The following is a 144,179-nucleotide window of genomic DNA, read 5'->3' on the forward strand; positions in this document are numbered from 1 at the left end:
CCAAATACTGGAGTCTCAGTCTAGCCAGACGAGAATACAGTATTTTCTCTACCTCATATTCCACAATACCTTCAACCAATACAGGGTCAGGAGGTGCAGCCATAGGAACTACTGGCTCAACATATCTCTTCAACAGCGACTTATGAAACACGTTATGGATCTTAAACGTAACAGGAAGAGCCAATCGAAAAGAAACCGGATTAAGAATCTCCAAAATCTTGTAATGTCCAATAAATCTTGGCTTGAACTTTGGAGAAGCTACCTTCATAGAGATATTCTTTGATGACAACCAAACCATATCACCCACTTTAAACCCGGGACCAATGGTCCTATGCCGGTTAGAAAACCGCTGGGCCTTTTCCTGGGAGAGAGACAACTTATCCACTACTTGGTCCCAAATCTGCTGCATTCTCTCTACCACAGTGTTAACACCTGGGCAGGCTGAAGATTCCACTTGCCCTGAAGAAAATCGAGGATGAAACCCAAAGTTACAGAAAAAGGGCGACATCAAGGTGGCAGAACTAGCTCTATTATTTAAAGCAAATTCGGCCAAGGGCAAAAATGAAACCCAATCATCCTGATCAGCAGATATAAAACATCTCAAATAGGACTCCAAAGTCTGGTTGTTTTCTCCGTTTGCCCATTGGTCTGAGGGTGAAACGCAGAGGAGAAGGACAACTGAATTCCCAGCTTGGAACAAAAGGCTTTCCAGAATCTGGAAACAAACTGAACTACTCTGTCCGATACAATGTTCTCAAGAATCCCATGCAACCGAACCACCTGTTGTAAAAACAAGGGTACCAACTCTGAGGAAGATGGCAACTTTGGGAGTGGTACAAGATGGACCATCTTAGAGAATCTATCACAAATCACCCAGATAACAGTCATTCTCTGAGAGACAGGAAGATCAGAAATAAAATCCAGTGAAATATGGGTCCATGACCTCTTAGGCACCGGCAAGGGCATCAACAACCCACTAGAGCGAGAACAGGGTTTAGACCGGGAACAAGTCCCACAGGACTGCACAAAATTCCTGACATCACGAGATAAGGCGGGCCACAAAAAAGACCGACTCACCAAATCTCTGGTACCAAAAATACCTGGATGACCAGCCAATGCGGAGCAATGAACTTCAGACATCACTCTCGTCCTCCACTGGTCAGGAACATACAATTTTCCCGTAGGACAACGCTCAGGTTTGTCCTCCTGGAATTCTTCCAGAGCACGTCTCAAATCGAACGAGATGGCAGAAAGAACTACCCCCTCACCTAGGATGGTAGTAGGCTTGGTCACAATAGGAGAATCAGCAAAGAAACTCCTAGAAAGGGCATCTGCCTTAACATTCTTAGTGCCTGGAAGAAAGGAGACCACAAAATCAACGCGTAAAAAACAAGGCCCACCTAGCCTGTGTAGGATTCAAGCGTTTGGCCGACTCAAGGTAAATCAAATTCTTGTGGTCAGTGAGGACCACAACTTGATGTCTAGCTCCCTCCAATCAATGTCTCCACTCCTCAAATGCCCATTTCATGGCTAACAATTCCCGATTCCCCACATCATAGTTGCGTTCAGATGGGGAGAACTTTCGGGAAAAGAAGGCACAGGGATTCATTTTAGACATCACCAGATCTTTTTGGGACAAAACAGCTCCTGCACCAATTTCTGAAGTGTCTACCTCCACCTGAAAAGGAAGTGTGACATCAGGTTGCCGCAAAACCGGAGCAGAAGTGAACCTCCGCTTCAGCTTCTGAAAGGCCGAAACAGCCTCTGAAGACCAATTCAACACATCAGCACCCTTCTTAGTTAAATCAGTCAGTGGTTTAGCAATACCAGGAAAATCAGCTATAAATTTACGATAAAAATTAGCAAAACCCAAAAACTTCTGGAGAGCCTTCAAAGAAGTGGGTTGAACACAATCATAAATGGCCTGCACCTTGGCCGGGTCCATTTCAATAGTTGACGGAGACAAAATAAATCCCAAAAATGAATTCCTTTGAACACCAAAAAGGCACTTCGATCCCTTAACATACAAGGAATTCTCCCTCAAAATCCGGAACACAGTCCGAACATGTTCCACAAGAGAATCACAATCCCTGGAAAAGATTAAAATATCATCCAGATAGATGATCAAAAACTAATCCACAAAGTCCCGGAAAATATAATTCATGAAGGATTGGAAGACAGAAGGGGCATTAGTGAGGCCAAAAGGCATCACCAAGTACTCAAAATGTCCCTCCGGAGTATTAAACGCTGTCTTCCATTCATCCCCATGCTTGATGCGAATAAGATTATACTCCCCTTGAGGTCAAGCTTAGTAAACCAGCAAGCACCTTTAACTCTGGAGAATAAATCAGAAATCAGGGGTAATGGATACTGAAATTTAACCGTAATTTTGTTGAGGGAACGATAGTCAATACAAGGCCTTAATGAACCATCTTTCTTGGCCACGAAAAAAACCCCAGCACCTAAGGGCGAAGAGGATGGTCTAATATGACCCTTCTCCAATGACTCCTTGATATAAGATCGCATAGCCTCGTGCTCGGGTACAGATAAATTGAAAAGTTGACCCTTGGGAAATATACACCCAGGTCTCAACTCAATTGCACAGTCATAAGTCCTATGAGGAGGCAAAGACACAGACTTGCTCTCACTAAATACATCATAAAAATCAGCCAAATAGGAACATCATGCGACTGGGGAGAGGTGGAGAAAACAGGAGTGTCGCCAAGAGCACACCGACAACCCCAACTCACCACAGATACTGATTTCCAATCCAAAACCGGATTATGGATTTGCAACCAGGGAAATCCCAGAACAATGGTATCATGTAAATTATGCAACACCAAAAATCTGCAATTTTCTTGGTGGTCTGGGGCGTTATCACCTGGGTCCAAAACTGAGGTGTATTCTTCTCCAAAGGAGTAGTATCAATACCCCTCAAAGGAATAGGCGTCCACAGAGGTGTCATAGGAAAACCACAACATTTAGCAAAATCCAAGTCCATTAGATTCAAGGCCGCTCCTGAATCCACAAAAGCCTTCGCGGAAAATGTGGATAAGGAGCAGATCAGAGTAATTGCCAAAAGACACTTAGGTTGTACACCACCCACAGCAAATGTGTGTGCAAAACGTTTCTCTTGTTTAGGGCAGACAGAAGTAACATGAGAGGCATCCCCACAGAAAAAACACAGCTTATTACGCCTTTTAAACTCCTGACGTTGCGCCCTAGACAAAACTCTATCACATTGCATAGGTTCAGACATTTGTTCAAAATGTGGCAGCGCCTCCGGTGTAGTCTTGCGTTGACGTAAACGCAGATCAACTTGAATGGCTAATGACATAGAATCGTCAAGACCAGAGGGAACAGGAAATCCCACCATAGTATCTTTTAAAGTCTCAGACAAACCCTTCCGAAAGAGAGCTGCCAATGCACTATCATTCCATGTAGTAAGAACCGCCCACTTTCGGAATTTCTGACTGTATAACTCTGCAGGATCCTGACCCTGGTTCAATGCCAATAGGGCTCTCTCAGCTTGATCAATAGCATTAGGTTCATCATATAACAACCCCAAGGCTTGAAAAAATGCAACCACATTAGTCAAAACAGGATCTTCAGGTGTCAAAGAAAACGCCCAATCCTGGGGATCGCCGCTCAGCAAGGAGATGACAATTTTAACCTGCTGCACAGAGCTCCCCGATGAGTTAGGCTTCAAGGCAAGAAATAATTTACAATTATTCTTAAAATTCAAAAATTTAGACCGATCCCCAGAAAACACATCAGGAGCAGGGATCCTTGGTTCAACAGCATGTGAATGAGTGAGATAGGCGGAAATTCCCCGCACTTCAGCAGCGAGATGCTCCACACGATCAGACAATAGCTTAATCTCCATCAAGGAGAAAAAGAAAAAAAAAAAAAAAGAATCCTCCTACGGCCTCAGAAAAAAAGAGGATAAAATATACATACAAAAAAAAATTCTGACAGTTTTTTTTTTTTTTTTACAATTCTCTACTGCTTTTGAGTACCCTAGAATCTCCGGTATGGCTGGTGATTCTGTTATGAATGAGTCACCGAGGAGTAAAAACCAAAAAGCAAGCTAAGCCCAGGAAACTGGAGAGGTTGGTAACTAGCGGATTGCAGACCCCTGATCCTATCCACAACAATTTGCAGTAGCCATGGAGCGTGCCTACGGTGGTCCTAGATGCCTCGTCACGGCTGGAGAACTAAATAAGCCTAAAGAAAGAAAGGGAAAATCTAAACTGCCCCAGAGCAGACCCCAAAGCAATAGACAGCCCCCAACATGTATTGTTGGTGAAACAAGATGAAAACACAGACACAGATAGAAAGATAGGCTGAGCAAACGATGGGGCCCTCACTAACTAGAAAGGACTTGAAAGAAAAGCCGCTGTCTGCAATCACGCAAAAAACCATGCCAAAAATAATGTTCAACACGTCTGATAGAAAAAGGCCCAGTCGCTAGACTTCAAATCACTATATCAGCACTAAGGTATATTCTGAAGACAGAGCAAAAGAGATCAACTGATCAGAGACAAAATGGGGATTCAGCCCAGCCCCAGCCAGGGCTGGCTGAACACAAAAACTAAGTAAACCAGACAAAAACTCGTATGAAAAATAGCAGAGAAAACTTAGCTTTAGGAAGGCAGGAACCAAACTGCAAGCCAGAAGCCACAGTCAGGAAAAATCACCAGCAAGAAACTAGGGAGTCGGCTGCCTTAAATCCAATCAGAAACTCCTGATGTCCAATCGCAGTCCTCTTCCTCAGGTGGCCGGTCTCTGCCATTTAGATCAGCTTCATTACCTCCCTTCACCAACAGAGGGAGTCCAGATAGAGAACTCACTACTCCTCTGTCAGCACAGCCAGCTCCATAACCCTCACCAGAAGCCAGAGGCAAACCCGAAAATGAGCTCACAACATTATACCCTATTTCAAATTAGTATGAAGATGCTCTTTTTCTCTGGTTTTCCTAAATAGTTGATGCAAATATGTCAGTATAATATTCAAATCATCAATCGTTAAAGTATGAATAAAATTTTATTGGACAAACCCCCAAATCATAACAGTATTTAAAAAAAATACCAAAAATCCTCAAAATGCACTGTTCCAAATTATTATGCATAACAGAGTTTCCAAACATTTTATAGTCTGTAAAGAGCTGGTCATTTCTTGTAGCGGCACAGGAAATGATCACTTGACATTGGGGGCAGCAGTGAGGAAGGGCAGAAGGTGAATTTCTTTTCCATAGACTTGTGGTGACTTGAGCAACTGCCCCTGTGCCCTACTGCACTACACCACAGGGTGCACATGACCCCATCACTGATCCACTATGTGCCCTTTATTGGACAACTTTTGTTAGACATTAATCACTGGGTAATAAAAACACCCCAAAAAAACGGTCATTTTGGAGGTGCTCTCGCCATTTTTTATTAATTATATTGCTTAAATTACGCAAAAGTACAGCCAAGAAGCGAAGAAGAGTGGTAGTGGTGGGAGACTCACTACTGAGAGGCACAGAAGCAGCCATATTCATACCTGATATAACCGCAAGAGTATGTTGTCTCCCAGGTGCGAAGATCAAGGATGTGACCGATAGGATACCAAAGCTCATCAGTTCCAAGGATGTCCACTCATTTCTTCTGATACATGTTGGCACCAATGACACGGCAAGGAAGGACCTACCGACAATCTGCAAGGACTTTGAAGAGTTGGGGAAGAAAGTAAAGTAATTGGATGCACAGGTAGTTTTTTTTTCTATCCTTCCAGTAGATGGACATGGCACCAGGAGATGGAACAGGATCCTCGATGCGAACAACGGCTAAGACGATGGTGCAGACAACAACAATTCGGATTCCTGGACCACGGTGTGAATTACCTATACAATCGACAGCTCGCCAGAGACAGACTACACCTCAACAAACCTGGGAAACACACATTCAAGCAATAAAGCAGTAGACAATTTCTGTCAAAAATTGACAAAAGGAAAATCTCACCAAAACATGTGTATAAATAGCAATAGGTGGAATTAAAACATAGCTTTTAATCTGTAGAATAAAAGACCTAATGAATATGTGTCACCCAAAATGAAAAAATAAATAAAAAAAGCCAATTTAGTATAGGGTCCCTATAGGAGGAAGACCACCTAAATGCATTATGAAGGATGTAAATTGTTACCCAAAGTAGTCTGTAATATAGGTAACAATATATCTCCAGGGTACAGCAATTGATAATTCACAATTCAATAACTGAATGCCATAGCCTAGTTGCACACATATGCTGACAATAAAAGAGCCAAAAAAATATTGGCTACATGTGTAGGCCAAAAAGTGAAACATAGATAAGGAACAGTTTCACCACAAAATTACAGACTACTTTGGGTAGTCTACACTAGCGCATGGTCGAGCGGCCATTTATAGCCGGGACCTTCCAGAAGCCCCCAGATCTCCGAGAAGGACCAATGAGATCTGGAGAAGGACCTGAGCACGTGACTCCCGATCTCCAATGGGAGATCGCCTCGCGAGCATGCCCAGTGGCGTGACGGGAGGACTTAGCCTCTGGAGTGGCTTGCTGCAGAGCAGACTGTGCTACTATTGCTGGCCCAGAGATGGCAGCAACACCCAGACCCACAGAGCTGGTCTGAGCAGAGCGTCTGGAATGCCAGGATTGCAGTGCAGGCTCTTGAGCAGTCGGAGGAGAATAGGAGACCGCTGAATGCAAGGTTCTGGATTCCTGCTGTGCAGTTGCAGGAACCCGACGCCTAACAGATATGAGGTGCAGCAAATAAGACCCAAGACAGCATACTCAGAAGGAAGGTAAGAAAATTTCTAAAAATCTACAGGGAGGAGATTAGAACAAAACAAAATCCTCTAACCTGTATGCTTGCAAATGCCAGAAGTCTGACAAACAAGATGGAAGAACTAGAAGCAGAAATATCTACAAGTAACTATGACATAGTGGGAATAAGCGAGACATGGTTAGATGAAAGCTATGACTGGGCAGTTAACTTACAGGGTTACAGTTTGTTTATAAAGGATCGTAAAAATCAAGAGAGGAGGAGGAGTTTGTCTTTATGTAAAGTCTTGTCCAGTTCAAGGGAGGATATTAGTGAAGGGAATGAGGAGGATGTCAAGTCCATATGGGTCGAAATACATGGAGGGAAAAATAGTAACAAAATTCTCATTGAAGTCTGTTACAAACCTCCAAATATAACAGAATTCAGGGAGTCACAAAAACACTGAACTTTAGAAAGGCAAATTTTGACCAGCTTAGAGATACCCTTAATCTGGTTAACTGGGATAATGTCCTCAGAAATAAGAATACAGATAATAAATGTCAAATGTTTAAGCACATACTAAATAGGCACTGTAAGCGTTTTAAGCCTTGTGGGAATAAAAGGGCAAGAAATAGGAAAAACCCAATGTGGCGAAACAAAGAAGTAAGAGGGTCAATTAACAGTAAAAAAAAGTATTTAAACTACTAAAGCAGGATGGCACCGTTGAAGCTCTAAAAAACTATAGGGAGAGAAATAATTTATAAAAAAAACTAATTAAAGCTGCCAAAAAGGAAATAGAGAAGCACCTTGCTAAGGAGAGTAAAGCTAATCCCAAACTGTTCTTCAAATATATCAATAGTAAAAGAATCAATAGTGAAAATGTGGGCTTCTTAAAAAATTGTGAGGAAAGAACTGTTGTAGATGACGAGGAAAAAGCTAATATATTAAGCACGGTGAAAAAAATAAAATGCTAAGTGAAATGCCAATAGACAAAGAAAACCCTATATTAGAGGTCACCAATCTAACCCAAGAAGAGGTGCGACACTGTCCAAATAAGATTAAAATAGATAAATCTCCAGGTCTGGATGGCATAGACCCATGAGTACTAAGAGAACTAAGTAATGTAATAGACAAGCCATTATTTCTTATATGTAGGGACTCTATAGCGACGGGGTCTGTTCCACAGGACTGGCGCATGGCAAATGTGGTACCAATATTCAAAAAGGGCTCTAAAAGTGAACCTATAAATTATAAGCCAGTAAGCCTAACCGCTATTGTTCATAAAATATTTGAAGGGTGTCTGAGGGATTTTGGATTATCTCAATGAGAATAACTGTTTAACTCTACACTGTGTTCCAAATTATTATGCAAATTATATTTTTCTATGATTTTCCTAAATAGTCGGTAGAAAAGACAGTCAGTCTAATAAAAGTCATCACCTGTTAGAGTATACATCAAATTTTATTGAAGAAACCTCCCAATGATAACAGTATAATCTCCAAAATGAATAAAAACTCAAAATGCACTGTTCCAAATTATTATGCACAGTAGAATTTCTAAACATTCGATATGTTTTAAAGAACTGAAAATGTTCATTTGTGGAATTTGCAGCATTAGGAGGTCACATTCACTGAACAAAAAAGCTATTTAACTCCAAAACATCCTAACAGGCCAAGTTACATGTTAACATAGGAACCCTTCTTTGATTTCACCTTCACAATTCTTGCATCCATAGAACTTGTGAGTTTTTTGGAGAGTTTCTGCTTGTATTTCTTTGCATGAAGTCAGAATAGCCTCCCAGAACTGCTGTTTTGATGTGAGCTGCCTCCCACCCTCATAGATCTTTTGCTTGATGATACTCCAAAGGTTCTCTATAGGATTGAGGTCAGGGGAAGATGGTGGCCACACCATGAGTTTATCTCCTTTTATGCCTATAGCAGTTCAATGACTCAGAGGTATTCTTTGCAGCATGAGATGGTGCATTGTCATGCATGAAAATGATTTTGCTCCTGAAGGCACATTTCTGCTTTTTATACCATGGAAGACAGCTGTCAGTCAGAAACTCGATATACTTTGCAGAGGTCATTTTCACACCTTCAGGAACCTTAAAGGGCCCTACCAGCTGTTTCCCCATGATTCCAGCCCAAAACATGACTCCTCCACCTCCTTGCTGATGTCGCAGCCTTGTTGGGACTTAGTGGCCATCCACCAACCATCCACTACTCCATCCATCTGGACCATCCAGGGTTGCTCGACACTCATCAGTAAACAAGACTGTATGAAAATTAGTCTTCATGTATGTCTGGGCCCACTGCTACCATTTCTGCTTGTGAACACTGTTTAGGGGTGGCTGAATAGTAGGTTTATGCACCACAGCAAGCCTTTGAAGGATCCTACACCTTGAGGTTCGAGGGACTCCAGAGGCACCAGCAGCTTTAAATATCTGTTTGCTGGTTTGTAATGGCTTTTTAGCAGCCGCTCTCTTAATCCGATGAACTTGCCTGGTAGAAACCTTCCTCATTCTGCCTTTATCAGCACAAACATGTCTGTGCTCAGAATCAACCACAAGTCTCTTAACAGTACGATGATCACGTTTACATTTTTGGGAAATATCTAATGTTTTCTTGACCAAGGCATTACACTATTTGATGCTTTTCAGCAGCAGAGAGATCCTTTTTCTTTCCTAAATTCCTTGAAACCTGTGCCCTGCTTAATAATGTGGAACATCATTCTTAAGTAGTTTTCCTTTAATTGGGCGCACCTGGTAAACTAATTATCACAGGCATTTGAGATTTATTTCAGTGATCCAAAGAGCCCTGATACACAATACCATCTATGAGTTTATTTGAAAAACAAAAAATTACATCTTTATGACACTTAAATCCAATTTGCATAATAATTTGGAACACAGTGTATATCAGCATGGGTTTATGAGGAATCGCTCCTATCAAGCCAATTATTATGAAGAGGTAAGCTGTAGACTGGACCAAGGTGAGTCATTGTACGTGGTATATCTTGATTTTTTCCTAAGCATTTGATACCTGTCACAGGTCGACTGGCCCTGCGTGGCACGACCCGCCGACCGGTCAGTGACAAAACCAACAGAGACAAACAAGGGGACACCGGGGACACAATTAAAACGGTGGGCCCTGCAATTGGGAACGGGAAATGGACACCTCCTGCACTCTCCTAAGGAAATGCCCTGGACTCTCCTCATGTTCCCTATACAGGTTCTTTCAACCTGTCGCCGACCAGGATACCAAGGTCCCTCACTTGCCCTGCACCTATCCCTTACCAGGGAACTGGCAAGTGCAGACACTGGTCCCACCACTGTACTAATAAGACAATAAGGAAAATAACAGACATGGAAAAACAAACAACACTTAGCTTGCTCTGCAGTCATGCACGGGACCGCAGAATAAGGCACTCGAACACAGCTTCCAGCAGGAAAACCACTGCTCCAGATCCGCTGCAAACACCACTGCTCAAGATAGCTTCTCTATTTGGAACGGTTGGCTTCCAAATGAACTGTATTACCAATAGTGAGTTGCAGCACCAGGTGGCCTTATAAAGGGAGCTGGGAGTGGCACCCACCTGCATAGATAATTAATCACCATGCAGTAACACCAGCGGCCACCGGGGGGGAAAATCCACCAGCAGACTACCTAAAGTTGTAATAACACCAGCGGCCACCAGGGGGAAAAACTGACCTTAACCCCCGATGGCCAGAAAGGAAGTAAGTTTAAATGTGAGCAGCCCAATGTCATGATCCAGGTTGGATATGACAGGTTTTGAACAAGTAACCTTTTTTTTCCTTTGAGCTGGTTGCTTGGAGTTGGTTTTGCCCCCAGTGGCCATTAGGGTTATTACTCAGTGGTGTCTTTTGTTCTAGTTTGCCCCCGGTGGTGGTGAGCGTTATTGCATGGGAATCTCTAACAGGTGTGAGACTCTGGCTCCTGTTGTGAGTTCATTTTCCCCTTCACCATTGAGGTCTGATGAACTCCCTCTTCTGGTGAAAGAAGGTAGTGAGGCTGATTACCAAGCACCTGGGTATGATGATGATGACTGGGTGATGGGAATTGCTGACTGGATATAAGGCAGCCGACGCCCTTCTACCTTGCTGGTGATCTCTCTGAGGGATTCTAGGAGACCAGTCTGATTCCTGCTCCTCAAAAGCTAAGTTTTCTGCACTGCTTTTTGCATTTGTGTTTTGTTTTGTTTTGCCTTGTTTTTCTTAATTTCTGCCATTCCCTGCTGTGGTGAGTTGAATTCCTTTTTGCTCTATCTTCAGAAAATACCTGAGTGCTGATATAGTCTTTTTGAAGCCTAGCGTCTTCAGGGCCTTTTTCCCTATCAGCCTGTTGGCCCTTGTTTTGATAGGGTTTTTGGCGGATTGCAGACAGCAGCTTTTCTGTCCTTTCCTTTTTAGTTAGCTTGGGCCCCTTCATTTGCTCAGCCTATCTTTCTATCTGTGTGAGTGTTTTTTCATCTTGCTTCACCATCATTATATGTTGGGGGCTGCCTATTGTTTTGGGGTCTGCTCTGGGGCAGTTTAGATTTCCCTTTCTGTCTTTAGGCTATGTAGTTCTCCGGCTGTGATCGAGGGGTCTAGGGCACCGTAGGAACCCCCCACGGCTACTGCTAGTTGTTGTTGATAGGTTCAGGGGTCTGCAATCCGATAGCTGCCAACTTCTCTGGTTTTCTGGACTTAGCTAGTATTTCTGTTTTTGCCTCCTACGGTGACTCATTCATAACAGGCTCCTAAATATAAAGGTGTGTCAGGTGTTCTCACTCACTATTGATAATATTGGTGTTTTCCAACCATCCATGGGGAAGAAAGGAGCTAGAGAGAGTTCCTGGCAGTTCAGTCAGAATCCTGGAGTGGCAGCTATGGTGTCAGCGAGGAGTTCTTGCAAAGCTTGGAGGAGTGACAGCTATGTTGTCAGGGTGGAGTTTTGCAAAGCTTGGTGGAGCGGCAGTTATGGTGTCAGCGAGGAGTTCTTGTAAAGTATGGTGGAGTGGCAATTATGGTGTCAGCGAGGAGTTCTTGCAAAGCTTGGTGGAGTGGCAGCTATGGTGTCAGCGAGGAGTTCTTGCAAAGCTTGGTGGAGTGGCAGCTATGGTGAAAGCTGCACTCAGATGCTGGACTCTTGCTGGAAGAGAGCTGCACTCAGATGCTGGACTCTGTTGCTGGAAAGCTGCACTCAGATGCTTGTCTCTGTTGCTAGAAAGCTGCACTCAGATGCTGGACTCCGTTGTTGGAAAGCTGCACTCGGATGCTGGACTCTGTTGCTGGAAAGCTGCACTCAGATGCGGGACTCTGCTGCTGGAAAGCTGCACTCAGGTGTTGGATCCGGTTGGAGGAAAAGATGCACTCAGGTGTCGGACTCTGTTGCTTGGAGCATTAGCAACAGAGCAAAGCTAAGTGGTGTTTCCCTGTTTGTCACTTTCCTCAATGTGTGTTTTAGTGCAGTGGTGGGATTAGTTTCTGCACCGTCCTCTTCACTAGTAAAGGATTGATTCAGGGCGAGCTAGGGATTTCAGGCCTAGGGATCGTTAGGAGTGTAGAGACACTGACTCAGGGGAGTGCAGGAGGTCTCCATGTGCCTGTTCCCTATTGCAGGGCCACCATTGTAACTGTGTTCCTGGTTTTCCCCTTTATTCTGAAATTCGCCCGGCTGGAGGAGGTGTATCCAGACATATGTGTATCCAGCTGCACGTTCTATTATTTAAATTTGCCCTGCTGGAGGCGGTGTATCCAGGGTCACGCGTGTCATATAAATTCGCCCTGCTGGAGGCGGTGTGTCCAGTCACACATGACCATGACATTATCACCAACCCTACATTTTTTTTTTCTGGTAGGCCTTTGGCCAAGTTCAGGCCGGTTAGTAATTGCTGAGTGAGGTGAGTGAGGAGTTGCATGGTGTGTTGAAGCAGTTCCAGCAGCAGTTATCAGGGTCTGGGGCCTTCCCACTGGCTCAACCAGAAAATCAAATTGCGGCTCTGGCAAAAAAGCCCCCGGAGTCCCTGCTGGTGACTTGCTCATGCACGCGGAACACCCAGGCAGGTGGGAGGATTGGGTGTCCCCATGGTGCTGCCTGGCTTTCCCCGAGGTGAAGGGGTACGTCCCTGTGGTGGGCGGATTTGTGTTATAGTCCGCAGGGCTCACTCCAAACCTTCCTTACCACCGAAGAAGCCGTCCCCTCCTGGTCGTGTGGAGGAAGGCGACCAGGGAGTCCATATCCCCGTCCCCTTCTCCTCCAGTTGTGGCTGCAGGGGTGCTGCCAGAGAGTAGGGGCAAGTCTCAACCCTCACCATTAGCCAACCCAGAGAGGTGCAGGCCTCGTAGTAGGAGGGGTTGGAGGGTGGTGTTTCCCTTGGTGAATAGCGGGGGTGTGAGTGTGGTGACACAGGGGGACGCCTCTGTTGTCAGTTCCAGTAAAAGTTCACAGTATTTGACAAAGTAATGAGTGGCAATAAACGTTCTGGTCCGGACCAGTGTGTGAACGAGCGTGTATGGGTGTCCACCAAATAACATCCAGTGGAAGTGTGTGCGGAGACTTGTCTGCTTGTTTTATCTCCAAACATGCTCATACACAACTCGCTCCCCAGGTTGGTGCTCTGGGGATGTGCAACGCCGCCAGAACATACATTGCCAATACCAGCGGGTCCCATTTGTCTTTAACCTGAAGTACAGGTAGTTGCAGAGGTGAACTCTGGATCTGGGCATCCCCTCTGTAGGTGGTTCCCTGATGAGGAGTGGTCTTGAGGGTCCAGAGGCCCCTCATTGAGGGAGAGTACTGCCATGATCCAGGTTCTATTATTTAATTTCGCCCTGCTGAAGGCAGTGTATCCAGAGTCACTCGTGTCATATAAATTCGCCCTGCTGGAGGCGATGTGTCCAGTCACACGTGACCATGACACCCAAACTGACAGATCCAAAAATGGATTGTGACAATACCATGCCACACAAGAGGTTGGTACACAAAATGAGAATGCTGGGTCTGGGGGAAAATGTGTGTAAATGGGTAAGTAACTGGTTTAGTGATAGAAAGCAGAGGGTGGTTATAAATGGTATATTCTGTAACTGGGTCAGTGTCACCAGTGGGGTACTGCAGGGGTTGGTGTTGGGACCTATTCTCTTCAACATATTTATTAACGATTTGGTAGAAGGTTTACAAAGTGAAATATCGATATTTGCAGATGATACAAAACTATGTAAAAAAGTCAATACAAGAGATGACAGTATTCTGCTACAGATGGATCTTAAGTTGGAACCTGGAACGAAGGGTGGCAGATGTGGTTTAACAATGCTAAATGTAAGGTTATACACATGGGAAGAAGGAATCAATATCACCATTACACAGTGAACGGGAAACCACTGGGTAAATCTGACATGGAGAAGGACTTGGGGATCTTAGTTAATGACAAACTTACCTGGAGCAGCCAGTGCCAGGCAGTGGCTGCCAACACAAACAGGATCATGGGGTGCATTAAAAGAGGTCTGGATACACATGATGAGAGCATTATACTGCCTCTGTACAAATCTCTGGTTAGACCGCACATGGAGTGCACTGTGTACAGTTTTGGGCACCGGTGCTCAGGAAGGATATAAAGGAACTAGAGCGAGTACAAAGGAGGGCAACAAAATTAATAATGGGGATAGGGGAACTACAATACCCAGAGAAGTTAGCAAAATAAGGATTATTTCGTCTTGAAAAAAGACAACTGAGAGGCAATCTAATAACTATGTATAAGTATAAAAGGGGACAATACAAATATCTCTCCGAGGATCAGTTTATACCAAGGAAGGTGACGGTCACAAGGGGGCATTCTCTGCATCTAAAAGGAGAGAAGGTTTTTCCACCAACATAGAAGAGGATTCTTTACTGTTAGGGCAGTGAGAATCTGGAATTCCCTGCCTGAGGAGGTGGTGATAGCAAACTCAGTCGAGGGATTCAAGAGAGGCCTGGATGTCTTCATGGAGCATAACAAAATTGTATCTTACAGTTATTGTTAGGTTCTTTAGAAGGACGTAGATCTGGGGATTTATTCTGACGGAATATAGGCTGTTCTGGATGGACTGTCTTTTTTCAGCCTTACTAACTATGTTACTATGTTAAATAGAAAAAACAGATAGCAGCACAAACTTGAGCAGATTGTGGGGGCAATAGTCCTGAATAGTGCGGTTGTCCAACGCAAAAATATAAATAGAAAAAAAACCGGGCAGCACTCCAGTTAAAGGAAAATTGTGGATTTTAATCCAGCGCCAAGTGGTGCAACGTTTCGACCTCACAGCATGTTCTTTGTCAAGCACAGTGTTACCATAGAATAGTGCACTTTTTATACATAACTCTTCAATTTACCAATATACAAAAATTAGCATACATTAAATATAAATCATAATCAAAGTGCATGAAAATTACATTGCAGTAAATATGAGAACCATCATAGTGTTTACATATATAAGGTGCATGTTAGGCTGGTTTCACATTTGCGTTTTTTTTCGCGGTAAATTAGCGCTAAATAGCGCATGCGTTTTTTTTTCCTATACTTTGCATGGGATGCGCTTATGTGCGCATACACATGCGTTTGTACGCGTTTTACCGCGCATGCGTTTTTTTGCGGTATGCGCTCGGGCGCACAAAATGCAACTTGTTGCATTTTTTGTGCGTCCGATTTGCCTCAAAAAAACGCATGCGCGCGCAATGCGTTTTTTTACAGCAAGACACCCATTATAAGTCTATGGTGAGCATATGTGCGCATTGGCATGCTTATGTATGCGTTTTTTTGCACATGCGTTTTTTTTTTTACCATTAGTTTAGACAATGGAATTTAGGGGTTTGGGTAAAGTTAGGGTTAGTTAAGGGGGTTTAGGGTTAGGGTTAGGGTCAGGGTTAGGGTTAGGGTTAGGGTCAGGGTTAGGGTTAAGTATGGTTTGGTTAAGGGTTAGGGTCAGGGTTAGGGTTAGGGTCAGGGTTAGGGTTAAGTATGGTTTGGTTAAGGGTTAGGGTCAGGGTTAGGGTTAGGGTTAGGGTTAGGGTCAGGGTTAGGGTCAGGGTTAGGGTTAAGTATGGTTTGGTTAAGGGTTAGGGTCAGGGTTAGGGTTAGGGTTAGGGTCAGGGTTAGGGTTAGGGTTAAGGTTAAGTATGGTTTGGTTAAGGGTTAGGGTCAGGGTTAGGGTTAAGTATGGTTTGGTTAAGGGTTAGGGTTAGGGTTAGGGTCAGGGTTAGGGTTAGGGTCAGGGTTAGGGTTAGGGTTAGGGTTAGGGTCAGGGTTAGGGTCAGGGTTAGGGTTAAGTATGGTTTGGTTAAGGGTTAGGGTCAGGGTTAGGGTTAGGGTTAGGGTTAGGGTCAGGGTCAGGGTTAGGGTTAGGGTTAGGGTTAAGTATGGTTTGGTTAAGGGTTAGGGTCAGGGTTAGGGTTAAGTATGGTTTGGTTAAGGGTTAGGGTTAGGGTTAGGGTCAGGGTTAGGGTTAGGGTTAGGGTTAAGTATGGTTTGGTTAAGGGTTAGGGTCAGGGTTAGGGTTAAGTATGGTTTGGTTAAGGGTTAGGGTTAGGGTTAGGGTCAGGGTTAGGGTTAGGGTTAGGGTTAGGGTCAGGGTTAGGGTTAGTAAAGTCATGGTTTGGGTTAGTGTGAGGGGCCACCTAATGTTGGAAAAAAACGCAAACGCGGTAAAAACGCACTAAAAACGCATACAAACGCTTAAAAACGCTGCGTTTTTTTCATGCATGCTCATAAAAATGCTTGAAAAAAATGCAGCAGTTGTATGCTTTTGTATGCGTTTTTCAATGCGTTTTTTTGCGGGAAAAAAAAGCAAGTGTGAAACAGGCCTTAGAGTGCAAAAAATTATATCCAACCGTACCTACAATCATTAATACAGCTAGATGTTTCTCTATTTATGTTGCTATGTTTCTATTTGACTGTGAAAGTGAGAGAACATTAACATGTGAAATCACCAATATCTAACACTAGAATGTCTTTATAATTGCTCATTGGTTAAATTGTTTAAAGAATGCATAGCATTAAAAAAATGTATGTTTGTTGTAGACAAAGGAGAGCGAAACCAATATGGAATTATACAAATTATCAGAAGCCAAGTCAAATTTTGTGGGAAATCTGTGGTGTTGAAATCATAAAGATAAGGATTTTTTTGTACCACAAACATAATGTCTTTTATATTCCATATAGTTTGTGCACTTTGATCATTCAGGTGAACTCTCCATAGGATGTCAAGTGGATATCGCCATCTAGTGGTTGAAGGCTGGCACTGCATGGGTTATTTTATTACAAGTACTAATGTCGGTGTTACACTGTGCATCTCTCAGAGCACAGAAATACACAGCGGAGTCGGCCACACTTGTTTCATGTATAGATAATTTTGAGGTTGATTCACTGGTCTCTGAATCAAATTTTCCAGGCTGAGATGTTCCATCATGTCTCATAGAAGACGCAGTCTTTGCTCCTCGATACAGAATATATTGTAGTTGGTTGAGATACTGGCGATACCAGAAGAGATACGGCTGGTAACTAGAGGTGGAATAGTTACATGTTAATGTCACCGTCCGTCCGCCATCTATAGAGATGTAAGACGTCTGCGGCTGTATAGAGTTCCCGTACACTGTGTCTGTAGAAAGAAAAGCAAATTATTATTATTATTATTATTATTATTATTATTATTATTAATATCAATGAATGTTCACTGGTTTTTACTTACACAAACTTATGAATATCCACATATAAATATGAATCCAATACTTACACGAAAAGATCCAGATCTGCGCATATATTCTAATAGCAGGAGCCCTGTATGGAATCGCCATTAGTGATAATCCAGAGTAATAATATTATCCCAGGACGAACATCAGATTATATGATATACGGTGAAGGCTGTGCACTCTAGAGCAATGATGAGAGTATTCCTTCTCCTCGGTACGTTGTACCTGCGGCAGGACAGCACTGTCAGCACTTACCGACGTCACTCACCTTATCGACACTTGTCTGCTGCACCGAAAGTCATGCGACCTAATGCAGAAGGAAAGGATTGGCAACTTTTTTTAGCACGTTGCACTTAGATGCACCAGTGATGAAAGTCTGCCCTCTAGTGTCCACATTACTACCGTTCTCCAGGATATACTGTGTCTATAGTTTTTCTAAGCTCCTTTTACTGAAGAGTAAGATGGTTTTTCAATATTAAGTTACCACCACAAATATATATTTTACAGTTGTGATCCACATTTATAGAAATCCTGTACACACAATGAAGTTAATACATGGCTTGTCCGTTCAATTGTGGCTTTGCATGATACTTCCATGGTTTACCCATTTAATCCTTTAGTGGAGGATCCCATTTTTCAAGTCTATTTTGTCACTTTCTATGGTAATGTCTCAGAAACATTGCTACATATCCCAGTGATTTTGAAGCAGTTTTAATCATGACATGTTATATTTTATGTAATTCCACGTGTCCATGTGGCGCCCCTGAGGCTCAGTCGCCACAGAGGTACTGGACATTCTCCTAAGGTGTGGTGCCCCACCATCCAGGTAAGTTGGAGGCTCCTGACAAGTCAGTCAGTCAGTGAGTGAGTCTGAGAGAGGAAGCCACTCAGGAGGAGTGGGGATCCCTGGAAGAAGGGATGGAGGAAGGAGTGCTGCAGCTGCCTCAGTGACCTGAGCCAGCTGGCACGGGAAAGGAAAGAAGGAGAAAGACATTGAACTGAAGCCTGAGCTTCCATAGAAGGGAAAAGACAAGTACGGAACGTAGGAGCAAAAAGGAACACAGAAGACGTGGGTTAGAGGAAGAACCCTGCCTAGAAGTTCTAAGAGCAAGGCCGGGGCCCGGTCCCCAAGGTTGTATGGACACTAATGGTTCTGCAGCAGACACCGGTGGAGTAGTGGGCTCTAAATGCACTACTCCCATCTAAGACTTGAGGGCACAACAGCAACACGGATAGAGAGCCGGGATTAGGAGTAGAGAGTCCCCGAAGCAGGCTACAGCTGTCTGCCGTGCAAGTAGAGTTCTTGGGATCATCTGTCAGGAGGAACTCCAGTGTAACACAGTACTAGGAGATCTTCACACTTAAAGGCGCTATAGAGGAGACGCTCAGGAAAAGGCATATAAGTTGGCGGAGTGTGGAAGGGAGCATTCCATCTTGCCTGGAGGTTGACTGAGTCCCTGACCCGGAGGACACGGCACAGAAGCGGGCACTACAGACTGTGAGTAAAGCTTTGGAACTACATGCCCTGGTGTCCTCCATTCCTTCCTGCGTCCGTCCGCCTGACACTGCTACATCCCCTGCGTCAAACACTACACCATCTAAGTGTCTCCACATCTACACTGCGCTGGGACAACAGCCCTGCCTGTGGAGGGCTATAACATCATTGCTGCACCACACCATCTGTCCCGGAGGATCTGTCTGCAGCGTGGGCTTAACACCTCCCTTGCCGAACACCACAGGTGGCATCACGAACTATTCATTTAACTACATTCCACCATTCACATCTTCCTATTACTTGGGAGCCCAGGGCCACGGTCCGGGTCACCGCCGCTGTGACACATCCCACTGATACCGGCCCGGTACCGAGTACCCCACGGCCCTGGGAGGGTGACCCATCCACGTTGAGTATTTGGTAAGTTTTTTTTTACCTCAGTACAGGGCCGGCATCACCACTGGGTGCACCCAGGCAAGTGCTGGGACACTGGACAAACAGGTGGGCTCAGTCGCTGTCGGGGACTCCGGCACGCTATGTGGCCCGTGAGTCGTACCTCCAACTGTTTGGATGCCGATTCAGTTGAAAACAATGATGGGAGAGGGAGCGTCATGACTGTAATGGCACTGTAATACAGGTTACATTGATTCTTTTGGTGAAGAAAATCTGCCTTGTTGCTAATTTTTAATCAGCATTTGACGTTTTCTTCTAGCGAGATTTCAGTGCCCAGGGTCCGGACTGTACACGGGGCCTTCTCCTCCTATCCCGGCCCCTCTGACTACCTCCCGTGTTTCAATGACAGGTCAGAATACAAACCAAGAGTACAATTTCACCGATGAGCGCTAAAATCTCAGCAGAAGAAAACTCAAAAAAATAATTTCTTCACCAACTGTATCAATGTATTCAGTATTGCCGCCCCATTATGGCAATGTCTTTACTTTACTTTGCAAAATCGAGCCGACAAGTTCTCTTCAGCACTCCCCAGAGATCATTGCTTGATATCCACTATGAACACTGGTTTACAGTTCAAAACAACATAGGTACCATAACCTATAATGGTGCGGTGCCATATAGATGAGAAGTGAAGAAAGGTAAAAAAAAAAAACTTTGATTAAAATGATATATTTATTAAATAACAATATTGCTTAAAACACAGATTAAAAAGACAGGGCAAGAAAGGGCCTCCAAATAAATGGGAAGCTTAGCCAGCAGCAACAATTAATTTGTGCACAGTGGGATAAATGCAAGCACCAGAGGTAACGGGACTAAGGCTTATGTGAGAACTCCTAATATCTTAAGAAGGCTACCCGTGTAAGGACTTGGTAAACACAATTTAATTGCTAGATGTTACCGAGTTTTGCAAAGGCAATATTATACAGTATACAGCCTAAAAACAGAAAAAGAGAGACAATGCCCGAAGAATGGAGCCAAAGAGAAGGTAATAGTTGTCGATATATGTAATTAACCAAGACATCAATTATGCCAGTGACCTATGATATATCATGGAAGAGAGAGAAAGCGCTACCGAAAGTATGCACACTACACCATGGTATAATAGAATAAAGCGAACAGAGCTTTTATTGGCACACAATATAAACAAGTGCAGATTAAAAACATAATTAACCCCTTCACCCCCAAGGGTGGTTTGCACGTTCATGACCGGGCCAATTTTTCCAATTCTGACCACTGTACCTTTATGAGGTCATAACTCTCGAACGCTTCCATGGATCCCAGTGATTCTGACATTGTTTTCTCGTGACATATTGTACTTCATGTTAGTGGTAAAATTTCATTCAAATAACTTGCGTTTATTTGTGAGAAAAACGTAAATTTGGCGAAAATTTTGAAAATTTCGCAATTTTCCAACTTTGAATTTTTATGCCCTTAAATCACAGAGATACGGCACAAAAAAAACTTGATAACTAACATTTCCCACATGATTACTTTACATCAGCACAATTTTGGAACCAAAATTTTTTTTTGTTAGGAAGTTATAAGGGTTAAAAGTTGACCAGCGATTTCTCATTTTTACAACACCATTTTATTTTTAGGACCACATCACATTTGAAGCCACTTTGAGGGGTCTATATGATAGAAAATACCCAAAAGTGACACCATTCTAAAAACTGCACCCCTTAAGGTGCTCAAAACCACATTCAAGAAGTTTATTAACCCTTTAGGTGCGTCACATGAAATTTTTTGAATATTTAAAAAAAAAAATGAACATCTAACTTTTTTTCATAAAAAAAATACTTCAGGTTCAATTTTTTTTATTTTACCAAGGGTAACAGGAGAAATTGAACTGCAAAAGTTATTGTGCAATTTGTCCTGAGTACGCAGATACCTGATATGTGGGGGGGAACGACTGTTTCGGCGCATGGCAGAGCTCAGAATGGAAGGAGCGCAGTTTGACTTTTTCAATGCAAAATTGGCTGGAATTCAGATTGGACGCCATGTCACGTTTGGAGAGTCCCTGATGTACCTAAACAGTGGAAACCCCCTACAAGTGACCCCATTTTGGAAACTAGACCCCCCAAGGAACTTATCTAGATATGTGGTGAGAACTTTGAACCCACAAGGGCTTTACAGAAGTTTATAACGTACAGCGGTACAATTAAAAAATCATATTTTTTCCACAAAAATGATCTTTTCACCCCAATTTTTATTTTCCCAAGGGCAACAGGACCCTAAAAGTTATTGTGCAATTTGTCCTGAGTACGCTGATACCCCACATGTGGGGGTAAACCACTATTTGGGCGCATGGCAGAGCTCGGAAGGGAAGCAGCGCCATTTGACGTTTTTGGCTGGAATTGAGATTGGACACCATGTCGCGTTTGGAAAACCCCTGATGTACCAAAACAGTGGAAACCCCCCACAAATGACACCATTTTGGAAAATAGACCCCCTAAGGAACTTATCTAGATGTGTGGTGAGAACTTTGAACCCCCATGGGCTTCACAGAAGTTTATAACATAAAGCCATACAATTAAAAAATCATATTTTTTCCACAAAAATGATCTTTTCACCCCAATTTTTATTTTCCCAAGGGTAACAGGACCCTAAAAGTTATTGTGCAATTTGTCCTGAGTACGCTGATACCCCACATGTGGGGGTAAACCACTATTTGGGCGCATGGCAGAGCTCGGAAGGGAAGCAGCGCCATTTGACGTTTTTGGCTGGAATTGAGATCGGACACCATGTCGCGTTTGGAAAACCCCTGATGTACCAAAACAGTGGAAACCCCCCACAAATGACACCATTTTGGAAACTAGACCCCCTAAGGAACTTATCTAGATGTGTGGTGAGCACTTTGACCCCCCCAGTGCTTCACAGAAGTTTACAACGCCCGGGCGTGAAAATAAAAAATTCGTATTTTTTCCACAAACATGATCTTTTAGTCACCATTTTTTTATTTTCCCAAGGGTACCAGGAGAAATTGGACCCCAAAAGTTGTTGTCCAATTTGTCCTGAGTATGCTGATACCCCATATGTGGGAGAAAACTACTGTATGGGCACACGTCGGGGCTCGGAAGGGAAGTAGTGACGTTTTGGAATGCAGACTTTGATGGAATGGTCTGCGGGTGTCATGTTGCCTTTGGAGAGCCCCTAATGTACCTAAACAGTGGAAACCCCCCACAAATGACACCATTTTGTAAACTAGACCCCCCAAGGAACTTATCTAGATGTGTGGTGAGCACTTTGACCCCCCCAGTGCTTCACAGAAGTTTACAACGCCCGGGCGTGAAAATAAAAAATTCGTATTTTTTCCACAAACATGATCTTTTAGTCACCATTTTTTTATTTTCCCAAGGGTACCAGGAGAAATTGGACCCCAAAAGTTGTTGTCCAATTTGTCCTGAGTATCAATACCCCATATGTGGGAGAAAACTACTGTATGGGCACACGTCGGGGCTCGGAAGGGAAGTAGTGACATTTTGGAATGCAGACTTTGATGGAATGGTCTGCGGGTGTCATGTTGCCTTTGGAGAGCCCCTAATGTACCTAAACAGTGGAAACCCCCCACAAATGACACCATTTTGTAAACTAGACCCCCCAAGGAACTTATCTAGATGTGTGGTGAGCACTTTGACCCCCCCAGTGCTTCACAGAAGTTTACAACGCCCGGGCGTGAAAATAAAAAATTCGTATTTTTTCCACAAACATGATCTTTTAGTCACCATTTTTTTATTTTCCCAAGGGTACCAGGAGAAATTGGACCCCAAAAGTTGTTGTCCAATTTGTCCTGAGTATGCTGATACCCCATATGTGGGAGAAAACTACTGTATGGGCACACGTCGGGGCTCGGAAGGGAAGTAGTGACGTTTTGGAATGCAGACTTTGATGGAATGGTCTGCGGGTGTCATGTTGCCTTTGGAGAGCCCCTAATGTACCTAAACAGTGGAAACCCCCCACAAATGACACCATTTTGTAAACTAGACCCCCCAAGGAACTTATCTAGATGTGTGGTGAGCACTTTGACCCCCCCAGTGCTTCACAGAAGTTTACAACGCCCGGGCGTGAAAATAAAAAATTCGTATTTTTTCCACAAACATGATCTTTTAGTCACCATTTTTTTATTTTCCCAAGGGTACCAGGAGAAATCGGACCCCAAAAGTTGTTGTCCAATTTGTCCTGAGTACGCTGATTTCCCATATGTGGGAGAAAACTACTGTATGGACACACGTCGGGGCTCGGAAGGGAAGCAGTGACGTTTTGGAATGCAGACTTTGATGGAATGGTCTGCGGGTGTCATGTGCGTTTGGAGAGCCCCTGATGTACCTAAACTATTGAAACTCCCCACAAGTGACCCCATTTTGGACACTAGACCCCCCATGGAACTTTTCTAGATGTGTGGTGAGCACTTTGAACCCCCAAGTGCTTCACAGAAGTTTATAACGCTCGGACGTGAAAATAAAAAAATCATTTTTTTCCACAAAAATGAGATTTTGGCCCCCAATTTTTTATTTTCCTAAGGGTAACAGGAGAAATTGGACCCCAAAAATTGTTTTGCAATTTGTCCTGAGTAGGCTGATACCCTACATGTGGGGGTAAAACACTGTTTGGGCGCATAGCAGAGCTTGGAAGGGAAGGAGCACCATTTGACTTTTTCAACTCAGAATTGGCTGGAATTGAGATCAGACGCCATGTTGCATTTGGAGAGCCCCTGATGTGCCCAAACAGTGGAAACCCCCAATTCTAACTCCAACCCGAACCCCAACACGCCCCTAACCCTAGCCCTAACCCTAGCCCTAACCCTAGCCCTAGCCCTAACCCTAGCCCTAACCCTAGCCCTAACCCTAGCCCTAGCCCTAACCCTAACCCTACCCTAACCCTACCCCAACACACCCCTAGCCCTAACCCTAGCCCTAACCCTAATGGAAAAATGGAAATAAATACATTTTTTTTATTTTATTATTTTTCCCTAACTAAGGGGGTGATAACGGGGGGTTTGATTTACTATTTATGGCGGTTTTTATGTTTGGCGGCTGTCGCACGCTAAAAGACGCTTTTTATTGTAAAAATAGTTTTTGCATCACCACATATTGAGAGCTATAATTTTTCCGTATTTTGACCCACCGAGTCATGTGAGGTCTTATTTTTTGCGGGACAAGTTGACGTTTTTATTGGTACCATTTTCGGGCACGTGGAATTTTTTGATCGCTTTTTATTCCGATTTTTGTGACGCAGAATGAACAAAAACCAGCGTTTCATGAATTTCTTTTGGGGGGGTGTGTTTACACCGTTCCGCGTGCGGTAAAATTGATAAAGCGGTTTTATTCTTCGGGTCAGCGATACCTCATTTAGGTCGTTTTTTATGTTTTTGTCGGTTTTATGCAATGAAAACTATTTTATATAAAAAATAATTATTTTTGCATCGCTTTATTCTGCGAGTTATAACTTTTTTATTTTTTCACTGATGATGCTGTATGGCAGCTTGTTTTTTGCGGGACAAGATGACGTTTTCAGCGGTACCATGGATATTTATATGCGTCTTTTTGATCGCGCGTTATTGCACTTTTTGTTTGGTGGTATGATAATAAATCATTATTTTTTGCTTCGTTTTTTATTTTTGTTTTTTAAGGGGTTCGCTAAAGGGGTTAACTATTGGGATAGTTTTATAGGGCAGGTCGTTACGGACGCGGCGATACCTAATATGTGTACTTTTATTGTTTTTTTTTTTTATTATTTTCAAAAAATGAATTTATTGGGGAATATATTTTTTTTTTTTACTAATTTATTTGGCGATTTTTTTAAATTTATTTTTACACTTTTTTTAAATTTTTTTTTTACTTTATTACATAGTCCCAGGTGGGACATCACTGTCCTGTGACAGATCGCTGATCTGTCACATCACAGATCACTGTGACAGATCAGCAATCTGTCACAGGCAGTGCACAAGGCTTCCTCATGCCTGCGCTTTGCAGGCACTGAGGAAGCCAGCTTCCCCAGGCCCCCGAAGGCCCCCGTCGCCATCTTGGATTCGGGGGCCTGGAGGAAAGGAGTCCCCCGCAGCAGCGCTGCACATTGCGCTGCCGTGGGGGGCTCAGGGAAGCACGGAGGGAGCCCCCTCCCTGCCGATGCTTCCCTTTAACCCCCGGTACACCGCGATCATGTTTGATCGCGGTGTGCAAGGGGTTAACGTGTCGGGGGCGGTCCGTGACCGCCCCTGACACATTGTGCCGGGTGTCAGCTGTGATAATCAGCTGACACCCGGCCGCGATCAGCGGCGCTCACCACGGTAGACGTACTATCCCGTCCCCGGTCATACGGGCCCGGGTACCGTGGACGGGATAGTACGTCTCATGTCAGGAAGGGGTTAAAACATGGACTCGGTAATAGGTACCTGCCAAAGCATGGAGAAAAAAATTACCTATAATTATAGTGATCAGTAGCACAAAAATCAGTATAAATATACAAAAATACAATGTACATATATGGTAAACCTGACAAATGATGCCTGTGGAAAAAAAAAAGGATTGAATACAATAATCAATAAAAGTAGCCATAGCAGTATTGTGAGTGATGACTCACAGCATGATATAGAAGTAGAATAAATCATGCATGAAGACCCATATAGATGTAAAATAAGGGGGCTGCAAAAGGATCAAAAAATATTTATATGATAAAAAATGAACTCAGAAAAATATAATGATCCCGATTGAAGGGCTAGATAAGATGTAACAGAATAAGTGAGATATATAATAATAAACCTCAACCCCGGGAGCAGAGGAATCCAATGAAACTCCCAAAAAAACCTCGGACATGAAACATGATACAAACCCAAATGAAGGGAGCGGTTTTTAAAAAAAAAAAAAAAAAAACCCATCCATGCACAGATGTATTAAGCAGGTACTTCCCCTGATGAAGCCGCACTTGCTACGACGATACGTGTGGGGCCCTCTTTTGGGCTCCTCCATGGGTCCTGCATGGATGTTTTTTTTTTTTGGTAAACCGCTACTGGTTTTGCACCTCCCATCATTTTTGTTATATAGTGGTGCGCCCAATTCTCCATTTCTATTAACCTATGATATATGGCACTATAGTAAGTGTCCATAAAGATTCAAAAGATCCGAGTAATTAATTACCTGCAGTGAGGCTGATGCTTGGAAAGAAGGTGCTGTGGTGCTGTGCAAATATACAGGTACTGCTGACGGTCTCCTCGCCCGATGAGCGCCGTTACGCAAGCTGCTTCTTCCGGGGGTGTGCACTAAAATCTCAGCAGAAGAAAACTTAAAAAAATAATTTTTTCACCAACTGTATCAATGTATTCAGTATTACCGCCCCATTATGGCGATGTCTTTACTTTGCAAAATCGTGCCGACAAGTTCTCTTTAACACTCCCTAGAGATCATTGTTTGATATCCACTATGGATGTTGTTTAACTGTTCAGAACAACATGATTGTTTATCCTTTTAATTTCATAATAATAATATAATATAATAAATTTTATTTTTATAGCGCCGACATATTCCGCAGCACTTTACATTTCAGAGGGGATTTGTACAGACAGTAGACATTACAGCCTAACAATAATAACATAGATTATAACAAATACCAAGAGGAATGAGGGCCCTGCTCGCAAGCTTACAATCTATGAGGAAAGAGGTAGACACGAAAGGTGGGTGGTAACAGTTGCCCTGATTGTATGGACCAGCCATAATGTTAAGTGTGTAACAGCACAGACACAGAAGGCTAATGGATGCATAAAGCATGTGGGAACATGATGCGGGAAATCTGGTTATGGTAAAACTTTTGGCTGTGCCACACAGGGATAGATTAGGTTAATGTGTTGAGGCGATAGGCCAGTCTGAATAAATGCGTTTTCAGGGCACGCTTAAAATTGTGGGGATTGAGGACTAATCGTATTGACCTGGGAAGTGCATTCCAAAGAATTGGCGTGGCGCGTGTAAAGTCTTGGAGATGGGAGTGGGAGGTTCTGACTATTGAGGATGCTAACCTCAGGTCATCAGCAGAACGGAGGGCGCTGGTAGGGTGGTATACTGAAACAAGGGAGGAGATGTAAGGTGGTGCTGAGCTATGGAGGGCTTTGTGGGTGAGGGTAATAAGTTTATACTGAATTCTGGAGTGGATGGGTAGCCAGTGTAATGACTGGCACAAGGTAGAGGCATCAGTGTAACGATTGGTGAGGAATATGATCCTGGCTGCAGCATTCAAGACATATTGGAGAGGGGAGAGTTTGGTAAGAGGGAGACCAACTAGAAGAGAGTTACAATAGTCGAGACGAGAATGAATAAGAAAAACAGTAAGAGTTTTTGCAGAGTCAAAAGTAAGAAAAGGTCGAATTCTAGAAATGTTTTTGAGGTGCAGATGACAAGAGCGAGCCAGTGATCGAATGTGGGGGGCAAAGGAAAGCTCGGAATCAAGTATGACCCCAAGACAGCGGGCCTGTTGCTGGGGAGTAATAGTGGAACCACACACAGAAATGGCAATGTCGGGTATAGGTACATTAGTAGAGGGAGGAAACACCAGGAGTTCAGTTTTTGACAGGTTCAGTTTCAGATATAGTGAGGACATGATATTAGACACAGCGTTTAGACAATCGCCGGTGTTTTCTAGAAAGGCTGGTGTGATGTCAGGAGAAAAAGCGTATAATTGGGTGTCATCAGCATAGAGATGGTACTAGAAACCAAATCTACTGATTGTTTGACCAATAGGGGCAGTGTACAAGGAGAAGAGGAGGGGGCCTAGAACCGATCCTTGAGGGACCCCAACAGTAAGGGGAAGGTGAGAGGAGGAGGAACCGGCAAAAGATTCAGTAAAGGAGCGGTCGGAGAGATAGGAGGAGAACCATGAGAGAACGGTGTCCTTGAGGCCAATGGAACGGAGCATAGTGAGGAGGAGCTGATGATCCACAGTGTCGAATGCTGCAGAGAGATCCAAGAGAATTAGCATGAAGTAATGACCATTTGATTTAGCTATTAGCAGATCATAAGAGACTTTAGTGAGGGCAGTTTCAGTGGAGTGTAAAGAGCGGAAACCGGATTGGAGAGGGTCGAGAACAGAGTTTTCTGAGAGATAGCGGATAAGACGGGAGTGGACCAGGCGTTCCAGGAGTTTAGAGATGAAGGGAAGATTAGAGACAGGTCTATAGTTAGCGGCACAGTTTTGGTCGAGGGATGGTTTTTTAAGTAGTGGATGTATGATGGCATGCTTAAATGAGGAGGGAAAAATACCAGAAGAGAGAGGGAGGTTAAATATTTTAGTTAGGTGAGGGGTCACAGCAGGGGAAAGGGACTGGAGGAGATGTGTCGGAAATGGGTCACTGGTGCAAGTGGTTGGGCGAGAAGATGCAAGGAGCCTGCTTACTTCTTCTTCTGTGACTGGTTCAAAATCAGAGAGTGAGCTAGATGCAGTGGGGGAGGGAGGACAGTGCATGGTATGAGGTGATTGGGAGATAATTTCCTGTCGAATCTGATCAATTTTTTCTTTGAAGTAATTGGCCAGATCGTCAGCTCGGAGCTTTGTGGTTGGGGCCTGTACTCTTGGATTGAGTAGAGAATGAAAAGTGTCAAAGAGACGTTTTGGGCTATTAGACAGTGAGGTGTTGAGGGTGTTGAAATAGGCTTGTTTGGAGAGGTGAAGGGCAGTGTTGTATGTTCTAAGCATAAACTTAAAATGGATGAAATCTTCGTATAGATTGGATTTTCTCCACAGACGTTCGGCGCACCTGGAGCACCGCAGCAGGAAGCGTGTTTGCACCGTGTGCCAGGGTTGTCGCCGTCTGCATTGTGGTGTTCTATTTATAGGGGGTGCAAATTCATCCAGGGCACTTTGAAGTGTTTCATTGTAATGCTTCAATGCAGAATCAGGACAGGAGAGGGAGGAGATAGGGGCCAATGAAGACTGCAAGTTCTTCATAAGTTTCTGGGTGTTAATGGCCTGTATGTTTCTATAAGTCTGGACAGTGGGGGTGACCTGAGCAGCCTGGCAGTTCTTGATAGAGAATGAAAGAAGATTGTGGTCAGAGAGCGGGAGAGGGGAGTTTGCAAAATCATCCACTGCACAAAGCCGAGAGAAGACCAAGTCGAGGGAGTTTCCGTCTTCATGCGTTGGAGAATTAGTAAGCTGCGATTAAATACATTCATCATTATACCAGCAAACAAAAATTGTTTAAAACTTTAAAGTGTCAAGATATCATCTGACCATGTTTAGCATTTAAGTATTATTATAAACTTTGCCTTTCATTCGTACATGGCTGGAGGTTTATGTAGGATGAGAGGTGAGAAGTGTGACACTGTGCTTCCTGTAGAGCGCAGAGATAGGTGGCCGAGTCCTCTATCTTCACATCCCTGATAACCAGTTCTGTAGAGTTTAATGTCACATCAGATGTGAATCTCCCCGGAGCAGGATCACCAGCGGCTCCTTTATTAATTCTACGTGTTATGTATTGTGGGGCTAATCCAGGGTAATGACGATACCAGTACAGATATGAAGAGGGATATGAGGTTGTGTAGGAGCAGGAGAGAGTGACTTTATGGCCGGGGTCACACTAACCGACGCAAAATACGGTCCGTAGTTTACATGCGTAATACGGATAAATAACCCCTAAATAGTGCTCCGTATGTTATCCGTAAGCAAGGTGTGGTCGCGTATTTTGCGCATGTCAGCATCCGTATGGAATCTGTATGGAATCCGTATTGCGAGATTTTCTCGCAGGCTTGCAAAATGGACATTTAACGGTTTTGAGGACTGCTAACTATTTAAATCATTAGCCTGCACCCTATTTATTGCCTCAGGAACAGGTGGCAGCCTCCATTCTGTCCATTTGTGACCTTGCCTTCACTAGGTGTGTTGGTGTTGAATGTGCAACATGGCAGACAGTCTGAGTTTCAACACAACTGAGCAGGTTTTCTTCAACTGGCTTTTGTCACGCCGCTTTGGTCAACCATACCCAGTGATAGTGGATCCACGGAGGAGGAGACGCATGTGGGTACATCCACTTTTGAGGCAACGACTCACAAGAGGTCATTTTCACCGCCTCTATTCTTCTCTGCGGGAGAATCCTGCAAAATTCTACCAATACTGTCGCATGAGCCTTGCAACATTTGATCGACTCTTGGAGACAGTGCGCCCTGGGATAACCTTTCTGGACACAAGGATGCGCAAAGCTATATCTGCAGAGGAGCGACTTCTACTCACATTACGGTATGTAATACACAACCACATTCTCTATGTTCATGATGTGTTGCCCAAAGTATGTATTTATTGCTTCATGGACTAATTTTAATGCCCTCATCTTATTCCAGATATGTTGAAACTTACAGACCAGAATGTTATGTGTAATATGTACTGAATGACTTAGTCATTGTGCGACCAAATGTGTGTGTTTTAGTAGATCTGAAATCCTAACAAGTTTGGTATGTATGTACCTGTTTTTTGGTTAATTTGTGCATTCTAAAATGTTCCTTTTCTGTTGTTCTTCAGCTTCCTGTCCACTGGCCTGTCTTATGCCGCCCTCCACCATGAGTTTCTGATTGGAAGATCTACCATTTCTGGCATAGTCAGGTTGACATGTAGTGAAATATGGTCAAGACTACATCAACTCATCATGCCGAGCCCAGGATGGAAGACTGGTTGAGGATATCAAGGGACTTTGAGGAGGAATGCCAGTTTCCTAATTGTATTGGGGCCCTTGATGGCAAACATATTCGGGTGCGTAAGCCGCTGAACTCTGGCTCCCAATTCTTCAATTATAAACAATACTTTTCTGTTGTATTGTTGGCTCTGGTCGACCCTCAATACAAGTTTATAATTGTTGACATCGGGGCCTATGGAAGGATGGGAGACTCTCGAGTCTTCAATACTTCCATTATGGCTCGGCGGCTATGCATCAACCAGTTGGATCTACCACCACCACGCCAGCTACCAGGCTCCACTCAAGAATCTGTCCCTTATGTCCTTGTGGCAGATGAGGCGTTTCAGTTAACGCGCAATGTCATGAGGCCATATCCCCGGCGCAACCTTGACCATCGGCGCAGAATTTTTAACTTGCGCCTATCACGTGCTCGGCAACTGGTTGAGTGTTCCTTTGGCATTCTTTGTGCAAAATGGCGGGTACTCCAGTCTGCCATTCAGCTGAGTGAACAAAATGTTAATGAAGTAAACCCTGTGTGGTTCTTCATAACTTCACCAGGATACATGATTATTTCTCCTCTGCTGGTGTTGTGCGTGGGTTGGACAATGTGCGTAGGGCGAGACCACCTATCAACCCTCAACATAGACCGCTCTCTGGCCTCAAATTGCATGATATTTTCACAAATTACTTTATGTCACATGAGGGGGAAACTTCTTGGCAAGAGCATGCTGTGTCTATGTTATAATATTTTGGTTTCTGTGTGTCTAAATACATATATTTCTTCCCCTTCTGATTCTATGACTGTTGAATTGCATTGGTAAGCGTATGTTAGTATGCTGACACGGTTTTTTAGAATTGAGACAGACATGTAAAATGTAGTAGACAAATGTTTACTTTTGTCTTTTTTTTTTAGCAAAACATATTCTTCCCATATCAGAAATGTGGCAATGGGCCAAATTGGCCTTTTTGCAGATGTGAACATTGTGTGACAATAACATTTTCACACATAGAAAACTACAAAAATAACATTAGGCAATAACAAAATGAAATATTATAAATTTTGGTACGTTTGGGGAGGAGAAGGCGGAAGACCAGCCTGTGTTTGCTCCTGGCTACTTTGCCCAACTTGCCCATCACCCTGTGTGAGGGCATACTGTTGCCCATGATGTGGGTAGTATACTGCCTCCTGGGATTGGGCTTGGTACTGGCCAGAGTGATAATGAACAGGGGCATCTTGTTGGGTCGGGTAGGCCCGTGTCTCATACCCACCAATATAGCCATGTCGTCCCCAACCAGGTTGGGACCAGCCTCCAACACTGGGTGGGAAAAAGTGGCCATATTGGTGAGGTTGGCTAGAGCCAGACATATGTGGGTGCTGTTGTGAAGGTTGAGTAGGGGGAGGAAGGGGGTGAGGTGTAGGCACACGTATTTGAGGATCCTCAGAGCCTGCTTGAGCAAGCATATGTGTGAGTGGTCTAAGGCGCATTAGATTTCTGGGTGAAAGCTGCCACCTCTCCAGATATTCAAATAACTCATATGGGGTATTGGGGTGTGTGCTTGCATCAAGCAGGTTCTGAAAACATCCTCGAATACGGAGCCTCATCTCAGAGGAAAGGGCACGAAGATAAAGGGCCAGGCTGCGTGAGTATGCCTCCTCGCCATCATCATTATTGACTCTAGACAGATAGTTGAGGACCCCTGTGTCCACATTGGTACGGGTATCTTGGGCAGGGATATGGCGCCTTCTTCTTCCTCGCCTGGATGGTCCAGCAGGCTGTGGGGAGCCCCGGATCTGGGCAGTTGTGCTGCTGCTCATGTTGCCCTGCTCCTCCTGTATGGCTGATGGTGCAGCAGCAGACGGTCCTGGTTGTGGATGTGGTCCTGGTGGTGGGGTTTGTGGCGCAGGCACTGGGTTTTCGAGAGAGGATTCTTCAACCATGCTTCTTGTAGGGGGAGAAGATGGGCCAGCCACCTCATCCCCTACAGGATCAATGATGGGCTCTGTATCTGAGCCAGTTCCTCTCTCCGTAAGGTTGGACTGATTTCCGTTATGAAATAGAACAGAGCCAAAAATAAATCAATATTTTTTGCCCTGTAAAGTATCTGTGTAATGTGGTGTGAGGTATCTACTTACGGTCTCAGATCCAGAATAGGGGCGAGGAAGGAGAGGCGGTCATAATATATGTATTTCCTCTTTATGTGGCTCGCAACACCACTCCTGGACCGCTGCTGACTTTCCCGCCTGTATTGGTCGTGGATTCTGCGCCAGCGTCTCATCACATCTTCCACTGCAATGTGATAGGAAATATTCTCAATTTCACATATTTGATAGGTCAAATTTGCTACCAGTAGCCTAGGCATGTGGCCTTCTGGGGTGTGCTTTCTACCCAGGGTGGCATATATAATAGGGGCATCCAGGCCAGATACACAGGGTCACAGTAGTTCATGTATCAAGTAACTACACTTACTAACTTGGTTGGCTAGGAGGATGAGGAGCTTGTGGCCTGGGCCAAATTATGGCAGTGTAAAACCATGGGTCACATCAAAATCTACCCGCCTCATGAGGTAAAAAGAACAAGCACAGGAAGGGGGGGCTGATTCTATATGCATTTTTTAATGTGAGGTAATTTAAAACAGCTTTTGGGTTGTACTTACTCAGTTGCTGCTGCTTCTCACGTGGCCGATCACCAAAATCGTGGAACATCTGGCGACATATGCGCCTCCATGACTCCTCCTTTCTTGCCCGGTTGGCATAATGGGCATCACGTTGGTCCCAGATTTCTGGCCGCTCCTGCACTAACACAATAAGCATCTCCACATTGAGAAAATATGGCGCCATGACGCTGATGTACTCCGTGGAGGCGAACTTCCTGGATGTCTGGAGCGATTTTTGAGCTCATTTGCATGTGTAAGCTTCCTGATGATGGTTTGGCCCATTTCCTGTCACCTGCTAAAAGACCTGTGTATTTCTCGCAAGTCACACGTGTGGTCCGTGTGTAATCCGTATTTTTTGCGCACCCATAGACTTGCATTGGCGTACTACGGGCGTAGTACACTGACAATCGCAGCATGCTGCGATTGGCAAGGACCGTAGAATACGGGCGAGAATTATACTGCTGTTGGGAGCTGCCCCATAGAGAATCATTTGTCCGTGTGTAATGCGTGCTTTTAACGCCTCACACTCATCCGTATTCCTCTCTAGTGTGACCCCGGCCTAATTCTTTCTTCAGCAAATACTTGGGAATCTTTTGATATAATTGAATTTCCATGAACACTCCCTGGTTGTAAAAAGAGTAAAATATCAGATTCATAAAAAATAGTTGAAGAAGCATGTAAGTTAATGTCAAAGAAATAAAACCTACTATGTAAACATGTGCAAAGAAAATGCTGAAAATCGGAAAATAAACAAAAGCTACAAAGTCTAATGCGCATATTTATCAAATGTACAGTACTCGACATGATTTCCAACTCATATAAATTACCTGCAGAAAGAGTCATTATAAGTAAAAAGTGAAAGTCCTCCTTCATGGTGTCATCAACCTGTATGTAATGCTCATCTGCGTCAGATCTGTAAGATGTGAGATGTATGACAAGAACTGTATGAGGGGAGGAGAGAAACTTGTGATCAGAGAAGCTTTACATTTTAGGATTGTCATTGTATAAGCTTGCATACGGATGCCATAGCATTTTTGTTCCATTTAAGAGGGAAAAAATGCAGCAAAAACACATCAAAAACACACTGTGTGCACGTAGCCTTATAGCGTCAGCGCTGGGAGTAACGGCGTCCCACCTCCCAACTACACCATGCCCCAAGGCAAGGACCCGGAAACCAAGTACATGGTCAAGATGGGGCTTCGGGCTGGCCCTGCTCACTGGAAGCGACTCTTTTTCCCTCGCAACTAGAGAGCTGTGAGAGGCAACCCATCAGGGAGCCAGAGTGCCCGGAAGCATGAGGGGCACTCTTGCGCACAGAGACACAAGAGAGCCCAACCCTTCTGTTCACTGGAGATCCACTCAGATGGCCACCGGTATCCAAAGTGTTAGAAATCTCTCGTTAAGTCCCCCACAGCCTTATATATACCGTATTTCAAATTAGTATGAAGATGCTCTTTTTCTCAGATTTTCCTAAATAGTTGATGCAAATGAGTCAGTATAATGTTCAAATCATCAATCGTTAAAGTATGAATAAAATTTTATTGGACAAACCTCCAAATCATAACAGTATTTAAAAAAAATACAAAAAATCCTCAAAATGCACTGTTCCAAATTATTATGCATAGCAGAGTTTCCAAACATTTTATAGTCTGTAAAGAGCTGAAAATGGTCATTTCTTGGAGCAGCACAGGAAATGATCACTTGACCTTGGGGGCAGCAGTGAGGAAGGGCGGAAGGTGAATTTCTTTTCCATAGAATTGTGGTGATTTGAGCAACTGCCCCTGTACCCCACCGCACTACACCACAGGGTGCACAAGACCCAGTCACTGATCCACTATGTGCCCTTTATTGGACAACTTTTGATAGACATTAATCACTGGGTACTAAATACACCCCCAAAAAACTGTCATTTTGGAGGTGCTCTAGATTTTTTAATTAATTCTATTGCTTAAATTACGTAAAAGTACAGCCAAAAAGTGAAGAAGAGAGGTAGTGGTGGGAGACTCACTACTGAGAGGCACAGAAGCAGCCATCTGCAGACCGGACATAACGGAAAGAGAAGTATGCTGCCTCCTAGGTGCGAAGATCAAGGATGTGACCGATAGAAAACCAAAGCTCATCAGTTCCAAGGATGTCCACTCCTTTCTTCTGATACATATTGGCACCTGTAAGGACCTACCCACAATCTGCAAGGACTTTGAAGCGTTTTGGAAGAAAGTAAAGGAACTGGATGCACAGGTAGTTTTTTCTTCTATACTTCCAGTAGACAGGCATGGCACCAGGAGATGTAACAGGATCTTTGATGCGAACAACTGGCTATGACGATGGTGCATATAGCAAGGATTTGGATTCCTAGACCACGGTGTGAATTACCTGTACGACGGACTCCTCGCCAGAGACGGACTACACCTCAACAAACCTGGGAAACACACATTCAGCAGAATACTCGCTACACTGATCAAGAGGGCATTAAACTAGAAGAAGAGGGTACGGGAAGAAAAACATTATGTTAGGGACAGCGGAACGCACTAAATATAAAATAATAGAAAGTACGTTCGCCGCCCGGGGTCCACCGTGCAGAAGGTGTTAACACTGCTGCTAATTAATGGCAGACGCGCTATATGGCGGTACAATGTGCACGGGTTCAAATACACCTGATGTGCGCAGAGCGAGCTCTGTTAACTCACAGAGGCGCTGTAACATAAGCATAAACACCAAGCCTGTTAGACTCACAGGTCTCAGCGAAATTGCACGCATGGTATCTGGTCACAGGACACGAGTCCAAGACAGGGAGCGGTGTCCGTCTAGACCTACCGTGTGTGCGACGTCGCTACTGCTGACGCCGGTAAGCACTGCTGAATGCAGCATGGCGGCAGACACAGCCGCAATGCGATCGTGCCGTGAGAGACGTGACACCACCGGACGCTAGTGTAGAGGTGCGGTGTGCACAGTGGCATATGGCTTGCCACGGACTGGCGCTGACTCTTGCTAAAGTTCCCTATCCACATGCGTAATATCAGAGGGAGGGGAATCTTAATAAGTCAGTCACCAGAATCATACATCCATCACCATTCACACATCTAGCAAGAAGAGCCTATACTAGCACATGACCTTTTATAGCCATGCGCTTCCGGGACCTTCCAGATCTCTGAGATGGATCAATCAGATCAGGAAAAGGACCTGAGCAAGTGACTCCCGATCTCCAATGGGAGATCGTCTCGTGAGCATGCCCAGTAGCGCGATGAGAGGACTTAGCCACTGGGGTGGCTTGCTGCCGGACAGCCTGCACTGCTATTGCTAACCCAGAGGTGGCAGCAACAACCAGTCCTACAGAGCTGGTCTGAGCAGAGCATCTGGGACTCCGAGATTGCTGTGCAGGCTCCTGAGCAGTCAGAGGATAATGGGAGACCGCTGGATGTAAGGCTCTGGATTCCCACTGTGCAGCTGCATGAACCTAACACATTAGACTTGAACATGAAGCCAGAAAATATACTGATGAAGGATATGAGGTGCGGCAAAGAAGACCAAAGACAACATACTCAGAAGGGAAGGTAAGAAAATTTCTAAAACCGTCTACAGGGAGGAGATTAAAACAAAATCCTCTAAACTGCAGAAGCCTGACAAACAAAATGGAAGAACTAGAAGCAGAAATATCTACAGGTAACTATGACATAGTGGTTATAATCGAGATATGGTTAGATGAAAGCTATGACTGGGCAGTTAACTTAAGGCCCTGTCACACACAGCGAGATCGCTGATTTTGTGACACCACAGTGATCTCACTGAGCGTGACATGGATCGGCGACTGCCCCCCCCCGTCAGGTATAGCTGATCACGCTCGAATGTCCTGGGCTGTTTTGTGATCATTGGTCTCCCACTGGCCAGTGCACATCGCTGCGTGTGGCAACGAGAGACCAGCGATCAGTGATGCTGTTTTCCAAGGTAAACAGCGGGTATCTAAGAGCCGGGCGGCTCTTAGATACCCACTGTTTACATTGGAAACCAGCTTGCTCGCTGGTCCTGATTGCTGGAGGGGCTGTCTATGTGACAGCTCACCAGCGATCAGCTAACTATGTCCCAACGATCCCATCCACGTCGAATTGTTGGTGGGATCACTGGAACATTGATACGTGCAACAGGGACCTTACAGGGTTACAGTCTGTTTAGAAAGGATCGTAAAAATAAGAGAGGAGGAGGGGTTTGTCTTTATGTAAAGTCTTATCCACTTTAAGGGAGGATATTAGTGAAGGGAATGAGGATGTCGAGTCCATATGGGTTGAAATAAATGGAGGGAAAAATAGTAACAAAATTCTCATTGTGGTCTGTTACAAACCCCCAAATATAACAGAAATCAACTACTTAGGCAGATAGATGAAGCTGCAACCCATACTGAGGTCCTTGTTATGGGGACTTTAACTACCCGGATATTAACTGGGAAACAGAGACGTGCGAAACCCATAAAGTCAACAGGTTTCTGCTAATAACCAAGAAAAATGAGCTTTCACAATTGGTGCAGAATCCAACCAGAGGAACAACACTTTTAGACGTAATATTATCTAATAAGACCTGACCGAATAACAAATCTGCAGGTCATCGGGCATCTAGGAAATAGCGACCACTAGAGTTGAGCGAAATGGGTCAAAAAATTTCAAAAGTCGCCGACTTTTGGCAAAGTCGGGTTTCATGAAACGAAACCCGACTCTAGGATGAGGTCGGCCACGAGGTCGGCGACTTAAGCGCCAAAGTCGCGTTTCAAAAGTTTGTTTTGCGCTCTTCAGCCAATCAGGATCCACGGACACTGTGGGCAACGTGATGACATAGGCAGGGGTCACCACCATCTTTCAGAAGGGCATGCAAGTGATTGGCTTGCTTTGGTGGGCGTCACAGGGGGTATAAAAGGGCGTGCATGCCGACCGCCATGTTACTCATGCTGATCTCAGAATAGGGAGAGCTGCTGCTGCTGATGATTCTGTAGGGAGAGCGTTAGGCAGGGAAGAAGACATCAAAAACTGCTTCTGCTGCTAGCGATTTTGCCTGTACAACACACCAGTGTGTGCAGTGCAAGTGGAGGCTATATTTTGCTGGATCAGCGGTGTTGGTTGTTAGGCTGCCTTCTAAGGCTTCCTGACGGCTGCATTGCTGTTTACCCACTGCTCTGCAAACTGCTTTTTTAAAAGCAATCACAATTTTTTTTTTTGTCCTGGTGAGGTACTGAGCGTGCATTTTTTCACACCATACAGCGGTGCACACTCCTCACACAGTACCGTGTAACGGCTGTTATCACAGCCACAGTGAAGCTATCTGTATGTCGCTCTGTAAGGATAAGTCGAGGACATGTTCCGTTCTTACAGACCTGCACCTTCTAGTTTTGTCTAGTTTTCAAACAGTTAAATATATTTGCTGTTTGATCACATTCAAAACTATAGAGAGACAGCGTGTGTCAGTCCGTATTCTTAAAAAACACGGAGCTTGACAATTTTACGTACACCGGACAGCCTTGTACGTGCACGCTCCTCTCTCAGTACCGTGTAACGGCTGTTATCATGGCCACAGTGAAGCTATCTGTGTGTCGCTCTGTAAGAATAAGTCGAGGACTTGTTCCGTTCTTACAGACCTACACTCTAGGGAGATTCCTATTCTGCCCAATTCTATATACACCTTGTAGTTTGTCATACACTAGCCAATTTCTGCCTGTGACATAGCGCTGCGTTATTCACTGGGCCTCACACAATCCAAAAGTGTCCAGTGTCCACAAGTGTGTGCATAAATTCAAAATCTCCCCTATCCTCTATTGACATTTTTCACACCAGCGACATCGAGCCTGTGACATAGCGCTGTGATATTCAGTGGGCCTCACACAATCCAAAAGTGTCCAGTGTCCACAAGTGTGTGCAGAAATTCAAAATCTCCCCTATCCTCTAGTGACATTTTTCACACCTGCGACATCGAGCCTGTGACATAGCGCTGTGATATTCAGTGGGCCTCACACAATCCAAAAGTGTCCAGTGTCCACAAGTGTGTGCAGAAATTCAAAATCTCTGCTATCCTCAAGTGACATTTTTCACACCTGAGACATCGAGCCTGAGACATAGCGCTGTGATATTCAGTGGGCCTCACACAATCCAAAAGTGTCCAGTGTCCACAAGTGTGTGCAGAAATTCAAAATCTCCATTATCCTCTAGTGACATTTTTCACACCTGCGCTATCGAGCCTGTGAAATAGCGCTGTGATATTCAGTGGGCCTCACACAATCCAAAAGTGTCCAGTGTCCACAAGTGTGTGCAGAAATTCAAAATCTCCATTATCCTCTAGTGACATTTTTCATACTTGCGACATCGAGCCTGTGACATAGCGCTGTGATATTCAGTGGGCCTCACACAATCCAAAAGTGTCCAGTGTCCACAAGTGTGTGCAGAAATTCAAAATCTCCGTTATCCTCTAGTGACATTTTTCATATTTGCGACATCGAGCCTGTGACATAGCGCTGTGATATTCAGTGGGCCTCACACAATCCAAAAGTGTCCAGTGTCCACAAGTGTGTGCAGAAATTCAAAATCTCCGTTATCCTCTAGTGACATTTTTCACACCTGCGACATCGAGCCTGTGACATAGCGCTGTGATATTCAGTGCGCCTCACAAAATCCAAAAGTGTCCAGTGTCCACAAGTGTGTGAAGAAATTCAAAATCTCCGTTATCCTCTAGTGACATTTTTCACACCTGCGACATCGAGCCAGTGACATAGCACTGTGATATTCAGTGGGCCTCACACAATCCAAAAGTGTCCAGTGTCCACAAGTGTGTGCAGAAATTCAAAATTTCCGTTATCCTCTAGTGACATTTTTCACACCTGCGACATCGAGCCTGTGACATAGCGCTGTGATATTCAGTGGGCCTCACACAATCCAAAAGTGTCCCAGTGTCCACAAGTGTGTGCAGAAATTCAAAATCTCCATTATCCTCTAGTGACATTTTTCACACCTGCGACATCGAGCCTGTGACATAGCGCTGTGATGTTCAGTGGGCCTCACAAAATCCAAAAGTGTCCAGTGTCCACAAGTGTGTGCAGAAATTCAAAATCTCCGTTATCCTTTAGTGACATTTATCACACCTGCGACATCGAGCCTGTGACATAGCGCTGTGATATTCAGTGGGCCTCACACAATCCAAAAGTGTCCAGTGTCCACAAGTGTGTGCAGAAATTCAATATCTCCGTTATCCTCTAGTGACATTTTTCACACCTGCGACATCGAGCCTGTGACATAGCGCTGTGATATTCAGTGGGCCTCACACAATCCAAAAGTCTCCAGTGTCCACAAGTGTGTGCAGAAATTCAAAATCTCCGTTATCCTCTAGTGACATTTTTCACACCTGCGACATCAAGCCTGTGACATAGCGCTGTTATATTCAGTGGGCCTCACACAATCCAAAAGTGTCCAGTGTCCACAAGTGTGTGCAGAAATTCAAAATCTCCGTTATCCTCTAGTGACATTTTTCACACCTGCGACATCGAGCCTGTGACATAGCGCTGTGATATTCAGTGGGCCTCACACAATCCAAAAGTGTCCAGTGTCCACAAGTGTGTGCAGAAATTCAAAATCTCCGTTATCCTCTAGTGACATTTTTCACACCTGCGACATCAAGCCTGTGACATAGCGCTGTGATATTCAGTGGGCCTCACACAATCCAAAAGTGTCCAGTGTCCACAAGTGTGTGCAGAAATTCAAAATCTCTGTTATCCTCTAGTGACATTTTTCACACCTGCGACATCGAGCCTGTGACATAGCGCTGTGATATTCAGTGGGCCTCACACAATCCAAAAGTGTCCAGTGTCCACAAGTGTGTGCAGAAATTCAAAATCTCCGTTATCCTCTAGTGACATTTTTCACACCTGCGACATCAAGCCTGTGACATAGCGCTGTGATATTCAGTGGGCCTCACACAATCCAAAAGTGTCCAGTGTCCACAAGTGTGTGCAGAAATTCAAAATCTCTGTTATCCTCTAGTGACATTTTTCACACCTGCGACATCGAGCCTGTGACATAGCGCTGTGATATTCAGTGGGCCTCACACAATCCAAAAGTGTCCAGTGTCCACAAGTGTGTGCAGAAATTCAAAATCTCCGTTATCCTCTAGTGACATTTTTCACACCTGCGACATCAAGCCTGTGACATAGCGCTGTGATATTCAGTGGGCCTCACACAATCCAAAAGTGTCCAGTGTCCACAAGTGTGTGCAGAAATTCAAAATCTCTGTTATCCTCTAGTGACATTTTTCACACCTGCGACATCGAGCCTGTGACATAGCGCTGTGATATTCAGTGGGCCTCACACAATCCAAAAGTGTCCAGTGTCCACAAGTGTGTGCAGAAAATCAAAATCTCCGTTATCCTCTAGTGACATTTTTCACACCTGCGACATCGAGCCTGTGACATAGCGCTGTGATATTCAGTGGGCCTCACACAATCCAAAAGTGTCCAGTGTCCACAAGTGTGTGCAGAAATTCAAAATCTCCGTTATCCTCTAGTGACATTTTTCACACCTGCGACATCGAGCCAGTGACATAGCGTTGTGATATTCAGTGGGCCTCACACAATCCAAAAGAGTCCAGTGTCCACAAGTGTGTGCAGAAATTCAAAATCTCCGTTATCCTTTAGTGACATTTTTCACGCCTGTGACATAGCGCTGTGGTATTCCGTGGGCCTCACACAATCCAAATGTGTCCAGTGTCCACAAGTGTGTGCAGAAATTCAAAATCTCCGTTATCCTCTAGTGACATTTTTCACACCTGCGACATCGAGCCTGTGACATAGCGCTGTGATATTCAGTGGGCCTCACACAATCCAAAAGTGTCCAGTGTCCACAAGTGTGTGAAGAAATTCAAAATCTCCCCTGTCCTATAGACACCTTGTACCTTGTTTTACATTACTATATAGTTTGTTGGATTTTGTCTACATTTCTACCAAAAATGAGGAAGGCTGGTGGAAGAGGCCGTGGAATTGGGCGGGGGTTGGCAGCTGGTAATGATGGTGTTGGTGGTGGATCTGATGGTAGTGGCAAAAGCAAAATAGGACCGAATGCAGGAGGTGTTGAGCCTGCGTCATCGTCTGGCTCCACAAGACCTCGAAGGCTTAGTTTTCTAGGAGTTGGCAAACCGCTTTTAAAGCCAGAGCTTCAGGAAAAAGTTTTGTCTTACATTGCTGACTCAGCCTCCAGCTCTATCGCCTCCTCTTCTGAAGTTGTAAAAAATAAAAGCACTGAGTCATCATTGGAGGCTCATGTTCATGAGCCACACCTTTCCTTGTGTCCTTCACCCCAACCAAGATTGAAGGATGACTCAGGCCATACTACTGATTACTCCATGGAGCTGTTTTCACATACCATGCCTGGATTATCAAGTGAAATGGTGAATTACCCAGGCCAAGATGAATCTGACATGGAGTGCACTGATGCAAAGCCACTGATAGATGATTCTGCTGGTACATTCACTCAGAACACTACATTGTCCTCGCAGTGTACAGAGCCAGATTCTGACCCTGATGAGACTCAGGTGCCCTTTCCCGCACACTATACCACCATACACGGTGACACAGAGGAAGGTGCACATGACATTGAAGAGGAGGTGATGGATGACCCAGTTGTTGACCCAGATTGGCATCCATTGGGGAAGAGGGTGCTGCTTCCAATATCTCAGATGAGGAGGAGGAGCAACCACAGCAGACATCGACATCGCAACAGCTGTTATCTGGCAGGCCCGGAGCACTCCAAAGACGGTTCCAAAAACCAAAAGAGTTGCTGGACAGCTTGTCCAGAGGGTCAAAATATCACAGCGTGCTAGGCCGCAAAATGTCTGCCAAAGTAGGAAGAGTGCAGTGTGGCACTTTTTTGAACAAAATCCTCATGATCAGGCCAAGGTTATCTGTAAGAAGTGCGCAAAGACCTTTAGCCGAGGGAAAAATCTGAAAAATTTGAATACCAGTTGCATGCTTAGACATTTAACCAGCATGCACTTGCAAGCGTGGACACAACACCAAACCTCAAGTACCACATGTGCAACTGATCACAAAGAAGGTAGTCAGCAACACTACATTGTTTCCCCCACTGTAAGCCCACTGGTTAGCACAGCAGCAAATGTTGAGGTGTCGTTGCAAGGCCACAGCAGTCAGGGAATCCCACTGTTATATCAACGAAAGACTGAATCTAGGCCATCAGAAAGAACACCAACTCCATCACCATCATCAACCCTCTCTCAGTCCGCCCTGTCCACCGCTACATCCACCATATGCAGCTCTCAAGTCCAGCTCACCGTCCCAGACACTATGAGTAGGTCAAGAAAGTACTCAGTCTCTCATCCGCGTACACTGAGTTTGAACGCCCACATTGCCAAACTAATCTTGTTAGAGATGATGCCCTATCGGTTGGTGGAAAGCGCAGCTTTCCACGAACTCATGGCCTATGCAGTACCACGCTATGACCTACCCAGTCGCCACTTCTTCTCTCGCAAAGCCATCGCAGCTCTCCACCATCATGTGAAAGACCGCATTGTCCATGCACTCAAGCAGTCATTGAGTGGAAAGGTGCACCTCACACCTGATGCATGGTCCAGTCGACATGGCCAGGGCCGTTACGTGTCCATCACTGCGCACTGGGTTAATGTGGTGGATGCAGGGTCCACAGGGGACAGCGGTGGTGGGACAGTGCTGCCTAGCCCACGGTATAGGAAACAGTTGGCTGTAGGCATTCGACCCTCCTCCTCCTCCTCCAGAAGCGAAAGCTCGTCCACAGAGCGCAGTCGTACGAGCACTCCATCTGCAGCTGCCACTGTTGCACATGAGGTGTCCGCCTATCGAGCAGCTAGTGGAAAGCATCAGCAGGCTGTGTTGCAGATGATGTGTTTGGGTGACAGACACACCGCCGATGTGCTGGCCAAGTACTTTCAGCCACAAACTGAGTCATGGCTGGGCAGTCTACATCTTGAGGCAGGCAAGGTAGTTAGTGATAACGGACGTAATTTTGTGGCAGCCATAGCCCTTTCAAAACTCAGCCACATACCTTGCTTGGCTCACACCTTGAACCTGGTGGTGCAGTGCTTCCTCAATAATTATCCGGAGTTAACAGCCCTGCTCCAGAAGGTGCGAAGACTGTGCGCGCACATCCGCCGGTCGCCTGTACACTCCATTCGTATGCAGAAGCTGCAGCTATTGCTCCACCTTCCCAACCACTGCCTCATTATCGACATTGCAACAAGGTGGAACTCCACCCTGCACATGGTTGAGCGGCTGTGCGAGCAGAGGCAGGCCATAATGCATTTGTGGGAAGATACACGGCCAGGCACTTTGAGAGCAGACATGGAGTAGACAGGTGTACAGTGGTCGAAGCTGAAAGACCTCTGTAAAGTCCTTCAGTGTTTTGAGGAATGCACACGGCTGGTAAGCGCAGACGACGCCATCCTAAGCATGAGCATCCCACTTATGCGTCTGCTCATGCAAACTTTGACGCACCTTAAGGAGCAGGCGTCTGCAGCCAATGTTGACGAGGAGGAAGAGGTGGAGGGAATCCTTGATGACATTCAGCCATTGTCTGCTCAGGGACCTCTCCTGGACGAGGTGGAAGAAGAAGAGGAGGAGGAGGATGATGATGGGGATGATTACTTAGGGGAGGATGCATCTCGTGGGGCAAGTGAAAATGTTGGCGTGGAAAGGTCTGGTACAGGGTTTGTGCGTGACTGGAGGGATGTGGATTTGCTAGAAAGTGCTCCTCCACCCAGCACTCGCAGTGCATCATTGACACCGGGAACATTGGCCCACATGTCAGATTATGCCTTGCAGATCCAAAAAAGGAACCCATGCATTGCCAAAATGATGAACGATGACGACTACTGGTTGGCCAGCATCCTGGATCCACGCTATAAAGGCAAATTACAAAACATCATGCCACAGGAGAACCTTGACCTAATATTGGCTACTAAACAAGCAACTCTGGTAAACCGGTTGGTTGAGGCATTCCCAGCACACAGCAGCGGTGATGGTTCTCACACGAGCCGTACGGGCCGGGGGCAGCTTGGCAGAGGTGTTTGTGGTGCACACAGCAGAAGTGGCGTTGGAGACAGGGGTTTCATGACAATGTTGTGGACTGATTTTTCAAATACCGCTCACACAACTGTTAATACAGCATCAATAGAAAGTGACAGGAGACAGCAGTTGTCAACTATGGTTAACAACTACTTTTCCTCCCATATCGATTTTCTCCCGCACAGGTCATTGCCCTTTGACTATTGGGCCGCTAAACTTGACACCTGGCCTGAATTGGCACAATATGCCTTACAGGAGCTCGCTTGCCCAGCTGCAAGTGTGCTATCGGAAAGAGTCTTCAGTGCAGCTGGATCAATCCTGACAGAAAAAAGGACCCGTCTGTCAACCCAAAATGTGGATGATCTAACCTTCATTAAAATGAATCATGCATTGGTTTCCAAGGATTTTGGCCCACCTTCCCTTGATGACACATAGGTTTCCAGAAAAATGGCTTGCTTTAGTCCTCCTCCTATTCCGCGAGCTTGACCTATTTCGCCTTTTGCAGCAGCTGAATGACCCACATCTACATATGCCACTTTGTAAACCTCCCTAAGTGGGCGGCCCCCCACATGGCCGGGGTCACCACCTAGCGCACAATACCGTGCGAGTGCCGTTGCCCTGGACAGGTGGGTAGGCCGACTCTTGGGTGCGGGCACTGGCATAGGGTCCCTCATAGTGCAATCAAGTGTCTCTGACAGTGGTGGTGCACACCCACTGTCAGACACACCGCCGTACTATGAGGGGCCCAGTGCCAGTACCGACGCCCACGAGTGTGCCCCCCTTGCTTGGGCAGGGCCCCAGCATTTGCAATGTTTACCTCTCCCTGCTCCTCCGCTGTGTAGTCTGTGCTGTCAAATCCTTCACTGGGACTGCCACTTCAAATTGATTGAACTGAAAGATGATGGTTAAGATGTAGCTATACCCTGTCCTGCTGGCCGGGCTCTAGCTCCAGATCATCAGTGGCTTCCATTTCTTATGGACGTCGACTCACAATTACATGCAGTGGTGGTTTATCATCAGCTTTCACAGTTTTCCTACTCACAAACGTGTGACATTCCGGCGCACATTTCAAAATGTGCCCTTTCATGCCAATCAAATAGAATCGCCTACGGCCTGTGGCTTCTGTGTTTTGCACTCCAAAGTTACGTGACAGATCATGATAGCCAGTGAGCACCATGTTTACATCGCTCCCGGTGATAAAAATTGGATTGAGATGAGTAACAGTGATGGAATCAACGGAAGTGCGATACAGCAAGACTTTATTCACAAAAAAATGTTTTCACTGTCTCAACACACAAATTAATTGAGGGTCAGCATCGCCTATGAGAATTGCGACGGAAGTTTTTCCCGTGAATAATAATTCCTAGATTTCTGCAATCAATAGCCTTTATGTCACTAATTGTATGCATCTCATTTCCTATTGTGGAGAGGCTGGACTGTATTAGTGAGACAGAAATATATATGAAGATTTAAAAATAACACCAAAAGTATATAGTTGGGTACGCCTCAAATGCATTTCCTTTTTTCCACTTTTTAGATTGCTGTGTAATCCATACTGAGAACACGGAGATTTTACATGTTTAAACTATGCTATATATACCTGCTATCCAGTGATAAAGTACCCTTTCTCAACTTTGTACAATCTGGTCAAATCCATACTGGGCCTGAGAACATCTGAGTCTGCCTCCTGATCTATAGACATATATTTTTAATGTGTAAACTAGGCTACATATATACGTGTTATCCGGTGAAACTGTACCCTTTATCAACTTTCTACAATGTTGTTGAATCCATACTGGGCCTGAGAACGGCTGCCAAGCTGTTAAGCAAGCTACAGCACCTGTGGTTTGTACACGTAATTTTTTCAGGAATGACGGTTAGGCCTAACTCCGGAATTGCGGTTGACCTGAACTTACTGGGAAATCATCGTTCGCGGGGAATAATCTGAATCCCAGATCCCCATCACTAACGGAGTTCAGCGGGTTATCTGCACCTGTAAGCGACAAAAGCTGGTCCTTTCAGTGTAGCGTGCATGCAGCCCCGGACATGTACTGGAATGCTAGACCTGTTATTGCTCGATCTCGTGTGCCACAGCCTCGCGTATCCCTCTAGTAAGCTTGACGCGTACCGTGGGGCCATGCCGGAGTCTCGGTCGTTAACGGAATAAAGCTGAGAAATCGCTAGCACAACTACAAACGGACATGCCACACCACACACAGAATCGACAAAGCTTGCAATCTGTCCATCTTTTCTGTAGCTTGTATGGTAGTGGTTTCCCGGGTACAGTCCAATTAAGCCACAGGCTCCACTCCTGGTGGTGCCCTTTTGGACATTCCTTTAAGGTTCAGCTTTGCAATCATACTGCCCCCGGAAACCAAAAACTTTGCCTTCAGGGACGCTGTTTGGAGGTTCGTGGGAATAACGCCGCCCGATCAGCAGTCGGCATATGGGTCGCCCTCCCAGGGCTGTGGGGTACTCGGTACCGGGCCGGTGTCAGTGGGATGTGTCACAGCAGCGGTGACCCGGACGGTGGCCCTGGGTGCCCATGTAAATGGCGTGGTATAATGGTAAAGAGTTTATATAGATAGTTTGACGCCACCTGTGGTGTTCGGCAACATAGATGTTAGGCCGACGCTGCATGCAGATCCTCTGGGACTGATGGTGTTGTGCAGCAAAGATGGTGAAGCTCCCCACAGGTGGAGCTGGAGTCCCAGGGAAGTGTAGATGTAGTGATGGGGGAAAGGCACAGGCGGTAAAGGTGCTGTTACCCAGATGTAGCGGTGCTGGAATAACTGTAGGACACCAGAGCGTGCAGTTCCAAAGCTTTACTCACAGTCTGCAGGTTACACAGATGCCTGCCTCCGTGCTGTGTCCTCCGGGTCAGGACCTCTGCCAACCTCCGGGACCAGAATGGAAAGCTCCTTCCAACACTCCGCCAACATGTACCTTCCTGAACGTCTCCTTTCTAGCGCTTGTGGGGGAAGCACTCACAGGACCGTGGTTCACTGAAACGCCTCCTGTCTAACAGATGTTCCTCAGACTTTACTTGTATGGCAGACAGCTGTAGCCTTTTCCTTCTGCCTCGCACACGTCGATGCTGGGGCCTCCGAGCCTTAGTTGGGTACAGAGCATTTATAGCTGCTACTTCCCCCGGCTTCTGCTGCAGGAACGTCAGTGTCCCTACAAACTCGGAGACCGGAATCCGGACAATTCGCTCCAGCTAGGAGTGAGCCTTAACTCTGCTCATCCTCCAGCTCCCCTTCTCACGTCCACACACTTCCCCTTCCCTGCACAGAGGGCCCTAACTTACCTCCTCCCGACCACAGAGAGCAGCTACTCAGCAGTCAGGTTCAGAGGTCTCCCTGCTGGCCTGGAGTGGGAAATGTGTTGTGTGTTGGTTTCACTGCTAGAGAGATCCTTCGTTGCTCCCAAGCTTGACAACACACTCCCTAGGAGGAAGGCAATGCCACAGTGGCAACCGTACTCTTGGGGACGCCACAAGTGCACTGAGGCCCAGCCACTGCTGGATGATGCTGCTGGTACATTGACCCAGACCACTACATTCCCCTCACACTCTACACAGCCAGAATCTGACCCAGATGAAACTCAGGTTCCCCTTCCCGCATACTATACCACCTTACACGGTGACAAAGAGGAAGGTGCAGATGAAAGTGCAGGTTCCTTGAGCAGGTGGGGGGGCATACTCATGGGCGATGGCACTGGCACAGGGCACCGCATAGTACGCAAAAGTGTCTCTGCCGGTGGGAGGGCCTAAACAGCCAAGTGCAGTGAGATGGAAGATGGGGACGACAAGGAGTTCAGAGTAGTGCAGGGATTCCCTATTAAGGAGACTTATGTAATTGTTTTCAATGTTGGGACAGCAATTTTTGGGGAGCACTATACTCTGGTGAATGATATATGGGGCCCACCATACACTGGAGCATTCCAAAGGTGGACATCAGACACTGGAGCAGCATTTACAGGGCCCATTATACACTAGAGCAGTAGAAATGGTGCCCATTATATATGGAGCATTATTTGGGCCCATAAGACAGTGGAGCTTCATCCATTGGGACCAACATATACTGTAGCATTATGTGGAGCTCATCATATACGGTTTGAAACATTATATGGGAATAATGATTCCGTATGGAGAAATATATGGGCCTCATTACTCTGTATAGCGCACTAAGCGCTGGCCATAATACTGTATGGAGTTATATACTGTCTGTTTTTGGAGGTATTGGAGAATTTAAAATGGATATCAGTCATGAGATGTAAGAAGTGAAGTATTTTCATTGTACTATACTGCTATTTCTCTGCCGTATCAGAGCATCATGAGTTGTGGTATGTGTTAAAGGAGCGCTCTTTGGCCCTGGGCCCACGAAAACCTTGAGCCAGCCCTCCCCACCCACAACTGTAGCCAAATAACCCCCATTTTTCAGTGCGTAACTAGTATTATGAAGTTAATTAAGGTTGACAAGCTTCAGTAACAAGAATTTATGCTTTTGGCATTCAAATGGGCACTGTTGGTGTGTTTCCTGTCCTCCTCTCACTGCCGACTTTAATTCTCCATTGACTTACATTGGGTTTCATGTTTCGGGACGACCCCGACTGTTCCCTATAGTCGGCCGATTTTGCTCGACCCGACTTTTGGAAAAGTCAGGTTTCATGAAACGAAACTCGACCCTAAAACACCAAAAGTCGCTCAACACTAATCATTAGTATGGCCTGCGTCATCCTTCAATCTTGGTTGGGGTGAAGGACACAAGGAAAGGTGTGGTTCATGAACATGAGCCTCCAATGACGACTCAGTGCTTTTATTTTTTACAACTTCAGAAGAGGAGGCAATGTAAGACAAAACTTTTTCCTGAAGCTCTGGCTTTAAAAGCGGTGTGCCAACTCCTAGAAAACTAAGCCTTCGAGGCCTTGTGGAGCCAGACGATGACGCAGGCTCAACACCTCCTGCATTCGGTCCTATTTTGCTTTTGCCACTACCATCAGATCCACCACCAACACCATCATTATCAGCTGCCAACCCCCGCCCAATTCCACGGCCTCTTCCACCAGCCTTCCTCATTTTTGGTAGAAATGTAGACAAAATCCAACAAACTATATAGTAATGTAAAACAAGGTACAAGGTGTCTATAGGACAGGGGAGATTTTGAATTTCTGCACACACTTGTGGACACTGGACACTTTTGGATTGTGTGAGGCCCACTGAATATCACAGCGCTATGTCACAGGCTCGATGTCGCAGGTGTGAAAAATGTCACTAGAGGATAACGGAGATTTTGAATTTCTGCACACACTTGTGGACACTGGACACTTTTGGATTGTGTGAGACCCACTGAATATCACAGCGCTATGTCACAGGCTTGATGTCGCAGGTGTGAAAAATGTGACTAGAGGATAACGGAGATTTTGAATTTCAGCACACACTTGTGGGCACTGGACACTTTTGGATTGTGTGAGGCCCAGTGAATACCACAGCGCTATGTCACAAGCAGAAATTGGCTAGTGTATGACAAACTACAAGGTGTATATAGAATTGGGCAGAATAGGAATCTCCCTAGAGTGTAGGTCTGTAAGAACGGAACAAGTCCTCGACTTATCCTTACAGAGCAACACACAGATAGCTTCACTGTGGCCGTGATAACAGCTGTTACACGGTACTGAGAGAGGAGCGTGCACGTACACGGCTGTCCAGTGTACGTAAAATTGTCAAGCTCCGTGTTTTTTAAGTATGCGGACTGGCACATGCTGTCTCTCTATAGTTTTGAATGTGATCAAACAGCAAATATATTTAACTGTTTGAAAACTAGACAAAACTAGAAGGTGCAGGTCTGTAAGAACGGAACATGTCCTCGACTTATCCTTACAGAGCGACACACAGATAGCTTCACTGTGGCCTTGATAACAGCCATTATACGGTACTGAGAGAGGAGCGTGCACGTACACGGCTGTCCGGTGTACGTAAAATTGTCAAGCTCCGTGTTTTTTAAGTATACGGACTGACACACGCTGTCTCTCTATAGTTTTGAATGTGATCAAACAGCAAATATATTTAACTGTTTGAAAGCTAGACAAAACTAGAAGGTGCAAGTCTGTAAGAACGGAACATGTCCTCGACTTATCCTTACAGAGTGACACACAGATAGCTTCACTGTGGCTGTGATAACAGCCGTTACACGGTACTGTGTGAGGAGTGTGCACCGCTGTATGGTGTGAAAAAATGCACGCTCAGTACCTCACCAGGACAAAAAAAAAATTGGGATTGCTTTTAAAAAAGCAGTTTGCAGAGCAGTGGGTAAACAGCAATGCAACCGTCAGGAAGCCTTAGAAGGCAGCCTAACAACCAACACCGCTGATCCAGCATAATATAGGCTCCACTTGCACTGCACACACTGGTGTGTTGTACAGGCAAAATCGCTAGCAGCAGAAGCAGTTTTTGGTGTCTTCTTCCCTGCCTAACGCTCTCCCTACAAAATCAGCAGCAGCTCTCCCTATTCTGAGATCAGCATGAGTAACATGGCGGTCGGCGTGCACGCCCTTTTATACCCCCTGTGACGCCCACCAAAGCAAGCCAATCACTTGCATGCCCTTCTGAAAGATGGTGGTGACCCCTGCCTATGTCATCACGTTGCTCACAGTGTCCGTGGATCCTGATTGGCTGAAAAAGAGCGCAAAACAAACTTTTGAAACGTGGCTTTGGCGCTTAAGTCGCCGACCTCGTGGCCGACCTCATCCTAGGGTCGGGTTTCGTTTCATGAAACCCGACTTTGCCAAAAGTCGGCGACTTTTGAAATTTTTTGACCCGTTTCGCTCAACTCTAGTGGTGAGCACTTCGAACCCCCAAGTGCTTCACAGAAGTTTATAACGCAAAGCTGTGAAAATAAAAAATAATTTTTTCCTCAAAAAATGATTTTTTAGCTTGCAAATTTTTATTTTCACAAGGGTAACAGGAGAAATTGGACCCCAAAAGTTGTTGTCCAGTTTGTTCTGAGCACGCTGGTACCCCATATATGGGGGGGGGAACCATTGTTTGGGCACACGTAAGGGCTCAGAATGGAAGTAGTGACGTTTTGAAATGCAGACTTTGATGGAATGGTCTGCGGTCGTCGTTACGTTTGCAGAGGCCCTGATGTGCCTAAACAGTAGAAACTCCCCACAAGTGACCCCATTTTGGAAACTAGACCTTCCAACGAACTTATCTAGATGTCTGGTGAGCACTTTGAACCCCTAGGTGCTTCACAGAGGTTTATGATGCAGAGACGTGAAAATAAAAAAATATTTTTTTTCCACAAAAATAATTTTTTAGCCCCCAATTTTTATTTTCCCAAGGGTAACAGGAGAAATTAGACCCCCAAAGTTGTTGTGCAATTTTTGCTGAGTACACTGATACCCGATATGTTGGGGTAAACCACTGTTTGGGCACACGTCGGGGCTTGGAAGGCAGGGAGCACCATTTGACTTTTTGAATGCAAAATTGGCTGGAATCAATGGTTGCACCATGTCGTGTTTGGAGACCCCCTGATGTGCCTAAACAGTGGAAACCCCTCAATTCTAACTCTAACTCCAACACTAACCCCAACACACCCCTAACCCCAACACATTCCTAACCCTAATCACAACCCTAACCATAACCCTAACCCCAACACACCCCTAACCCTAATCCCAACCCTAGCCATAACCCTAACCACAAGCCTAACCCTAATCCCAACCCTAACCCCAACACATCCCTAACCCTAATCTTAACCATAATTCCAACCCTAGCCCTAATTCCAACCCTAACCCTAATTCCAACCCTAAACCTAATTCTAACCCTAACCCTAATTCCAACCCTAACCCTAATTCCAACCCTAACCCTAGCCCTAATTCCAACCCTAACCCTATTTCCAACCCTAACCCTAACCTTAATTCTAACCCTAACCCTATTTCCAACCCTAACCCTAATGGAAAAATAAAAATAATTTCTTTATTTTATTATTTGTCCCTACCTATGGGGGTGATAAACGGGGGTTTATTTACTTTTCATTCTATTTTGATCACTGTGAGAGTTTATCACAGTGATCAAAATGAATGAATGGAATCTGCAGCCGGCGGGTGCACTGCGTATGCGCCCACCATTTTCCAATATGGCAGTGCCCATGATCCGGGACACCGAGACACCGGGAGCGATAGCGGCACTCGGTAGGTACCGGGGGGTGGGAAGGGAGGTAATCGGAAGGCGGGGGAGCGGAGGGAAGGCGGGGAGCAGATGATGACAGCGGCGGCACATCGCCACTGTCATTCAGTGGCTGGGGGCAGATCCCTGTTAACTGGTGGGGGGGTCGGATCGGTGTCACCAGCCATGTCCGATGCTAATGCAGCATCGGCCATGGCTGGATTGTAATATTTCATCAATTTTCATTGATGAAATATTACTATCGCTCTGATTGGCTGTTTCACTTTTAACAGCCAATCACAGCGATCGTAGCCATGTGGGGGTGAAGCCACGCCCCCTGTGGTGAAGTGCAAAGCCCCCTGCATCTGGGGGTCTTTAAAGTCATGACACCACATGGGCGTCACTGGTCATAATGTCACAGGTTTTCATGATGCCCATGTGATGTCATTGGTCGTGAAAGCGTTAACTTATTGCAGCTCCGCAGTCCATTACTCTAACAGGTCTAACAGGTGATGAGATACCGGCGGAGGCCGGTGCAGTGTCTTCAGGTGTCCTCACCCAACACACGGTCTCACTTCTGGCGGCAGTGGGTGGTCACCTGTTTTGCTCGCTGAGCCTCCAGTCCATATAACTGTGGAGCTGAAGTGTGAAGCTCACTGCAATATTCCAATCTTTTATGTGCCTCTGAGCAGCTGCCGTCACCTGGATATCCACACTGCAACGCTCTGCCCAGAGCGCATCTCCCTGCATGCCTGCTGGTACTTGTGAGTCTTTACTGCGCCTGTCCTGGATCTGTGTTCTGTGGCCGATGCATTTCCCAACGAACTCCCACTCGCTGTGCCCTGACACAGAGACATTATTATTTTCTAGGGGGCAAAATATGGGCACTGTTTTCTAGGACACTTCCACAAACATTAACATTTTCTAGTTGGTAAATTTACCATCTAGAGGGCACAAAGGAGGCATTTTATTGTCTTTGTGCCACACAGTGGGTGTGTAAGAGGTGTACCAGGACTGACGTGTACCCCACCCATCTTACTAAATGATTAATGTGAGATGTACATAACTGTATACTGTGTTTTAGTGTAGTAATGTAAATAGTCCACTAGAAGGGGGAATAAGATAAGTAATAGTTAACATAGGAGGGGCCTACTGTGGGTAAGCCAGGAGTATTTCCTGAATAGAGTTAGTAGGGCCAGGGAGCCCCAACAGTCCTGTAGTGCTTTAGAGCTCAGGACAGCGCAGTGACCCCGCAACTTTCATAAGATAGGAGCCCAGTCATCCAGGGCTTGAGTACTGGAAGATTCAGCAACAGTGGAATGCAGGGCAGCACCAAGACATGGCAGCTTATTACATGGGCAAATCCCCTTATGTCTTCGGCAAAACAGACAGAGGAACGCTTAAAGGTAGTGAAGCTGGACAGTTAAAGGAATGCTGCAGTACTGGACAAAACGGTATGACCCGGGAGCATTCTAGAAAAAGTAGGGAAAAGCACAGGAATAGACAAGGATGTGTACTGTGATATTCCCTGTAAAGTTGCTATAGCTGTACTGAACATACTGTGAAACAATGCAAGTTATCTGTTACAAGTTGAAACTGGACTCTGTCTCCCTTTATGTGAAACTAATAGGACTGAACCCACAGCAAACCTGATGGTACAGAAGCTGTTACAAAAGGTACGCTACAAAGGGGACATTGAATGCACGTGTTGGGAGACCAGGGCATGATTGAGCAATCTATGTCAACCACGACTACAGCACTGGCTCCCCTCACAGGTGCAGTAAGAGAGGCAAATATGGCAGCAATGGCTCAACATTGGTGTGACAGTAAAATGAGCAGTGTGCGCCAGCTAGGAATACATGGGGATGGTGCTGGAAATGTGAGAAGTCAAATGTGTCCTTTTTGCAAGCGCTACAGATGAGTTATGGCTGAAAGAAGTTTTAATTTCAGTGTTGACCAGATGGAAAAGACAGAAAAGTGAACAACTCCATCAGAAAGAATGTTACCTGCAGGGCCAATATCTACCACTATATGGTCACTATATAGTGGTAATACCAGTGTTGGACTCAGTAACAGCATGGTCATCTTCTAAAGTTTCCCTAAGCCCGCTAATAGAGTGCACCACCATAGTTTAATCATGGTTACCTGGTTGGGGCCTATTAAGAAAATTCACCTCCTCCTGAGCTACATATACCTCTGTACAGTAGTAAAAGTGCATGGATGCATATGTGCACTCAGACATTGATGTTTTTCTGCCATGGCCTACCAGGAATTTCTTTCATAACATGCACCAAAGACAGATAGAGAATCCAAGGAATACAGCCACTTTCTTGGGTCATATTTATTTGCTATGTTTGACATGATTGCCATTTTATTGTTAGTTAGAATTATGCTTGGCATTACTAAACCGAAAACATTATTAGATCAGTAAAATCTGCAAATGCTGGTAAGTAGTTACATGACTTCCTGCCGTGTTCACAGCATACAGGAAACCCACCAGTATGTGGGCAGAGTGCTTTGCTGACATGTTTCGATATCAGTGGAACAATCATTTTGTGGTCGAGGAGTAGAACATAGACTAGATCTTCAGATGCTCACAAGCTAGGTGGTTTAAGAAAAACAGAAAATATCAAGATTTTAAAAATAATAAAATACACCTATAAATTAAAGCCACCTTACTAAGGCAACACTTATATATATTGTAAGTCCTCTTAGGGCACAAAAACCTTGTAAAAGATGGCTCAAGACTCCCCATCCTTAGGAGGATTGGTCACCAACATCAGAATGGTTGAAGTTCAACACCTGGAACCCTCATGGATTAGCTGTTTGCTGCGCTGCTGTAGGCCAAATGTAGCAGTGCATGAACCTAGAACATGGTTCCGATCACTGTGTAGTGGCTGTTCTCATGTGCTGCAGTTCAGCTCATATTAAAGTGAATAATGTCTGAAGTATTTGTTGGCTACACTAAAAAATTCTGCATAGTGGGATTGTGCTCATAGCTGTTGTGGACTACTTGGATGTGACTTCGTGCTGCAGCCTGTCCCAATTTTACTAGTAGAGATGCTGCTCTGCACCTTAGTAGGCTACCCTGACTTGTATACTAAGTTAACTAGACTTAAAGAGCTTAGCCACTATTTTTTATTGATGGACTATCCTTAGGGTAGGTCATCAGTATTTGATAGGTGTTGCACCCCCACCAAGCACCCTCGCTGATCAGCTGTTACTAGTCCCTAATGGTGCTTGAACACAGGAGCTCCATCAAAACTATTGCGGCCACGGCCATGTACTGCAGATCCACATGCTATTCATTTGATTAGGGGATGTATCTGCAGTGCCTGGCCATAGCCACTATAGAAATGACAGAGCTACAGTGTTCCAGCAGCATCCTAGAACTTCTAGCCACCGCCTGCAATATCTGATTAGTGATGACCCACATCAATCAAATATTCATGGCATATCCTAATGATAGACCATCAATAAAAACATAGTGGCCAAGCCCTTTAAGGAGAAGGCATTCCACTAGGCTTTAGAGCAGTTATGTCTCACTATAAGCTATCTCTTCAGCTCTAGACTGGCACTCCCGCTGCCTACACTTTCTGAGCGTTGACTCCCAAAATTGAAGTCTATCACAAGTCCTATCTTCAGGTCTGCTCATCAGCTTGCAATCCTTGGGCAGCTCCATTCAGGACACAAGATCCTATGTTCTTATAGGCTATAGCCCTTTAATGATCATGTTCTGACTCTTTCTATCTCCGTGTACACAGCAATGGTAATGCTGTTGCAATCAGTGTGAAAACTGGAATATTTCAAGGTTCAGATTTTTCTGCATATTAGCTAAATATATTTTCTACCATTAAACTTAGCAAAAAAAATGCAATAAAAACCTGATTGTTATTTTCTAATGATGCATTGGGACAAATATGATTTTTAAAATTGTGGCATTCATAAAGCTGCACCAGCCTCGCTTCCATAAAAATAACACATTGTAAACTTTAGCAAACTTATTTTATATTGTGTAGTGCTGTATGCATTAAAGGGGTTGTCTAGGTGATAACTTATAGATATGTGGGGGGGGTTTTGACAGCTGGGAACCCCATCAATCACCAGAACGGAGTACTTTTAGACCTGTTAAATTGAAGCAGCAGTGCACATGCTTAATTGGCGTTCTCTTTATTCTGTATAGGGTTTTTGGACTTCCATGAAGCTGTCAGTTATCACCTAATAAGTAGAAAGATGATAACTTATTTTCACTGGGAAACTAGTTTAAAATAAAAATGATTGAAACTGTCAAGTACAGCTCTGTATTCGATAGCTATTACTTTTTTTGGAGGGGTTTGCTCATAATAGCCCATGTTTTCTTCCTAGCAGTGCAGTTTTTTACTCGTCTATAGATGGCAAACTTGACTAGTGATAAAATGCTTTCTTACATATATCCCAGGTGTGACACATAAATAGTTGTACCCTTTGCGTGTCACAGAGTGAAAACCACATATCTCAACAATCAAAAAAACAAGTGACTTGTCTTAGTTAAAAATATTTTCCGTATGTCTGAGATAGTTTCGTATGATGTAGGTCAGCAGCTCGGTGGTAACCACCCCATGCAGAATTTACTGTACTGTAAGTTTAACAGAAGGAAATAAAACACATACAATGATGCAGTTGTGATATATGATATAGGCGAAAAATAGGTAAAATGTTTTAGATTAATAGTCCCTGATTCATTCTTACCAGAATACTGAAGTCAAACTATTTTAGCTGTCATAAAATGTTTGCACAACTATTAGTTGCGCAAATATTTTGCAACGTATGGCCTTCTTATGCAATCTCTGTCAACTCTCTAAAAGTAGTCAAAGCTTCACAGTGACCCAGTTTTTGAAATTTCAGCAACTAAATATGTATTGTATCCAAAGGAGCAAAAAACTCGTATGAATTCCAAAATGGCTGCTATAAGAGATAAGCGGAAGAGGAAAAACTTGAATTCACCTGTTAGCGCAATTTTTCCCAAGAAATTCGATTGGCGGAAAATGTATTCTCCACTAATTTAATGTCCTTTATCATGCTCTGCGGTTGATCCATACTATAGAGAATAATAAACATAGTATGTGAAAAGCAATTCTATTTGTAAGTGTGCATGAGTAGCCCATTCACTATCTCCATCCATCCCTCACTCCCTCAAGATGGCTGGACCATTATTGTAAGTACATCACTGTAAATACATACCTGTACTTTGTATCTCCCCCACCCCATTGTAGATTCTAAGCTCTCACGAGCAGGGTCGTCTAATTTTGCTTTAATTATTGTATTGTTAAAGTTGTTACTTATGACTTGTGTTTTGAAACTGTTAAACTGTAAAGCGCTGCGGAATATGTTGGCGCTATATAAATAAAGATTATTATTATTATTGTTATTAGAAGCAATGAAAATCCTTATACCCACCTTGGCACTCACCTCTCTTGCCCCGCCCCTCCTCACTACCAACCGTTGTGGATTGGTGTTGGCAAAGCTGAAATCCCCAGCTTTTGGTTGTTAGGCCAAGGCTTCCAGGTTTTCTATGTTGGGGAGCGCTCTATGCATGTGCTCACATAAATCCTGGTGCAAGGCCGCCATTTTGCTGAATCAGAGCGAAAACGAGTTACCCAGAAAAAAGCATTTTGGTGAATGTGGATCTTTGCAAAAACTCAAGTAGAATTTGATTCTGCACAAATTTATTTGCTCATCTCTAGTATAAAATCAAAACTACTGCTGACACACTACAATTCTTTTGATCGAAAAATAAGATTACGTCTCAAAATATGACGACTGATTTTTTTATATTATTTTCTTGGCAAAAGTAGTAAAACAAAAAAATATTGTATGAATTGGGTATCACCAGAATCATATTCATCTTCATAGGGAAATTGACATGTCAATTATCCCGCAAAATGAGCACTGTAAAAAGAAAAATAAAAACTTCACCAAAAAGGGTTAAAAAAAAGCTGTATGTAATCCACATAGGTACCACTAAAAGCTATAGGTTGTCCCACAAAATCAAGTCCCTACTCAGCTATTTTTACTGAAAAATAAATACAAAATAAGAGTTATGGGGCTCAGAAAATGGCAATAAAAATAATTATTGTGCAAAAGTGTTTTAAGTTGATAAAGATATATAAATTTACTATTGTCATAATCATCTCAACATACAGAATACATTGACAAGTCAATCATACCGAATGGTAAATGTGTTTAAAAAAGTTTAAGATATCCAAAATAACTGTTTATTTCACCTTCCCAAAAGCGTAGTTAAAGAAGCACTACCATCAAAGTTTTCATCATCTTAACATATTGCAATCATAATATTACCGTATTTTTGGACTATAAGACGCACCTGACCATAAGATGCCTCTAGGTTTTAGAGGAGGAAAAAAAAATTCAAGCAGAAAATGTGGTCATGACACAGTGTTATGGGGGGATGTCTGCCGCTGACACTGATATAGAGGTAATGTCTGACAACTCTGTAGTAATATGCCCCATCCTGGTAATTATGATCCCCATCCTGGTATGTATGTCCCTATGTCCCCACCCAGGTACTGTATATATGAAATCGTCATAATCGTACTGACTCACAGCCCACAAGAAATAGCTAACACTTTATTTGTGCAGTATGTGATGTGATTGGTAAGTTAATATATATATATACTGTGTATATATATATATATATATATATATATATATATATATATACTGTGTATACATATGTATAGGGTATATATATATATATATATATATATATATATATTTGTCTGCATAAAGAGTTAATACAAGTTAGTTAAAAAGTTATATGTACCCCAAAATCATTGTCACAAATACAATTCATCCCACAAATAACAAGAACTCATACACAAACAATAACGCAAAAAATTATGAAAGCTGACTTTTTCTTGTATGAAAAAATGTTTGGTCACTGAGGCCAAAATAAGCAGTGTTAAAGGGAATCTGTCACCCTTTTTTTCGGCTTGCAGCTGCTGGCATAGACATCGGGGGCTTATCTACAGCATTCTGTAATGCTGTAGATAATCCTTCGATGTAACCTGAAAGAGAAAACACATTATATTATACTCACCGGGGTGGGCGGTCCGGTCCGGTGGGCGTTGCGGTCCGGTCCGACGCCTCCCTTCTTCATGCGATGACGTCCTCTTCTCCTGTCCAGTAATGGCTGCGGCGCAAGCGCACTGCTCTGCCCTGTTGAGGGCATAGTAGAATTCTGCAGGGCGCAGGCGCCGGACCTCTCCTGACGCCTGCGCACTGCTGGACTCTGCTCTGCCCTCAACAGGGCAGAGCAGTGCGCTTGCGCCACAGCCATTACAGGACGGGAGAAGAGGACGTCATCACATGAAGAAGGGAGGCGTCGAACCGGACCGCAACGCCCACCGGACCGGACCGCCCACCCCAGTGAGTATAATATAACATGTTTTTCTTCTCTTTCAGGTTACATTGGAGGCTTATCTACAGCATTACAGACTGCTGGAGATAAGCCCCCAATGTCTATGCCGGCAGCCTCAAGCAGAAAAAAAGGGTGACAGATTCCCTTTAATGCAACTTTGAAATAAGTAAAGTATTTGTTTCCACAGTTCTCCAGATCTCAACTTGCTGTCATTGAATAGAAACTTTGTCAATATCCAGAAGCTGAAAATCGGTTCTGTGGTGCAGGTGCATAGATCATTGCAATCTACCAGCTCTCTTCTGATGTACTGCTGTCTGTTTTATCTTGTTTATTCTTCAAATATGACACTTTTATATGTAGTCTTATTGGGGTTGCTCAAGACTTTTTTTTACCATGGGCTTAAAAACTAACAGGCAGGTAGTGGCAACAAAGTCAACTACCTGTCTGTTCTACCAGAGCTGTCACCGAAGGCTTCTACGGGTGATTCAGCTACTCCACATAGACAGAGATGCTCTTGTTCTCTCGATCTGCTCTGTCAATGGGACGTTACTGCCGACAAGTAGTGGGACGTTACTGCCGACTGACGACTGCCGACAAGTAGTGAGGAACCAGTAGTCAATCAGCATGACGTCGGCAGTCACGATTCCTCAACAGAGCAGAGCAGAAGAGAAGCCGCTGCTCAGTCAACATGATGTCAGTAGAAGCCACTGAATCGCTGGCAGGAGTGGTCTGTGACTGCTCTGTGCCAGCAGAGATCTGTCCCGGGCACAACAGGCAGGTTAGCAACTACCTGACTGGTAGTTTTTGGGCCCTTAGTAAAGAATATTAAAAAGTCCTTAATGACCCCTTTAAACTATAAACACTATGTAGTTTATTCCCTAAAATGCCTTCATTTCAGTGAGTTACTGGTAGATATTTGAGGAACCTCATACAATCCATGCCAAAAAAAAACACAGAAAACTGACGATAAATTACAAGAGCCAAGTGCAATGTGGGCATCCACAGTCTTGAAAGACTTAAATAATAGAAATTTAAAAAAAAATAACAGCTAGAACAATATTCTGGTTAATGTTGCATTCCTGTTGTATGTCATGGAATTCTTTTCCTGCTTTATTTTCCGAAATAAAATCACAAAAGCTTGAATTATATCATCTGAAAGTTTTATGAACAAATGAAATGTTTAATATGGGTCCAAGGAAAATCATTCACATTGAAGAATGTATCACATGAGAGAGAATAAATTGATGCATTGGGGACCTGTGGGTCAGAGGTCCTGTAGAAAGAAAGACAGATTTTAATAAGACAGCAACATTAATAAAACATTATGTTGAACTATGATTTCAAAAAGCCACATTTTGTAGTGTGAATGAATCTAATGCTTCATATGTGATGGAGTAATGGTACAATGGGTCCTCAGAGCAGAACTGTCACACAGGTAATCTTTTTTTTTCCTTAAGCTTGTGCTTAAGTTTTGGTTTTGCCCCCAGTGGCCATTAGGATTATTACACAGTGGTGTCTTTTGTTCTAGTTTGCCCCCCGGTGGTGGTGAGCATCATTGCACTCTGTTCCTTTAGTTTAGTGCATGATTATATAGCAGGTGTGATTGCTGGCTCTTACCTATAAAAGAGTGTCAGGTGTTGCAATCACTATTGGTGATAGTGTTCATTTCAACCATCCTTGGTGGAGGAAGGATCTAGAGAGAGGTCCTGGCAGCTCAGTCAGAGCCCTGGTGTGGAAGGAGTCAGAGGGGATTTCCTTGCAGCTCTGACAGAGCTTGGTGGCAGCTATTCAGGAGGAAAGATGCATTCTGGTGGTGGACTCTGTTGCTGGGAGCAAGAGCAACAGAGCAAAGCTAAGTGGTGTTTCCCTGTCTGTATTTTTCCCTGGTGTGTATTAGTACAGCGGTGGGGCCAGTGCCTGCATCACCCAGCTCCCTAGCAAGGGATAGGTGTAGGGTGTGCTAGGGTGACAGGTATCCTGATCGGCGCCTGGTGAGGAACCGGCCTAGGGAACGTTAGGAGTCTGAGGGACACTGACTCAGGGGAGCGCAGGGGTCTCCACGTCCCCATTCCCTATGGCAGGGCCCACCGTTGTAACTGTTTCCCCTTTCCCCATGTCTTGTTGTTTTAGTTACTGGCCTGCGGGCCGTGTAACACAGGACAGTTTCACGTGCTGTGTCTTGTTGTTTCGGTTACCGGCCTGTGGGTCGCGTCACACAGGACGGGTCCACATGACAAGAACTCACTTCTTTCACCCACATTGCTTTGAAAAATCCTTTGTTCTGGTAAGACCCAATATAAATGTGCATTAAGCCGGTAGTGAACGGGACTTTTTGTTGAACCATTATCATCCTGAGTGAATGTCTATGGAGTGTATTGACACTTGAAGTTTTAAGTTTAGTTTGCAGTCATTACAGTGCCATATCTGGCTACTATAATGTCAAAAAAACAGTAGTAGAGCACTTAAAAGGAACCTGTCATCTGATTCCTACTGCCAATTCTGTCAGCAACACATATCAGAGCCTAGCAGCACGATTGCATCTAAGTACATTTTCTCTAAAATGCTCCTGTGTTTCAGAGAAAATATACTTTAGAAATCAGACTGGTAACTATGGTGGTAGACGAGACTAGTCCTGCTCCACCCCTGGCTGACTTTTTCAAGCACTGCTTTAGGTGATTGACAGGACTCTCCCACAACTAGAAACATGTTAACCACCTAGATCGGCACAGGGAGAATCCAGCCAGGAGCAGAACTGGACTAGTCTTGCCTTCGACTATGTTCCTCGGTTAGATAGTATATTGTCTCTGAAATTCTGGAACAGTTTGAGAAGAATGAATGAGGTGACAGCTTCTCTTTATTACCTTTTGCCATAAAGACAGTCACAAACATCTAATAGTTTAATAACATACCTTAAATGGACCAGAGTTTTGCTGAGGATATCAAGTTAAATATTAACCCTTTGATGACTAAAAGCCTCAATCCAAGGACAAAGAATGATAATCCATTTAAGCTCCTGTCTGTAATCAGAAAAAAGTGAATAATGATGATAAAATCAGATCTTTAATGTTGCTTTTGTGTTGTTAAATCAACAATGTAGAAGTGATGCCAAGGGTGAGCAAAACGGGTAACAGTCTAGTATAGCCATAGAATATCTGCCCTCATGCCAGAGAGAACTTTACTTATCTGAGGCACAGATTTAGCATAGAGTTTAGATATCACACAGTTGTGTTTTTATACCAATAGCCAATGGCGTAGCGTGGGGGGGCGGTGGGGCAGTCCGCCCCGGCGGCACGTGTGTGGGGGCTTCGCAGCAGCAATTCCTCTCCTCTGTGGGAGAAGCGCGCCGTGGAGGCACAGTGCAGCAGCTGTAATGACATCCATGACAGGTCAGGTACAACGCGAGCATAAGCGGCAGTTACTGCTGTGTCATCACCCGACAACCCGGCCCTGTGAGCCAGAAACACACTGCTGGGTGACGACTACCTCTCCATCCATGGGAAGGGAGAGGTTAATGCTGCTCACTCACACTGCGGTACAGATAACCTGGGTGTGTCCCGGGGTCGGAGGGCGTCACCTACTGCTGGGGCGGGGCTTCTCAGGGAATGACGGGACACAGAGTCCAATCACGGACAGAGCAGCTGAGTGGGCATGGTCGTAAATAAAAAAATAGTCCAAAGTCTCCCAGAAGAAGACAAAATAAGCGACTAGCGAGAGAAGCTTCTACCTGACAGGTGCGTATCCCTGCGCTCCCGTGCCCTGTGGCACCGCGGGTGGGTCACATGACTGCACTATACCGCTAACCCTAGAGATGGACTTTCCTCCACCATTTACCTGCTGCACCACGCAGTGCTTCCCTCCTCCTGATATCTGCACCTCTCACATGATGGTGCAGGATAGAGGTCAGGAGGACCTTTTTCTCCCAGATAATGATGATCACTGGTGATCATGGATAAATCTACGGTTTGTAAATGACTGGATCCCTATAAATGTCCCATCAGCAGCAGTGACCCCAGAGGCGGTGAGGTGTCTCTGGGGTGTTCCCCTTCTGAGTGTCCTGTCAGGCTGCCACTGGTCTACTGATTGAGGAAGCGCTAAGTGCTGGCACATCCACAGTGGTCCACGCCCTGGTGTGCATGCGCTTACCCTGAGCGTGGTTGTGGGCCATCAGAGCGAGCACAGAGCTCCATACTCGGTGACGCAGTTATGGTATGCATGTGCCAGCATCCAGTTCTGCCACACAGGCCGTAGAGACTAGTCTAGAAATGTAGAAATAATAACAGCAGAGTTAGTAGCAGACTAAAAATTAGATCTTTGAGTGTAGTGTGGGCTCTTCGGATGCTTCCGGATTACCAACGACCAAAGGGGCGGCAAATTTTTCGACCGCCCCAGGCGCCACAAACAGTAGCTACGCCACTGCCAATAGCACAAACAGTGTGGGAAAACCGCAATCCACTTCTGTTGTAGTTTAAAAGGTTCCTACCATGTGATTGCTGCTGCCCAAAATACATGCACTATGAGACAAGCATCTTTTTACAAATACCCACGTTTCACTCTTAATTGCTTAGAAAGGGGTCTCCCAATAGAGTGACTAGGAGGACTAGTCAGTGGAGATAGGTCCCCAGTGGCTTCTAACCCCTTGTTGTGAATGACACATATAAGAAGAGACCTGTCAATCATGCAGAACTAGACAGGGAGATGTGAGCGGGGCAGCCTCGTGACTAGTCATCTCAGTCACATTGCTTTGGATCTCTGTTTAAAGCGTGATTTCTATTAAACATCGCTATATTTAAAAGGGTAACATTATTAAAAAAGACCTTAATGTGGCCCTCAGTAGCCTAATAATAATAATAAAAATAATCTTTATTTTTATATAGCGCTAACATATTCCACAGCGCTTTACAGTTTGCACACATTATTATTATAATGAATGTCCTCGCAAGGCCAGTTTGTTATTTAGCTGGCTTTTACCTGTCTTAAAATTCTCACTTATCATTCTTGTTTCACACGTCTGAGGAGCATCATCTAAAAGACAGTGAACATCACATTAGAATAGTATTTATTCACAAACTCATAAAAGTAAAAGCATGAACTAATCAGAATAAAGACTGAATAATAAATACAAAAGCTGTCAAAGTGCAAACATTAATTTACATGACAAATTTCTAATGAAAATGTAAGTAATAATTTAAAATTTGCGCTTGTGATTCATTTCCTTGGCTCCGATATTCAGGATGGTACTACCTCTGTTTAGCTCCTATTAAATGTAATATGTAGAAAAGAACTGATTGATGGACTTATACACAGCTGGTTTCAATCGAGCACAATATACGTTTGTGGCAACGTTCCCTCTACAAATCCTGATATGACTGTGCATCTAATAATCTGAAATAGACTTTTTTTTTAGGCCGTATTCACACAATGCCTTTGCAATGAGTTTTTGCCTTGATTGTCCTAAAAATGCTATAAAATTGTTGAGATTTTACAGCAATTTTGGAAGATAAGTGGCGCACATTAAGCTAAGATATGAAGAGACAAGTAGCTCCGTAAACGGATTTTCCCTATTTAGAAACAGATAGCACATTAGCATGATATAACATCACATCATGATGGGCGAGGGACTGACATCATAGACCTTGACACATTATTAGAATGATAGGGATACAGGGCTGATAACTCTGTGCCCCCTTAAAGAATATTGCGTTGTAGGGTGGTACTGGTCAACTAGTTGTGCAGGAAACTTTAGCTGGCTGCATTTACTTGAAATTGGGCCACCTACCGCTGTGCCATAATATTATTAAATGACACAACCCCTTTAATAAGGATGGACTTGCATTTCCATAATGTTGCTGCAATATTTTGTCCAAATTATGGCCTCAACATCTGCATTCCCTCAATTTTCTTATCAGATCTAATGTAGTTTAAGTTCAATTTAGAGGATTATCAGATAATTTGGATATTGTGGTGGTGTTACAGATAATAATTAGAGCCATATAATAGAGAAATGGTATAAGTTTTTCTTCCACTACATATATATATATATATATATATATATATGCACAGAGCAAACTTGCCATATTTATTCAAATAAATGCATTAGGATATAATGTACCTGTTATCTTCTTCTCCTGAGGGACATCTTTTCCATCATATGTCATTTTACAGGACAGGTCCTTGGATGGATTGTCATTGTCCCAGATGACGGCGCTGTATCTCCACACATCACTGGTGGACTTGTCCAGCACAGATGTTTCGTTCAGCTTTATCTCCTTCTCATCTACTGTCAATGTTGTATCTGGTTTTGGGAAATCAGTGACCAGACAAACCGTGCTCGGGAGATCCTCTTTCGGCCTTTCAGCCTCCAGCCGATATACAGAAGGGATGGTGCGGGATGTTCCTAAAATTAAACAAAAACTGAAGATTATTTTTATAATTTTGTAACAATTCTTTTTTGGTCAATTTTTAATGAATGCTTTTACTGCAGTTTATAGAATCTTCCGTCTCAACTGCAGTACATTCATATATGACAGAGGTAATATGTCACTCACAGGTGATGTACATGGTATGATATTAGCTTGTTAGAATAACATCACAAATGAAGTAGATTGTATTACAATTTCTAGATTCCTCACAAGTCAGAGAACATTTTGCACAGGTTTCTACTAATTGGCTAAATAAACTTCTAATAATTGAATGACAAAAGCCATTCGGCGCAATGCACATCATACAGAAGTTCAGAAATGATAGCTGCATGCAAGACGAATCTAAGCACGTCAGCACATATTGATTGTAAAATCGTAGTCACATTGCCCTTATCGGATCATCAGCAGTTGCATCAGATTTTTGTCCAGTGTCCTAACACAATGCTAAAAGTTCTATTTCATTGTAAATACAATGAAACGTTTTGGAATGTGACTGATTTGGGTGACAGTATTACTTACTGGGCAGCACACTGACCCGGGTGCCTGATCCAAATACAAGTTTCCAGGCGGCATTAATCCCACAGCCACTAACCTCTCTACAGTAACCATCTGGGAACACTCCAGTACATACTGGGGCACACATGTTGTATGTTGATTAAATGATCGGGGGTTTCAGAGTGGCTGGATTTCTGTTATGTAGGATTATTGCTATAGAACTGATTTAGATTATTAGGTAAATATGAGGAAAATCGAATCTGACAAATACTTTTATTGTATTTCTTTGGAAATGAGTAGATGTTTTCTATCAATTGTTATCACAAGCCAAGTAATTACGTGGGTAGATACCATTGATGCTTTAACTGTAGTTGTACTGAAAGTCTCTAGAAATAATTGGCCATTGAAATACTGTACTCCGGGATGCTACAATATAGATGGGCTTTCTTTACGTCCCATAATCCTTACTCATAAAGTAAAACTGAAGTGTACTTTATGTCATGATCCCAGTGCAGGTTTTGACCTGCACGTCAGGGGTTAATGCCTGGAGCCCAGTGCAGGCTTTGACCTGCACACCTGGGGTTAATGATTGTGGCCTCTCTTTGGTTCAGGGAGAGCTTCTTAAACCCCTGAGAAACTCCAATCCCTGTCAGTTATACTTTTGCCTTTGGCCGAGTGTGTTGACCCCTGTGTGCCTGTGCCTGTTCGTTGTCTTATAGCTTGCTTATATGGTTCTGACCCGGTTCTGTTCCCCGTTGTGAGTTTGCCTGTTGATTCTGTACTGCGCTACCCACTCTGTGTATGACTCATTGCCTGTGATCTGACTAGTCTCTGCTCGCCTCTCTTGTACTTTGCAACTATCTCTGTGTATGACTCACTGGCTACGTCCTGACTATCCTCCCTGTCTATGCCCCTTGGTAACTTTGTCCTGCAGTTACCCTACTAGGAGTTTTCCTACAGCTCCTAGCTCTGTGAGGTTTAGGCCACGCCCCCAGCAGTCACGTGCTACAGGTCCTGCTGTTCTGAAGTACGCACCTTCTTGGCTGCTGTCCGCTCCACAGGTATCTCTGAGAACAGTTTGCTTTACTCAGGACATGTGCACTGGCTCAGTGAGCAAGTTCAGTGCGGTGTTCCTGACACTTTAACTGACTCACCATACATGAGATTCAGAATTGGCACATACTTACTAGGCTGCACAGTCAGCACAGTTCCCTTCCCAAAGAGTAATTTATAAGCTCCTCCACCACACAATGGTTAATCATATTACAAATTCTGTATCTTTGCACATCTCAGAATAATTAAAAAAAGAAGGATATCAGTACAGTAATGGGTGGAGTGACTGAATAGGCTACATTATTTGAGTGAAACATTTTAGCAGGTATCTTTCAATTAGTTAAATCATATGGTTGATAAAAGTATGTAAAAATTACTTAGACTAATTGCCCAATTAGTACTCCTATAAAAAGAGGACATTTGTTAAGTGACTATTATAAGTGACCAATTCTATACCTGAAAGCTCACAATATAGTTTTTCCTAGCAGCATATTATGTTTCATTCATGTCTTTATAGTAATAACATGGGAACAGTGACTTTGTGATGTTGATAACCTATTCACGTCAATAGGAGATGGTCTGCACATTTCTGGCAACAACCAAAACAAAGTGACCAAAACTTACACAATATATGGAGCCAGAACAATATATTTCTGGCCATCACCAGAGCTGTATAATGCTGATCAGTCCAGGCGCAAGGTTTCTGACTCACAAGAATCTGATATTGATGACCTATCCCATGGTTCATAGGAAAAGTCATCATAGTTGTAAACTTGGACAACCCCTTTAATATACTGTCTCCGCAAAGATTCACTGCAGCAATTTAACTGTAGGAATTGATGTATTACGTGATATCAACCTTATGTCAGTTAGAATAATATAATGCAATATGAAAGTTCTAACATATCTGCTCATGAATATGATCCCATACTCATATTGGTGGCTTAGATAATTGTCTCACACTACTTATCCCAACAATATCTAATGTTGACTTACTTGGAATGACTTTCAATTGGGTCCCAGCTCCAAATATCTGTTTTCCAAATCCTGCACCTTTATACCCACAAGCACTGACAACTTTACAAAAATTGTACTCACTTGGGCTCCTGGCTACTGTGCTGTCATGGTAGTTTAGAGCCAACTTGTCAGACTACGTTAATTTTTTAAGGAACAGAATCATATGCGCATGAAAATGGTAGGATGCTTCAAATTTAGATTGTATTCCTTATCATCATCTGCCAATATGCTCTTTATTTCAATGAGCCATATTATAAGCTTATAAAGTAATTAATGGCACGTAACAGTAAGTAACTTACTAGGTGTGACAAGTAGTCTCGTTCCCGCTCCAAAGGTGACTTTGAATCCCGTCCCACTAGTTCACATTGTTATACTCCTTTACAAAAAATGTCATCAGAGTGTTAGTATTAATGCTGGTAGCTAAATAAGACTAAATGGAAAAATATAGCCACAGAAATCTAGGTTGGAAGGGCCATATACAAGCAGCTAAGTCTCTGTGAGTAGCTCCTCACATCGACATTTTTATACTTTTCTCTTTTGGTCATTATTTCTCCTTAGCAATTGTATGCCAAAAATAAAAATACTCTCACGTGAAACTGGCTTATCCAATGGCTTTTTGTCCCAAGCCCTCTAACCCCAGAGTGACACCATTGTCATTATAGGGCTACTCGGAGCAAAAACTGCCCAATTCAGCAACTTACTTACCGTACTACACAACTGCATTCCTTTTCAGTCTAAATCAACTACATTAGTTACATCATTCACATGGGGTCATCCCAATGCACAATGCAGCACTTACATTCAAAAATATAATATTTTTCACTAAAATTATATCTTAATCGATACTCACTTGGCAGCACAGTTAGCTGCGTCCCCGAACCAAATATGTACTTGACGTTATTATTGTCACAGTAGAAAGCACCATAACAAAAACCATGTACCAAATCTGGACACACACTGCTCTATGAAGAAGAACCTACAGATCTGTACATCATTTTAAAGTGTAAAGTGGTCTTCATACTACAGTGACCTTGAGGGTCTTACCAATGAAAGAACCCTCCATTCAAATCTTAGAGCACAGGCCACTAATATGCCATTAAACTTGAACGACTTATTGCTAGCTAAAAATAATTTTCTAGTATACTTATATATCGTGCCTGAGTTTGCAGTCAAATGCATTTTATCACAAACGCATATAATCTCTATATTAGAGCTCATTCAGGTGGTAGCTTTTCGTATACAAGTTCTCTCCGTGTTCTTCATGGATAGAACTTGTACCTGTTATAGTCTATGAGGTTTTTCATACAACCATGTATTTTTCCAAACTGAGAGGTCCGCATCAAAATGCAGAGTCATAACCAATTTTTATCCAAGTCAAGCACCAAGTTTGCCAATGGAAGTCTTTAGGTCTGTCAAAAAAATCAGATGCTGTCCATGTGCTATCCAAAGAAGTTTGAGAAACCTCCCACAGTTTTTTTGCATACGTGAAAACTGATGAAACTCTGATGGTAAAAAGTGACGCACAATAAACAAACACTGCTGAAAATCTGATCCAAACTCTGATGAATCCCAGACCTTTTTTGCATATGAAAATCACTTACGTCTGAATGAACCCTTACATTGTCATCTCCATGTAAACTAACTAGAAAATATAGAAACGCTGGGAAAAAATATTGAATCGTGCAATGAATGATGAACTCTGTCCTTTAGGTTCATTATTTCATAAAGACAGATGTTACCCTACAAAGAATTATATAAGTGTATCCACAAAATTAGTGTTAAAGTCCAACCAATTGACCCAAAACCCATGGAGAACAAAACATATTTTTTTAGAGGAAGACAAGGGAATGAATCTCTGCAAAAAAAAATAAAAAATCAGGCTACAAGTACTGAATGGAAAATACATACAACAAGATATGATTATGCTACATATGGCAGAGCAATCGCAATGAACGCTATGTATGGTTTCTCATAGGATCTTGGTAAATCCAATAATGAAAATTATGACATCAGCACAACCCTTTTCTATAAGCTCTATCCCAGCACAAAAATGTCATAGTAAAGGGACCAGCCCAGGCTCCCATCCATTAGCCAGAGCAGAGAGCTGCTGCTACTTCTCTCCATTTCTAGGACCCAATGTGACTATGTGTTGCACTATGACATGCTTTTGGTATGGGTGGCTGGTTGAAAGACGAAAATGCACCATCCACAATAACAATGGGTTTATTCTGAAAAACTGAAAAAGGAACAATGTTAAAACCATGAAACCATGTCTGAGAGACACCAGATTCACGCGTTTCCAACCACTATTGGGCTCTCAAATATGAAAAGATCTCTTTTTCCTTTTTTCATATACTACAGGAATGCCTGCAAGGTTTCCTGACCCAAATAACCTCGATATAAGGATATTTTAGTACAGTACTAGTATGTTTTCTTCTTGCATATTATGTGTAAAGGATAACAAAGACTTACCGGGTGATACATACAGCTTGGTTCCTCGTCCAAATATGAGATTTGTTACACCAGATCTATCACAATATTGAATGACATCACAAAAACCTAAAGCCTTTAACAACATAGATGCAAGCATGGAAAATACCCTTCATATTTTAAGAGATTTTTAGTGAAAAAATACGACTAGTGTTAACAGTAAAAGTGCATAATGTAGAATAATATTAAATAGTTGATTTTTAAAGTTATCCTATGCCAACATACACCAGAATTTTTGCTATATCTTAACTACTTACTTGGTCTTACTGTCACCTTAGTGCCTCCTCCAAATATCAATGTCCAGCCGCCTGATGATTTATCACTGTGAAACAGGTCTTAGCAAGAACACCCCATTATCCCTTTTCTGTCAGGATACAACATGACTGAGGATTGCTGATAAACTTATCTAAGGTTGGGTCGTCATCCTAAAGGTACTGTCACACTTAGCGATGCACCAGCGATCCCGACCAGCGATATGACGCGGTCAGGATCGCTGGTACATCGCTAAGTGGTCGCTAGTGAGTTGCCACACAGGCAGATCTCACCAGCGACATCGCAGGGGTCTGAGGTCGCTACTTACCTGTCAGACAAGGCGATCCTGACGTCCTCCCACCCGCGTCCACGCGTCGCTCGTCTCCACAGCAGGAAGCCCCAGCAGGAAGCTGACAACAAGAAACGGTCCAGGACGTTCTCGCGCGATCAGCGATATCCAGCGGGGGAGCGGTCGGAGGTAAGTATCAGACATAGCGATATCGCTAGCAATATCGCTGCTGCTTCACAAAACCAGTGACATTACAGCGATATTGCTAACGATATCGCTTAGTGTGACAGGCCCTTTACATTACACCACAACTACCAAATTATTGATGAGTGAAGATAAAAACAGAAATTAACAAGGAAATAAATTTGCTTTTAGGCTTAAGTTGACCTGTTCTGATAAGCTAGATATTAAATGTTGGAGTTTGGTTCTTTACACCCCTTACACCCACCTAATCCTTCTGAGGGTCAACCTTCCATCTATAAAGATGATATGCACATTCACTAGTAAATCCATTGCCTTGGAATCACTACAGATACAGGGGATACAATTAACAATGTTGAATAGATTATCCATGTTAATGATCTCAGAGCAAATGACAGAAGAAAAGTGTAATTATATACTTTATATTTATCTTTTAATATATCGTTCAGTATATATTTCTATGACAGTCATACAAAATAAAGTCTAAGTAATAGAAATAGACTTAAGACCAGCTACAAGGAATATACTATTTTTTCAAATGGCCATTAAAATCCCAGAATAGAGAACATTGCAAATATCAGGCACAACATAACTATGTGTTTCGAGTGTTTAGCCTCTCTTAATCATGATGTCATGGATGTTTCAATAATAAAGAAGAATCTGTTTTTATACCAAGTGGCCAGACGTAAGACTTTTCTTATTTCTTATTCTGGAAGGTTGAACAAAAATGTAGTTGGTGCTTGGGATAAGTACAAAATCTACACCCGGTAAGCTGCTCAGTCTTGACATTTTTCTAACAAAGTTTATTCCTTCTAGCAAAAGCAACTAAAACAATACATTCCAAAAAATCCAGTGAAAAAATGTTAGCACTCACTTGGAGTAATAGACAGGACGGTTCCTCTGCCAAATATCAGTTTGTTGCTGCCTCCAATATAACACAGTAAAAAACTCAATTCCAAAAACCTCTGACCATACCAGAGTTCCAGAAACATAATTGAAGAAAAATACCATGTCATTTACACAACAATGTAAAGGTTTATCTCATTATTAAACCTAAATATAAAAATTTTCAAGTATTAGGATGAAATAAATTGGAATAAACACTCTGCATACAGACATATCGGGATCATATAGCATAAGGAGTATGGGACACTATTCCCTTATTACTCGATTTGTGTGTGATGCAGAATATGAATTAAAATGTCTTATTAATTAAAACTTTCAGCAGTAATCAGTTAGACTTACGTGGAATGGATGTGCCATGTTCTGATAATTCTCTACAACAAACGTATTCTACAAGAGCTCCTAATGATGCACACAAGTGGCCTACTTTCCAATGTCATGTTCGCATATGATCAGTCACCAATTTTAACTGCAGGGGTGTACTCACACACTTTCAAAGGAAGACAATATATGGGACAAACTAGAACAAGAAACAACAACCAAATCTCACATAGATGATATATATGCCACAGAGATATGCAGTTGTAATCATATGTACATCGGTCCTTAGATCCCATTGTTAAAGTATTGTCCACTTGTATTAAAAAACATCATTTCAGCATCCATTTGGCCAATTATTCTACAGGCACTGAAGGGTGGAATTTATCAAGATATTATTGCGCAAGTCTTTAGGTGTGAAAAGTTTCCCGATATTGTTACATGCTGTTTTTGCACAGAAAAAATATTTTACTTGCTCTTGCCATTTTTAAAAGGTCAGTGTAACCTAAATATGGTTGGCTGTGCAGATAAGGTTTAAGACAAAAATTTCCAGTCTCACTCAAATGCAGGATGGGTGACACACAAAGTGGTCAGTCAATTCTATACAGAAGGGTTATCGTTAATATGGCCAAATGTTTACCGACATTTTGATAAATTTGGAGCAAATACCAGCAACGCAGCCACAAGCAAAATCTACTTTAATTTTTCCTCTCTCTGCTGAATATGCTTCTTTTTTTTTAAGACAGTAGAATGGATCAGTTTATCAGTCAGTGCAATGAACAGTGCAATGAACAACCAGTTCTTAACCATAGGTGAATATATATTTTATTGATTATGTAAAAAGATTTATAATATATAAAAGCTTGCAAAGCAATACAAAATGTATGGATAGATAGAAATACAGGTGCTTCTAACAATATTAGAATATCATCAAAAAGTTAATTTATTTTAGTTAGTAAATGCAAAAAGTGAAACTCATATATTATATGATGATTATGGCTTACAGTGAATCAAAACCCAAAAGTCATTATCTCAGTAAATTAGAATAATTAACAAAAACAACCTACAAAGGCTTTCTAAGCATTTAAAAAGGTCCCTTAGTCTGTTTCAGTAGGCTCCACAATCATGGGGAAGACTGCTGACTTGACAGATGTCCAGAAGGCAGTCACTGACACACTCCACAAGGAGGGTAAGCCACAAAAGGTCATTGCTAAAAAAGCTGGCTGCTCACAGAATGCTGTATCCAAGGATATAAATGGAAAGTTGAGTGGAAGTAAAAAATGTGGTAGAAAAAGGTGCACAAGCAACCGTGATAACCGCAATCTTGAAAGGATTCTTAAGAAAAAGCCATTAAAAATTTGGGGGAGATTCAGAAGGAGTGGACTGCTGCTGAAGTCATTGCTTCAAGAGCCACCACACACAGACATATCCAGGACATGGGCTACAAGTGTCTCATTCCTTGTGTTAAGCCACTCATGACGAACAGACAATGCCAGAAGCGTCTCACCTGGGCCAAGGAGAAAAAGAACTGGACTGTTGCTCAGTGGTAAAAGGTTTGTTTTCAGACTAAAGTAAATTTTGCATTTCATTTGGAAATCAAGGTCCCAGTGTCTGGAGGAAGAGTGGAGAGGCCACAATCCAAGCTGCTTGAGGTCTAGTGTGAAGTTTCCACAATCAGTGATGGTTTGGGGAGCCATGTCATCTGCTGGTGTAGGTCCACTATGGGGTATTGTCAAGAGGAAAGATGAGACACAAGACCCAACAATGCATTCAAGCTGAAGGCTGTTATCAAAGCAACCTGGGCTTCCATAACACCTCAGCAGTACCACAGACTGATTTCCTCCATGCCACGCCTTATTGATGCAGTAATTGATGTAAAAGGAGCCCTGACCAAGTACTGAGGGCATTTACTGAACATACATTTCAGTAGGTCAACATTTCATATTTTAAAATCATTTTTCAAGCTGGTGTTATAAAGTATTCTAATTTACTGAGATAATGATATTTGGGTTTTCATTGACTGTAAGCCATAATCATCAACATTAACAGAAATAAACACTTGAAATAGATCACTCTGTTTGTAATGACTATATAATATGAGTTTTACTGTTTGTATTGAAGAATTAAAATAAATTAACTTTTCGATGATATTCTTGTGAGACGTACCTGTAGATAAATAGATAGATAATGTGATAAGAAAGATAAATTAGGATAGATAATTAGATGATAGATAATTGTTGCATGTACAGTAGATTAGAAATTAAAAACAATACATGAAATCTGATTTAATCCAAAACAGAGCACAGTAGTTAGTCTTAGGCGTAGATCTTCACTGCAATCCAATCTGAAAAGATATGAAGATAGGACACATTCAATAAAGAAATGCACTTGAAGATCCCATTTGTGCCTTAAGTTTGCAGCATATTTAAAATTATATTCTGAAAGCTAGAACTTTATATTGTGATTTTTTTTAACAGTGTATTTTGTTTTTTTTTAATGTTAATTGGTTTCTTATGGAATTGACCCTAATGTGTGTCCTAAATAGGGAAAAGTAATTTGTGAGCTTAATTTGGCACAGGGACTAATATGAATGCTGACAATCTTTGTACATTGCTATGGTATATGTTGGCACTACTGTACTGTATATCAGGAACAGATAATAAATATAAAACTTTCCTGATCTATCAGCATGATATTGGTCCAATTACCCAGCTCTGAATAAAGGGTACCTACACACGTCTTCGGGTGAATAGCACTGACATGCAATATATGACACAGCCGATGGACAAGGGAGACAATATTATTTGAAAATAATCACACTGTATTAATCTCAGATAATCTGTTCAGCACCGATTTCCTATCTATGCTTCTGGAGTGTTGAATTGCAAACTAGATATTACCTTATAATGCAAGAAATGTAGCTGTGATAAAGATGTTGAAGGCTATTGCTTTGGCGAACAGCATTCTAATCCCAAGTACGGTCAAAGTGAGAGTGTTGCTTCTTTCTGAAAAGTAACAAATGGCACATTTACTCTTCCTAGTTACTAGTGCCAACCTTTATTGCTTTATCTCTGTGATTGACAGGACACATTGAATAAAGAGAAACTCCGTGTGTGAATTCGTAATGTAAAATTTACTGGAAGAAGGAGCTTTAAGGAAAATCAGTACAACATTCCTCTTAGCAACTTTTACATTTTTATTCAATTTTTAATGAGTATTGGTCTGAAGACACAGCATACATGGAAAGAATGGATGTTGTCACTTTTTGCTTTTCATGAATTTGGTTAAAGTGGCTTATGAATTTTATTTTTATTTTGACAATTATGTTGGGTTGGGAGACACAATTTTATGGCACTTTTTCATGGCACTTACTAATATTTAAGTACTAGCTGAAAAGCCCATCATTGCCCGAGCATAGTAACTAACTGTGGTTAGTAATAACAAATTATAATGATTACCATATATACTCGTGTATAAGCCGAGTTTTTCAGCACATTTTTTTGTGCTGAAAACGCCCCCTCGCCTTACACACTAGTCAATTGTCCCAGAAAACTGTAGGGAGAGGGGGAGCAGTGGATCAGTGGGTAACAGAGGCAGGTGACGGCGGCTGTGGATAAAGCCTGTGCCGCTGCTAAAGAGAAATTAATATTCACTTCTCTTATAGCACACACAGTGACAGCTGCAGATGCTGGCTTCCAGAAGACATCCTACTCATCTTCCAGTGTGCCCTGCATCTCGCTGGTTCCGCCGCCCTCCCAACATCTCATTGGTGCCGGCTTCCTGCAGCTCTTCCTATGCTGAGTGATCATGTTGAACCACTCATTAAGGTAATGAATATGCATGTATCTCCACTCCCATAGGCGTGGAGGGAATATTCATTACCTTATTGAGTGGTGCCATGTGATTGCTCAGCACAGGAAGAGCTTCTGGAAGCCGGACCGAGGTGCTGCGAGGGCACGATGGAGGGGAAGTAGGATTTTTTTTGCTTTTTTCTGTAATAGGAAGAATGCATACCAGGACAGGAGGGGGGAGCCATACATATCATGACAGCTATGGGGGAGCTGCGCCTACCAGCACAGCAATGGAGGGAGCCACTCATACCAGGACAGCAACGGGGGAGCCATGCATACCAGGACAGCAGTGGGGGAGCAATGCATACAAGGATAGGGATGGAGGGAGCCACGCATACCAGGACAGCTACAGGGGGAGCCACGCATACCAGGACAGGACAGGGGGAGCCATTTTTTTTGGACACATTAACCCCTTAATGACTGCTGATACGACTTTTAACAGCAGCAGTTAAGGGGCCTTATTCCTCCTGCACCTCATGCTCCTTCTTTTTACACAGCCTCCTTCTGCACCTCATGCTCCTCCATTATACACAGAATTTTTCTGCAACACAGCTTTTCTCCTTTATAGTCACCTCCTCAAGCAACACCTCACACTCATCTTCCATATATAATTGAAAACACTTGATCCAGAGAGAAATTGCACTAATTGCAATAAAGCATATCGTATACACAGCCTACTTCTTCTGCAGTGCCATAGTTTTCTCCTTTAGACCTAGTTCACAAATTATTTGGTCAGTATTTTTACCTCAGTATTTGAAAGCTAAAACTTGAAGTAAAACAATCAGAGGAAAAGTATATTAGAAACACGTCACCACATGTATTTTTCTCCCACTTATTGTTTTGGCTTATAAATACTGAGGAAAAAAAAATACTGACCAAATACTGAGTGTTTGAATGTGGAATTATACACAGCCTCCACCTGCAGCGCCTCACTCTTCTCTATACACAGCCTCATATTGCAGTAGTACCTCACTTCTCTCATTTTCCCATCACACCTCTCATTTTCCCCAATGTGAAGCTTACTGTTTGCCACATGGGTTTTTTTTGCCTTCCTCTGGATCAACATGTTAGGGCAAGTTAGGATAGGATATGGGTTGAACTAGGTGGACTTAAAATCTCCCTTCAACCTTAATAACTGTGTTACTATGTTACATCTCTCATTTTTTCCCTCACATCTCTCATTTTCCCCTCACTCCTCTCATTTTCCCCTCACACCTCTCATTTTCACCTCACACCTCTCATTTTCTGATCACTCCACTATTTTCCCTAACTCCTCTCATTTTCCCCTCACTCCACTATTTTGCCCTCACATCTCTCATTTTCCCCTCATTCCCCTCATTTTCACCTCACTCCTCTCTTCCCCTCACACATGCACAGCTTCTTCCTGTTATGAGTAGAGCGGTGTAATCTATGAGGCTCCTCCCTTTCCCTTGACGTCATGTCTCACAGAAGCAACTCCATTGTAGACACGACGGAGCCAGATGTGGCGTGTACCTGCTGCGCACTAATACTCTGAAGGTGGCGGCCCTGATTGTAGCTTGCAGCGGCTGGGATGTCACAGCCGGTGAGTTTTACAGGGTGACTTTCGAGGTGAATGTGTCTCCGCCCGTGTGCGCTAACAATGTAGGCTGTGTGGATGGGGGTTTGTGTGTGGAATGAGCGTGGCTATGCGAAGTGGGCGGGGCTTTGTGAAGTGGCCATGGATTGATACATACACATACAGTTGTGGCCAAAAGTATTGACACCCCTGCAATTCTGTCAGATAATACTCAGTTTCTTCCTGAAAATGATTGCAAACACAAATTCTTTGGTATTATTATCTTCATTTAATTTGTCTTTGATATAATTTGCCTCAAGAACTCCTTTAAACATTATGTATATTGTAACCTAAATTGGTTCAAATAAAAATTTCACTTTGTAGCATGATTCAGAGCCAGGCTGCGTAATCACCAGTGATTTCAGTGAAAATATAGTTTCTCCCCGCCCTGCTGAAGAAAGGACCTGTCAATCACCTGCAAAGAAATTGGGAGAAACTGGCTGGGTACCATGTCTTTCAAACTATATTTTCTCTCATACGCTTCAGTATTACAGAGAAAAACATCTGTGCAGCCGAGCACTCATTGACAGTTCCCATGCTATGGGAAGCATGAATTGACTGACAGGTTCTCTTATTCACAAAGGAATGCTCATCAATGTTAATCAATGGGAATTCTGAATTGGTGTGCACTTGCCATGGAAAATTTCGCACTGATTCACTTTATTTTCTGCAGCATGTCAATTCTTTTTCTGGATCTGCAGCATTTCTGCACCCATTGACTTACATTGAGTTAGTCATATCCGCAGCCAAACCACAGATATAAAAAGGTCTGGATTTGCTGTGAATTTGCATGACAAAAATGCTGCATAAAGGAAGGAGGAAGAGTGTGTGGGCGGAGAATGTGAGTGGGCGGAGACTATGCATGTGTGAGCAGAGAATATGTGCATGTCTATCTGTGTCTGTCTGCGGGTGTCTGTGTGTGTGTCTGTCAGCGGGTGTCTGTGTGTGTGTCTGTTTGCAGGTGTCTGTTTGAGGGCGTGTCTGTGTAGCAGGGCATTGTCTGAAGGGACTACTACTCCTATCTGGCAATGTCTGCTGTCACATATAACAGTGACAGCATGAGCCGATGATGGGGCAGTAGTCCCATCAGCAAATGACTGTGTTCAATTGTAAAACAAACAACATTCATTTTCACCAAACACCTAATCCCTGATGCCCACTTCTCCTGCAACAAAAATAAAATAATAAACCAACATATACTTACCTCTCCACTATAGTCCATTTAATAACGAGAGTCCCACGATGATCTCATCAGGAGATGTGACTACTCTACCCAGCTTCTAGTGATACACTGACAGGAGGTGATCCCTCCCCTAGTGTGTCAGTGTGCAGCTGTGAGAGTTCACCGGAGTACATCAGCTGATCAGCTCTGGTTCTCACTTGCGGCACCACTGCATGAGAAAATTGTCACGCATCGGTGCCGTATGTGAGAGCACGAACTCCAGTGAACTCTTAATGACATACTGCGGGAGGATTACCTCCTGTCAGTGTATCACTGTAGGCCGGGTAGAGCGGTCACAATTCCTGATGTTACTGTTCTACACGCGAGATCATCGTGGGACACTCTGTAATTGGAGTACGTTGGACAGGGAGTATTTATGTTGGTTTATTTTATTTTTGTTGCAGGAGATCGAGTGATTTGGGGATTAGGCAATGCAGTAAGTATGGTAAATTAAGATTCAATTAAAGAGTCTGTGTTTATTTCAGTTAAAGGACTTTATTATGACTGTGTGTTTATTTACCATAGGATTAGGATTAGTAATGGATGGATGTCTTATTGATGCTTCTCCATTACTAATCTGTGGGCTTCATGTCACTGGACAATGCAAAAGTGACATTAACCCCACAAATATTACCACACTTGCCACCACTACAGGGCAAGTGGGAAGAGCAAGGCTAAGTGCCAGAATTGATGCATCTATAAGATGTGCCATTTCTGGGGTGGATGAGAGCTGATATTTTTCGCCTGGAGGGGTGCCAATATACATGGCCCCTTCCCAGGCTATTAATATCAGCCCACAGCAGTCTGCCCAGCCTTTTCTGGTTCGATTTTTTAGGGTGACCCCACGTCAATTTTTTTCTGGGGTTCCCCTGTAAACTAGCCAGTAAAAGCTAAGCAAACATCTGTGAGGTGATATAAATAGCCTGTGAACCTTTATGCCTATTGACTCCTTCCCAGAATATTAACTTAAGCCCTCAGCCATCGGCTTTCCCTCAGCTGGTTATGAAAATTATGTGGAAGCCCACGCAATTTTTTTTACATTCTTGGGAAAAATATACAGATATTGCGTTTCACGAAAATATTGTGTGTGTCTTTTATTTAACTCTTTATGTACCATTTTATTAGCGAGGTTATCTGGCTGACACATACATATGTATGTATATTCATATGCATATATATATATATATATAGCTCTGGCAAAAAATAAGAGACCATCACATCAAAACCCTGTCATGGGCAGCCATTCTCCAGACCTGAACCCCATTGAAATCCTCTGGAATGTAATCAACAGGATGATGGATAGTCACAAACCATGAAGCAAAGAAGAACTGATTACATTTTTGAGCGAGAAGGAGTGTGAAAGACTAGTGGAAAGCATGCCAAGACGCATGAAAGCTGTTTTTAAAAATCATGGCTATTCCACAAAATATTGATTTCTGAACTCTTCCCGAGTTAAGACATTAGTATTATTATTTCTAAATGATTATGAACTTGTTTTTTTTGCATTATTTGAAGTCTGGTAGCACTGTTTTTTTTTTTTTTATTTTGACCATTTCTCCTTTTCAGAAAAAAAACAATATTTATTGCTTGGAAATTCGGAGACATGTTGTCAGAAGCATGTTGTCAGAAGTTTGTAGACTAAAAGAACAATTTACATTTTACTAAAAAATATACCTATAAAGAGAAAAATCAGACTAACTGAACATTTATAAGTGGTCTCTTAATTTTTGCCAGAGCTGTATATCTTATATATTCACTTATATTTGTTTTGTGTGTGTAAACATAATATTTGTACATGGTATGTAATGATATTATGGTCTTCAATGAAGAATTAAAAAGAAGAGGTTGGACAAGGAAATTACATCACAATTCTTTTTTTGTTTTTGTTACATAATTTATATCTTTATTTAGCTTACAAAAAATATATAGAAATCCGCATGAAAAATTTGCATGAAAATCCACATCAAAAGCGCATAAAATCTGCTTAGAATTTCAACTGTGTTTTCTGACAAGAGAGGCAGAATCCACACAGAATTTTACAAACGCAAATACGCAACATGCACACATACCCTTAGGCAAAACTTTAAAGTGAAACAGAAACATTTCTGCTGTATTTACCTGTGCTGAGTTGAGGCCATTAAACAAGCGTGATTGACAATATTGAAGTACTTCAATGGTTGTTTTCTGGTCTCTTTACATCGGCTGAGGAAGTATGACATACACAGAATGATCACTAGTAGATCAATTTGTCCCCATACAGTATCATGTTATCAGCAGCAGCGTATCTGCAGTTTTCTCCGGGCGTGGAGCTGCTGAGAACAATGATTTTTGATCCTGGACTAATCGAATCACTCGATAAATAGGCAACACATTGCAAGCTTTCGAGACTACTCAAGTCTCTTCATCAGGCTAGACTAATACAAATTCTGAAGTCACATATTTATGCACAATACAGCCTAGAAAAAATGCAATAGATAAGACAAGTGATGTGAAGCAGAACTATCAATATGGGAGAGGGAGAAACATAAATATAAACATTGGACCACTTCATAGATAGTTCTGCTTCACGTCACTTGTCTTATCTATTGCATTTTTTCTAGGCTGTATTGTGCATAAATATGTGACTCTTCAGATTTTGTATTAGTCTATGCCTGATGAAGAGACCTGAGTAGTCTCGAAAGCTTGCAATGTGTTACCATCTTTTCAGTTAGCCATTAAAAGGTATCAACTACTGAGGACTCTCAATCCTGAATATTTTTCTATCTACTGGCTAACACGGTACAAAGATATACATCTTTCCTGTATCGATAAATAGGCAGCATTTTGCTTATTTAGAATAATGCCCCCCCATAGTTCTCCACATTGTACACTACCATTCAAAAGTTTGGGATCATCCAGACAATTTTGTGTTTTCCATGAAAACTCATACTTTTATTAATCAAATGAGTTGACAAATGAATTTACAGTCTAGTCCAGACATTGACAAGGTTCAAAAAAAGATTTTCATTTGAAATAATTTTCTCCTTCAAACTTTGCTTTCATCAAAGAATGCTCCCTTTGCAGCAATTACAGCATTGCAGACCTTTGGCATTCTAGCAGTTAATTTGCTGAGGTAATCTGGAGAAATTATTATTATTATTATTTATAAAGCACCATTGATTCCATGGTGCTGTACATGAGAAGGGGTTACATACAAATTACAGATATCACTTACAGAAAACAAACTAACAATCACAGACTGATAAAGAGGGGAGAGAGGACCCTGCCCTTTCGGGTTTACATGCTAAAGGATGGTGGGGAAGGAGACAGTAGGTTGGTGGGTTGCAGCAGCCCCAGTGATTATGAGGCGGTAGCTCCAGTAGTGGTGAGGAGGCAGCCGGGATCATTGCAGGCTGTAGGCTTTCCTGAAGAGGTGGGTTTTCAGGTTCCGTCTGAAGGATCCAAGTGTGGTTGATAGCCGGACGTGTTGGGGCAGGGAATTCCAGAGGATGGGGGCTATTCGGGAGAAGTCTTGGAGGCGGTTGGGTGAGGAGCGAATAAGTCTGGAGGAGAGAAGGAGGTCTTGGAAGGATCGGAGATTACGTGAGGGAAGGTATCGGGAGATTAGTTCAGAGATGTATGGAGATTGTAGATGGCCTTGTAGGTCACATGCTTCCAGAAGCCCCTCCCACAAATTGGTTTGGCTTGATGGGCACTTTTTACGTACCATACGGTCAAGCTGCTCCCACAACAGCTCAATGGGGTTGAGATCTGGTGATTTCGCTGGCCACTCCATTACAGATAGAATACCAGCTGCCTGCTTCTTCCCTAAATAGTTCTTGCATAATTTGGCTGTGTGCTTTGGGTCATTGTCCTGTTGTAGGATGAAATTGGCTCCAATCAAGCGCTGTCCACAGGGTATTGCATGGCATTGCAAAATGGAGTGACAGCCTTCCTTATTCAAAATCCCTTTTACCTTGTACAAATCTCCCACTTTACCAGCACCAAAGCAACCCCAGACCATCACATTACCTCCACCATACTTGAAATATGGTGTCAGGCACTCTTCCAGCATCTTTTCAGTTGTTCTGTGTCTCACAAATGTTCTTCTGTGTGATCCAAACACCACAAACTTGGATTCGTCTGTCCATAACACTTTTTTCCAATCTTCCTCTGTTCAATGTCTGTGCTCTTTTCCCCATATTAATCTTTTCCTTTTATTAGCCAGTCTCAGATATGGCTTTTTCTTTGACACTCTGCCCTGAAGGCCAGCATTCTGGAGTCGCCTTTTCACTGTAGACGTTGACACTGGCGTTTTGCGTGTACTATTAAATGAAGCTGCCAATTAGGACCTGTGAGATATTGATTTCTCAAACTACAGACTCTAATGTACTTGTCTTGTTGCTCAGTTGTGCAGCGGGACCTCCCACTTCTCTTTCTACTCTGGTTAGAGCCTGTTTGTGCTCTCCTCTGAAGGGAGTAGTACACACCGTTGTAGGAAATTATCAGTTTCTTGGCTATTTCTCGCATGGAATAGGAATAGCCTTCCTAAGAACAAAAGTAGACTGTCGAGTTTCACATGAAAGTTCTGGCCATTTTGAGAGTTTAATGGAACAAATTAATGTGATGATCCAGATTCTCAACTAGCTCAAAGGAATGTTGGGTTTATAGCTTCCCTAATCAGCCAAACTGTTTTCAGCTGTGCTAACATACTTGCACAAGGGTTTTCAAGGGTATTCTAACCATCCATTAGCATTCTTACACAGTTAGCAAACACAAAGTGCAATAAGAATACTGGGGGGTGGTTGTTGGAAATGGGCCTCTATACACCTATGAAGATATTGCATTACAAACCAGACGTTTGCAGCTAGAATAGTCATTTACCACATTAACAATGAGTGTATTTCTAAATCATTTAATGTTAGCTTCATTGGAAAAAACTGTGCTTTTCGTTCAAAAATAAGGAAATTTCTAAGTGACCCTAAACTTTTGAATGGTAGTATATAATGCACCCCTTAGTCCTCCATATAGTACAATGCACAATCCATAGTTCTCCATATCGTACAATGTGTACCATAATCCTCCATATAGTATAATACACTCCCCTTAGTCCTCCACATAGTATGATGCACATCCCAATAGTCCTCCACACAGTATAATGCACTCCCTATGGTCCTCCATATAGTCCATATAGTGTAATCCACTAGCCATAGCCCTCCATACAGTATAATGCATAGCTCATAGTCCTCAATATAGTGTAATGCTCCCATAGTCCTCCATATTGTATAATGCACCGCCCATATTCCTCGATATAGTACAATGTATTCCACATAGTATAATGCACCCCATAGTCCTTCATATGATATAATGCATTCCCATAGTCCACCATACAGTATAAAGCATTCCCCATAGCATAAGGCACCGCATAGTCCTTCTTATAGTATAATACACTCCCCATAGTCCTCCATACAGAATTAAGCAGCCCACATATAATACATACAGTATAATACACAACTTCTAGTCCTTGATAGAGTATAATGCAGGCCCAATATAGTATAAGGCGACCTCCATACAGTACATATAGTATAATGTACTTTCCATAGTCCTCAACACAGTACAATCCAGCCAGACAGAGTACATTGTGGCCCCACAGAGTACAATGTGGTGACATATAGTATAATGCAACCCCATAGAGTACAATGCAACCTCATAGAGTACAATGTAGCACCATATAGTATAATGCAGCCCAAAATAGCATAATGAAGCCCCCATATAGTATTATTCAAGGCCCATATAGTATAATGCAGCCCATACAGTATAATGTAGCCTAATATAGCATAACACAGCCAAATATAGTATAATGTAGTCCACATAGAGAATAATGTAACCTCATAGAGTATAATGCAGCCCCATGAAGTACAATACAGCCTCACATAGTATAATGCAGCCCCCATAGAGTGTAATTCAGCCCTCACAGAGCACATAGAATATAATGCAGCACCATAATTTACAATGCAGCTCTCACTCTGTGACTGTACATAAATAGGGAAAGGGTCTTTGCACTGTCTGCAGAGCTGGGACCCTAACTATCCCTGCTTCCAAAGGTACCAGTAAAGGTGAGGAGGTTTGGGCCACCAGCTTTACTGTTCTCCTGTTATACCCTAAGATATCCCCTACCCCAGTAGGCCTGGGCAGAAATGCTAGTGAATAAACACAAAGATAAACAGGGTTAACAAAAAGTAACTAACATACAAAACACTCACCAAAGGTGGAGAAGTATATAGCAAAGAGGAAGAACGTACAAACCAAATGGGAATAGGACAATGAAGAAAGCATACACCCAAAACAGCATAAAACAATCTCCAGCAGCAACAACAATGATCTCGACCTCAGCCCAGCAACTCCAAGGAGCTAGGATGTAAAACTATCACTGGCAAGGAAGAGAAAATCTGGTCATATTTTATACAGTTAGGAAATTACTAGGTAAGGAACAGCTTTGAGATGGATCTGCAAGTATCTAACCAACATACAAAGGGTCATTAACCTCTTCAGCAACAAAGTAAGCAAAATCCATTTAATATGAAACATAAACACACAAGCTAAATGGAAGATCTGCACTTCAAAATACATAGTGATCTTCTAACCCCAGATCTCCCAGGAGGATGTGATTCATTTGTGACAGTATCCCCATAGAGTATAATGCAGCCCCATATAGTATAATGCAGCCCCCATAGAGTATATTTGATCCCCTGTAGAGTATAATGCAGCCCACATAGAGTATAATGCAGTCCCCATAGAGTATAATGTAGCCCCATAGAGTATAATGCAGCCCCCACAGTGTACAATGCAGCCCAATATAGTATAATGCTGCCAAATAGAATATAATGCAGCCACATAGTCCTTCAGTAGTATGGTAACCCAAATGTAATAACAAATTTTAAAAAATATAATAGTCACCTGTCCCCATTCTGCAGCTGCTTCAGTGCCTGCAGCGTGTCTCCTCAGCAGCGCAGTGCGTGATGAAGTGGCATGATGTGCTGCTTTTAGAGGCATGCTACTGGCTGGGGGCCCAAGGTGGAGTGGGGACCCTAGGCAAATGCTTAGCTTGCCTGCCCCTAACACTGACTCTGCTTGGGATTAATTGAAGATACAGGAGGATTTGTACAAGCTAATCTGTGGTTAATTCTCCAAGACGCTTCGAAAAAAATTCCCTGCTAAGTTCCTTTAAAAACTGGGCTGGGCTGGAAGCCCATTATCAGGAAGCTGAGAAACTCAGGGGGCGCCCCCTTGGACCGGTTGATAAATACAGGGTGAGAAAGAAGTTTCCTCTGCCCAAGACCATCTGGAATGGAGAAAAGAAAACCCATTGCTTCAAGGAGAGGACTCGCAGCCTCCTAAGGGAGTGGTATGTACAGGACCCTTACCCCAATCCAAGCAAGAAAAGGGAACTGGCCCAGGCCACTGGACTCACACCCACTCAGGCAACTGGTTCAAAAACCGAAGGCAAAGAGACAGGGCAGCAGCAGCTAAAAACAGAAAGCCTACAGCCTGCAATGACCCCGCTACCTCCTTCTCTCTCACCACTACCGGAGATATCACCTCAACCAACACTGGAACTGCTGCAACCCACCAACCTACTGTCTCCTTCCCCACCATTCTGTAGCATGTAAGCCCGAAAGGGCAGGGTCCTCTCCCCTCTGTATCAGTCTGTGATTGTTAGTTTGTTTACTGTAAGTGATATCTGTAATTAGTATGTAACCCCTTCTCATGTACAGCACCATGGAACCAATGGTGCATTATAAATAAATAATAATAATAATAATAATAATAATACTAATAATAAAAACTGTTTGCAAGTGTACCTAGAAGAACTGATGATGTTTTGAAGGCAAAGTATGGTGACATCAAATTTTAATTTGATTTAGACTTATATTTTGCTCATTCACTTAGTATTTTGCTATTTGCTAAAAATAAGCTATTAACATTTCTATTTTTGAAATCATTCTTGCATTATGGTCTAAACACACCTGCCTAAATCTTTTTCACAGTGCATATAATAGTAAATGCCACAAAATCATGCCCTCAATATATTACTAAATATTAAGTTAAAGTGGTTAAACCCTTTAATCCCTTCCTGACTTTAGACGTACTATCCCATCCACGGTACCCAGGCCCCTTTGACCAGGGACGGGATAGTACGTCCAAATGGGTCGCCCGCCAGGGAAGTGGGGTACTCGGTACCGGGCTGGTATCTCAGAGGGAAGTGTCACAGTAGTGGTGACCCGGTCCGTGGCCCTGGGCGTCCATGTAAAAGGGCTTGAGAGTGGCTCATTAAAGTTTATAACTGGATAATACGTGACTAGAGTTGAGCGATACCGTCCGATACTTCAAAGTATCGGATCGGAATGGATCGGCCGATCTTTAAAAAAAGTATCGGTATCGCCGATTCCGATACCGGAAGTCCCATTCAAGTCTATGGGACTTCCGGTATCGGAATAAGAAAAACCCTGTTTTTGCCTTGCACAGCCTCTCTGGGGTCTGTACGGGCCTTTCGGGGGGCTGTGCCGGCCTGCCAGGGGGTCTGTGCAGGCTCCGGTGGTCTGTGCCGGCCTGCCGGGGGGCTGAGCCGGCCTGCCGGTGGTCTGTGCAGGCTCCGGGGGGCTGTGCCGGCCTGCCGGGGGGCTGTGCAGGCTCCGGTGGGCTGTGCCGGCCTGCCGGTGGTCTGTGCAGGCTCCGGGGGGCTGTGCAGGCATCGTCCGATGGGACTACAAGTCCCATCGGGCGATGCCTGCTACCATGACAGTGATTGACACATTAGCCAATGATGGGACAGTAGTAGTCCCATCATCCGGCTAATGTGTTGAATGTAAAAAAAAAAAATTACATGCTACATACATGCTACATACATACAACATGCATACTACATACATGCTACATTCATACTACATACTACATACATGCTACATTCATACTACATAAATACTACATGCAACATACATACTACATATATACTACATACATACTACATGCATGCTACATACATACTGCATGCTACATACATACTGCATGCTACATACATACTACATGCTACATACATAACACATATATACTACATACATACTACATGCATGCTACATACATACTACATACATACTACATACATACTACATGCATGCTACATGCATGCTACATGCTACATACATAACACATATATACTACATACATACTACATGCATGCTACATACATACTACATACATACTACATGCATGCTACAAAAAGTCCCTAGTCTCACTTTATGCCATTGCTGTGTGGGAATTTCCCACGCAGCAATGGCATAAAGTGAGACTAGGGACTTTTTTTTTTTTAAGTGGCGGAGGAATACAGTGCGGAAGGATGCCTACCTTCCGTCATTGGATTCCTGCAGCCCGTAGAGAACGGCAGCATCATCTGATGCTGCAGTTCTCTACCCAAGATCGTCGTGGGACACACTCGTGGACTGCTTCGGATCGTGGGTGAGTATTTTTGTGGTTTGTTACGTTAATATTTATTCCGGAAAAGACAATGGCTTCGGGGAACAATGTGACAAGTATTGGTAAGTATGTTACTCTATGTTATATGTACTGTATGTCTATGTATGTATTGTATGAATGTATTGTATGTAGTATGTATGTAGTATATATGTGGTATGTATGTAGCATGTAGTATGTATGTAGTATGTATGTAGCATGCATGTAGCATGCAGTATGTATGTAGCATGCATGTAGTATATATGTAGTATGTATGTAGCATGTATGTAGTATGTATGTGGTATGTATGTAGCATGTAGTATGTATGTAGCATGCATGTAGTATGTATGTAGCATGTAGTATGTATGTAGTATGTATGTAGTATGTATGTGGTATGTATGTAGCATGTAGTATGTATGTAGCATGCATGTAGCTAGCATGTAGTATGTATGTAGCATGCATGTAGTATGTATGTAGCATGCATGTAGTATGTATGTAGTATGTATGTAGCATGCATGTAGTATGTATGTAGCATGCATGTAGTATGTATGTAGTATGTATGTAGTATGTATGTAGTATATATGTAGTATGTATGTAGCATGTAGCATGCATGTAGTATGTATGTGGTATGTATGTAGCATGTAGCATGCATGTAGTATATATGTAGTATGTATGTAGCATGTAGTATGTATGTAGTATGTATGTGGTATGTATGTAGCATGTAGTATGTATGTGGTATGTATGTAGCATGTAGTATGTATGTAGCATGCATGTAGTATGCATGTAGTATGTATGTAGTATGTATGTACTATGTATGTAGCATGCATGTAGTATGTATGTAGTATGTATGTAGTATGTATGTAGTATGTATGTAGTATGTACAGTGGGGAAAAAAAGTATTTAGTCAGTCAGCAATAGTGCAAGTTGCACCACTTAAAAAGATGAGAGGCGTCTGTAATTTACATCATAGGTAGACCTCAACTATGGGAGACAAACTGAGAAAAAAAAATCCAGAAAATCACATTGTTTGTTTTTTTTTTCATTTTATTTGCATATTATGGTGGAAAATAAGTATTTGGTCAGAAACAAAATTTCATCTCAATACTTTGTGATATATCCTTTGTTGGCAATGACAGAGGTCAAACGTTTTCTGTAAGTCTTCACAAGGTTGCCACACACTGTTGTTGGTATGTTGACCCATTCCTCCATGCAGATCTCCTCTAGAGCAGTGATGTTTTTGGCTTTTCGCTTGGCAACACGGACTTTCAACTCCCTCCAAAGGTTTTCTATAGGGTTGAGATCTGGAGACTGGCTAGGCCACTCTAGGACCTTGAAATGCTTCTTACGAAGCCACTCCTTCGTTGCCCTGGCGGTGTGCTTTGGATCATTGTCATGTTGAAAGACCCAGCCACGTTTCATCTTCAATGCCCTTGCTGATGGAAGGAGGTTTGCACTCAAAATCTCACGATACATGGCCCCATTCATTCTTTCATGTACCCGGATCAGTCGTCCTGGCCCCTTTGCAGAGAAACAGCCCCAAAGCATGATGTTTCCACCACCATGCTTTACAGTAGGTATGGTGTTTGATGGATGCAACTCAGTATTCTTTTTCCTCCAAACACAACAAGTTGTGTTTCTACCAAACAGTTCCAGTTTGGTTTCATCAGACCATAGGAAATTCTCCCAAAACTCCTCTGGATCATCCAAATGCTCTCTAGCAAACTTCAGACGGGCACGGACATGTACAGGCTTAAGCAGTGGGACACGTCTGGCACTGCAGGATCTGAGTCCATGGTGGCGTAGTGTGTTACTTATGGTAGGCCTTGTTACATTGGTCCCAGCTCTCTGCAGTTCATTCACTAGGTCCCCCCGCGTGGTTCTGGGATTTTTGCTCACCGTTCTTGTGATCATTCTGACCCCACGGGGTGGGATTTTGCGTGGAGCACCAGATCGAGGGAGATTATCAGTGGTCTTGTATGTCTTCCATTTTCTAATTATTGCTCCCACAGTTGATTTCTTCACTCCAAGCTGGTTGGCTATTGCAGATTCAGTCTTCCCAGCCTGGTGCAGGGCTACAATTTTGTTTCTGGTGTCCTTTGACAGCTCTTTGGTCTTCACCATAGTGGAGTTTGGAGTCAGACTGTTTGAGGGTGTGCACAGGTGTCTTTTTATACTGATAACAAGTTTAAACAGGTGCCATTACTACAGGTAATGAGTGGAGGAAAGAGGAGACTCTTAAAGAAGAAGTTACAGGTTTGTGAGAGCCAGAAATCTTGATTGCATGTTTCTGACCAAATACTTATTTTCCACCATAATATGCAAATAAAATGAAAAAAAAACAGACAATGTGATTTTCTGGATTTTTTTTTCTCAGTTTGTCTCCCATAGTTGAGGTCTACCTATGATGTAAATTACAGACGCCTCTCATCTTTTTAAGTGGTGGAACTTGCACTATTGCTGACTGACTAAATACTTTTTTCCCCACTGTATGTAGCATGCAGTATGTATGTAGCATGTATGTAGCATGTATGTAGTATGTATGTAGTATATATGTAGTATGTATGTAGCATGTAGTATGTATGTAGCATGTAGTATGTATGTAGCATGCAGTATGTATGTAGCATGCATGTAGTATATATGTAGTATGTATGTTGCATGTAGTATGTATGTAGCATGCATGTAGTATATATGTAGTATGTATGTAGCATGTAGTATGTATGTAGCATGCATGTAGTATGTATGTAGTATGTATGTAGTATTTTTTTTTTTTTTTTAACATTTAACACATTAGCCGGATGATGGGACTACTACTGTCCCATCATTGGCTAATGTGTCAATCACTGTCATGGTAGCAGGCATCGCCAGATGGGACTTGTTGTCCCATCGGACGATGCTTGCACAGACCCCCGGACATCAGCACAGCCCCCCGGCAGGCCGGCACAGCCCCCCGGCAGGCCGGTACAGACCCCCACAGGGTGCACAGACCACCGGCAGGCCGGCACAGCCCCCCGGCAGGCCGGTACAGACCCCCACAGGGTGCACAGACCACCGGCAGGCCGGCACAGCCCCCCGGCAGGCCGGTACAGACCCCGGGCAGTCCACACAGCCCCCCGGCAGGCCGGCAGAGACCCCCGGAAGGCCCGAAATGACGGCGCATCATGATGCGCACACACCGCGCATCATGATGACGTCAGGCTGTCAATCATTTTGAACTTCCGATTCCGATGCCGAATTCCGATATTGAAAAAATATCGGAAGTCGGTATCGGAATTCCGATACAGCAAGTATCGGCCGATACCCGATACTTGCGGTATCGGAATGCTCAACACTATACGTGACGCCACCTGTGGTGATCGGCAATGAAGGGGTTAGAATCATAGAAACGTAGAGTTGGAAGGGACCTCCTGGGCCATCTGGTCCAACCCCCTGCTCAAAGCAGAATTCGCTAAATCATCCCAGTCAGATGTCTGTCCAACCTCTGTTTGAAGACTTCCATTGAAGGAGAACTCACCACTTCTCGTGGCAGCTTGTTCCACTCATTGATCACTTTAACTGTCAAAAAGTTTTTTTAATATCTAATCTGTGTCTCCTCCCATTCAGTTTCATCCCATTGCTTCTAGTCTTTCCTTGTGCAAATGAGAATAAAGTTGATCCTTCTACAATGTGACAGCCCTTGAGATATTTGTAGACAGCTATTAAGTCTCCTCTCAGTCTTCTCTTTTGCAAACTAAACAATCCCAAATCCTGCAACCTTTCCTCATAAGACAGGGTTCGCAGACCGGTCACCATTCTGGTTGCTCTTTTCTGAACTTGCTCCAATTTGTTGATGTCTTTTTTAAAATGTGGTGCCCAAAACTGGACACAATATTCCAGATGAGGTCTGACCAAAGAGGAGTAACTTCACGTGATCTAGACTGGATGCTTCTGTTAATACATCCTAGAATTGCATTTGCCTTTTTTGCTGCTGCATCACACTGTTGACTCATATTCAGTCTGTGATCTATTAGTATACCCAAGTCTTTTTCACATGTGCTGTTGCTTAGTCCTATTCCCATTCTGTATATGCTTAAGACGCTGCAGGCCTCTGGGACAGATGGTATAAGGCAGCAAGATGTTATAGCTCCCCACAGGTGGAGCTGTGGTCCCAGGGCAGTGGCAATAGGTGTTGAGGATGAGGGTGTAGTGTCTGGCACAGAGATGTAGCATTGCTGGAGGGTTTGCAGGAAGAATGCAATGACACAACAGGGTGCAGTTTCCGTTACCTTTACTATGCTTTGTAAGTGCAGTCCAGGGTCCAGATTACAGATGGAACAGTGGCTGGCCGGCCTGGAAGCAACTTAGGAATCTCTCTATCAGATGGGTTGTGTAGTCTCCATTCTAGCTCTTATCTTAGGTACTTGCAGTACTGTGTTACACTGAAGTTCCACTTGCTTGTTCTCATTTAGAACTTCCTCGTATGGCAGACAGCTGTAGCCTTCTTCTTCTTCTGGCTCAACCGTTGCTGTTGTGCCTCTGAGTCTTATATGGAAACAGAGCATTTACAGCTTCCTATTCCTCCGGTTTCTGCTGCTGGAACATCAGTATCCATACAACCTTGAAGACCTGGCTCGAGATCATGCGCTATAGCTAGAAGTGAGCACTCAACTCTGATCAATCTTCCAGCTCCTCTCCTCCACGTCCACACACATTGCCTTCCTCACACAAACACCTCATTTCCCCTTCCTGGCCCCCAGAGAGTAGCTCTTCCTCCAATTTTGGCTCAGAGCTCCCTCTGCTGGCCTGGAATGAGAACTGTGTTGTGTGTTGTGATTAACTGATAGAGAGATCTTTTCTTGCTTCCAAGCATGACATCACACTCCCTAGGAGGAAGGTAATGCCACTGTGGCGACCATACTCCTGGGGGCGCCACATTCCCCCCTAGGGCAATTCAGTACTCCCAGACTGAGAAAACATGTAAAATATATTAACAAATTAACAATTGTAACTGTAACAAGATTTCAAAAAATGAAAAATCACAAAAACCAAAGCTCAAAAATAGTCCCTGTGACAATTAGTCCATGCGTCAATGTCCATGATCCAATTCCTGAGCAAGTTGGTAACTATATACAAGATAGTTTTGGCCACATATAGTCCTGTGGTCCAATTGTCCATCAAAACAAACTGAGATTGTTCAAAAGTTCTTACATAGTCTCTGTAGGCACATAAGCTTGAAAAGGTTGCATATTTATATTTTACCATTTACATAATTTATTTATATACGAAACCTTATAGGTGGTATACCTTGGGTACTACGGACAGACCTACGTAGCACTGGTGTTGTTGGGGACCTTACTGGATGCCTTGTATTAACTACTACTAGTGTAGTGTGTGTTGTACTGGCTACTTTACTGTTCGTTCTGCGTAGCACAGGGATACTAGATTTCCTAGGACCACTTCTACTCACTGTGGGTATGACAGATTCACCACTGGCAGGGTGAGAATTCTCTTGTTCCACTGCTGGTGTAGCATCCGCTGCTTGTACTTGCTGGTTTTCAGGGTGGTCTTGAGTCACTTCTTCTTGCACTACCAGTTGGGGAAAGATTAGGACAGGAACTACGATGGCTTGATCCATTCTTGTCCAGTTTGCAGGGAATTCTCCAAGTACAGTACTGACCTTTTCTTCTTCCTCTATGGGCTGAAGGTTGTTTTGCTCTTCCATTCTGTCCTTTAGTTGGTCAGGGCACAGTTTCAGATGATCACTTGATACTGCTAATGAGGTTTCTCCTCCATCCTTACTGATAAGGCACACCTTGGTGTTGTCAAATTTTGATGGTAGGACGGTGTAGGGTTCAGCTTCCTATTGGTCATCCAATTTATGCATCCTTCTTTTCCTCTTTAGGACTTGTTCTCCTGGTGACAAGGGAACTGTAGGTGCATGTTGATTGTAGTTCTTCTCCTGCTTTTGTCTCGCCTGAGCTAGACTCTTTTCTACACACTCTTGTACTCTTTGGTATTGCTGCTGCCGCTCTGTATCCCAGTCAGCATCTGGTGATGTCACCTCAGGTGTAAGGACTCCCATATCCAAATCAATAAGCAGCTTTCCAGGCCTCGCTCTCATTAGGTAGGCTAGAGTGCAGTTGGTGGAATTCACAGGAATGTGATTGTAGAGGGCTACCAGATCTGGCAACTTCTCTGGCCACAGATTCCTCTCCTCCAAAGGCAAGGTCTTCAGTAGATCGATCACCACCTGATTCATCTTTTCACACATGCCATTGGTCTGCGGATGGTACGGTGTTGTCCTGATCTTCTTGCAACCGTACAAATTACAGAATTCCTGGAACACTTCTGCCTCAAAGGCTGGACCTTGATCAGTAAGCACTCGCTCGGGATATCCATGTGGTCGACAAAAGTGCTGTTGGAATGCTCTGGCTGCTGTCCTGGCTGCTTGATCCTTGACAGACACGACTACCAGGAATCTCGAGTAGTGGTCAACGATGGTAAGGGCATAAATGTAGCCTGAACGGCTTGGGACCAGCTTCACATGGTCCAGGGCTACCTACTCGAGTGGCTGTTTGGTTATTATTGGCTGCAAAGGAGCTCACTGGCTGTTACGGTCCTTCCTGCACAGGTTGCATTGTCCACACTCCCGGCTCCAATTTTCAATGGCCTTCCTCATTCCAGCCCAGTAGAATCTCTCCCGGAGCAAAGCCTCCAACTTCTTCCATCCGAAGTGTCCAGCTCCATTGTGGTATGCTTCCAAGACCATTGATGCTTCCCTCTTTGGGACTACCACTTGCCAGAGCAACTCATGAGTGCGGGCATTGCTACTCCTCCGACACAGATATCCCTCATAGAGGAAGCCGGCCTCTTTCCTTCCACAACTGCTGGGTTTCTTCAGGAGCATCTGGATCTGGGCGTGAGTCAGCTTGTGACAGTAGCTCCTTTACCAGGCGGACTGCGGGGTTGCTATCCTGGGTTTCTGCCCAGTCATGTTGAGGCAATGGATTTAGGGTGGCCTCTTTCACGATAGATCTTCTGTTCCTCACTCCTTGGGCATGTTGGGCCGCAATTGTCCGGTGGAAGGCAGGTAACTCTATTTCTTCGAGTGCCTCAGGGTCTTCTCCTGCATCTGGCAGATTAGGCATTCTGGACAGCGCATTAGCATTGGCATTCTTGTGCCCTCCTCGGTACTTGATGGTGAATTCGTAGTTAGACAGCCGGGCCATCCATCGCTGCTCCAGTGCACCTAGTTTTACAGTTTCCAAGTGAGTCAATGGGTTGTTGTCTGTGAAGATGGTAAACTTGGCTGAAGTTAGGTAATGCTTGAATCGTTCAGTAACAGCCCAGACTATGGCGAGGAACTCCAGTTTGAAGGAACTGTAGCTGTCAGGGTTCCTTTCAGTGGGACGAAGCTTCCGGCTGGCATAGGAGATCACTCTTTCTTTGCCAATCTGTACCTGTGACAGTACTGCTCCCAGTCCCACGTTGTTGGCATCAGTATACAGAACAAATGGTTGGTCATAATCTGGGTAGGCCAGAACTTCATCTCCTGTGAGAGCCATTTTCAGTCGAGTGAAGGACCTCTCCAGTTCCTCATTCCATTCAAATGCATTGCTCTTCTTTCTGGCTTTCTTGGGCTGGCCCACCAGAAGATTTTGCATAGGTGTGGCTATCTCAGTGAAGCCTTTGATGAACCTTCGGTAGTAGCCTACCAACCCGAGGAATTGACGTACCTCATGGAAGTTGCTGGGCTTCTGCCAGTCCCGGATGACAGTGACTTTGTCAGGATCTGGTGCCACACCTTCTGCACTCACTACATGATCGAGGTACTATACCTTGGGCTTCAGGAAGTGGCATTTGGATGGCTTCACTTTCAGGCCAAAGTTGGACAAGGCTTCAAACACTTCAGCCAGGTGCTTCAGATGGTCTTCATAAGTATTGGCGAAAACAATGACATTGTCAAGGAATAACAGGACTGCCTCGAAGTTCCTGTGTCCAAGACAGCACTCCATTAACCGTTGAAAAGTCCCAGGGGTGGTGCAGAGCCAGAACGGCATGTAGTTGAGCTCGCAGAGACCCATTGGTGTAGTACACTGTTATGAATGAGTCACCGTAGGAGGCAAAAACAGAAATACTAGCTAAGTCCAGAAAACCAGAGAAGTTGGCAGCTATCGGATTGCAGACCCCTGAACCTATCAACAACAACTAGCAGTAGCCGTGGGGGGTTCCTACGGTGCCCTAGACCCCTCGATCACAGCCGGAGAACTAAATAGCATAAAGACAGAAAGGGAAATCTAAACTGCCCCAGAGCAGACCCCAAAGCAATAGGCAGCCCCCAACATATAATGACGGTGAAGCAAGATGAAAAAACACTCACAAAGATAGAAAGATAGGCTGAGCAAATGATGGGGCCCAAGCTAACTAAATAGGAAAGGATAGAAAAGCTGCTGTCTGCAATCCGCCAAAACCCTATCAATACAAGAGCCAACAGACTGATAGGGAAAAAAGCCCTGAAGACGCTAGGCTTCAAAAAGACTATATCAGTACTCAGGTATTTTCTGAAGACAGAGCAAAAAGGAATTCAGCTCACCCCAGCAGGGAATGGCAGAAATCCAGAAAAACAAAGCAAAACAAAACCAAAACACAAATGCAAAAAGCAGAGCAGAAAACTTAGCTTTTGAGGAGCAGGAATCAGACTGGTCTCCTAGAATCCCTCAGAGAGATCACCAGCAAGGCAAAAGGGCGTCGGCTGCCTTATATCCAGTCAGCAATTCCAGTCACCCAGTCATCATCATCCTGCACAGGTGCATGGTAATCAGCCTCACTACCTTCCTTCACCAGAAGAGGGAGTTCATCAGACCTCAATGGTGAAGGGGAAAATGAACTCACAACAGTAAACGCTGTTTTCTCCTTGTCTGCCTCTGCCACGGGAACCTGCCAATACCCACTAGTGAGATCTAAGGTGGAAAAATAGTTAGCAGTTTTAAGTGCGGCTAATGACTCTTCAATTCTGGGTAATGGGTAGGCATCCTTATGTGTAATGCTGTTAATTTTTCTGTAATCAACACACATTCTCATGGTACCATCTTTCTTTTTCACAGAGACTATTGGGGCTGCCCAGGGGCTACAACTGTCTCTGATCACCCCAGCTTCCTTCATTTCCCGCAACATACTTTTGGCACATTGATATTGTGTTGGGGGTATAGGCCAGTACCTTTCTTTAATGGGTGGATGATCTCCAGTGGGGATATGGTGTTGAACCCCTTTTGCCTTCCCAAAGTCTAGAGGGTGTTTACTGAATCCCCACTGATACTCCTGAGTCACTTGGTAAACCCCACTCTTTTGATATGAAAGGGTGGAGTCAGTTCCCACCTGCAGCTGCTGACACCACTCCTCCAGCTGCTTTACAGAACCATTGTCCTCCACCTGGTCGGATGAGACCAAGGGCTCTGCTGCCTGTATTGCATTGTTACTGACAGTAAGCAGCTTAGCAACTGTGGCATACCGAGGTATTGTGGCCTCCTCTTCCCCACCATTCAAGAGGCGTACAGAAAACTTAGCTTTTGAGGAGCAGGAATCAGACTGGTCTCCTAGAATCCCTCAGAGAGATCACCAGCAAGGCAGAAGGGCGTTGGCTGCCTTATATCCAGTCAGCAATTCCAGTCACCCAGTCATCATCATCCTGCACAGGTGCTTGGTAATCAGCCTCACTACCTTCCTTCACCAGAAGAGGGAGTTCATCAGACCTCAATGGTGAAGGGGAAAATGAACTCACAACAGTACCTCCCCCTTGAGGAGTGGTCACCGAACCCTCATCCATGCCACCTGGGCGATCAGGGTGAGCCCGATGAAAGGCACGCACCAATCTTTTGGCATGAATATCAGAGGCAGAGACCCAGGAATTATCCTCCTGACCATAACCCTTCCACTTAACCAAATACTGGAGTCTCCGTCTAGCCAGACGGAAATCCAGTATCTTCTCTACCTCATATTCCATGTTACCTTCAACCAATACAGGGTCCGGAGGTGGCACCCCAGGAACAACTGGTTCAACAAACCTCTTCAACAAGGACTTATGAAACACATTATGGATTTTAAATGTGACAGGAAGAGCCAAACGAAAAGAGACCGGATTAATAATCTCCAAAATCTTGTAAGGTCCAATAAATCTAGGCTTAAACTTAGGAGAAGCCACCTTCATAGCGATATTTTTTGATGATAACCAAACCATATCACCAACCTTAAACTGGGGACCAATGGTCCTATGTCAGTTGGAAAACCGCTGGGCCTTTTCCTGGGAGAGAGATAACTTATCCACCACTTGGTCCCAGATCTGGTGCATTCTCTCCACCACAGTATCAACACCTGGGCAGGCCGAAGGCTCCACCTGCCCTGAAGAAAATCGAGGATGAAACCCAAAGTTACAAAAAAAAGGTGACATCAAAGTGGCAGAACTAGCTCTATTATTTAAAGCAAATTTGGCCAAGGGCAAAAATGAAACCCAATCGTCCTGGTCAGTGGAAATAAAACATCTCAAATACGACTCCAAGGTCTGGTTTGTTCTCTCCGTCTGCCCATTGGTCTGAGGGTGAAAAGCAGAGAAGGACAACTGAATTCCCAGCTTGGAACAGAAAGTCCTCCAAAATCTAGACACAAACTGAACTCCTCTGTCAGATACAATGTTCTCAGGAATCCCGTGCAAGCGAACCACCTGTTGCAAAAACAGGGGCACCAACTCAGAGGAAGATGGCAACTTAGGGAGTGGTACAAGATGAACCATCTTAGAGAACCTATCACAAATCACACAACAGTCATTCTCTGAGAGACAGGCATATCAGAGATGAAATCCATTGAAATATGGGTCCATGGCCTCCTGGGGACCGGCAAAGGCATCAACAACCCACTAGAGCGAGAACAAGGTTTAGACCGGGAGCAAGTCCCACAGGACTGCACAAAATTCCTGACATCACGAGACAAGGCGGGCCACCAAAAAGACTAACTCACCAGATCTCTAGTACCAAAAATACCTGGATGACCAGCCAATGCAGAGCAATGAACTTCAGACATCACTCTCTTCTTCCACTGGTCAGGAACATACAACTTTCCACTGGGACAATGCTCAGGTTTGTCCTCCTGGAACTCTTCCAGAGCACGTCTCAAATCGGGCAAGATGGCAGAAAGAACTATCCCTTCGCCTAAGATGGTAGTAGGCTTGGTCACCACAGGAGAATCAGCAAAGAAGCTCCTAGAGAGAGCGTCAGCCTTGACATTCTTAGTGCCAGGAAGAAAAGAGACCACAAAATCAAAACGTGTAAAAAACAAGGCCCACCTAGCCTGTCTAGGGTTCAAGCGTTTGGCCGACTCCAGGTAAATCAAATTCTTGTGGTCAGTGAGGACCACGACTTGATGTTTAGCTCCCTCCAACCAATGTCTCCACTCCTCAAATGCCCATTTCATGGCTAACAGTTCCCGATTCCCCACATCATAGTTATGTTCAGATGGAGAGAACTTTCGGGAAAAGAAAGCACAGGGATTCATTTTAGATGTTACAGGATCCTTTTGGGACAAAACAGCTCCTGCACCAATCTTAGAAGCGTCCACCTCTACCTGGAACGGGAGTGAGACATCAGGTTGCCGCAAAACCGGGGCAGAAGTGAATCTTCGCTTCAGCTCCTGAAAGGAAGAAACAGCCTCCGGAGACCAATTCAACACATCAGCACCCTTCTTAGTCAGATCAGTCAATGGATTGGCAATACTAGAAAATTTTGCTATAAATTTCCGATAAAAATTAGCAAAACCCAAAAACTTCTGGAGGGCCTTCAAAGAAGTGGGCTGAACCCAATCATAAATGGCCTGTACCTTGGCTGGGTCCATTTCAATAGTTGACGGAGACAAAATAAATCCCAAAAATAAAATCCTCTGTACCCCAAAAAGGCATTTCAATCCTTTGACATACAGGGAATTCTCCCTCAAGATCCGGAACACAGTCCGAACATGTTCCACATGAGAATCCCAATCCTTGGAGAAGATCAAAATATCATCCAGATAGATAATCAAAAATTTATCCACAAAGTCTCGGAAAATGTCGTTCATGAAGCACTGGAAGACAGAAGGGGCATTAGTGAGCCCAAAAGGCATCACCAGGTACTCAAAATGTCCCTCCGGAGTATTAAACGCCGCCTTCCATTCATCCCCATGCTTAATGCGGATAAGATTATACGCCCCCCTGAGGTCAAGCTTGGTAAACCAGCAAGCACCTTTAACTCTGGAGAATAGATCCGAAATCAGGGGTAACGGATACTGATATTTAATAGTAATTTTGTTGAGGGCACGATAATCAATACAAGGCCTTAATGAACCATCCCTTTTGGCCACGAAAAAAAAAACGGCACCTAAGGGTGAAGAGGATGGTCTAATATGACCCTTCTCCAATGCCTCCTTAATATAGGATCACATAGCCTTGTGCTCGGGTACAGATAAATTGAAGAGCCGACCCTTGGGAAATTTACACCCTGGGCTCAGTTCAATTGCACAGTCATAACTCCTATGAGGAGGCAAAGACGCAGACTCATTCTCACTAAATACATCATAAAAGTTCGTCAAATAGTCAGGAACATCATGCGACTGAGGAGAGGTGGAAAAAAACGGAGCCTCACTAAGGGCACACCGACAACCCCAACTCACCACAGACACAGATTTCCAATCCAAAACTGGATTATGAATTTGCAACCAGGGAAACCCCAGAACAATGGTATCATGCAAATTATGCAACACCAAAAATCTACAATTTTCTTGATGGTCTGGGGCGACCCGCATTACCACCTGGGTCCAAAACTGAGGTTTATTTTTCGCCAAAGGAGTAGCATCAATCCCCCTCAACGGGATAGGCGTCCGCAGAGGTGTCATCGGAAATCCACAACGTTTAGCAAAATCCAAGTCCATTAGGTTCAGGGCTGCTCCCGAATCCACAAAAGCCTTGGCGGAAAATGTGGACAGGGAGCAGATCAGAGTAATTGCCAGAAGAAACTTAGGTTGAACACCACCCACAGAAAACGTGTGTGCAAAACGTTTCTCTCGTTTAGGACAGACAGAAATAATATGCGAGGCATCTCCACAAAAAAAACACAGCTTATTACGCATTCTGAACTCCTGACGTTGCTCCCTGGACAAAACTCTATCACATTGCATAGGTTCAGACACTTGTTCAACAGATGGCAACACCTCTCGTGCAGTCCTGCGTTCACGTAAACACCGATCAAAATGAACGGCTAATGACATAGAATCGTCAAGACCAGAGGGAACAGGAAATCCCACCATAGTATCTTTTACGGCTTCTGACAAACCCTTCCGAAAGAGAGCTGCCAAGGCATTATCATTCCAGGTAGTAAGGACCGCCCACTTTCGGAATTTTTGACAGAACAATTCTGCAGAATCTCGACCCTGGCTCAATGCCAACAGGGTCTTTTCAGCCTGATCAATAGCATTAGGTTCGTCATACAACAACCCCAAGGCTTGAAAGAATGCATTCACATTCGTCAGAATAGGATCATCTGGTTTCAAAGAAAACGCCCAATCCTGGGGATCGCCACGCAGCAAAGAGATGACAATTTTAACCTGCTGCGCGGAGCTCCCCGACGAGTTAGGCTTCAAGGCAAAAAATAATTTACAATTATTTTTGAAATTCAAAAATTTAGACCGATCCCCAAAAAACACATCAGGAGTAGGGATCTTTGGTTCAGCAGCATGTGAATGAGCAAGGTAGGCGGAAATTCCCCGCACTTCCGCAGCGAGCTGCTCCACACAATCAGACAATTGCTTTATCTCCATTGAGAGAAAAAAAATTCCCCCTACGGCCTCAGATATAGAGGAAAGAATATACACACTTTTTTTTTTTTTTAACAATTCTTTCCTGCTATTGAGTGCCCTAGGATCTGCGGTATGGCTGGTGATTCTGTTATGAATGAGTCACCGTCGGAGGCAAAAACAGAAATACTAGCTAAGTCCAGAAAACCAGAGAAGTTGGCAGCTATCGGATTGCAGACCCCTGAACCTATCAACAACAACTAGCTGTAGCCGTGGGGGGTTCCTACGGTGCCCTAGACCCCTCGATCACAGCCGGAGAACTAAATAGCCTAAAGACAGAAAGGGAAATCTAAACTGCCCCAGAGCAGACCCCAAAGCAATAGGCAGCCCCCAACATATAATGACGGTGAAGCAAGATGAAAAAATGCTCACACAGATAGAAAGATAGGCTGAGCAAATGATGGGGCCCAAGCTAACTAAATAGGGAAGGATAGAAAAGCTGCTGTCTGCAATCTGCCAAAACCCTATCAATACAAGAGCCAACAGACTGATAGGGAAAAAAGCCCTGAAGACGCTAGGTTTCAAAAAGACTATATCAGTACTCAGGTATTTTCTGAAGACAGAGCAAAAAGGAATTCAACTCACCCCAGCAGGGAATGGCAGAAATCCAGAAAAACAAGGCAAAACAAAACCAAAACACAAATGCAAAAAGCAGAGCAGAAAACTTAGCTTTTGAGGAGCAAGAATCAGACTGGTCTCCTAGAATCCCTCAGAGATCACCAGCAAGGCAGAAGGGCGTCGGCTGCCTTATATCCAGTCAGCAATTCCAGTCACCCAGTCATCATCATCCTGCACAGGTGCTTGGTAATCAGCCTCACTACCTTCCTTCACCAGAAGAGGGAGTTCATCAGACCTCAATGGTGAAGGGGAAAATGAACTCACAACAGTAAACGCTGTTTTCTCCTTGTCTGCCTCTGCCACGGGAACCTGCCAATACCCACTAGTGAGATCTAAGGTGGAAAAATAGTTAGCAGTTTTAAGTGCGGCTAATGACTCTTCAATTCTGGGTAATGGGTAGGCATCCTTATGTGTAATGCTGTTAATTTTTCTGTAATCAACACACATTCTCATGGTACCATCTTTCTTTTTCACAGAGACTATTGGGGCTGCCCAGGGGCTACAACTGTCTCTGATCACCCCAGCTTCCTTCATTTCCCGCAGCATACTTTTGGCACATTGATATTGTGTTGGGGGTATAGGCCGGTACCTTTCTTTAATGGGTGGATGATCTCCAGTGGGGATATGGTGTTGAACCCCTTTTGCCTTCCCAAAGTCTAGAGGGTGTTTACTGAATCCCCGCTGATACTCCTGAGTCACTTGGTAAACCCCACTCTTTTGGTATGAAGGGGTGGAGTCAGTTCCCACCTGTAGCTGCTGACACCACTCCTCCAGCTGCTTTACAGAGCCATTGTCCTCCACCTGGTCGGATGAGACCAAGGGCTCTGCTGCCTGTATTGCATTGTTACTGACAGTAAGCAGCTTAGCAACTGTGGCATACCGAGGTATTGAGGCCTCCTCTTCCCCACCATTCAAGAGGCGTACAGGTACTCTCCCTTTGCGGACATCGACTACACCTCTGGCTGTCAGGACAGTGGGCTGGCTATCAGAGTACACTGGCTCTACCAAGGCTTGATAATCTTTTCCTCTGAGGCCTATGGCTGCCCGACACCAAATTAACATTTCACATCTGAGGTATCACAATGGGGAAAGAATCACTCACTCTGATGCTGTCAATTTCTCAGCCAGACAGCTCTAGCTGCTGTCTTTGCATCAAGGCCTTGATCTCCTTCTGCAGGACTTGTTGTTCACTGGAACCAGCAGTCTCAGCCACCTGTTGCAACAAAACAATAACCTCGGAAAGACAAAGGTCATCATTGGATTACTTTCTCGTCGATCAATATCTACAACTATCAGACCTTGAGATTTTAACTCTACTCGCCCCACTTTAATGGTAATCTCTTTACATCCCACTTGCGGCAAAGACTGACCATTGCTGGCAACTACTGTGAGTTCATCACTTGGGCCGCGAGTAAGTTCAGAGTCAGCCCAATACCGCTTGTAAAGGATATATGGCATAGTTGTCCCCTGAGAGCCAGTGTCCAGCAAAGCGTTCATGGGGATGCCGTCAATCACCACTGGGAGGACCGGTCGCCCTCCAACATACTTGGCTCGCCAGTTCTTTGGGCCTTGTGGTCCTACTTCTGGGGGTTGGCCCTCTGCCCCAGGGGTTGCTCGTTTAAACAACAGAACCTTGCAATGTGGCCTGCCTTGCAGCAGCGACGACAGATGGGACGTCCGTTCTGGTCATAGCGATCGTTGTCTCTCCCTTGGCGTGGCGGGATCTTCTTTTTCCACAGCCATGGGACATCTTCTGGACTGGAGACCAGCTGGATCTTCTCCTTTGATGACACCTGCAGGGACTGCACAGTTTTGGCAAGTGCAGCCATATTTTTGGTCAGCTCTTGGACCTGAAGGCGCAGTTCCGTAGATGGATCATTATTCAGAGTCTGTGCATCAGCCCTAACAGGGCTGGGAGGGATAGATGCTGCTTCTTGGTGGTATGTGATCGCTGGGCGCCTAGGGGGCGCTGGACGGATGACATTTGGTTCATGCAGCACCCAAATAGCCCTGTCTTTGAAGTCTGCAAAGTCTAGGTCAGGGTTTTGTAGGGCTATGATGCGCAGCTGTGCTCTGTGGGTAATGGATAGGAGTCCCTCAATAAATTGCTCCTTTAACAGTCTGTCTCCATCTTTCACACTGTCTGGGTCAATCTGCTTTATGGCTCGCAGCACCTCTTGGAGGTTAAGAGCATAGTCCCGTATACTGTCCTGCGCTCTCTGCTTACACCCAAAGAATCTCATTTTTATTTCAGCTGCAGTGCGGTTGTCAAAGGTGCTTCTTAGCTTAGCCAGAATCTTTTTAACAGTCTCTTTATCAGTGTCCTTCCAGGCTTTTACTTCCCTTTGCGCTGCACCAGTTAGCTGCCCAATAAGGATGTTCACTTTTTGGTTTTCAGACAGAGGCTACACCTCAAACAGACTGCACAGTCTCTCTTTAAATTCACACAGGGTATGTGACTCCCCCGAATACTGCGGTAGCCAGGCCGCTCCCGGTATATAGGGCATAGACAGCGTCATTATGGGGACTGTTGCAGTGGGCGCTTGTTCCTGCTGCGCTCTGGCAGTGGTGCTGGCTGCTGGGTTCTGTGGCGCCATTAGAGCCGCAGCTGCGCTGGCCCCTGCATCTTGAGGCACTGTGGGGGGTGCGCTGGCTTACTGGTTGCCGCTTTGCAGGTTGGATGATCGGGGGACGCCGGGGCTGCAGGCCTCTGCTTCTCACTTCCTGTGCGTGGGTCTCTTCCTGCGCAGCGCTTCACTTTTTCACGCTCTTCGTCTGGCTCCGCCCATGATGGCCCGCCCCTGTTGCTTCCCGTGCGCCAAGCTGTGGGGTATTGGTGGCAACTGCACAAACAGTCTATGGCACACAACACAGTCTCTGGCACACAGGACCCGGGAACATCGGGCTCCGTAAATCCTGTTCGTGACGCCAAAATGGGTCACCCGCCAGGGCAGTGGGGTACTCGGTACCGGGCCGGTATCTCAGAGGGAAGTGTCACAGTAGCGGTGACCCGGTCCGTGGCCCTGGGCGTCCATGTAAAGGGGCTTGAGAGTGGCTCATTAAAGTTTATAAGTGGATAATACGTGATGCCACCTGTGGTGATCGGCAATGAAGGGGTTAAGCTGACGCTGCAGGCCTCTGGGACAGATGGTATAAGGCAGAAAGATGTAATAGCTCCCCACAGGTGGAGCTGTGGTCCCAGGGCAGTGGCAATAGGTGTTGAGGATGAGGGTGTAGTGTCTGGCACAGAGATGTAGCAGTGCTGGAGGGTTTGCAGAAAGAATGCAATGACACAACAGGGTGCAGTTTCCGTTACCTTTACTGTGCTTTGTAAGTGCAGTCCAGGGTCCAGATTACAGATGGAACAGAGGCTGGCCGGCCTGGAAGCAACTTAGGAATCTCTCTATCAGATGGGTTGTGTAGTCTCCTTTCTAGCGCTTATCTTAGGTACTTGCAGTACTGTGTTACACTGAAGTTCCACTTGCTTGTTCTCATTTAGAACTCCCTCGTATGGCAGATACCTGTAGCCTTCTTCTTCTTCTGGCTCAACCGTTGCTGTTGTGCCTCCGAGTCTTAAATGGGAACAGAGCATTTACAGCTTCCTATTCCTCCGGTTTCTGCTGCAGGAACATCAGTATTCATACAACCGTGAAGACTGGGCTCCAGATCATGCGCTATAGCTAGAAGTGAGCACTCAACTCTGCTCAATCTTCCAGCTCCTCTCCTCCATGTCCACACACATTGCCCTCCTCACACGAACTCCTCATTTCTTCTTCCTGGCCCCCAGAGAGTAGCTCTTCCCCCAATTTTGGCTCAGAGCTCCCTCTGCTGGCCTGGAATGAGAACTGTGTTGTGTGTTGTGATTAACTGATAGAGAGACACTTTATTGCTTCCAAGCATGACATCACACCCCCTAGGAGGAAGGTAATGCCACTGTGGCGACCATACTCCTGGGGGCGCCATATAAGCGATCAGAGGCGCCCCCCGTGGGGAGCGCCGCTGATCGAGGCCGGGTGTCAGCTGATTATCACAGCTGACACCCAGCACTATGTGTCAGGGGCGGTCACGGACCGCCCCCGGCACGTTAACCCCTGGCACACTGCGATCAAACACGATCGCAGTGCAACGGCGGTTTAGGGAAACATCGGAAGGGAGGCGGCTCCCTCCGTGCTTCCCTGCGACCCCCACAGCAGCGCGATGTGCAGCGCGGCTGTGGGGGCCTCTTCCTTGCAGGTCCCCGGATCCAATATGGTGATGGGGACCTTCGGGGCCTGCAGGGAGCTGGCTTCCTCACTGCCTGCAAAGAGCAGGCATGATGAAGTCTGCTTCAATGCCTGTGACAAATCGCTGATCTGTCACAGCGATCCATGATGTGACAGATCAGCGATCTGTCACATGACAGTGATGTCTCCCCTGGGACAATATAATAGAGTTAAAAAAAGTGTAAAAATAATTTTTTAAAAATCGCTAAATAAATTAAAAACAAATATTCCCTAATAAATTCATTTTTTGAAAATATAAAAAAACAATAAAAGTAGACATATTTAGTATCACCGCATCCATAATGACCCACCCTATAAAACTGTCCCATTAGTTAACCCCTTTAGCAAACCCCTTAAAAAATTAAAATAAACAGTTAAGCAAAAAACAATGCTTTATCATCATACCGCCGAACAAAAAGTGCAATAACGCGCGATCAAAAAGACGCATATAAATATCCATGGTCCCGCAAAAAATGAGCTGCCATACAGCGTCCTCAGCGAAAAAATAAAAAAGTTATAGCTCGCAGAATAAAGCAATGCAAAAATAATTATTTTTATATAAAATTTTCATTGCATAAAAGCTCCAAAACATTAAAAAATGACATAAATGAGGTATCGCGACCATACTGACCCGAAGAATAAAACCGCCTTATCAATTTTACCACACGTGGAACGATGTAAACGCACCCCCCAAAAGAAATTCATGAAATGCTGGTTTTTGTTCATTCTGTGTCCCAAAAATCGGAATAAAAAGCGATCAAAAAAGTCACGTGCCTGAAAATGGTACCAATAAAAACATCAACTCGTCCCACAAAAAATAAGACCTCACATGACTCGGTGGGTCAAAATATGGAAAAATTATAGCTCTCAAAATGTGGTGATGCAAAAACTATTATTACAATAAAAAGCGTCTTTTAGCGTGTGACAGCTGCCAAAAATAAAAACCCGCTATAAATAGTAAATCAAACCCCCCTTTATCACTCCCTCAGTTAGAGAGAAATAATAAACTTAAAAAAAGTATTTATTTCCATTTACCCATTAGGGTTAGGGCTAGAGCTAGGGTTAGGGCTAGGGTTAGAGCTGAGAATAGGGTTAGGGGTGTGTTGTGGTTAAGGTTGGAGTTAGAATTTGGGGGTTTCCACTGTTTGGCACATCAGGTGCTCTCCAAACGCAACATGGCGTCTGATCTCAATTCCAGCCAATTCTGCGTTGAAAAAGTCAAATGGTGCTCCTTCCCTTCCAAGCTCTGCCATGCGCCCAAACAGTGTTTTACCCCCACATATGGGGTATCAGCCTACTCAGGACAAATTGCAAAACAACTTTCGGGGTCCAATTTCTCCTGTTACCCTTAGGAAAATAAAAAATTGGGGGCAAAAATATCACTTTTGTGGAAAAAAATATGATTTTTTTATTTTCACGCCCGGGCGTTATAAACTTCTGTGAAGCACTTGGGGATTCAAAGTGCTCACCACACATCTAGATAATTTCTGTGGGGGGTCTAGTTTCCAAAATGGGGTCATTTGTGGGGAGTTTCAACAGTTTAGGCACATCAGAGCCTCTCCAAACGTGACATGACACCCGCAGAACATGTCATCAAAGTCTGCATTCCAAAACGTCACTACTTCCCTTCTGAGCCCCAACGTGTCCCCATACAGTAGTTTTCTCCCACATATGGGATTTGAGCGTACTCAAGACAAATTGGACAACAACTTTTGGGGTCCAATTTCTCCTGTTAACCTTGGGAAAATAAAAAAATTGGGGACTAAAAGCTCATGTTTGTGGAAAAAATATGATTTATTTATTTTCACGCCCGGCGTTATAAACTTCTGTGAAGCACTGGGGGGTTCAAAGTACTCAACACACACCTAGATAAGTTCCTTAGGGGGTTTAGTTTCCAAAATGTGGTCACTTGTGGGGGGTTTCCTCTGTTTAGGTACATCAGGGGCTCTCCAAAGGCAACATGACACCCGCAGACCATTCAATCAAAGTCTGCATTCCAAAACGTCACTACTGCCCTTCCGAGCCCCGACGTGTGCCCATAGAGTAGTTTTCTCCCACATATGGGGTATCAGCATACTCAGGACAAATTAGACAACAACTTTTGGGGTCCAATTTCTCTTGTTACCCTTGGGAAAATAAAAAAATTGGGGACTTAAAGATCATGTTGGTGGAAAAAATATGATTTATTTATTTTCACGCCCGGGCGCTTATAAACTTCTGTGAAGCACTGAGGGGTTCAAAGTGCTCACTACACATCGAGATAAGTTCCTTAGGGGGGTCTAGTTTCCAAAATGGGGTCATTTGTGGGAGGTTTCCACTGTTTAGGCACATCATGGGCTTTCCAAACGCAGCATGGCGTCCAATCCCAATTCCAGCCAAAAAAGTCAAATGGCGCTGCTTCCCTTCCAAGCTCTGCCATGCGCCCAAATAGCGGTTTACCCCCACATGTAGGGTATCAGTGTACTCAGGACAAATTGCACAAAAACTTTTAGGGTCCTGTTACCCTTGGGAAAATAAAAATTGGGGGTGAAAAGATCATTTTTTGTAAAAAAAATATGATTTTTTAATTTTATGACTGTACGTTATAAACTTCTGTGAAGCCCTTAGGGGTTCAAAGTACTCACCACACATCTAGATAAGTTCCTTGCGGGGTCTAGTTTCCAAAATAGGGTCACTTGTGGGGGGTTTCCACTGTTTAGGCACATCAGGGGCTCTCCATACGTGACATGGTGTCCAATCTGAATTCCAGCCAATTTTGCATTGAGAAAGTCAAACGGCGCTCCTTCACTTCTGAGCTCTGCCATGCGCCGAAACAGTGGTTCCCCCCAACATATCAGGTATCAGCGTACTCAGGACAAATTGCACAATAACTTTTGCAGTCCAATTTCTCCTGTTACCCTTGGTAAAATAAAAAAATTTAACCTGAAGTAATTTTTTTGTGAAAAAAGTTAAATGTTCATTTTTTTAAACATTCAAAAAATTCCTGTGAAGCACCTGAAGGATTAATAAACTTCTTGAATGTGGTTTTGAGCACCTTGAGGGGTGCAGTTTTTAGAATGGTGTCAATTTTGGATATTTTCTATCATATAGACCCCTCAAAGTGACTTCAAAAGTGATGTGGTCCGTAAAAATAAAATGGTGTTGCAAAAATGAGAAATCGCTGGTCAACTTTTGGTTCCAAAATTGTGCTGATGTAAAGTAAACATATGTGAAATGTTACTTATTAAGTTTTTTGGGTGCCATCCCTCTGTGATTTAAGGGCATAAAAATTCAAAGTTGGAAAATTGCAAAATTTTCAAAATTTTTGCCCAATTTCCATTTTTTTCACAAATAAACGCAAGTTATTTGAATGAAATTTTACCACTAACATGAAGTACATTATGTCACGAGAAAACAATGTCAGAATCACCGGGATCATTGGAAGCGTTTCAGAGTTATTACCTCATAAAAGGACAGTGGTCAGAATTGCAAAAATTGGCCCGGTCTTTAACGTACAAACCACCCTTGGGGTAAAGGGGTTAAGAACCAATGCCATAATATGACAGGTTAGAAAGACCCTTGCTTGGCCACACAACACATCGCAACCACTGGGTGGCCACATATAAACCATTACAGCATAGCCAGCTTGTGGCAAAGTATTGTAAGATCATGTAAACCTGTCCTATCACATCACACATCTGAGGATATTCTGAGGAAAAAAAAGACAAATGATAATGAATGTAACTTCTGCATTTACTAAAATGTTTAGTGTGTTCTACATTAGCAATGCGGAAATAAAGAACTGGAACATGGCAATTGTTAATAGAAAACATATTTTTAATTAAAAATGTCTGTGATTAAGTTAAAGTGTTTGGTCACTTTTCCTGGTTAGTGCAGCTTTCCGTACAAATTGGCCAGCATTTCGGTCCAAAAAATGGTGCTGGTGGAGAAAAATATGACTAGACTGGTCCATGAAACTCGCCCAATTGTTAAACAACTTGCAGGGTAAGGCATCTCTTACACTTGCCGTGTTTTTCCTGGCCGTTTTTGTGGCCCCAATGCATTTCTATGGGGCCACAAAAACGGCCTGCAAAAATTAGTAGCAAAGCTGTGTTCAGTATAGCCATGAGGGCCGTATTTGCAGCCATGAAAAAATATCGAGCTTGCTCGATATTTTTCACGGCTTATGGAAACGGCTGCAATGCATTTCAAAGGTACTGCAAAAACATTAAGTTGTTTTTGCGGTACACCATATTTGCGGATTGCCTTTTTTCCCTGCTATTTTTCATAACAGGGAAAAACGGCGATCCGAGAAGGTTTTTGTGGAATAACGTGAAAATCACGGCAATATAGCCCCCAAAAACGGCCTGTAAAAATGGGCCGCAAAAAACACGGCAAGTGTAAAAGCAGCCTTAAGCTGCTTTTCTATTGGGGCAGTCTTTTGAAAGTCCCATAGTAAGGCCACCCACTTTTCAGCATGGTATCACTTATCTTGTGGATAGGTTATAGCTTTCAATGTTGGGAATATCCTTTTAACTTTCTTTGTCTAAAAGTATTACTATTGCCCCACTAATGACTAGTGTCAGGCAATGCATCTAACATTGTTTAAAGCCTTGATCTGTAATAACATGTTAGAAGTAGCAAAGGTGTGATAGAACATAAGATTTTACCAACCAGAAGTCTGCAGACATTTCTCAGAGTCTGATCCACCTCTTTCTTTTTTCTGATTTTTTAGGCCTGTGTTACAAAAATATCCAAAAAAGAAATGTTGTAATTTATTTATTACATGTAAAGGAGTCTGTACACATTTGGATTATTGCTGACATTCTTAACAGATACTTGACAATTTTTAAACAATTTTTGCAACAAATCCCTACAGATCTCAAAGAGTTATCACAGGGGTCCATGAGATTTCCATGAGTTTGCTTGATAACGTGATTTCTGCTGTACACTAGGATATGCCTGATGTTGAATACATGGAAAATTGCCACTGTAAACCGGGCCTAATAGCTTTCTTTTATTCCAATCTCCATCTCATAAGTAGATTTAATAAGATCTTAGATTATCAGCATGTTGGTTGCAAACTGTATTTGTAGCTGCAGAATTAGGGGACAGCATTACTACTGATAATATGTTACCTCTCTTTTCTAGTTCTTTATAATATTTTTTTCCATTATTTTAAATAAAAAAAGTTATAAAATGCAATTCAGTAAAATAAGCCCTAATATTGGTAATACATTTTATTTCAAAGTAAAAACGAGAATTAAAATGGAAATTCAAGTAAAACTGATAAACTTGGGCCCTGATTCATCATTGCCTTTTACCACAGGTTTTTGTCCACTTTTATCAAATGGAATGAAACATAAATGTGCCCACTTGCAATATGAATTTATTTAAATTGCCAGAAGTTATCCATTAGGGCCTTCAACCTTTACCACAATCTAAACTAAATAATGAATCTGCATACTTTACAGAAAGGTCAAAAATGTATTAATAAAATAAATAAAAATAAAACTATTGTACCTTTCAGTTTTGAAGTGGTCTCTGTGTTTGTCACCCATTTCTCTTGGTGCTTGGCTTGACATTGTACATCATTTGTTCCTATGTTGGCCACAAGCGCAGCACCGTATTTTCCATGAGGTAACAGCTTTGTTGGGACCTTGTCAGGACCCAAACTGTTCTTTGTAGAATTCATATACATTTCAAGATACTTTGGGTAGAAATCTTTTGCCAAACAAGCCACAATGGGGGTTTCCTTCTGAGACTTCAACACAAACACTGAGGGTGAAGTGATTCTGTTGTCACCTGGTTGACAGAGAAAAGTACTGTATAATGTCAAATTCACAAGTTTATATTTTTACGCATCCACAATAAACGGACTGCTTTTCACTTCTGTGTTGGATTAAATTTTCATTCATTTTTGGTTTGTTTGTCCATTTTTACTACGCGTTTGCTATCTGTAGTTCTTGCATGCACCGACATCTGAATAGTCCAGTGGACTATAATGTGTCAGTGAGATGTTGGTGAAAAACACTGACAGCACACGTATGGCAAAAACGGACATGCAAATGCACCTTGAGTATGGATTTATATGTAGTAGATTAGTTGCACAAATTTCTGCGATTTTTCTATTCATCTGAATGGAACTGAAACAGAAAAGAATAGAAATTCATGAATTTGCCATCAAAACAACTACATTCTTATAACTGTCCACCTGTTTGAATATATCCCTAGTTTTATTTACACAATGTCACAGCAAATCCCATCATATTACAATAAGCGACTGGTGAAGAGTTAACTGTTGGAACAGATTAGCCCTAAATTGGCCCCTTTGTGTAAGGCATATGACACTACCCACACCATGACTATATCTGTCACTATTACTTGCCTTCTGAATTGTGATTGAGACCAGTGATGTTACAGTCCACTGGGTATCAATTATGATAGAAAAATGCATGATTTATTATTAGTTAATAAACAGAAATATTTGTGTAACCCTTCCTAAAAGTTTACATGATGTTCTGCTACCATCCCCTCTAGAATATGTTCATTTATGAAAGATTAAGGGTGCTTTCACATTGCGTTTAGTTACTTGATCGGTGGCCTTGTTGGGGAATAAGTCCGACCCCCACGCAAAACGGGCAGTCTACTATGTCTAGTAGTAATCATATAGAGAGTAGAAAGTCAGCACTCACCACTTCCTTTGTGGTTAAAATTCTTTTATTTTAACTCATATGGACATCCAGAAAGCGGTTGGGCAGCATGTGGAGGGAGACATATGAGGAGTCATGTGGACGACGGCCATTTTGGGCATAGATATCGCTTCTACAGGTCTAATCATACTGCCTTTCTACTTTCTACATGATTACTTACTATACTTGTTACTATAATAAGTTTCCTCAGCAGCTGTTTCTGTCTAATAACAGAAGCCTAAACACTGGTGCCTACCTATTCCTTATTTCCATAGTCTACTATGTCTGATCATCAGCCTACAGTAGGCATATATGCCCAAAAATGATGCATGGCTGAACTCACGTTCGCTCTGTCAACATCATTATAGTCCATGGCCCTGTCAGTACATACACCTAAATCCCATTGTTGCATAGGGTTCAGATGTATGCCCTGATGGCAAGTGTAATTAAGCGCAATGTGAAAGCACCCTAACTTTTAAAGCAGCAGAATTTTTGTCTTGGTTTTTGTTCTTCTGTTTTTTTTAATGTATTTATGCAGATTGATGAGTATATGTGGCGTCCCTGAGGGTTCAGTTGCCACAGAGGTACTGCACCTCCTCCTTAGGTGTGGTACCCCACCATCCAGGTAAGTTGGAGGCTCCTGTTCACATTCCAACACCTGCACCCATCGTGTAGCAAAGCCACATTGCGGCTCCCTGCTTGGAGTGTAGCAGAGCACCTTTGGTGACTCCCTGCTTGGAACACGAAATGTGCTGGGAGGCGGGTGGAGTTAGAATACATAACAGAGTGGGAAGGTTTAGGAGTTCAGTTCAGTTCAGTTGAGATTTCAGTTGAGTTGAGTACAGTTCGGAGTGGAGGAGAGGAGATCTCTGGGAGAAGGATGGAAGAAGGAGGTGCTGCAGCAGATAACAGTAACCTGGGTCTGCTGGCACGGGAAAGGAAAGAAGGAGACAGACATTGAAGAGAACCCTGATTTTCCATAAGAAGGAAAAGACTAGTATGGACGTAGGAGTAAAAGGGTACAGAGGACGTGGGTTAGAAGAGAACTCTGCCTAGAAGTTCTAAGCGCAAGGCCGGGGCCCGGTCCCCGAGGTTGTATGGATACTAAGGGTCCTACAGCAGACACCAGTGGAGTAGTGGGCTGTAAATGCACTACTCCCATCTAAGACTTGAGGGCACAACAGCAACTTGGATAGTGAGCCAGGACTTAGGAATAAGGAGTCCCCGAAGCAGGCTACAGCTGTCTGCCATACAAGTATAGTTCTTGGGAACATCTGACAGGAGGAACTCCAGTGTAACTCAGTACTGGGAGTACTTCACTCAAAGGCGCTATAGAGGAGATGTTCAGAAATGCACATGTTAGCGGAGTGTTGGAGGGGAGCATTCCATCTTGCTTGGAGGCCGACTGAGCCCTTGACCCGGAGGACACAGCACGGAGTCAGGCACCTGTTCGTACAACAGACTGTGAGTAAAGCTTTGGAACTACAAGCCCTTGTGTCCTCTACGCATTCCGGCACCAACACCCCCAACACTGCTACATTGCTGCACCATTCACATCTCCCAACTATCATCTCCTTTACACTGCCCTGGGACTACAGCTCCACCTGTGGGGAGCTTCAACATCTTTGCTGCACCACACCACCAGTCCCAGAGAATCTGCATGCAGCGTCGGCCTAACATCTCAATTGCAGAACACCACAGGTGGTGTCACAAACTATTCATTTAATCCACTACATTCCACCATTCAATCTCCCGTATTAATTGGGCGCCCAGGGCCACGGACCGGGTCACTGCTGCCGTGACACATCCCGCTGATAACGGCCCGGTACCAAGTACTCTACAGCCCTGGGAGGGCGACCCATATATATGTATATATCTCCAACATAATTGCAGTAATATAAGGAGAAATTCTGTTTGCTTTACTCCAACACCCCCAATATTAGATAGGGGTCACTATATGTCTCTGGGTGTTGCAGCTCAATGGTTTTAAGATTTTACTTTATGTCCTTACATTAGTATTAGTACATGAATGTTTGCTAATGACAAGTGCTCACCTGGTTCCACTATCAGCCTGGTACCTTGCTGAAATGCTAAAGATCTCCCACCAACATGCACAGTGAATGATGGCTTTGTAAAATACTGAACTTGTAAAAACTTAAGAAACTTGAAATAAATAAAATATAATAATAATTTGTCAAAGCAGAAACAAAACCTCTGTTAAAGTTCGGTAAAATGTATTAACAACGAACAGTGATAATGAAGGCAAACATCTAATTTAGTAGTTAGTAAGTATTGCATACATGTATAGAAGGCTAGCTAGATTATGAACTATTACTCATGGTCTTTTCCTTACAAAAGGATTTGTTCACACTAGGCAGAAATGTGGCAGTTTTTACACCAGGATTTTCATATTTCAAAGTAGATGAGATTTTACAAATGGCTGCATTCATAGTTATACTTATTTTACAAGCTTACATAGGGTCATTAATTCCATAGCGATTTACAGACATCATCACTGTCCCCATTCGAGCTCACAATGAAACGCATTGGAAATCCACAGAAAACAAGGGGAGAACATACACACTCCTTGCAGATGTTGTTCTTCTTGGGATTTGAACCCAGGGCTCCACCTTGCTTCACTTACATTTGCTTCAGATCTGCTCTCATTGTTGGATCAATGTCTACAGATCTTGCTCTGATAATCTGCATTCTGGGAAATATCATTCCTCCTCTAGTTATGGTATAGTTATCTAAAGTAGTCAAATTTAAATCCTCCACTTTCTTATAGAATCTCAAAAAGTTAGAGCAGTGCTTGTCAAGATGTTTTTGACTGTTTCTACTAGCAGAATTTAGGTAAATATGAATACTGCTCTGGAGTATAATACTGCATTGGAGAACCATTCAAAACGAATTCCGTATTGTTAAAAACAAAGTTAGTTATTATGGAGATTAAATTATATTCAAACTAAACAAATGATGGTGATATGGTTACAAATATTATGTTTTTATTGTACATTTTAAAGACTTCAATTTCCAGAATTTAGTACACTTTAGCTGGTGTCTTCATTAGATAGCATATTCATTTAAATAAATTTAATGCAGACAACGTCAAATAATCATGATATAATATACAGAAAAGTGACACACTATTCAATGTACACATGTAATGCAATAATCACATAAACCTAGTTAAAAATTTCACTTATTGCCTGTGGGTATCTAAGCTTTTAAGTAAAAAAAGTTCATACTACAAAGGTAACGACACCTTAGTATTAACCTTATAATTCCCCCCTTATCCACTGCCGGTGGTGTTTTTATGCGAAAAGGCCATCAAACACCCCTGACTTTGGAGGTTGAAAAGAGCTAAGAATCCCTAGTGACTAGTGCACAAAGCTCGTTCAGCTTCTCTGTTTCAAAAGGCAAAATTGGAACAGCGTTTGGATCGTTAAGTAGTAGGTACTTCAGTTATTTCTGTTACAGTTGCTATAAAAAGCGTGCTTACTTTGGATGATTTCCAGCCATGGCCCTTTGTCTTTTGTAAGCCTTGATTGTTCAGCATAAACTGGATAGTGTACAGCTGGAGACCTGTGCTGCACTGGAGAACTGGTGCAGTGAGACACATAAATGAGTATGTACAGTGCCGGAAAAAATTTTTTTTACACTTGCGCAGCAAAAAAAAACTTTACATATAAAATCCACATCATAATTTCACTTTTTAAAAGTGTACACAATGGGGGAGATAATAAAAAACTGTCTAATATTAAAGCTGGCTTTGTTGCAAATATCAGCCAACCAACGCTCAGTTTTCATTTCTCTGGTAAAGCGAAAGCTGCACTCTGATTGGTTGTTATGTGCAGCTCAGCCAGTATTGCTATTAGGCAGTCTTTTATTATCTCCCTCAGTTTTTTATTATCTCCCACAATGGGTCGAAAGAAGCTTAAAATGGAAGCGAAATCCCATGCCTTGGCTCTGCTCGAGAAGGGGGATTCGGTGATTGCTGTAGCTAGAGATCTGGGAGTGTCAAGAGAAGCAATTTATCAACTGAAGCGGTCGGCAGAATCATTGCCTCCTGGGATGGTACCGCAGAGGAAGTCAGGCTCTGGCACACCTAAGAAGACTTCACCAAGGACTGATAAGCTTCTGAGGCGTGAAGTGATGTCACATCCTTCTATAACTGCTGTTGAATTAAAAACAAGTACCCTATGCTCCTCCAGAACATCGCAACTAGGACAATTCGTCACCGCCTGCAGAAGGACCTGGGTCTACCAAGTTTCCGTGCCGCAAAGAAGCCCCTGCTCACAGCAGCAATGAAGAAGAAAAGGCTTGCCTTTTGTAAGAAATATCAAGATTGGACATCTGAAGAGTGGAAGAAAGTGATGTTTAGTGATGAGAGCACTTTCAGGCTGGTCAGGGGAGGCTCAAAGGTTGTGAGTCGTCCGAGTACCGTGTCACAGTATGACCCAAAATATAGAGTTAAGACTGTTAAACACCCTGACAGTGTGATGGTGTGGGGTGCATTCAGTGGAAGCATGGGCAGGGCAGGTTTGTACTTCCTTCCCAAGAATGTAATTATGAAAGCAAGCAATTATATTACTGTTTTGGAAGAACACAAAATTACTTTTTGGGTCATACATAAGTGTGATTACTTTATGCATGATGGAGCCCCTGTCCACAAAGCCAAGGCTGTGAGAAAGTTTCTCAGTGACCATAACATTAACATTTTAGAGTGGCCAGGTAATTCCCCTGACCTTAACCCCATAGAAAATGCCTAGAATTTAATGAAAAACAAGGTTCAAGAGACACGACCCAGCAACATCAACAATCTAAAGGAAGTGCTGAAGACACTGTGGGTAAACATGGACTCCACATACTTAGCCAGCCTTGCTGAATCCATGCCTAAATGACTGCAGATGGTGATAAAATGTAAGGGTGACATGACAAAATACTAATTGTAATAAAATATCCACAATAAAACACTTGAATCCACTTGAATATTAAGATTTTGTGGTTTCATTGAATTTGTAAAGATTTTTTTTGCCGGCACTGTAATAATAATAATAATAATAAATTTTATTTCTATAGCGCCGACATATTCCGCAGCACTTTACATTTCAGAGGGGATTTGTGCAGACAATAGACATTACAGCATAACAGTAATCACATAGATTATAACAGATACCAAGAGGAATGAGGGCCTTGCTCGCAAGCTTACAGTCTATGAGATTGTACATACCTTATTAACACAGCTACATTCATTTCAAAGGATTTTTTTGTGCTATTGTTTTTTTCAACTTGCCAATCAGACATTGTGCAACAAAGCAATGTAATAATGTAGTAATTATAATTATTTATAGTTATTTTAATACATCAGAAAGTTTACTTATACAGTAAGTCTGCTGGTGGATTGCATTACAGAATATGGAAATTAAATTTGGAGATAATCAGCACCAAATATGAGTTTGGAGACCAAACAGTGTCGGAGATGAGAAAAGGTATGAGGATAAATGGAAAAAAATGATTGCTTTATAAAAAAAAATGCAAGATATGCAGATAGCATAAGACTATTCTGAAATCTGATAGAGTGGTAAGATGGGTATAATTTTTTTTACATTATTTTTTACATTATATTAAATTTACTATGTTCTTGGGTCTGCAGAGATCCCAGAGACTAACAGGGGACAATAATTTTGCAGGAATAACATCTCTCAGAATCAACTGTCCCAGGAAAATCAGCGAGAACAGACAAATTCCAATTTTGATAAACAAACTGTAATATTTTGCCTTTAGCATTTAATTATCTGTCCATGCTCATCTAGTCTTTTATCCCTCCGTCAGGCGCAATATAGATTCTCCTCAGTTCATGCGCAATGTGCCTGACAAGCACAGGTCAGAAAACCACCTATAGTAGCTACAGATTTCAATTTCAGGACTATAGAAGTAGTCAGTGACCTTCATAGGAATGTATTAAAAGAGATTACACCAAATCAGATGCAAAAAAAAACATTTATTAACCATAAACTTATTAAAACTAAAAGTACCACTTTTCGGTAGTACCGCCAAATAGGCTCCAGTTATCTTTACTTAACTATTACTTAAATATAAAATTATGGAAAAAAACTTAAAGGATATTGCACTTAGATGTTACTTAATTATTTTCTACTCATCTTCAGTGGTTTCAATTGCAGCAGAAGCAGCACAGGTACACTTAGAAAAGCAAGGCTGGCAGACGAAAGTTGCATGGGAAAGGCAGATTGATTCTTTACATATTTTGCAGTCATATTTAGAAAGCCTTCTGAAACCAGATACAAATGAGCAGGTAGTACAACTGCGTCTTTTAGAAGGTGGTAGAGTCGGTGTTTGTTCTGGAACGTCCTTGGGACGTCCTTTGTATTTTTATCTTTGCCCAAATAATAAGCTAGATCTGTGTCTGTTTCCTCTGTATCAGTGTCATCACCATCCTGCTCTGTTCCAGAATCAGTGTTACATTCTGCTACCTCATCTTCAGATGAAATGTCACTAGATTCATCTAAATCCTCAGTTACTGCTGGTTCTTCCTCATCATCTTCTAACAAAAAAATCTTCATTTCTTCTAAATGAAGGGGTTTAGATGAATCATACTGTTTTCTGGCCATTGCAGCAGAAAATCTGAAGCAAGAGAGAAAGAGTATGTGTTAGGGCGCAATGTGCCTTAGAAGCCACTCTCCTTTTGTCTAAGAAAACAGTACTTATGTACACTAACTTAGCATTAATCCTTCATAAAACAAGCTAAATACACAATCGTGATGAATAAAAAAAGAAAATACTAACCTTTCAATTTGTGTTGAAATCAGGCGCAATGTGCCTGAGAAGCCAAAGTGTTGATATCTGCTCACTAGAAGGTCTGCTGAGTCACTGTGATATCAGGTTTCACAGAGCCTGTAGAGTCAGGAGATAACTAGGAGGGGTGGGGTTTTCTGATAAGTGGGCAAGGAGAGAGAAGTGAAACTAATTACTGTGTGCCTGTCAGATCTATTTCGCCTGACGGAGGGTTATCACAGCATACATAACTTTATCTATAAGGCTATTTTAAGTCCATAGCAGGCTATATAATAAAAACAGTCTAACCGCCTACCCTCCGTTGTACAGCATACGGTGATGAGCAGTACCACTATTGCCAACCTTAAGGTACACAGCTGTTCTAAAAAATTGAAAGTACATAGTAGCACTTATCAATGTGCTAACATAGGTAAATAGACCTCAAGGTGCCCTGATGCTTGCTACACTATGGCTTACTCTGAGGGAAGTATCATACATTGTCATTATCCTATATTTTGCTTCATTTACCAACTATGCCTACAAGGCATCTCAGTTAAGTCTTTCTATTGCAGAAGATGCTTGTATTTAGAGCTGCTAAGTAGCTGCATATTATTTTAAGCCATTAGCTATTATAGATACCGTATATACTCGTGTATAAGCTGAGATTTTCAGCACATTATTTGTGCGGAAAACGCCCCCATTGCTTATACACGAGTCATTGTGCAGAAACCAGCGGGGGAGGGGGAGCGGCTGCAGGAGCCGGTGGCTGAGACGTCATACTCACCCTGCTGTGCCACCGCTGAACGTCCCCTGCATCCTCCATTGTCCCAGGGCTGGCATGTTCTTCCTGCATTGAGCAGTCATATGATACCGCTCATTAAGGTCATGAATATGGACGCAACTCCACTCCCATGGGCGCGGCGTCCATATTCATGACCTTAATGAGTGGTACCATGTGACTGCTCAACACAGGAAGAAGCTGCCGCACCAGGACAACGGAGGATGCAGGGATGTTCAGTGATGGCACAGCAGGGTGAGTATGGATGGGGGAAGCACGGAGGAGGACGGGGGAAGCAAGGGGGAGCATGGAGCAGGATGGGGGAGCACAGAGGAGGTCGGGGAAGCACGGGGAGCATGGAGTAGGATGGGGGAGCACAGAGGAGCACAGAGGAGGAAGGGGGAGCACTGAGGAGGACAGGGGAGGACAGGGAGCTGAGCCATACATAGAAAGATGGGATGGGGGAGCCGAGTCATGCATACTGGGAGGGGGGAGAGCCACACAGAGCAGGACAGGGATGAGGAGACAATGGACACCCAGCTCATACTCGAGTCAATAAGCTTACCCAGTTTTCCGTGGCAAAATTACGGGCCTCGGCTTATACTCGGGTTGGCTTATACTCAAGTATATACGGTATGGAGTACGAGCAGGAATGCGGGATGCAGTGACGAGACATAGGCAAAGCAAGGGTTAACAGGTTTATTTACAGGGGAATGTACTCCACGCAGGCAGTGAGGGATTGTAGGGTGATGATAAGGAATGGGGCAGAACTGGGAGAGTAGCAGGGTAGGTCAGGGATGAACAAAAGTTCAGTAATAAAGAGGTGAAACTTATCAATCTGTAGTCTTCTTGAGTGCAGCTCCTCAGGGTTCCAACGGTGGCACCAACAACAGCAGCACGTGACATTTCGGTAAGGTCTGTAACAGGCGGGGATCCAATGCTGGCACTGACAACAGAGGCGTGGGACATCTCAGCAAAGTCTCTGGGAGGCAGGAAGATTTCTCATGCTTAAACGTATCTAGCACAGTACTCAGTCTACTGTGGGGAACTGCCAGAATGGGACTTCGCTACACAGTGTATTCAAGTCCTTGGTAGCGAGGCTCTGTCCTAGCCGTCTGTCTCTCTCTGTGCGTCGCACTCACAGTGCAGTCTCTGCCTTCACTAGGGTCACCTCTAGCATGGAGGGTAGCAGGGAGCTGACAGTCGGTCGTCCACAAATGGTTGACCTGTATGCTGGGGTCTGTCAAGTATGCGGTCACTCTTGTGCAGAGCATGTGCGGTACTCACTATCATGCTGGGTACGGCACTCTGCTTAGCTCTGCTCTGCTGGCACGACTCTGCACAGCTCCCAAGTGGTCAGGGGAGCTCCAAGGGCTAGTATACCACTGGGAACAATTTTGAGTAATCTCCCCAAGTTTACAGAGAGCAACATTCTGTTATGCAGCAGGACTGAGCCGGTCAGGAGAATAATGAGAATGTATCCCATGACTCCTGCGTTAGCGGCGGAGGTTGCCCTGATGGCTCTAGACAGAGAGGCCAGGGATTCCATCATGCTACAACCTCTTCATGAGCAAGACACTTTTGACAAAGTACTGTAAATGCTGGAAGAGACACATGGAGACCCCACGGACACAGGGGAGTTACGCACGTGCTTATTTAGGCGTATTCAAAGAGAGGGGGAGACTGTGACGCAGTACATGAACTTGCTACAGGAGTTACACGCTGCAATTCAAAAAAAAGATGGCATAGGCATAGGACCCCCCCGACATAGTGCTGTGAGACCAGTTGGTGACAGGCCTGAGAGATGTGCTGCTTGGGCGAGCATTGCATGAGCACCTGCGAGCTAACCCGAGCATGACTTTTGCAGAAACTGGGGTAGAGTCACGCATAGGCAAGCAGGAGCAGGGGGATGCAGCCTTGACAGGGATGGTCCAGTGTTGATGAGTACCCAGCCTGAACAAGGAAGATCTGGTGTGGTCCCAAGAATTACAGCAGGGAATACAGAAAGTATGGGAAAAAGCTGAAAAGCTGGAGGAAGCTCTTACAGCTGTCTTGGAGTCCCGTGCCATACCAAAGGTGACTCGCAGTAAAACCAAAAGGAAGTCAGGGGAGAGGTGCGGAGCATCAGCGGTACCCCAGCAGTTGTCCTAAGAATTGCTCCCAGTTAATAGAGTGAAGAAACTTATTCTTGGGTGCAGGAACTCAGGGTTCCAACGGTGGCACCGACAACAGCAGCATGTGACATTTCCGTGAGGTCTGTAACAGGCTGGGATCCAACGGTGGCACTGACAACAGCGGTGCGGGATGTCTCGGTGAAGTCTGGGAGGCAGGAAGATTTCCTGTGCTCAAACGTATCTAGCATAGTACTGAATCTACTATGGGGAACAGCCGGAACGGTACTTCACTCTGCAGTGAACACAAGTCCTTGGTAGCGAGGCTCTGTCCTAGCCTTCTCTCTTTCCTGTACGTCGCACTCACAGTGCAGTCTCTGCCTTCACTAGGGTCACCTCCTAGCATGGAGGGTAGCAGGGAGCTGAAAGTCAGTCGTCCACAAACGGTGGACCTGTATTCAGGGGTCTGTCAAGTATGCGGTCACTCTTGTGCAGAGCATGTGTGGTACTCACTATCACGGCACTCTGCTTAGCTCTGCTCTGCTGGCACGGCTCTTCACGGCTCCGCTCTGCTGGCGACAGGGGCTCCTTCTATACAGCACATCACCACACTGGTACTTTCTGGTGGGGCAAGCAGAGCGTGCTGCTCACTGCTCTGCGCACTGCTTTCTGCGCTGCTCCCCGCCGGTGCCAGACTGACCGACTTTTCGCGCTTTTTCCTTTTATGCCTCTGCTGCTGCATGCCCTTTTCTCGCTCTCCCTCCTCTCTGGGTCACCAGGAAGCTCTGTCTCTCTCCACCTTCCCTCCTGCAGCAGGAGAAGGTCCGCCCCACTCAGGCTTCCCTCCGGGAACAAAGGATGCAGCCTTTCTAGTTATGGACCTGCATGCAGGTACCCGCGGTCTGGTCTATCTCATTACAGATATACCAGTACATGCGTGCAGGAGTCTGCAAGTATGGAAAGGTCTCAGGAGCTGAACTCTCTCCACATGCAGTAGATGCTGGCTATGTTATCAACATAGTTCATAGTTATCATTAGTGTTGAGCATTCCGATACCGCAAGTATCGGGTATCGGCCGATACTTGCTGTATCGGAATTCCGATACCGACTTCCGATATTTTTTCAATATCGGAATTCGGCATCGGAATCGGAAGTTCAAAGTTGATTGACAGACTGACGTCATCATGATGCGCGGTGTGTGCGCATCATGATGCGCCGTCATTTCGGGCCTTCCGGGGGTCTCTGCCGGCCTGCCGGGGGGCTGTGCCGGCCTGCCGGGGGGCTGTGTGGACTGCCCGGGGTCTGTACCGGCCTGCCGGGGGGCTGTGCCGGCCTGCCGGTGGTCTGTGCACCCTGTGGGGGTCTGTACCGGCCTGCCGGGGGGCTGTTCCGGCCTGCCGGTGGTCTGTGCACCCTGTGGGGGTCTGTACCGGCCTGCCGGGGGGCTGTGCCGGCCTGCTGGGGGGCTGTGCTGATGTCCGGGGGTCTGTGCAAGCATCGTCCGATGGGACTACAAGTCCCATCGGGCGATGCCTGCTACCATGACAGTGATTGACACATTAGCCAATGATGGGACAGTAGTAGTCCCATCATCCGGCTAATGTGTTAAATGTTAAAAAAAAAAAAAAAATACTACATACATACTACATGCATACTACATGCTACATACATACTACATATATACTACATACATACTACATATATACTACATACATACTGCATGCTACATACATACTACATACATACTACATACATACTACATGCATACTACATGCATGCTACATACATACTACATGCATGCTACATACATACTACATGCCACATACATACCACATACATACTACATACATACTACATACATACTACATGCTACATACATACTACATATATACTCCATGCATGCTACATACATACTACATGCTACATACATACCACATACATACTACATACATGCTACATACATACTACATATATAATACATGCATGCTACATACATACTACATATATACTACATGCATGCTACATACATACTACATGCTACATGCATGCTACATACATACTACATACATACTACATACATGCTACATGCTACATACATGCTACATGCTACATACATACTACATATATACTACATGCATGCTACATACATACTACATACATACTACATACATGCTACATGCTACATACATGCTACATGCTACATACATACTACATATATACTACATACATACTACATACATACTACATATATACTACATGCATGCTATATACATACTACATGCTACATGCATGCTACATACATACTACATACATACTACATACCAGATATATACTACATACATACAATACATTCATACAATACATACATAGACATACAGTACATATAACATAGAGTAACATACTTACCAATACTTGTCACATTGTTCCCCGAAGCCATTGTCTTTTCCGGAATAAATATTAACATAACAAACCACAAAAATACTCACCCACGATCCGAAGCAGTCCACGAGTGTGTCCCACGACGATCTTGGGTAGAGAACGGCAGCATCAGATGATGCTGCCGTTCTCTACGGGCTGCAGGAATCCAATGACGGAAGGTAGGTATCCTTCCGCACTGTATTCCTCCGCCACTTAAAAAAAAAAAAGTCCCTAGTCTCACTTTATGCCATTGCTGCGTGGGAAATTCCCACACAGCAATGGCATAAAGTGAGACTAGGGACTTTTTTTTTTTTTAAGTGGCGGAGGAATACAGTGCGGAAGGATACCTACCTTCCGTCATTGGATTCCTGCAGCCCGTAGAGAACGGCAGCAACAGCTGATGCTGCAGTTCTCTACCCAAGATCGTCGTGGGACACACTCGTGGACTGCTTCGGATCGTGGGTGAGTATTTTTGTGGTTTGTTATGTTAATATTTATTCCGGAAAAGACAATGGCTTCGGGGAACAATGTGACAAGTATTGGTAAGTATGTTACTCTATGTTATATGTACTGTATGTCTATGTATGTATTGTATGAATGTATTGTATGTATGTAGTATATATTTGGTATGTATGTAGCATGTAGTATGTATGTAGTATGTATGTAGCATGCATGTAGCATGCAGTATGTATGTAGTATGTATGTGGTATGTATGTAGCATGTAGTATGTATGTAGTATGTATGTAGCATGCATGTAGTATATATGTAGTATGTATGTGGTATGTATGTAGCATGTAGTATGTATGTAGCATGCATGTAGTATGTATGTAGCATGCATGTAGTATATATGTAGTATGTATGTAGCATGTAGTATGTAGCATGCATGTAGTATATATGTAGTATGTATGTAGCATGTAGTATGTATGTAGCATGCATGTAGTATATATGTAGTATGTATGTAGCATGTAGTATGTATGTAGCATGCATGTAGTATGTATGTAGCATGCATGTAGTATGTATATGGTATGTATGTAGCATGTAGTATGTATGTAGCATGCATGTAGTATATATGTGTTATGTATGTGGTATGTATGTAGCATGCATGTAGCATGCATGTAGTATGTATGTAGTATGTATGTAGTATATATGTAGTATGTATATAGCATGTAGTATGTATGTAGCATGCATGTAGTATATATGTAGTATGTATGTAGCATGTAGTATGTATGTAGCATGCATGTAGTATATATGTAGTATGTAGCATGTAGTATGTATGTAGCATGCATGTAGTATATATGTAGTATGTAGCATGTAGTATGTATGTAGCATGCATGTAGTATATATGTAGTATGTAGCATGTAGTATGTATGTAGCATGCATGTAGTATATATGTGTTATGTATGTAGCATGTAGCATGCATGTAGCATGCATGTAGTATGTATGTAGTATATATGTGGTATGTATGTAGCATGCAGTATGTATGTAGCATGCATGTAGTATATATGTAGTATGTATGTTGCATGTAGTATTTATGTAGTATGAATGTAGCATGTATGTAGTATGCATGTTGTATGTATGTAGCATGTAATTTTTTTTTTTTTTTTTTTATTTTTTTTTACATTTAACACATTAGCCGGATGATGGGACTACTACTGTCCCATCATTGGCTAATGTGTCAATCACTGTCATGGTAGCAGGCATCGCCCGATGGGACTTGTAGTCCCATCGGACGATGCCTGCACAGACCCCCGGAGCCTGCACAGACCACCGGCAGGCCGGCACAGCCCCCCGGCAGGCCGGCACAGCCCCCCGGAGCCTGCACAGCCCCCCGGCAGGCCGGCACAGCCCCCCAGCAGGCCAGCACAGCCCCCCGAAGCCTGCACAGACCCCCTGGCAGGCCGGCACAGCCCCCCGAAAGGCCCGTACAGACCCCAGAGAGGCTGTACAAGGGCAGGAAAGGGTTTTTCTTATTCCGATACCGGAAGTCCCATAGACTTGAATGGGACTTCCGGTATCGGAATCGGCGATACCGATACTTTTTTTAAAGATCGGCCGATACCATCCGATACGATACTTTGAAGTATCGGACGGTATCGCTCAACTCTAGTTATCATCTGTCTCTAATTGCTGTAACCAGAGTTAAACTCTCACTGCTGCTTTTAACCATTTAGATGCCACTGTCAATCTCTGAAAATTGCATTTATATAGAGTGGTTGCCAGTGTCTTAGCTCCAGCTGGCAAATTGGCTCCAATTGGGGCTCCCAAGATGTAATCATGAAACAGTGGCAACCCGTGGCCTGCCAAAGGTCTCTAATAATACCATTTTGGTACTCCAGTGAAGGTCAGCCACAGGTCACTGTTAGGAGAAAAAGTACAAAACCCAGTATTGAAACTTGTTCAGTGAATTCAAGTTTTAAAATGATCCTTTCAGCTCTAGTAATGTCACGGATTTACTGTGACAAAGAGAAACCAGAGGACCACATAGTCTGATTTTTCCTACTTCGGCACTGGTTAGAAGCACTTCACCTTCATATTAAATGGTGTAAATTTATTTTGGTAGTGCAGGGGTTATTCTCCTCAGTTGAGAGCTCCTGGAGCATTAAGGCTCTTAGTTGTGCACTGTTAGCCATGCCCATCTCCTATATAAACTGGGTCCTGCCTAGCACTCATTGTTAGAGATAGCTTAGGCTGCATGGCTGGAGGTTGCTGTTGGTTATTATTTGAGAAGATGTTAGGTGGATTTCTCTGTGACTGTTGCTAGGTTTTGAGTGTGTGATAATTTCCTTTCTTCTCCTACTTTGGTTTCACCCCATGCTCCACTCCCCAATGCATTCCTCTGTTATATGTGTGAGTATATTTATATGTTTAGTATTTTTCGTTACCCCTGTTCATATTATCTTGTTAGTCTGGTTGGTGTTCTATGGTACATTACTACTCCTCTCTTCCTTGGGTGGCGGAAGAGTACAGACTGAAGGAGCTAAGGCAAGGTAAGTGGACACAGTCGTCTTCACAATCAGAAGTAATTTGGCGAGCAGGGCCAGCTATTGCCCACTAGCGTTAGAGACAGGGAAGGAGCACCTTGTCCTGGAACACCTGACAACAGAATAGTGACAAGTATTGCCATAACCATACTAACCTGAAGACATAGGAACCTGTCAAAAGTATAGCACGAAATTATTCTGTTGAGAGTTTTTAGATCAGCTAGATATTGGCTTATTCTACTGTGGTAGTGCTGCACCCACAATCTAAATAACCTCACAGTCTTGTTGAGCTTATTTTCATGTGATTGCTGGTTTATAGCAACAGATTAGCAGAATGCATAAAAGCATGGTTAATACATATATCATTTATTCCTGATCATTAGATAAATAGGATTCATGTTATGCAGATCTATTCCTAAGGATTTTAAAACACTTTCATGCCTATATGTATAGCTGCAATCACAATCTCCTATGAACCACATGAGCCAATGTTCACAGGAATAGTGTAATGACAGAGACGGGGGTCTTCTTGTCATGACAGCCCATCTGTACCCTGTGATAGCATAGCAGGGGCGCCGATGGGTGGGTTTAATGACGCACTTCTGTCTGCTGTGTGTTAAATCCTGCTGTCAAAGCATAACAACGAGATTTAAATGGTTAACAGCTGAGGGCTGAGCACCTATCCACCCAAGGCTGTTAAAGGCACATGATGGCTGATTAAATCAGTGATCATATGTGAGGAAAGATGTGGGCTCAGATTGCGAGTCTACATCAAAGGGGGGACACGACCTATGACGTAAATATATATCAAAGGTTGTGAAGGTGTTAAGTTGCAACTACAGACCGTAAAATATAATAAGTTCTATAGAAAAGACTACATCAACTGTTTGAGTTTTAGTATTGCTCAGATGTGTGTAGTACACATAGTGGGATTCTCTAGAGCGCAGTAATACATTCCTGTGTCCGATCGGTGAATGCTTCTGATTGTCAGTGGGAAGGTTTTGTTCTCTGGGTGATGAGTAGCAGAGATTCGCTGTTTGAACTCCTTATCCAGTTCTTCTTTCTTGGATTGATCATGAAGAAGGAATGTGATAGATCCGCCAGGTTTCTGGACATACCAAATCAATACATACTTTGTGGACGTATAGCTACAATCAAAGCGTACGGTGTCCCCTTCTCTTACTGTATTTTCAGTATAACTTTCTACTGTATCATTGCCTTCCAATAAAAAAGAAAAGATGAGAGCAAAATTCAGAAATATGCAAAATTTGAGGTTCATTTCTGTCATTGAAGCGTCTGAACAGCTGTGATCTTGAAAGCCTTTCACCTTCCTGCAATGAATGCCACAGAACAAGGCTAAAGCACCTGTATAGCCTCACTACTTATACCACGCCTTCAACTATGCTATCAAGAGGAGAGAAATGAGTAAAGCAAACCCACGAGCATACGTTTCTACATTTGAAACCTGCATATGACATGTTAAAAAGTTCTAAAATATATATCACTGGATGTCAATGTTGAACAAACCTCAACTGTTCAAAACTGCATCCACTGAAAATTGAGCTATGTCATTAGATAACACCATTCATTGTCCCTAAGCAGTCACATTTACTAAATTAATCTAACATACGGGATTCACAAATTGTCTTTGGTACCCTATTACAGCTGAATGATAGTCATGTGGCAAAATGAATCCCCCAGTTCCCTGTCTGGTTGTCTCCCTGAGCAGGAAAAAAAGGTATATATTTTTTCTTTAAATCTGAGGATAAATTCTGTCAGTGGAGAACTAAGGGTAGCCAGGGCACCAGACAGTATACTGTACAGCACTATTCATAACAATAGAGAATGTTATGTAATAAGGGATGACACTAGGGACTGGCTGGTAAATAATGGCCTCAGGGACCAGCACACAGCAGTGGTCTATGAGCATTGGCCCATCCTTATTGTGTTTACAATATGAAATTCACCATTGAGTGGTCTCAGTACATCAGAGTCTATACAGAAACATCCTGATCATAGATGTGACACTAAGTACACAGAAATGGTACCAGAACCAAACTAACTACTAGCAGTAAAAGAGCTAGGCCTACTACACAGGTACCAAGAGCAATCTTAGGCTTTGAGCACATGACAACTCATTCAGGTAAATTCCACCTGAAAAAGTGGAAATTGGCAGTGGCGTAGCGTGGGAGGGTGGGGGGGTGGTCCGCCCCAGGCGGCACGTGTGTGAGGGCGGCGCGGCAGCAGCAGCAATTCCTCTCCTTTGTGGGAGAAGCGCGGCCGCGGAGGCACAGTGCAGCTGCAGCAGATTTTGGCTGTACTGTCACGTGGCTGTATATATATTGTCGCTGTGCCCGTACACACTGTCACCGTCTGTGCTGTCACTATGTGCAGTCACACCCGAGCACTCGGCTGGAGCTGGGGATCCTCCCACCAGTGACACAGGCCGGAAGACTTGGGCAGCGGGACTGGTGCAGGGGGGCGCCCCACAGACTGATGAGCACGGGGAGGAGCGGGGACTGAGAGGAGACACCGCGGCTGCGGAGTCGGGTCCTGGGGCTGCTGCTGCTGGAGGACGTTACTAGAGAGTCATCGGCTGCAGCCAGGTAGTGACATGGCTGCTGTGTCCTGTGTGTGCTGTCAGTGTCTGTGAGCTCCTCCTCCATCACTGACCTCCTCTGTGTGCTGCCTGCTCCATACATGTCATATACATCAGCCACTATCCTGACACCTGCTGCGGGCTGTCTCCTATTGATGTGGATGTAAGTGCTGCCTCTTGGTGTGTGTGTGTGTGTGTGTGTGTATATATATATATACTGTATATATATATATTTATTTAGTAATGCATCTATAATATACTAGTATACTGTAATATGATTGTATATGCTGTAGGCAATCTACTGTATGCTTTAGATGTTACATTGTATACTGTACTCCATTCCCCCCCCCTCCACGCCGGTCCGGTCTCACCCGGTCTTCACATTGCAGATGGAAAGCAGCCGAAATGAGCGGGTCATGTGACAGGCTCTGTGCACGTCACTTCAGCCCGCCTGTCACATGACCCGCTCTTTTCCGGCTGCGGCTTTCACCAGCAATGTGAAGACCGGGTGAGACCGGACCGGCATGGAAGGGGGGGAATGGAGCGGCAGGGAGGAGGGGTAATGGTGCCGGGGGGAAGGGGGGGAATGGAGCGGCGGGGAGGATTTGTTACTTTGTGACAAGGGCTTGTTCATGTGGACGGGGAGGGCCTGTTGCTATGGAGGGTGGGGTTGTTGCTATAGAGGGCAGGTTTTTAGAAGAGTAGGAGGAAGCGACCAGTTCTCATTTGAATGCCAGAACATACCCCCCTTGATGTTCTGCTCAGAAGCAAGAAACTGATATCTAGAAAAACCTGCAAACTGGTGACAGAAGGTAAATTACTTTTTGACCGGCTAAGAGGAGCACAAATTTTCACCAAGCTGGATCTTCAGGGGCCTACAACTTGATCCATATTTACTCCGGTGATGAGTGGAAGACCACCTTTAACACCCGAGACGGTCACTACGAATACTTGGACATGCCCTTCGGACTCTGCAACGCTCCAGCAGTATACCAGGAGTTCGTGAACAACATTGTCCAGGATATGCTGTACTTCTGCGTGGCAGTCTACCAGGACGATATTCTCATTTTTTCTTCAGATCTGTCTGCCCACAGAAAGAACATGTGCCAAGTGCTTCTGCATTTAAGGGAGAACCGCCTTTATGCCAAGATTGAGAAATGTGTCTTCAAACAAACGTTCTTACTGTTCTTGAGGTACATTATCTCGGACTCTGGTCTTCGCATGGATCTGGCGAAAGTGTCCGCCATCCTTGACTGGCCTTGACCTCATGGGGTGAAGGCAATCCAACACTTTCTTGGCTTTGCGAGCTACTATTGGCAGTTCATTCCCCATTTCTCCTCGTTGGTTCACCCTATCTCATCCATTATCTGCAAAGGAGCTAACCCAAATGTTTGGCCTGCTCGGGCAGAGGATGCCTTCCAATCCTTGAGGCAAGCTTTCACCATGTCTCCCATGCTTCTTTGTCCAGAGTTTAGTAAACCTTTCACTCTTGAGGTAGACGCATCCTCTACTGGGGCCAGCATAGTCCTTTTGCAGAAGTCTTCATCAGGACGCCTTGTCACCTGCAGCTCCTTTTCTAAAGAATTCTCCCCGTCTTAAAGTAATTACTCCATTTGTGACAAAGAGATTTTGGCCATTAAATTGGCCTTGGAGGATTGGAGATACTTACTAGAAGGCGCTATACATCTGTTCAAGATCTTCACGGACCATAAGAACCTAACGTACATTCAATCTGCACAAAGGCTCAATCCTCGGCAAGCCAGGTGGTCGTTGTTCTTTGCCCATTTTGACTTTGAACTTCATTTCCGGCCAGGCAATAAAAATGTTAAAGCCGACGCTTTGTCTAAGTCATTCATGTCCACCCATACTGCACATTGACACTCCCTGTATAGGGGTTGGCCCTCACTGGGTCAGCTCCCCCTGGGTGGGTTGGTATCACGACCCAGAGGGTCCACTCTAGGAGTCATCACACAGCACTGGCAAAAAATTAAGAGACCACTGCACAGTTTTAAAAAAATCAGCATCTCTACATGTCTGACAGCCATTCCATTCCAGTGTCTGTTGAATTCCAACCAGAGTACACCTCATTCTACTTAATGTGCTTCTGATTAGGTGATCACTTGAACCAAATCTTATTTAACGAAGGAAAGTATAAAAAAAAACCCTGCTGTGCTGTTCACAATCCTCTTGCAATAGGACAAGCTGGATGGTAAAACAAGTGCTAGTAATATCCCAAAAGTAATACTGTATGAATGAAAAAATAACTTTTAACCATGCCAAAGGAGTTGAAAAGAGAAGTCTTAAGTGAGGAAAAGAAGGGATCAATTCTGGCTTTACTAGCAGAGGGATGCTGCGAGCGTCATGTTGCCTCCATCCTTAAAATTTCTAAGATGGCAGTCCATTACAACAAGGTCAAGCAGCAGACATTGGGGACAACAAAGCAACAGACCAGCAGAGGGCAAAAGTGACTCTCCACTGATCAGGAGGACCATCATCTTATTCGAATGTCACTCAGCAACAGCAGGATGACATCAAGTGACCTACAAAAGAAATGACAAATGGCAGCTGGGGTGAAGTGCAAGGCTAAAACAGTTCGAAACAAGCTCCTAGAGGCAGGGCTCAAGTCATGTACAGCTAGAAAAAAGCCTTTCATCAATGAGAATCAAAGGAAAGCCAGGCTGAAGTTTGCCAAAGACCATAAGGATTGGACCATAGAGGACTGGAGTAAGGTAATCTTCTCTGATGAGTCTAAAGTAATTTTCAGCTTTGCCCAAAACTTGGTCATCTAATGGTAAGACGGAGAGCTGGAGAGACATACAAGCCACAGTATCTGGCACCCACTGTGAAATTTTGTGGAGGATTGGTTATGATTTGGGGATGCTTCAGCAAGGCTGGTATTGGGCAAGTTAATCTTTGTGAAGGATGTATGAATCAAGCCGCATACAAGATTATCCTAGAAAAACAGTTGATTCCTTCTGCTCAGGCAATGTTCTCCAACTCTGAGGACTAGTTTTTCCAGTAGGACTATGCACTATGCCACACAGCTAGGTCAATCAATGTGTGGATGAAGGACCACCACATCAAATCCCTGTCATGGCCAGCCCAAGCTCCAGACCTGAACTCCACTGAAAACCTCTGGAATGTAATCAAGAGGAAGATAGATAGTGACATGCAGAGGCGTATCTGGGTGGGCAGTGTCTCCCCCGGTGGCTGCACTTTGCCACCCCCCAGACTGGGAGTCGGCTGTTCTCTGTGTCAGCTGTCAAGCTGAAAGCTGGCACAGAAAAGCTGAAGCACCGGCTCCCAGGGATCAAATGTACTTGCGTCTGTACAGATGCAAGTACAATTAAAGGTCTGACCACCAGGTCAGAGCAACTCCAGCTGCGTGATCAGGTCATGTGATCACACTGCTGACGTCACTCGCCGGAGCCCAGAAGCGAGAAGAGCATTGGTGGTAAGTGCTCCACTCTTGATCTGAAGAAACCACCAATGATTAAGGGTGAATACATAATGTTTGGGGGGATTTGGAGTGGTGATGGGGGTTATTTAATGTATGGGGAGATTTGGAGTAGGGATGGGGGGTACTTAATGTGTGGGGGGATTTGGAGTAGGGATGAGGGGAACTTAATGTGTGTGGGGAGATTTGAAGTGGGGAAGGGGGTTATTTAATGTATGGGGAGATTTGGAGTAGGGATGGGATAACTTAATGTGTGATGGGATTTGGAGTGGGGATGGGGGTTATTTATTGTGTGGGTAGATTTGGAGTAGGGATGGGGGTTATTTAATTTGTGGGGAGATTTGGAGTAGGGATGGTGGTTCTTAATGTGTGGGGAGATTTGGAGTAGGGATGGGGGTTATTTAATGTGTGGGGAGATTTGGAGTGGGGATGGGGGTTATTTAATGTGTGGGGAGATTTGGAGTGGGGATGAGGGGATTTAATGTGTGTGGAGGGATTTGGAGTGGGAATTGATGGGATTTAGTGTGTGTGGGGAGATTTGAGGACAGAAAATGAGGAGCATGTATGTATGAGGGCATGTATGATGAAACAGTATGGGGGTGGGTGCAGACACAGTATGGTGAGTGGGGGGATGGATAAGATAGTATGGGGAGCGAACAGATGAATGTATGTGGAAACAGTATGAGTAGCGATGGAAAAATGTATGTGGACACAGTATGGGGAGTGAGGGTGATGGGATGTGCGCAGACACAGTATGGGGAGTCAGGGGTATGAGCAGACAGTATAGAGACTGAGGGGGTGAATATATGAGGAGACAGTATCATGAACAGGAGGATGTGAAATGAGACAGTATGAGGATGGAGGGGAATAGTGTGAAGCGACAGTATGGTGGGAGAAAAGTGAGTGTGCACAGAACAAAGACTGCGTAGTGGGGGTGTAGCATGGGGGGACAGTGTAAGGGTACAGCCAGGAGGGGACAGTATACCAAGGAAGGGGAGTGCGATGAAAAGGTACAATATTGAGACTGAGCCCTATAGGGAGGACACAGTGTGAGAGGACAGTGTGAAATGTATCTCGGTCAGGAAAGGAGAGATCAGTGTGTAGAGCATGTGCCAAAAGACGGACAGTGTGGAGTCATATTTTATGCAGGCAACAGTGAGGGGCAATTATTTATTCAAGGGCTCAGTGTACTGCAAATATTTTTATTCAGGAGCATTATAATGACACTTCTATCTTAAAAGGCACCATATGGAGATTTGCTGCAGAGCACTGGAGAAGATGGAAGTCTGCAGAGACGGCTGTGGATGAGAAAACTCATCATGGGGTCTGGACAAGATGAAGAAAAGAAAGAGAAACATTCCAGAGATGACATCATCTATAAAGTACCTGGATGTAAATATTATTTGTGAAACTGACTTATTCTCCTGCTTTTGTTTATGTTAGGAGCATTAAAGGGAATATTTTGTGCTGAGTCTGCAGTCATTCTATGTGACTGCAGACTTCTGAATTCTCACAGTGCTCACTGAACGCTGTTAGGATTATCTCGTGCTGGTGATTTACATACTTGCGGTCACATGCTGAATAGGAGCGAGGCCGAGCACGTCTTGTCGGAACGTGGCCAGAAGTATATAAATCACATGCTTATGCTGACATGACCGTGTACTCTTTCCAAAGGTAAGAGAGAATCCTAAAAGTGTGCAGTGCATTCGTTGTGACAGTTCAGAAACCTGCAATGTCAGGATTCAGCTCTGCAGGTTCCAGTAGTCATCACATGGACACTTCACACATATGTGACTCTCATACTTATGGTCCTATGACAGCGAGCTTCTCTTCCTGCTTCTCTCAGTTTTTCACTGTACACTGAGAGCATTAAGGAGAGCAGCACGTCGGTACATGACTAAGTGTGCAAATCGCATGTGTGCTTGGGTAGGGGGGGACGCCAAACCGTATTCTTGCCCCGGGTGCCAGAAAGCCTAAATACACCTCTGGTCAAGCTAGGTCAATCAATGTGTGGATGAAGGACCACCACATCAAATCCCTGTCATGGCCAGCCCAACCTCCAGATCTGAACCCAAATGAAAACCTCTGGAAAGTAATCAAGTGGAATATGGATAGTCACAAGCCACCAAACAAAGAAGAACTGCTTAAATATTTGTACCAGGAGTGGCATAAGGTCTCCCAAAGCAGTGTGAAAGACTGGTGGCAAGCATGTCAAGACACATGAAAGCTGTGATTAAAAATCATGGTTATTCCACAAACTATTGATCTCTGAACTCTTCCTGAGTTAAAACATTAGTATTGTTGTTTCTAAATGATTATGAACTTGCTTTCTTAGCATTATTTGAGGTCTGCAAGCACTGGATTTTTTTTGTTATTTTGACCATTTCTCATTTTCTGAAAATAAATACAAAATTTTGTGCTTGGAAATTCGGAGATATGTTGTCAGTAGTTAATAGAATAAAAGAGCAATTTATATTTTACTCAAAAATATACCTATAAAGAGAAAAATCAGACAAACTGAACATTTTGCAGTGGTCTCTTAATTTTTTGCCAGAGCTGTAGATACAGGAATAGAACCAAGCTTACAATATAAAAACAGTAAAATATTAAATATTAATACATAGATACATTAACAGATCCAAGCTTACTAAAGGAATGGTCTGAAGTTTTTACGCTGACACAAATTTTGGTTTTCACAAAGTTTACTGCTTTAGGTTTTTAGATCTTTTAGCCAGATGTTTTTATGGTATATTGAAGTACAATTTCTTACGTTTCTAAGATATTAATAACACATACATTAACTTTTTACAAAGGCTCAATATTTCCAAATTACTTCTGCAATTTTCCTTGGAAAATCCTGGAAATCAGCTTATGAGCCAAATCCTGACTGATGGCAACTTATTCTTGCCTAATCAGTGCTTGCAGTTTATCACAATTTTTTGTTTGTCATCCAATGTTTGAGGATTGGCCACAAACAGAAAGGGTTGCTAAAGGGATTCTAGTAGTTGAAAATGTGCAATCTATGGGCAGCAAGTCATAGAGCAATAGGAGTTGTCACAAACCTATACAACCTGTTCACTCTTCCTCCTCTATTATATTTGTCTGGCAAATCAGTCTACATATTCAATATAATAAATGGCATTATGAACAAGTACTTTTATTGGTTTCTCTACTTTTACAATCAGTATTTTTTTGTATTGTTTACATGCTATACTTTTTCTTTACTACCCTTTTGCTCTTTCGTTTTGAATCAGAAATACAGAATGTAAAATATTAATTCAATAACTTGGCAATTGCAATGGGTAGCTGAAATGTTCAGTTTGTGTATGTTCAGGTTCTTTATGATTATTTTTTAGTTTAAAACAGAAAATAAGAGAAAAAATAGGAAACTGAGCAGACTATTTTCTTTTTACATTAAACTATGTGACAAACTGATTTAAAAGATACTCGTAAGTATATTTCCATCCATTATGGCTTCCACAAGTGTGAACCTTGCCTTACTTGTAAATACTGTATCAGCATAAACTTTTCAATATTTAACCACTTTCCTACATTAGACGTACTATTCCGTCCATGTGACCTGGGACCTAAGTCACAAGGACGGAATTGTACGTCTAGCACGATCAGCTGTGCTCAAGGGGGGGAGTGCAGCTGATCGCGGCCGGGTGTCAGCTGACACCTGACACGACACGTTAACCCCTGGCACACTGTGATCAAACATGATTGCAGTGTACCGGGGGTTTACGGAAACATCGGGAGGGAGGGGGCTCCCTCCATCCTTCCCTGAGACCCCCACAGCAGCGCAATGTGCAGCCCTGCTGCGGGGGTCTCCTTCCCTGCAGGTCCCCAAATCCAAAATGGCGGCGGGGACCTTCGGGGGCCTGCAGGGAGGTGGCATCCTCATGCCTGCAAAGCGCCGGCACGAGGAAGCCTGCAGAACTGCCATCTGTGATGTGACAGATCAGCGATCTGTCACATGACAGTTATGTCCCCCCTGGGACATAGTAATAAAGTTAAAAAAAAGTGTAAAAATAATTTATAAAAAAAAAAAAATCGCAAAATAAATAAAAAAAAAATATTCCCTAATAAATTCATTTTTTGAAAATAAAAAAACAATAAAAGTACACATATTTGATATCGCCGTGTCCATAACGACCTGCCCTGTAAAACTGTCCCACTAGCTAACCCCTCTATTGAACCCCTTAAAAAATAAAAATAAAAAACGAAGCAAAAAGTAAAGCTTTATTATCATACTGCTGAACAAAAAGTGCAATAACGCGCGATCAAAAAGACGGATATAAATAACCATGGTACCGTTGAAAACGTCATCTTGTCCTGCAAAAAATGAACTGCCACACATCGTCATCAGCGAAAAAATAAAAAAGTTATAGCTCGCAGAATAAAGCGATGCAAAAATAATTATTTTTTATATTAAATTGTTTTCATTGCATAAAAGCGCCAAAGCATAAAAAACGACATAAATGAGGTATCGCTGTAACCGTACTGACCCAAAAAATAAAACCGCTTTATCAATTTTACCGCACGCGGAACTGTGTAAACACAACCCTCAAAATAAATTCATGAAACGCTGGTTTTTGTTCATTCTGTGACCCATAAATTAGAATAAAAAGCGAACAAAAAATGTCACATGCCCGAAAATGGTACCAATAAAAATGTCAACTCGTCCTGCAAAAAATAAGACCTCACATGACTTGGTGGGTCAAAATATGGAAAAATTATAGCTCTCAAAATGTGGTGATGCATAAACTATTTTTAGAATAAAAAGCGTCTTTTAGCGTGCAACAGCTGCCAAAAATAAAAACCCGCCATAAATAGTAAATCAAACTCCCCGATATCACCCCCTTAGTTAGGGAAAAATAATAAAATTTAAAAAAAGTATTTATTTCCATTTTCCCATTAGGGCTAGGGTTAGGGCTAGGGCTAGGGTTATGGTTAGGGCTAGGGTTAGGGCTAGGGGTGTGTTGGGGTTAGGGTTGGGGTTAGAATTGGGGGGTTTCCACTGTTTTGGCAAGTCAGGGGCTTTCCAAACGCGACATGGTGTCCGATCTCAATTCCAGCCAAAAAAGTCAAATGGCGCTGCTTCCCTTCTGAGCTCTGACATGCGCCCAAATAGTGGTTTACCCCCACATATGGGGTATCAGCATACTCAGGACAAATTGAGCAATAACTTTTGGGGTCCTGTTACTCTTGGGAAAATAACAATTGTGGTGAAAAGATAATTTTTGTGGAAAAAATATGATTTTTTAATTGTACTGCTGTACGTTATTAACTTCTGTGAAGCCCTTGGGGGTTTAAAGTGCTCCCCACTATCTAGATAAGTTCCTTGGGGGGTCTAGTTTCCAAAAATGGGGTCACTTGTGGGGGGTTTCCACTGTTTAGGCAAATCAGGAGCCTAAACTTGACAAGGCATCTGATCTGAATTCCAGCCAATTTTGCAGTGAAAAAGTCAAACAGCGCTCCTTCCCTTCCGAGCTCTGCCATGCGCCCAAACAGTGGTTCCCCCCCACATATCAGGTATCGGCGTACTCAGGACAAATTGCACAATAACTTTTCCAGTCCAATTTCTCCTGTTGCCCTTGGTAAAATAAAAAAATTGAACCTGAAGTAATTTTTTTGGTGAAAAAAAGTTAAATGTTCATTTTTTTTAAACATTCAAAAAATTCCTGTGAAGCACCTGAAGGGTTAATAAACTTCTTGAATCTGATTTTGAGCACCTTGAGGGGTGCAGTTTTTAGAATGGTGTCACTTTTGGGTATTTTCTATCATATAGACCCCTCAAAGTGACTTCAAATGTGATGTGGTCCGTAAAAATAAAATGGTGTTGTAAAAATGAGAAATCGCTGTTCAACTTTTAACCCTTATAACTTCCTAACAAAAAAAATTTTGGTTCCCAAATTGTGCTGATGTAACGTAAACATGTGGGAAATGTTACTTATTAAGTTTTTTGAGTGCCATATCTCTGTGATTTAAAATTCAAAGTTGGAAAATTGCGAAATTTTCTAAATTTTCGCTAAATTTCCATTTTTTTCACAAATAAACGCAAGTTATATGAATGAAATTTTACCACTATCGTGAAGTACAATATGTCACGAGAAAACAGTGTCAGAATCACCGGGATCCATGGAAGTGTTCCAGAGTTATTACCTCATAAAGGTACAGTGGTCAGAATTGTAAAAATTAATCGGGAGTTAACGTGCAAACCACCCTTGGTGGTAAAGGGGTTAAGCACATTTTTCTTAAATTATGTCTTAGACTCTATTCATACTGCTTCTAAAAACTCCATACAGAAATTAAGTCACATCTGAGTATAGCAAAGCATGCAGTATTATTCTAACCTATGAACTCCACAATGAAGCCCCACAGAATAAATTATAAGTCAATAGAATCCATTTGTTACTACGATTATCCATGGTATAAAGGCTCTAGAAAAGTCGCCACAATCTAAAGCAAAGAGTTTTTAATAATTTAAATTAAAAAAAAAATTCTCTCAGATATATGTATCATGAAACTTGTAGCACTTTCCAAAATAATTTATCCACACGTTTACTTAATAGTATAAAAATAGATGCTGAAGCAGTTTGGTCACTTCTGCGTTCTGTAACATAACAATGATTGTCCCTGACCTGTGGGTTATG

The 144,179-nt window shown here is 43.5% G+C and overlaps 2 gene segments (V, D, J or C); both read right to left on the reverse strand.

The window, feature by feature from the left end:
- Window positions 1–62,541: 62,541 nt before the first annotated feature.
- On the reverse strand, window positions 62,542–74,877 carry LOC141089206 (T cell receptor alpha chain constant-like). The segment is given in 6 exon segments: window positions 62,542–62,671; window positions 64,308–64,415; window positions 66,367–66,420; window positions 67,508–67,792; window positions 70,362–70,515; window positions 74,860–74,877. Coding segments are annotated over 5 exon segments (618 nt in total).
- An 861-nt stretch (window positions 74,878–75,738) lies between these two features.
- Window positions 75,739–120,006, reverse strand: LOC141089207 (T cell receptor delta constant-like). The segment is given in 6 exon segments: window positions 75,739–77,179; window positions 77,736–77,840; window positions 114,367–114,429; window positions 115,216–115,497; window positions 118,439–118,547; window positions 119,887–120,006. Coding segments are annotated over 5 exon segments (678 nt in total).
- Window positions 120,007–144,179: the final 24,173 nt, after the last annotated feature.

This window comes from Dendrobates tinctorius, unplaced genomic scaffold, assembly GCF_039654945.1.
Source record: "Dendrobates tinctorius isolate UK_male_01 unplaced genomic scaffold, ASM3965494v1 ptg000044l, whole genome shotgun sequence".
In the NCBI taxonomy this organism is placed as follows: domain Eukaryota; kingdom Metazoa; phylum Chordata; class Amphibia; order Anura; family Dendrobatidae; genus Dendrobates; species Dendrobates tinctorius.